The 105,332-nt window shown below is 54.6% G+C and overlaps 2 protein-coding genes across 6 annotated transcripts; both read right to left on the bottom strand.

Moving 5' to 3' along the window:
- Positions 1-7,336: 7,336 nt before the first annotated feature.
- LOC102454327 (galanin receptor 2a-like) lies at positions 7,337-15,361 on the bottom strand. The gene is made up of 2 exons (XM_075909856.1): positions 9,106-15,361; positions 7,337-8,391 (listed from the first exon to the last, which is right to left on the bottom strand). Exon 2 carries the CDS (start codon positions 8,348-8,350, stop codon positions 7,337-7,339), a length of 1,014 nt encoding a protein of 337 aa, XP_075765971.1. The 5' UTR covers positions 8,351-8,391; positions 9,106-15,361.
- Positions 15,362-16,328: 967 nt separating this feature from the next.
- On the bottom strand, positions 16,329-81,104 carry PSMA5 (proteasome 20S subunit alpha 5). Of its 5 annotated transcripts, none has more exons than XM_075910389.1 (27): positions 80,933-81,104; positions 77,836-77,902; positions 74,258-74,384; positions 72,725-72,792; positions 71,817-71,924; positions 71,658-71,716; positions 70,393-70,495; positions 68,047-68,133; positions 34,712-34,771; positions 33,335-33,408; positions 32,233-32,335; positions 31,787-31,957; positions 31,372-31,445; positions 29,234-29,283; positions 28,097-28,227; positions 27,246-27,390; positions 25,167-25,322; positions 24,172-24,275; positions 23,579-23,681; positions 23,166-23,334; positions 22,684-22,874; positions 20,302-20,491; positions 19,788-19,904; positions 19,281-19,388; positions 18,558-18,668; positions 17,568-17,694; positions 16,329-17,002 (listed from the first exon to the last, which is right to left on the bottom strand). In XM_075910389.1, the coding sequence occupies exons 1-27, from the start codon at positions 80,959-80,961 to the stop codon at positions 16,988-16,990; spliced, it is 2,847 nt and encodes a 948-aa protein (XP_075766504.1). In that variant the 5' UTR covers positions 80,962-81,104; the 3' UTR covers positions 16,329-16,987. The 5 variants fall into 5 exon arrangements, with proteins under 5 accessions (XP_075766504.1, XP_075766505.1, XP_075766506.1 ...); XM_075910390.1 differs by having other exon boundaries at positions 18,558-18,664; positions 19,280-19,388; positions 80,933-81,103; XM_075910391.1 differs by lacking the exons at positions 68,047-68,133; positions 70,393-70,495; positions 71,658-71,716; ... (3 more) ...; positions 77,836-77,902; positions 80,933-81,104 and adding an exon at positions 47,262-47,466.
- Between the last annotated feature and the right edge of the window lie 24,228 nt (positions 81,105-105,332).

Here is a 105,332-nt window from a genome sequence, read left to right as displayed (position 1 = left end):
CACCCTCATTGCCACGGCGGAGATGAGAAACACCACCCTGCCTGCCATGGCAGAAACAAGAAATGCCACCCTCATTGCCACGGAGGAGATGAGAAACGCCACCCTGCCTGCCACGGCGGCGAAGAGAAATGCCACCCTGCCTGCCACGGCGGAGATGAGAAACGCCACCCTGCCTGCCACGGCGGAGATGAGAAACGCCACCCTGCCTGCCACGGTGGAGATGAGAAATGTTTTTTCCTTAAGTTCTGCTTCCTCCCTTGGTCTCCTACTCGTCCCCTGTTGGCTTGATGCCAGCTGAGTCTCTGAACGCCTCCATTGTGAGTGCCCGTCACACGGCCTGTCGCGCCCGCATACTGGCGCCAGCCCAGAGACCCAAGCAGTAACAGCAAACAGTCCAATGTAGAGTGGAAACCACACTGCCACTGGGGCACCACCACCTGTGTTCAGTGTCACCACTTCATTTGACCTGGTGCTAATTAGCTCTAACAAGCACCCTTTGATTTTAAGCAATTAACTTCTCATTTCAATTAGATCTGTTAACAGGGTATAAATAGGGTCCATTTGCCCTGCACAGGAGTGGCTGACCTCAGGCATGTACACGGGGGGGGGGGTGATGGGTGCCAAAGCACCCCCCGTGCTCCCCCAAGTAAGCATGCTCTGGCCAGCCAGGGAAGGCAGGGGCTGATTTCTCCACTTACTTGGGGGACCTGGGGGGCTGCATTTATACCCTCGTGGTCCACATTTACAAAAAAAGCCCCCCTCTTCCCCAGGAAGTCCTGCGTACAGCCCTGGACCTCGCCCTAGCAGTGGTAAAACCTGTCTTGTGCGAGCCATCGCATTGCCCACCCAGGCAGGGGGCACAAAGCCTGGTGTTCGCCCCGTCAGCGTTTTGTCAGTGCTGAGCACTTTGGAAAAATCTCCCCCTGAGACCCTGTCAAGGCTGTTCCCCCCTCTGGCACGACGAATGCAGAAGTGGGGGCCCGCAAGAGCACCCCGAACCTTGTCTCTACAGGCTCTGGTACAAAACTTCCCCCCACAAAACCTTAACACCCAGATTTTGGGGGACCCGTTGCCACCACCAAGTACTTTGAACCCCAAAATAAAACAAACAGGGGTAGACACTTGAAACCAACCCCAGGGGTCCCCCAAGCGCTTTCTCCCCAAAAGAGCTTGCAAAAGGAAAGAGAAAAAGAAGCCGCAGTCGGTGGTAGCTGACCCCGCAGTCCGAGGCGTGCAGACCTTCCGGGATACAAGAATCACCCAATACTGGTTAATTAGAAAAAAGAAACAAGCTTTTATTACCAAAACAAAACTCCAGTTGCAAGCCCAGTAGATTGGCTAGCTGGAAAGAGCCACCGTGTGCTATAGATCCTCAGGGGGCTCCCTGGGGCTGAAGACTTAGTTACAAAAGAGGAAAACGCAATTAACAAGCTCAGACATTATTTCCAACCCCCTAACAAGGGAAAGAATAAACCCTGGCGGACTAGCTACACTTCTGCCTACTTACACATGGTGAGGCGGTTGTTCTTGGCGAGGGAAGCGTCTCCCAGCTCCCGCAATAGCTGGGAGAAACCGCTCTGATTAAAACCAAGGAGGGCGAGAGAAAACCCCTCTTTCCAGTCTGAAGTGCCGACCTGCATTGTCATTGGCTGGCTGCCCGGCGCCTTGGCCAGGGGCATGGTCAGCTCTCCTGGCTGTGCCAGGCCCCGAAGTCACACACGGACCCAGGGACCCTCAGGATCATCTAGTCTGACCTGCTCACTGCAGGACTCAGAGCCGTGGGCTAGTGCCCAACTCTGCCCTTTCCACGCTCACCAGAGCCCAGTCCCCCCCACGGCTGCTGGTCCCTGCCCTCTCCCCCAGTATGGCCACTGCCCCCCCCCAGGCTAGCACCTCTAGCCCCTCCCACCCCCAGAGTGCCAGGTGGCAAAGAGCATGGCCCCAGCCTTCACCCCTGCCCCCCGAGCACTAGAGAGCCGGACCGCGGGGCCCCAGCCTCCCCAGACCTGACCCTGGTCCAGCATGTCCCGCAGCCCCAGGCCGCCCCAGCTGTCAGGGAGCAGGGCGGAGGCCAGGCCAGCCAGGAGAGCAGGAGAGAGCTGACCGGTGCATGGGGCTGGCAAGGGGCAGTGGGAGCCTGCGGTGAGTGCAGGAGACGGAGCTCACAGTGGACCCCAGCCCGGTAACGCAAGCCCCAGGTGGGCCCCTGCGACAGACCCGGCTCTGGTTCTATGCAGACAGGTGGTGATGAGGGGGGCGCGGTGGATGGTGCTGCCCTTTCTGGGAAACTTTGGCCTTCCTCAGCCCAGAGAGCTGACAGACAGAGGTACCAACTTTCTGAGCTCCACCCCCACTCCACCAGCCTCGCCCCCACCCTACTCCTGCTCCCTCCACCTCGCCCTTGTTCTGCTTCTCCCTGCCCCTGCACCGCCCCCAGCTGGTGGGAGGAGCTGGCTGCTGGTGCACCCCACTTTTCTCCCAGAGCACCCCAGAGCTGTCACCCATGCACAGAGCTGCTGAGGGTGCTGCTCCTGGCGGCTGTGGGAGAACTCAGAGGGCAGCACAGAGCCCCAGGGAGGCACCAGGATGTCCAGCTGCAAGCACACCTCCAATTGCAAGGTAGAATGCATGCACACGCCCGCCGCCTGAGCCCTCGATCGAGGATCTCCGCTTCTGGGACACCATTGGTCAGCAAATCCCATTACAGATGTCACATAAAACTCCGCCGTCTGCGGCTGCACAGGAGTCACGCTGACAACCGCTGTATTCCAGCTAGCGCTGCTCAGAACAGCCGTGAGGAGGCGTTCGGAAGTAACCTGCTTTATTCTTCCTGCATGGACCAGCAGAAACGGACAGACAGGAGGAGATAGGGGCCTGCGTTTGTAAGCCACTGGGCGGAGTTGAACCTGGGATCTCTGGGGTAGCGCAGGAGCCGTGACAGCGTGAGCTATAGAGCCAGATGGCTCACAGCTCGGGCGATACCGCTCCCTTGCTCTTATCTCGCGCTGTGCGAGGTCCACGTGCCGCTCCGTGGGACGGTGGCCCGCGCTAGGTGTGTGGGTTCCACTTTCACATTCCTTGGCACTTTTCCTTACTGGCCAGGAACAGGTTCCATCACTCTCAAAGGTCCCGGAGGCAAACCCGATCTCTCGTCACACTAGTCCTGCAAAGGGGAAGAACAGATCCCCAGCCCAGGAGCATGCGCCGAGGTTCCATGTGCACTGTGGCTGAGAACAGGAGGGGGAGCATGTTAACAACATACCAGCCTTTCAAGTGGACCTCACCCGACAGGCGCCTGGGGCTCAGCATCACTGTGTGCGGCACTGAGAGCCTCAGCCCAGATGTGCACTGTGCTAGGCGCTCTGCCCTGAGACCCGCGCCAGCCAACCCGCCACGCCAGAAACACTTGGGTGCCCAGGAGTTCAAAGCCCGGTTTTGCAGATGGGAACTGAGGCCTAGAGAGGAGACGACCTACCCAAGGACACCGGAAAGCTGGAGCAGAGCCAGGGGTCCTGAGTCACCATTAAACACTAAAGAAACCCAACCAAGTGCAAAGGCTGTTGTGCTCCTCCAGCTCCAGCTCCAGCAGTAGGAACATCGACGGGGCCAGGCCATCTAGCCCAGTAGCTTGTCTTGCGACAGTGGCCAATGCTAGGTGCTTCAGAGGGAATGAAGAGAGCAGAGGGATCCATCCCGCCAGATTGGGGGGCATTAGGAGGAGCATTGCCAGCAGATCCAGAGATGTGATTCTTCCCCTTTATTCGGCTCTGGGGAGGCCACATCTGGAGTATTGTGTCCAGTTCTGGGCCCATCAGTACAGAAAGGACGTGGCCACATTGGAGAGGGTCCAGTGGAGGGTGACCAAAACGACTGGGGGCTGGAGTGCCGGGGGGAGATTGAATTGGGGATAGACACGGGCAGGGCAGCATAAAGCACAGGCGTGTTACAGCTAAAGGAGCAAAGCACTTGCAGCCCGAGGCCCTGCGGCCAGCTGGGGCACCGCCATGCTCAGCACTGCGGGGCAAGGGACACATTGGAGCACGCACCCAGCAGGACCAAGCCCGAGGAGCGCCAGGCTGCAGCACTCAGTGCCCTTGCTCTGAGACGTGTGGGACGAGCAGAGGGGAGCGGGGTCGCAGAGACCGAGTTGCAGTGAGCTCAGCTCCCTGCCTGCAGCTCAGCACGAGCGCCCCTGGCAGGCGCAGGCCCCCGCAGCAGAGCCGGTTAGTCCCGTCCCGTGCATGGGCCTGGCTGGGAAGCCATTTTGCTGCCGATGGAGGTGAGCGGCCTTGGGCCAGCATGCCGCGCCGACAGGAACGGAGAGTTCTGTGGGGCAGAGAGTCGCCCTCTGCTCCCACTGGGGCCTCGTTACCACAGAGCACGGGAGCTGAGCTCATTAACACCTGCGTGGGCTCATTATCCCAGCGCGCAGCCACCCGGGGCCAGCAGCACCGCCCGGGTCCCTCCAGAGGCCTGCGCTGCTGAAATCCTGCCAGGAGAACAAGTGTCCGATTCAGCATGGAGGTGAATCAACACCCCTGGGGACACCTCTGAGCCAAGGGATAGTCCCAGGGTAAGACGGGATTCATCTAGAAACAGACTAATAGCCGCCTGCACCCCAGCAAAGGTAGCACTAGTCGGGCTCAGTGGGTGGGGCAGCGTGGCTCAGTGGGTGGGGCAGCGTGGCTCAGTGGGTGGAGCAGCGTGGCTCAGTGGGTGGAGCATGGAAACCTGGCTTCTCTCCCTGGCTCTGCCGCGGGCCTGGGGGTGTCACTCACGTCCCCTCTCAGGCTGCCAGCTACTCGCCACATTGCTGCATGCATACGTGGAGCATCCCTGCACCCAAGCCTGGGCCACGTGTGTCTGCTGAAAGCTGGTGCTCTGTGGAGTCTGTGTCTGTCGCACGTGCCCGTGTGACGCTCTCGTGAGGGGCGGCTACTCACTGAATAGTGACGCTGCGTGGACGCTGGGCCTTACGTGTCGCCAATACACAGCTGAGGAACCCTGCTGCGAACCTGCAGTCAGGCAAGTACCCCCGGCCTTGCCTGAAAGGGGCGTGGAGAGCGACTTGCTCGTGCTTGGCTCTGTTCGGGGGGCAGCGAGAATGGGATTCCCTCTGCGTGGGCAAGAGTATAAAAGGGTCCGTGGGCCTTTATCTTCACTCTGCTCGTCACTTCAGAAGCATCTTGGCTGTGAACAAAGGGCCCGGAAGGGCTGTTGACCCGTCCTAACACCGGGCGTATTCCGGAGACGGTTACGATCTTCCCATCCTGCACCAGGAAGTTTACGCGCAACGTATTTCGTCAACCGTTCTACTCGCAACCTTTTCCTTCTTTTTAGTAATAAACCTTTACGGGCGCAGCTGCTCTTTAGAGTAAGAGCTGAGTATAAATTGAGCTGGGACTGTGGCCAGTCCTTTGGGAGCGATGGAACCTGTTCGGAGGGGGGAGGTTGGTTTATAGCCTCTCCCCTGCGTAAGGAGCGGTGCTGGTGGTGGCACAGGGAACACTGGGGTGTCTGGGAATTGCCAGGGTGGCAGCTGAAGTGTTCTCCGTGACTGGTTTGGTGCCTTATAGCGGAGGAGCCCCAGTCTTGGGCTGAGAGTAACTCTGATTCTAAGTAATACGCCTTGATTTGACCCTCTTCCCACAGCCCTGTTATAGTACAACTCTACCCTCCAAAGCACCTTCGCAGAGATGCAATGTATGTCAGCAAAGGGGCTCTTTCGTCGGTGTGTTAATAAATGCAAAGTAACGCACATCGGAAAACATAATCCCACCTGTATGTATAATATGATGGGGACTAAATTAGCTGTTTCCATTCAAGGGAGAGATCATGGAGTCACCAGTTCTCTGAAAACAGCCACTCAACGTGCCGCGGCAGTGAAAAAAGCAAACAGAACGTTAGGAATCATTAAGAAAAGGGATAGAGAATAAGAGAGAAAATATCTTATTGCCTCTGTATGAAACCTTGGGATGCCCACCTCTTGGATACTGTGTACAGATGTGATCATCCCATTTCAACAAAGATCTCTTGGCATTGGAAAAGTTTCAGAAAAGGGCAACAAAAATTATTAGGAGTTTGGAACAGGTCCCATATGAGGAAAGTTCAGTAAGACTGGGAGTTTTCAGCTTAAAAAAGAGATGAGTAGGGAGGGGATAGGATAGAGGTCAATAAAATCATGACTGGTTTTGAAAAAGTGAATAAGGAAAAGTTGTTCACTAGGGGTCACTGAGTGAAATGAATAGGTAGCAGGTTTAAAATAAACAAAAGGAAGTACTTCTTCATGCAGTGCACAGTTAACCCATGGAACTCCTTGCCAGATGATGCTGGGAAAGCCAAGACTTCAAAGAAGAGCTAGATAAATTCATAGAGGAGGATAGGTCCATCAATAGCTATTAGCCAGCCAGAAGCTGGGAATGGGCCACAGGGAAGGGATCGCTTTATGATTCCCTGTCCTGTTCATTCCTTCTGGGGCACTTGGCATTGGGCACTGTCAGAAGACAGTACACTGGGCTAGATGGACCAGTTAGGTCTGACCTAGCATGGTGGTTCTTATGTTCTAATGGCCATAAGCCATTGGTGAGCTAACACACTAAAAAGCAAGCTCAGACAGGGAGGAGTGTAAAAATCTTGCTGGAGCATGCAGGGGTATATTGTCCAACCCCCTAATCATTTTGGTCGCCCTCCGCTGGACCCTTTCCAATGCGTCCATGTCCTTTCTATAGAAGGGGCCCCAGAACTGGACACAATACTCCAGATGTGGCCTCACCAGAGCCGAATAAAGGGGAATAATGACATCTCTGGATCTGCTGGCAATGCTCCTCTTAATGCAACCTAATATGCCATTAGCCTTCTTGGCTACAAGGGCGCCCTGTTGACTCATATCCAGCTTCTCATCCACTGTAACCCCCAGGTCCTTTTCTGCAGAACTGCTACTTAGCCAGTCGGCCCCCAGCCTGTACCAATACTTGGGATTCTTCCGTCCCAAGGGCAGGACTCTACACTTGTCCTTGTTGAACCTCATCAGATTTCTTGTGGCCCAATCCTCCAATTTGTCTAGGTCACTCTGGACCCTGTCCCTGCCCTCCAGCGTATCTACCTCTCCCCCTAGCTTAGTGTCATCCGCAAACTTGCTGAGGGTGCAATCCATCCCCTCATGCAGGTCATTGATAAAGATATTGAACAAAACCAGCCCCAGAAGAGGCCCAGCTCCCCCCCCCGACATGCAGCCCAGGCACACGAGGAGGAGACAGGTGTGGCCCATGGTCACACGCAGCGATGGGGAGCGTCAGACCTGCTTCACGCCCCCTCGCCCCAGCCCTGCCCGCCCCCCTCAGTGCCTGCTGTGCTCCCCTCTCCCGCCCGCAGCTTCCCTGAGCCTGCCCATGGAGCACCTGTGTGCCCGGCAGCCCGGCCGCCTCAGCAGCTTCCTTAGCCCGGCTTGGCAGTGGCTGGAGAAGCTGAAGCTGATGAGGGGGTTGATGCAGCGGTTGGCATAGGCCAGCAGGGTGCTCAGGTTGGATGCCAGGTACATGGGGCCTGTGCGGAGCAACTCATCATCCTTCGTGAGGAAGACCACCAGCCAGTAGGGGACCCACATAGCCACGAAGGTCACCACGGTGACCAGAGCCATGACTGTGGCGCGCCTGTTGCTCTGGAGGCTGGAGGCCGTGTGGCTGGCCAGTGCCCTCCTGACCCACAGGGCGCAGACAATCCTGGCGTAGCAGAGGATCATGAGGAGCATGGGGGGGAGGAACGCCGCTCCCCCCAGGAGCCGGTAGTACAGAGCCAGCTGCTGCCTGGGCATTTGGTTCACGCAGTACGTCTCCCCCTCCACCTGCACCGTTGCGTAGTGAATCCACAGGGGGACAGAGACGAGGGAGCCGAGCGCCCATGTGGACACGCAGACCCCGGCGCTGTGCCGCGGGGAGGCAGCCAGGGTGCACGTGGGGCGGAGCACCGCCACGTAGCGCAGCAGGGAGACCGCCAGCAGGCTGTAGAAGTCGGCGAAGACGATGGTGAGGGACAGGCTGTTGTAGGTGACACACACCACGTAGCCCCAGGGCCAGCCCTGGAACAGCACGTTGCCCAACGTCACCGGGACGTTGTAGAGGAAGAGGAGCAGGTCCAGGAGGGCAATGTTGACCAGCAGGGGCCCGGTCAGGCGGGAGACGTGGCTGGCCCCAGGTCTCAGGAGGTCTGGGATCAGGACCAGGAGCAGCAGGAGGGTCCCAGGGATGCCCAGCAGGAAGATGAGACAGTAGAGGGAGGCGAAGAGCCGCCGGGACTGGAGCAGGGAGAGGTCGCCCAGCCCGGAGCTGGGGCCGGCACTGGAGTTGGCCGTCATCGCAGGCGGACGCTCAGCTGCAGCCAGCCCCGCGCTCAGTTCTGGAAGCCAAAGGGCCCAGTCAGGGTGGCAGCCTGCCCCCCGCCCATCCAGCGTCACAGCAGCTTAGAGCAGCCTGCCCCCCGCCTACCCACCCAGCGCCGCAGCAGCTTAGTGGGCTCGCGGGGCCGCCTGCACCAGAGCGGCGGTTGGTGCCCTGGCTGCTGGGCGCTGGTCACACCCTGAGCAGTGTGAGTGGTGTCAGCCTGGCCTCAGAGAAAGCAGCAGGGTGGGGGCAGCCCTAGGAGACCTGCCCAAAGCCTGGCCCCCGCAGAGGGAACTAGGGGTTTGGGGCACGCGGGCCGGGGGAAACTCGGGGCAGCCGAGAAATTCTCAGACAAAACTTCCAGCTTCCTGGGACCAAAATACCAGAAATCCGGGGGGGAGGGAACAAATCTTGGCCAGACCAGGCCTGGTTATTTCTTGCTTCCTCTCCATTGACCTCCACCCCGGCATGACGGTTTCTGAAGGGCAGACAGGCTCCCTGAGCTCCTGCCCCTCCTGCCAGCAGGCTGGCGGCTCGGCTCACCGAGAGGGCAGCAGAGTGGGGAGCAGGAGGGAGGGGGGTTCAGCCGGTGAGCACGCCCTGCCAGACTCGCCCCATGGGCCGATCCTGCTCCCCCAAAGACAGGAACCGAACTTCCACGGGGCAGGGGCAGGGGCAGGGGCAGGGGCAGGCCAGCTGTCCGAGTTCCCGCCAAGCCCTGTCTACGAACCTGTTCCTCCGCGCTGCTCCTGGCCTGTCTGCTGGGGGCCCTCGGGTGCCCAAGCCTGGTGCCTGCTGCCGGAATCACCCGATTGAGCTGCAGTTGGGCAGCTGCTGGTCTTGACCCTGCCACTTTCCCCAGCCAACCCCTGCTGCTAATGAGCGGATTTATAAACTCCAGCCAGAAAACCCTCCGGAGGCGGCGCCGCCCTGCGCTGCCCAGAGCTGCCCGTCAGTCCCTCTGGCCGCGCACAGGCAGCCTGCTCTGGTGCAGAGGCAGCGCCCGCAAGCCCGGCTGAGCAAGGTGCCCCCTTCTGCCCCAGCTCCGCTACCCGAGAAGCCGGTGGGAATCCACCCCCTGGATCCGGCCGCCTCTGACCTCCTGAGGAGCGTGGCCCTCGCCTGGAGCCCAGCCCAGCCTGACACACGGCCGTGCTGCTTACAGGAGGAGGCCGGGGCACCATGCGGGGGGGTAGGGGCACTATCTGGGGGCATGTTGTGAAGCCGGGCAACAATTTTTCAGTGACCAGCAATTTTGCCCAAAACACGTTTGTGCCAATTCAGGGCAAATCAGGGGAGCGGCCTGTCTCTGGCCATGGGACGCAGCCGACCCGCTGCCCCGGGCTGTCACAGGCAAAGCAGCTGAGCCTGCCGAGCAAGTCACACCCCACGCTCACCCCCAAGACCTTCCGCTGGCTCCTCCTTGCTCTGCGACTGTCCCTGCTCGGCGGGGAGCCAGAGAACCGAAGCCTTGAGTGCAGGGGCAGATTTATCCACTTTAAACGGGCTCCAGGAGACACTGAATCCACATTCTAACAGGAGGGAGCTGAGAGACTCATCTGAGCTCCATTGATGTCCCACCAGCTCTGCCTGCTTGGCCAGGTGGGAACTGGGCCCAGCCATTTCCACCCTACAGCAGCTCAGGACAGAGCTCAGCCTATTAAAAAAGAGCAGAGCTCTGTAACGGCTTCGCTTTAACATCAGAGCGGCCAGACGGGGTCAGCCCAAAGACCCATCCAGCCCCGGGTCCCGCCTGCCCACGGTGGGCAATGCCAGGGGCCCAGAGGGAGCGAACAGAACTGGGAATCCTCACACGATTCCTCCCGTCAACCATTCCCAGCCTCTGGCAAACATGCCACTCAAGAGGGGCAGGAGCTGGGGACAGGCGTGTAACTAAGTGATGCTGGTCCCCGGTACCGCACTAGAGCCCTGGGAAGTGGGTGCCGGTTTATCCTGTCGTCACACTGGCTGATGCGGGTTGGTTATGGGAGTTTGGGACGTTGTGTCGAACACCATGCTGTCCACAGCGCTGGTCCCTGCAGATCTTTTATAAAGACAAATTGGGCTTCAGCAGAAACATTCTGCCTGCCCCGCAGCGTCGTTTCGGACTAACGGTGAGCTGGAGGGTGTCTTACTCCGACCCCTGTGTGATGGCGCGTCGGGTTTTTCCCCGTCTCCTGCACCCCCGTAGTGGAATGAACAGACTCCCCCAGCCAGTAGAACAGAGGGAGTTTATTGCTTCTCCAGGATACAGCACAGCACAGATGTCATCTGGTTCCAGGGCAGGCCTAGGATGCCTCAGCCCCCCTTGAGATGGGGGAGACTGGGCCCCTAAATTCCAGCCCCTTTCCCTAGGCTGTCTCCTCCATGCTCCCAGACAGAGACTAAAACTCTCTTCCAGCCCTGCCCCCAGGCAGGCGACATTCCACCTTCCTTTGTCTCTCTCCCTGGGGGGTAGCTGGTCGGACAGGTTGAGAGACCCTTGCCTAGTGACTCAGCCCCTGTCCTGCTGGGCCGTGCTACAGACAGCCGCCAGTGGGGGTCACCCACAGCCCCAGCATAGCAACCAGCAAGGCACCCCCACTACGTCAAACCCTGTAACCCGCGTTGCACAAGGAGCAAGGGCAGGCAAAGGAAGGGAGTTCACAATTGATGTAGCTGAAGTCACATCACTTAGTTTGACTTTTGCCCTGCTGGGCCGAGGTGCCCTGGCAGCCGGGCACACGGAGACAAGGGGGAATCAAATTTGTTCCACGTTTGCACAGTGAGTCAGGGCAGAATCCCACCGTCTGGGCTCCCATTTTCCCTGGCCTGGCCACTGGCCATAGGCTTCTCCCAGAGCTGGGACTGGGAGCCAGGCTGCCGGCTCTGGAGTCCCACCTGCTGTCACATTAACAGTGGGGTGTTAAATGGTGGCACTTTTTCTTGTTTGGCGTTTGGTTTTTATGTGTAAAGAGCCACTTGACTGCAGGAAGGGAAAGGTTGTTCCTGCTTTTGTAATGCCCTAAAATCAAACAAGTTAAAAACCTGCCACTTCCTTCCCCGGGTGCCGCGGGGCCGGTCAGACAAGGGAGAAGTGGCAAGTTTCTGCAATCTGGCGTGTACCACCCCTGCATTAACCGCCTTCAATGCCAGCGCTGGCCGCCGGGGCAGAAAGCGCTTTCTAGAGGCCCCCGTGCCCCGTGGCAGAGCAGGGACAGGGCCTGGTCCTTCTAACGGAAACACCCCGCGTGGGCAGGTAGAGCTAGAGGCCTTCTCCCTCCCTCGGGCTGCAGCCGTGGGCACTTGGCTGGAAATGCCAAGCTGCAGGATTTGCCTTTCCCTGCCAAAGCCCAGGTGTGAGCGGGAAAGGGGGCAGTTGGGGGAACACTCGGGAACAGGGAGGGTCCCCTACACCACACGGTCACTTCTGTGAACCCTCCACCTTCCATCCCACTCATTTCCCCCCCCCCCCCCCCACACACCTGCTAAACTGCAGCCTGATTTACTGGCAGCCGGTCTAGGTCATTACGCGGGTGTTTGCGTCCTCCAAGGCCCTGCAGACATCATTAACGCCCCAAATAGCCCATCATTAGCACAGATCCTCGAGTCCCGCAGTGCTTATTAAGAGCTCTCACCTCCATGGCAGGGCCAGGTGAGCAGCCTCCTCTGGGGAAGGCGTGACTCGTAGGGATCAGCGGTGCGGCCCAGGGGACGCGGTGCCACCAGCCAAGGCTGCTCACACGTATTTACGGGCATGCGGAGCCGCGGAGCAGCCGTGGAGCGGGAAAGGAATCGACGGGGTGGATTTTGCAGCCCACTGTGTCCACAAGCAGGTGGGATGCAGGCACAACTTGCTGTGGAGAACGGAGCAAACTCCAGCCTAGGGCCCGCACCGAGCAGCCCGTCGTGTTACCCTAAAACAGGGGCTGAGGCAGCAGAGTGCCTGGCTGGGACAGGGGTGCACAGAGCAGAACGCCCGAGCCCAGCACTAGGTCTGGGTCACACCAGCGGGAGAGATGCACCCTGCTTTGAGTCCCTCATTCACCGGCTGTCACTGACCGTGGCCTGGCCCAGGCCCCCCCCACCCGCTCCTGCTCTTCCCTGCAGATGTGATGGTCGCTGATCTAGGGACTTGGTCAACAGCGCAGCTCTTCTCGGAGGCCCCCAAGCCCCACGCAGCATGCTGGCTCTCGCAGCTCATCGCCCCAGTGCCCAGGAGTGCAGCTTGTTCCTCACTCTGCTTCAGTGCCCAGCCCCTGGGTCCTGCGCTTTCCAAAGCCTGGGGAGACGCTGGGGACGAACTGCCCTTGAGCATGTGTGGGGGGTGAGGGGGGCGGCTCCTGAGTTAGACCTTGGAAGGGAAGCAGGAGGATGGATCCATTATGGCCTCTACACTCACCCGACAGCCACCTGCTTCAGCTGGACCCCGGGGACTGCACCGATCCCCGCAGGCGTCCCACGCTCATGGTGGGCGGTGGGAGCACAGCACGGGGCTTTCCTAACCGGATGAGTCAGGTTCAGAGGAGGAGCCGAGTTAGTCCGTAACTGGAACAACTTAAAAAACAAAGGCTGTGTCTAGACTGGCAAGTTTTTCTGCAACAGCAGCCGCTTTTGCGGAAAAACTTGCCAGCTGTCTACACTGGCCGCTTGATTTTGCGCAAAAGCACTGACGTTCTACTGTCCGAAATCAGTGCTGCTTGTGCAAATGCTTTGATGTTCCTGTTCGGGCAGAAGCCCTTTTCCGGAAATGTTTTTGCGCAAGAGGGCCAGTGTAGGCAGCTAAAAACTGTTTTGCTCAAAAAAGCCCTGATGGTGAAAATGGCGATCGGGGATTTTTGCAGAAAAGCGTCCATGCCAATCTAGATGCTCTTTTCCGCAAATGCTTTTAATGGAAAAACTGGAGTATTAAAAGGCCAGATCCAAGAATAAATAAGGGAAGGGTGGGAAAGGAGAGAAAAAAAGACAGTGAATAGATCCATGCTCACCAAGCAGTACACTGGGATCTGCCAGTAGATCTTGGAGCCTCTGGCAGGGGATCCTGACTGGTTTGGCCAGGAAGCTCTCAAGTGCTGGCCTCCCCGCACTGCACAGAGAGAAGGGGATGGAGGGAGCTCTCTCACACCCCGCTCTCATCTCCCGACCCAACACGCACCTGGGGGCTGTTCCTACCTGTACTGCTTGCAAAGTGGCTTCTTTCCGGCTCGTGACAGGTCTGTGCATTTCACAACTTTCACTTCTCTCTCCTGCTTCCATGGAATTCTGGGAGCAGCGAGTTCTCAAATGCCCAACCTGTTGCGGCTGGAGTCATTATCCCTGTGGGAATTGCTGCTCCTGGCATGTCCCTGCAGAGGCAGAGCAGGGCGTCTGGTCTCCACATGCTGTGCTAGGCTGCAGACACCGCTCCTGCAGCTCCCAGGGATCAGTAACAGAGCTGTGGGCAGTAGAAGCTGTGGGCTGGTGCCAGTAGATATGGGGCAGTGCATGGGGCCACTGCATGCCAGCTGCTTTCGGGAGAGGTGCAGGGATGGGACAGGCGTAAGCCGCCTTAACCCCACTGCTCCATCCCTGGGGAGATTGTCTGGCAGCTCCCAGCTCCCTGACTGAACCCACAACCCTGCCCTCCCCTGACAAATCCCCACGGCCACTCCAGCACACACCCCACCTCCCCGCCTTGGGGGTGCCCCTTATCCTGCCTTCCTAATGGGGGAGACAGCTGTATCCCTGGGGCAACAGGGGTTGGCTGCCCGAGTGGGGGGAGTGGGGCAAGGTAGGATTTGAGTCCACCATGCTGTGCTGCATCTGCAGATGCTGTACGCCCTCGGGCACTCCAGACCCCCCCACCCCCCGTTACCTTCAGAGGGCCCCTTCTCATGTTGGCTGTCTGGCTGCTCCCAGCGGGGACAGGAGCAGGAGGGCAGGACTTGGGCTGCTGACTCGCCAGGCCAAGGCCCTACCCCCTAAGACACCCCATCACCCTATCTTCCTGAGTGGATGGAGGGGGCTGGGATCCAGCCCACCCCCCTGTGCTCCAGAGGCTGATGCCCCATCCCCCAGTTCACTGGAGAGCCCATCCCACCTTCAGCAGGTCCCTTATCCTGCTTTCCAAATGCAGCAGCCATGTTGGCTGCCCCACTGCTCCCCAGGGGAGCGGGACTTGAACCCACGACCACGCATTCCCCAGAACGCCCTAACCCCTAATCCTCTCCAGAGCCACGCCCACCCCCCTGCACCTTCAGCAGGTCCCTTACCCTGCCTCCTTAATGCAGGAGCCAGCTCCCTGGAGCAGCCTGTGCTGGCTGGCTGACCGCCCCCAAGATGGGAGGAGTGTGGGGAGGGACTCAAGCCCCCAACTCTGCATGCCCCAGGCAAATCCCCAGGCCACTCCAAACCCACCCACCTCCCTACCTTCAGGGTGGCCCCTCCCGCACGACAAACCCCTTGGCCCAAGCACAGAGCCCGCACCCCAACCCCTACCCCAGCCTGGTGAGAGAGTGAGATACGGGGAGGGGGATGGAGCGAGCCGGACGAGGCTACAGAGAAGCTGGGTGGGGGTGGCTGGGTTTGGGGTGGATCCTGCCCAGCAGACGTTGAGCGAGCTGGTGCGAGACAGGCTGGAGCCCACGGGACTCGTGTTACTGTAGTGACAGCAGACCGGCTCCACCGCCGTGCGTTCAGCAGGCAAGCAGCCCCTGCAAGACTCCATGGCGCCTTCCCACAGGCCCGTGGCTGACCAGGCTGCACAGCGGCTCCCCTGTCCCCAGTCTGTCACAGGCGGGCCCAGGAGGAAGCAGCTGGGGGTTGGTCCAGGGCCACAGGGCGGCCGAGTAGCAGCCCCCGCGCAGGCGACACAGAGTCCACGTGGTTTTTATTTCTAACCCCAATATCGCAAATATACAGAAAGCCCCAGTACAAAGTCAGCCCCAGCCCCGACCAGCTGCACATAGCTCAACCCGCCCCCCCCCCCCCCCCCTCGGACAGTTATACCCCAGCCTGGCTTATTTACAGGACTGGCTCCGTGGCTCCAGGTGCCTCCCCCCAGACACACAGCGCACGGGCGGGCAGAGGCTATGACTTTAGCAGGGGCTGGGCCGTGGGCACCCAGCCCCGTGGGCATGCGGAGAAACCAGCTGCTGCAGGAGCTACGTGCTGGGGGCCGAGGCACCGCACCCGCAAGACTGCCTCCCTCCCCCCACCGAGCAGCCTGCCTCTGCACGGGGCAAACGCTGCCCTCCAGCAGGCACAGAAAAGACCCAGGCCTGCAAGGGAAACAGGCTACTAGAGCCAGCTGGCCTGCATGGGGTTATGGGCCCGGCCGGCTGGGCTGCACACGGCCGTGCAGAGCCCCACCTTTCCCAGCCGGGGCGTACAAGCGAGCCGACACTGCAGCCCGGAGCGCTGGCGTGTCCCGCGGTGCGGCCGGCCCCTCGCGCATGGCGCTGGGTGTGCAACGCCGCAGGGCAGAGCCTGAGCCCGCGCCAGAGCAGTGGGGGGAGGAGGGGCGCTAAGACAGCCACAGGGACAGGCCCAGAGTCCGGGGACTCGCCGCGCCCGCCTGTGTGGGGTTGAGCCGTGGCCTGGCGGCTTGGCCTGCACTGCCACTGCACCGGGCAAAGGGCAGCGAGTGGCACCCGGCCCAGCGGGAGGAGACCGCTCTGTGCGTTTTCTGTCCACGCCCCGCGCACCAAGGCCAGCCCCACACCCGCTTAGCCTGCCCAAGGAAGGGGACGGGGCCACACTGCAGCGGGCGTGTGGAAACAGCAGAAACCATCTGCCCCCCACCGAGGGAGGGGGCCAGGCCCTGAGGGCCCTGTTCATAGGAGCCGGAGGGCTGCCACGGCCACAGCAACAGCACCACTAGGAGCTGCCAGGCCGCTTGAGGGGAGAGGAGAGCGGCTGCCCCCGCGCAGGGAGCCGGGGCCCTTGGCCAGAGGGCTGCCAGATCCACCGGGGACAACAGGCCCAGCCCCGGGGCACAAACCAAACAGATTTATTGCAGCCCCAGCGTCAGTCGCACCAATTCCTAGAACTACACCCAGCCCGGCGCTTGCCCCTTCAGCCCTTTGGCTCCAGCTGCGGCCGCGAGCCGGACTCCGCTCTGCCGCCGCGCGGGCCTCATCCAGCCCCTCCTCACGCCAGACCGAGGAGCAGCCCCGGGCCGGCAGGGGCCCCGCAGGGAACTGGCCACGCGCCGTGGCAGCCTGTGGGGAGCTGCAGCTCACGTGGGCCAGAGGCTGGGGATGTGGCAGGGCCACGCAGAGGCAGGGAGGAGAGCGAGGGGCCGGCTCTGCGCAGGGAGAGCTGGGCCTGGGTGACGGCGGCGCAGGGGAGGCGGCTTCCCCTTCCTATTTCGCCTTCCTTGAAAGAGCCACGAAATCTCCTCACAAGAGAGTTCAATTCCCCCCTCCCCCGCTCTGGGCGCCCGGGGGCTGCAGTGGCTCGCAGTGCAGAGTCCCTCGCACGGGAGGCAGCAGGAGTGCACGGTCCCTCGCACGGGAGGCAGCAGGAGTGCACGGTCCCTCGCACGGGGGACAGGCAGCCAGCTGGGAGGCGCGTGGGCTGGAGGAGGCGCTTGCAGTTCTGCAGAGCCGGGGCGGCGCCCAAACCCCCTGGTCCCCGCACCAGCGAGCCGCCTACTCCAGCAGGTCCTGAGGAGAGAACAGCAGCGCTCACCCTCGGGCAGGCAGCGCCCCAGCCCCCACCCGGCGCCCTGCCCCGGAACGGGTGAGAGCAGGACACCTGCCTGTGCCACCCCCGTGCCCGGCCAGCCCCGGGGAGCGCAGTAGCTTGGGTGGGCGGGCGAAGCCACCGGCCAGCACAAGCCTGCGCCTTGGCCGAGCGCCCCCGGCTCTGACAGGCCGGCTGTGGGGGGGTGGAGGGGCAGCATGATGCCGCTGTGCTGGTCTCCTGGGCAGAGCGTCCCCCGGGGAGGGGCTGGGCACTGGCTTGTGGCTCTCGGGTGACGCTGGCAGCCAGCCCTCCCCGCCAAGGCCGAGCGGGGCCCAGGATCCTGCGGGCCCCAGCACATTCAGCCCCACTGGCAGAGGCAGGCGGGGCCCTAGTGCAGCCCCAGGCTCCCTCTGCCGCTGGCGAGGTCTGCACTGCACCACCGCTGCTGCTCAGGGGAGCAGCTACAGGCCCCTCCGCTGCATGGACGTTTCCAGCCCCTCCCGCAGCACCAGCCCGGCACCCCAACCACAGGGCACCACCCACCTCGTCGGAGTCGTCGTGGTAGCCGCCTTTCTGAGCCGGGCCGGCTGCACACGGAGGAGCATCGACCCCTTCCACCCCGCTGGCCTCGGCGTGCTGCCGCAGGACGGAATAGCGATGCACCAGGAACCTGGGGAGCCAACACGGGGTCAGGGCCGCGCCGTGCGGCCGGCTGCACCTCCAACGAGTCCTGGCAGCTCGGGGAGCACAGCAGCCAGCACGGGAATGCAGCTGCCTCGGGGCAAAGCCAGCCGCTGCTTAACAGCGCAACACCCACTGCCTGGCCGCCGGCAGGGAGGGGCAGAGGGGCGCCCGCCTGGAAGCCCGGGGAAAGGCAGCCAGTAGCTCCGGGGCTGGCCAGGACCGCGCCACCCCCCCTTCTGAAAACTACCCCGGGTTTCGCAGCCCAAAGTGGCCGAGGCCACCGTCTGTTGGCCCGGAAAGCACGGCCCCAGCGCCCAGCGGGAGCACCGCGTCAGAGCGGCTCCCCAAGCAGGGCCAGGAGCAACGGTCTCAGGGTGCGGGGGGGGGGGGGGGACGGGACGCTAGGTTGGATATGAGGAAAACCTGTGTCCCTAGGAGGGTGGGGGAAGCCTTGGGATGGGCTCCCAGGGGAGCAGCAGACCTGGCAGGATTCATGGCTGCGCAGGGGGTGGGACGACGAGGCTGCCTACGACAGCAGGGGCCCGTTGGCGACTGTCAGCAGGGCTGGAGGTGGGACGCCAGCTGGGCGGGGCTGGGCGGGGCTCACAGGTCCCCAGATCTGGGGCTGGGAAGGGTTTCTGGGGGTTTCACCTTCCCCTGCAGCGGGGGACAGGGGGCACGGGCAGGGCTGAACTAGCGTCAGTGCCGCTTGACCCGGAGGGCGTCGAACTCGGGGCCGTTAGGGAGCGGGTGGGGCAGGGTGCGCGGCCAGCAGCGTGCACAGCAGCTTGGCCTGTGAGCTGGCCGATGCCGCAGCCAGAGCGAGGGCCTGGGGGCCCCGCGCCTCACCTGCCCCCGCAGACGTATTTCTTAACGATCAGCACTGCAGCTACGGCGCTCAGCAGCATCGTGCACACCACGGCCAGGATGATGGGAGTGGAGCTGGAGGCGGCCACCTGCCGGACACGTCAACGCGGAGCGTAAACCGACCGCTCCAGCCCCCGGCGTTCGCAGGCCCCCGTGCCGGCTCCCCTTGCCGGCTCCCCGCCCGGCCCCCCGCCTGGCCCCCCGCCCGACTCCCCGTGCCGGCCCCCCGTGCCAGCTCCCCGCCCGTCCCCCCGCCCCGGCTCCCCAGCACTGCCCCGGGGCAAGAGCTTTGGAGGGGGACAAGTCCAAGACGTGATACTAGTGGAGCAGGGGCGGGGCTGGGAGGGAAGCCAGGTGCAGACGGGATCTTGGGGTGACCTGGGGTAGGGGGGCAGACTCGGGGGAGGGTGCCAGAGGCTCCCAGCCAGCAGCACAACAGGCTCCAGGCCTTCCATGACCCAGCATGCTCAGAGCAGCCGGCTGTGGGGCCGTGTGTGTCCGTGAACAGCTGAAGCCGGAGGGAAGGGGGGAGGGGTACGCTGCGTGATGCCTGTTCTTCAAGGATTGCACTGGGGTGGGGGGGCAGTGCACAAACCCGCCCCCCTCTCCGGGCTCCAACAGGGCCCCACAGGCAGCTTTTCCCAGGGCCGTGGGGGGTGGGGCAGGCAGGGAGCCCACAGGCCGGATCCAGGGCCCTGACCTACCTGCTGGCTGGGGCTCAGCAAGTTGCTGGTGCATTTCTTCTTCAGGTCGGTCACCTCGCGGCTCGGATTCTCCCCACCCTGACACTTGTCCCCTGGGATCCGACGATACCTGGGGCGTCGGGGAGAAAGCGTCTATAGGACCCGCCAGCAGGGAGCTGCCCAGGCCTGCCCATCCCTGGAGACACCCTGCCGGGCGGAGCAGAGTGCAGAGCAGCACCGCCAGGACCCGCTGGCAGGTCTCCGGCCTGCCCCAGTGCCACAGGAACAGCCTGCCCCAAACCCAGCACCGGGCAGGGCACATCCAGTCCCCAGCAGCACGTCCCCCAAAGCCCAGCACTGCCTGGCGGGAATGGTGGCAGAGCCTGGCACAGGACCCAGGTCCCCGATTCCCACCCTATGGGGCCATGAGAGCGAGCTCTCCCCCGGCCCCAGGAGTCCCGTCCAGACTGGTGCCGCCCTCTCGAGGGCCAGCGTTCACTGAGCAAATCCTGCCAAAACGCCGCTTTACCCTCGAGTCGTCAGCAGCTCCTGCCGGCCGTTCAGACAGAACTCCAGGTCGTGGGCCTGCAGCTCCGGCTGCTCCTCGCACCACGACTGGTTTTCACGGCGGAAATAGCCAAAATCGCTGCAGCGCAACAACACAGAGCGGAGACGGTGAGCGACACGCCGGGGCTGGGCGAACGGCACCGCGCCGGCTCGCGCCATCGCACCCTGGGGGCACCTCGACTCCTCCAGCCGAGCAGCTCCACGCCCGAGGGCCAGCGAACGGCACGCCCACGTGTGCTGCAGACAGTCAGTGCTGGGGACGTGTCCCTCCCCCGCTAGCGGCACCACCCACGGTGCAATGCCAGGAGCAGCGTGGCCTTTGCCATGCCGGGCGATGCTCTGAGACAGCAGGACAAGCCCTGTGCTCGGACCGGGCCAGACGCCCACGGAGGCAGCTCCCCTGCCACCAGCCGAGCGCGCCAGCTGGGGCCAAGAGCCCGTGGGCGTTACGTGTGGCCTGGCCGTGCTTGCCGTACCAGAGGTAGTCCTCCAGCGTGCACGGGCAGACGGACGGCTGCTTGACCACCAGGTAGTCCCGGCCATTCTGACAGACAGAGGACTTGCGGAGACGCAGGTACTGTTCCTTGAAGCCCAGCACGCAGCCGTCGGTGTGGTTGCCAGGCTGGCTGGAGTGAGCCAGCCAGACGGTATAGTCGTCCTTCTCGCCTACGGGGGCAGGCCCAAGACAAGGTGAGGAGGAGGAGGGACGGAGCCGAGGCAACGCCACAGCCGCCAACCCCAGAGCGACGGTTCCAGCATTTCCACCCAGGGCTGGTCCCTGCTCGGCCTCGTCGTCACAAGTTTCACCACAGACAAGGCCCCAAAACTCAAAACTCTGACCCACCTCAGAGGCGGGCGCCAATCCTACCGCACCGGAGCCACTGCACACGCACGGCCCTGACAGGAGCAGCCATGGGGGCGGCCGCACCAGGAGCTCTGTGGCTTAGGGGTGTAAGCGGCTCGTTGAGTAGCTGACAAGCTGAGGCCTATCGGGTAGTCGAGTCGCTACTCGGCTAGTCGCTTCCCCCGCCTTGTATCAGAGGCAGCGGGGGGGGGAGCAGGAGCTGCTTTTCTCCCCTGCCCCATCTGCGCAGGGGGGAGGGAGGGGAGGCAGAGGCACAGAGGGGCCTGTCACGAGCTGGGACTGGCTTGTGCCAGGCCCCAGACACGGTGGCTCCGTCTTTTAAAACGTGGTAGGAGCCTGGCAGCTCTTGCTGCATGTACAAAGCAGAGGTGCAGCGGCCCTGGAGTGGGCGAGAGTGAGGACCGTTCGTCCCACCCAGGAGCTAGCCCCTTACTGATTGACCGTCCCCGCTGGGCTAGTGACACCCAGGCAGGGTACACCCAGGGAACGAAAGGGGGCCTGTCACTGAGGACGTGGACCTGGGCACGGCACGAGGGGGTAGGGACATCGGGAAAGCCCAGACAAGGAGGAGGGGCTCTAGCAACAGCAGCTCAGGGAGGCTGTAGTCCGGCAGCCCAGCGGAGAAGGTGAGCTGGCAGTGGAAGGGCTCCCCGCCTACTACACTTCAGTCTTCCCGGCAAAAGTACCACGTGGCGGACCACTAATAAAGTCACCCTGGACAGGGCAGGGGCGCAGGTCGGGATAAAGAACGTCTCAGACCCTCTGACCGAGCTGCATGGATGCCAGTCAGCAGGGCCGGATGCTCTGCCCCCCAGGGGGCTGAAGGAATTAACTGAAGGGATCGAAGAGCTGCTGGCAAGTCGCTGCAAACGCCCGGTGACAGCAGAGGGCACAGGAGACGGGCTGATGTGCTGCCCATCTTGAAAAAGGGGCCAAGGAGGAGTTGGCGCTTGATCCCTGGGAGGCTGCCGGAGCAATGGATAAACCCTCCGTTTGCGAATGCCTGGGGGCGAGGGTGGTCAGGAACAAACCCTGCCCAGCCGGCTGGATTCCCTGCTGTGAGGTAACGGGGGCAGTGGCCGGGGGACACGGAGGTAGAGCGGATCTGCACTTCAGCCAGGCTTCCACAGCTCCGTGTGGCCTGGCAGCAAGCTGGGCAGAACCGCCCGCAAGTGGACAACAGTCGGTTAAGCCACCGCAAGCAGAGCAGCTATTGACGGAACGGTGTGGGACTCCGGGGGGCTCCCCGGGGATCAGTTCTGGGGCCGGTGGGACCATCTCAGCATGTGGGAACAGATCCCATTTGCAGGGGAGAGAACACACAGCTGAGGAGCAGCCAGCACTTTGGAGGCTAACGGTAAAACTCAGCGAGATCCCGGGGAATGGGAGGACTGGGCTACAGACGACCAAGCGAAACGTCACGGAAACGGGAGCTGCTCCATTTAGAGGAGCAAGCCCCGATCCGACGCACCAATACAAAACGGCCGCAGCACGGCTGAGGAGCTGGGAGCCGCGGTGGGTCTCGGCCTCAGCAGGAGTCAGCAACGTGATGCTATCGCAAAGAAGCAAAAGCAACTTCCGGTTGCATGAGCCGAGGGGCGGCAGCACCCCTCTCTGCGCTGGGCACCGAACGGGGCAAGGACCCAGAGGGGTGCCAGAGGGCCCGGGGAGGGAATGCAAACTGCCTGAGCGAAGGCTGCAGGAATGGGCGCTGCGTTGGGAGGAGGAGACTGAAGAGGGACTGACAGGAATCCTGGGGTCGGGCGATTCCATTTGCTGCGATTCCACCCCACGGCAGGCTCAGGTGTGAAAGGCAGCGGCGGGGGACGTGTGCAGCTACCGCAGAGTCACAGTCACTCTGCGGAAAGGGTTCCACTGAAACTCCCACCTCCTGCGCTAACCCGTCTGTCCCCACCTGTCCCCACCGGGCCCTGCAGCAGCCCACCCGCCCCCCTCGAGGAGGGACAGGGAGGAGGCAGCATGCAAAGCTCACAGTTCCTGCTGAGCAGAGGAGTGAAGTCAATGGTGTAGGAGACCCACGTGCGGGACAAGAAAGAGTCTCTGTAGCCCCAAAGGCTGACGTTCATAGAGCGGGCTCCGGGCTCCGAGGCCAGGCCAGTGAAGTAGATGGGCTCCTTGGAGAAAGTGTACTTGTGCCAACACTGGCCTTCGTCCGTCGAAAACCTAGAGAGCAAAGGCTTGGTGAGGAGCTGGATCCCGGGACCCAGGGGGACCCGTCTGCCAGCCCCTGCTCCGTTCACAGGCGAAGAGGGGAGCAGACAGCACTGGCCGCACAGCTAGCCCGGGGCGGAGCCCGGTGTCTGCCCACAGGGGAGGTCTCCCCCCCGCTCCCAGTGACGAGCCTCCGAGCAGCTGCAGGAGAGACTGCGGGGGAATCCCACGGCCAACAGCAGCCTCAGCACCGATGCGCAGGGACAGGGCTCAGCTGGCGGCTCCGGGGGAGCTCAGGCATACTTAAGGACATTGATGGGCTCAGGGCTGTGCTCAATGGCGACCAGGATGCCCCCGGAGTCCAGGATGGCATAGTGATGGGGCCCCTTCAGCATCCGGGCCCAGGTGTAGCCCCCATCATCCGAGATGTAAACGTCGGGGGTCGCGGTGAAGATGGCATCCCCCACGCTGCCTGCAACAGAGCCCCACACCGCATGGGTCAGAGCAAGTCCAGACAGTGCCCCTTCCGCCGGACAGACAGACAGACGTTGCCCTCTGGCCTTCCCCTGCCGGCTCAGCCTGGCTCTGCAGGAACCAGCCACTCGCCCCAATGGATTAACCCTGTCACCTCCCCCCAATGCCTGGATCCTGAGAGCCCCTCCTGCCCGCCCCCATAGCCCCACTTGCCCTCGCGGGCTGCGGCTGGTGGTTCGCACCGTGAGCGATGACGAGGCCGACCGCATTGGGCTCGGACAGGGGCAGCATGGGGACGTTCTGATGCAGGGAGATGCCGTACAGCGCGTAGATGTAAAGGCTACACTGTAAACAGAACAGCAGAGAATCCAAGTTAGGAGACAATGCGGCGGGGGGCGGGGGGGCGGGGGGGCTTCCTGGCACATTCCCACCAGCATCTCTGCAAAGCCAGCTCAGGTTTGGGGCTTCTCAGCTGATGCGGCGCCCGAGACCCGGGCCTGACCCTCCTGCACATGCTCTGTGATCAGACACCGGTGCTCCCAGCCTCTGTGGAGCACCGCGCCCATCCCTCGCCTAGCAAGGCAGCGTGGCCTCTCCTTGTGCAAGGCCCAGCCCGCAGGGAAGGCAGCGACACCCCCACGCAAAGCACCTCGCCCACCCTGCCGGGTGCCAACACACTGAGCGGTCACCACTCGTGCTGTGGGGCCACGCATGGCCAAGGGAGCAGGCCCCTGGACTCCCACGGGAAGACGGCAGTCGTGAAGAGCAAACACTCGCGGTGGGGCCCCGGCCCCTAGCCTGGCTGCCCTGCTCTCGGAGAGGCCGACACACACACCTCCGCCGCGTCCTTCGTGGCGTTGCACGGCGCATCCACGGGCGTCCTCAGGGGCTGCCACTTGCCGCCTCTGTCGAACGTGATCACTGACTGGATGGCGCGGTCTGGCGGGAGGGAGAAACGTGGGGTGAAACCCTCGGGTTTTTGTACCCCCTCAGCCCGCCCTCTGCACACAGCAATACGGGGGGACGGGGGCCCCAGTCTGGCCAGCCCCCGCCTCCCTGAGCCAGACAGCCCGGCTGTAGCAGGGCCTGGAGTGAAAGCTGTTCTGTGCTCCAGCCAGCCCCAACTTTGCTCCTGTGAGCCGCCCCACCAGCATCAATGGGGCCCACCCACAGGGGGCTACAGACACGAGCAAGGACTGCATGCTAGCCAGGCAGCGTAAGGGCTGGACTCAGTCAGGGGCCGACGAAGGACAGCGGAGACACAGGCAGGGCGGCCACCCGTCCCGGCTGTAAAGAGACAGGCCCTGATTAGCCTTCTTGCCTGTGTCATCTTTTTTAAAAGCCAGGCAAACTGTCCCGTATTTTTGTGGTCAGCACAGCCAGCAGCCTCCTGTTTGTGGCTGCAGGTGATGGCCAGCAGGTGGCGCTCTCCTGTTTGTGGCTGCAGGTGATGGCCAGCAGGTGGCGCTCTCCTGTTTGTGGCTGCAGGTGATGGCCAGCAGGTGGCACTCTCCTGTTTGTGGCTGCAGGTGATGGCCAGCAGGTGGCGCTCTGAGGCAGGGCACAGAGGCAGAAAGCCCATAGGAGGAGAGGTAGCCTGTGCGCCCCTGCCCACGTGCACCCCCAAAGCAGGTTTCTCAAGGGGGGAGCAGGGAATCTGCCCTTTCCAAGGACCGAAACCCCGATCCCGGAACCTGCTGCAGGACTGAAATCTCGATCTCTGGCAGCCCCCCCACACTCGATTCCCAGCCCCAAGCCCCGGTACAGGGAGGGGCATCCAGAAGAGAGGCTCTGCCTTGGCTGCCGCCCGTGCCCAGGGCGAGCGCTTGCCTTTGGAGAGCACGCTGGTGATGAAGACCCCCCGCAGCGAGGTCACGTTGGTGAAGTCCGTTTCACTCCCAACGCCAGTGTAGAGATGCCGCTCGAGGGACTTGGAGTAGATGAGGCCTCGATCGTCCGACGTGTAGACTGTGCCGCAGCCCGTATCTGCAGGACAGACGGACTAGAGAGCTCTGGACAGACTGCCCCGCGGAGCAGTCAGACAGAGCCTCCAGAGCGACTGGGAAAGTTACCAGGTCAGGGACGTGTCCTGTCACACCCAGCTTCAAGCCTCCACACGCCAGAGCCACAGCAGCCCTGACACGGCGCCACAGCAGCCAGTTCACCCTGGTTTGCCTGCCCGGGCGGCAGGGCAGAGAGAAGCAGCAAGTCCCAGAGGAGAAGCAAAAATGGCTCCAACTCCAGAGCTCACGTGGCACGATGGTGCCGGCTGCCGAATTCTTTGCTTCCCCTTACAGCTGGGTGTGGAGACAGCGCTGGCGTCCCCGGCTTTGCCAGGGTGAGGCCCAGCAGTGAGTGTGTCAAACCGGCCCCGTGGGCTCGACCACAGACCCGAGGGTGTGGCCCCATGAGCACATCACTTGTCTCTGGCTTCGGTTCCTCATTTGCACAAGGGAGAGAAGCCAGGCGGGGAGGACAGCCCGACACCGGAGTGAAGGTCTCCCATCCAACGTCCAGTACAGATCCCAAACTCCTACCTTTCCAAGCCAAACCCAGTGCAACTGAAACGTCCCAGGCATGCCTGGGGGCTGGGGACAGCTTTCCTGGCATGGCCGAAGCCAGACAGCGGCACAGAAGGGCGGGTTACACTTGGTGTGATTCTGGGTGGTCACTAACTCTCGAACCATGCAGCCGAGAAACTAGACTCTGCTGCTCCGGAAGCCTAGTGCTTTGGCTGGGGAGGGATTTGGGGGAGAACATAAGTGTTTCCACGTATCTGAGAGGCAACTTCAGGGGACACAGCGCTATGGCCTGGGGGAGCAGCTAGGCATTCAGGGGGCACTGAGGGGTCCCCTCCGCAGCCGGACGTGGCTCTCTCCAGGACTGGGGACAGGAGCACTGGGAGCTGGATTGGGCGGCTAGTCCAGACACCAGAAAGGAAGGCCACGAAGGCCCAGGCCCGACAAGGGGCAAGCCCCCAACAACCCCGGACATTGGAGAGAAAGTTCCCCAGCAGAATATTTCAGTGAAGACTGGAGAGATCAGCTACTCCTGGGAAAGCCTCCGAGAGGCTTCCGAGCACTCCGCAAGCACAGGCGTGCCTGGCAAGGCAGGCCCTCGTCTCACTCCGCACGAGGCAAGCCTACGTTCCCGCCACGCACTCCGACAGCCAACGGCACCTAGCTGGACTGCCCTGGTCCTGCTCCTAGACCGCACCGGGGAATTTCAACCCAAGGGCATCGGTCTTTCCACCATCCCAAGCTGCTCTTCTCCTTCCAGACCATGAGCAAGTGCAGAAGCAAGGACGGAGACTGATGGAGACTCTTCAGCACAGGAGGCTGGATTTAGGACCACAAGAGTCAAAGGCCCTAAGTGCTGCAGTGAACCATTTGGCAGAGACAGGGGCTAATGCTTCTAGGGCCGTGGTGTCCAGCACACTAGCCACGAGCCACATGTGGCTATTTGCCCGGTTGAGTGTGGCTATGGCAGAACCGATTGGACACCACGGCTCCTGGGGAACTAACGTACCGCGTGGACCTGAGCTTAGGCAGCCGAAACGCTGTGGGAACCACATCAACATCCAAAGCCATTGCTTGCCCTCCCAGCTCCCGGGCCCTGCAAGCAGGCTGTCAGCGGACGTGGTGCTCCCACAGCCACAGGCGAAAGCTACTGTCTCCCTCCACGGAAGGTGCCGCGGCAGCACGAGGCAGGAAGTCTGTGCAGAGCGAGGGAGGCTGCTGCACTCCGAGGACGTGGGCCGGGGAGCCGCGCTTTGCACATCTGGGCTACAGCGTTCCCCGGAGCAGAGAGACGTCCAGTCCGCTCCAGCCAGCCGAAGCTCTGGAACTGAACTGGGGATCTATTCAGGCTGCTGATCGACACCCACCCGCCTCTTTCTCTGACACTCACCTCCAGGGTCATCCACGTGCATGAACACCATGTCCTCGTTAGCTGCCAGGATGGAGAAGAACTGCTCCTGGCCCACAGAGGGAAGCTGGGCCATGTTCCAGGTGTCTCCTTGGTCAGATGAAACATGGATCCTCCTTGTATTGCCCTGCAAGGCAGGCACACGCTTAGGCTGCACCCCCAACGGCCATCGTGCTCGAGAGCGCGCCAGTGCCTGCTCTCGGACATAAGAACATAGGAACGGCCGGACTGGGTCAGACCAAAGGTCCTTCTAGCACAGTATCCTGTCTGCCGACAGTGGCCAGCACCAGGTGCCCCAGAGAGGGTGGACCGAAGACAATGATCAAGCGATTTGTCTCCTGCCATCCCTCTCCAGCCTCTGACAATCAGAGGCCAAGGACACCATTTTATCCCCTGGCTAATAGCCTTTTATGGACCTAACCTCCATGAAATTATCTAGCTTCTCTTTAAACTCTATTATAGTCCTAGCCTTCACAGCCTCCTCTGGCAAGGAGTTCCACAGGTTGGCTACACGCTGTGTGAAGAAGAACTTTCTTTTATTAGTTTTAAACCTGCTCCCCATTAGTTTCATTTGGTGTCCTCTAGTTCTTCTATTTAGGACAGCTTGGGAAGAGTGATAGGGAACAGAACTGTCCTGATATTAGTAGGACACAAGGATGGGATGAACACGAGTCACGTGCTCATTTACACCCTTGCCTGTTCCCAGCCCCCTACGGCACCATCATGTTCACACAGATCCCGTGCCCACAACCCCAGACTTGGGCGTTCATCCCAGCCCGGGCCATGGCCTCCCACGTGGACACAGAGCCAGGTGGAAAGGACCGATCTCCTACCTTCTCCGTCACTACGGACGCAAAGAGGAAGCGACCTCCCAGGCCGAACGAGTAGATTCTGTTTCCTATGGTCTTGAAACTTTTGCCAAAGTCCTTGGTTTTCTTTAGCTCCAGAAACCCAAGGTCCATTTCTGAAGAGAAAGAAAGGAGTCTGCATGTGGCTGTGACGCGTGGGGGGGGGGAGGGGAGGAGGGGAGGACACCGAGGCCGGTCTACACTAGGAAGTGAAGTTGGGGTAACTACGTTGCTCAGGGCTGTCAAAAACCCATCCCGCTGAACAAAGCGGTTACACTGGGGCGGGCGAAATGCGGCCTGTGCACTGGATCCAGCCCGTGGGCACAGCAGGCGCCTCAGCCAGGCCCCCGCCTGCCCCACCCTCGCAGGTGACCACGTGTGCATCTCAAATTTGCGGGCTTGAGGGGAAGGGAGACGTCACACTGCCCCCACGCCCAGCACCATCTCGCAGCTCCCATTGGCCAGAAGCCAACCAAGGGGAGCTGCCTGTTTGCAAGCAAAGTACCCCTCCGCCTCTAGGCTAGCCGCACGTGGCCCCCACGTGAGCGGCATGCAGAGGCATGAAGGCAGGGGACCTGGCTGAGCTACTGGCTGGCAGCCACCCAAGTGAGCACCTCCCTGCCAGCCCCTCCCTCTGGCACCCCAATCTGCTACATCTGCCCACATCCCTGCTCCGGGTCACAACCCCCTGCCAGGCCCTGCACTCCTGCCTGTCCCCCTCCTCCAAGTCAGCATCCTCTCCCAGCCCCAAAGCCTGCACCCTTTCCTTCACCCCGAGGCCCTTTACGTACGTTGTTTAACCAGGAAATCAGGCATCTGAGGCACTTTGTGCGAGGGCCTGAGGGGACACTGCTGACAGGTTGGGGACTCACGTGTTCAAATGGCCGCCAGTCAGCGACGGTACGGCCTGCAGAGCCCTTGGGCCCAGGACAGTCACCGGCCTGTCCCCCGCCCCCCGGGCAAACGAGCCAGCTGCTAACCGCTGATTTATTCCGGTGTTTGCAGAGCACGGCGCTGACAGGAAAAGCCTGCCAAGTCGCTGGCCTCACCCCCTGCCCCCGCCCCCGCGGCTCTGGTTCTCCAGCTCTGCACAAGCCCTCGCTGGAGCCAGGGCGTACTCACTGCAGGAGTCGTTCAGGTACGTGGTGAAGAAGATGGTGGTGTCGGGGCCCCTGCAGACAGACAGGAGGGAAGAGCGCTGAGAAAGCCGACACAAGAACAGCTGCGCCAGGCTGTCTGGGTGGGCAGACGGATTCTAGCGCCGCTCCACAAGCCAACAGGACACAGCAGCGCAGGCTACGCACGCGCACCCACAACACCTGGCCGGGTCCAGCCCCCTGCAGGAGCACGAGTTGCATGCCAGCGAGGCGGGCGGCAGCGTAGACACAGCCCTGGTCTCACACAACACAGGGAAGTTCTACCCCAGGGCGACCCTGGGTCTCTGCACACATGCAGCAGTGAGACAGGCTACGGCTGGGCCTTTGGGGGACATACCAGCAGTCAGAGCTGCGACCAGCTGCTGCCCAGACCGCGCACACTGGCCCCGCCCAGGTAGTCGCTGAAGGATTCGTTCGACTGGACACAAGTAAGTTTGTGATGAAGCTTCTAGCCCCAGACGCAGGGCAGAGACCTACCAAAGCCCCTGGCTTGGAACTGAAAGCGCTCGGCTGCTCTGCCCCCTCGGTATCTAGGGCCAGCATGCAGAGCGGTATTGCTGGCTCCAAGGGGTTAAAAAGCAAATGGATTCAACTCCAAAAAAGCCAGGTTCCCTTACCTTTCCCACCTCAGGAAGTGGGCTGTGCCCACAAAGCTCACGGTGCCATCTGGATTTTCTGTTAGGGTATGTCTAGACTGCATCCCTCTGGGTATATCTACACTGCCACCCTAGTTCGAACTAGGGTGGTTAATGTAGGCATCCGAAGTTGCAAATGAAGCCTGGGATTTAAATATCCCAGGCTTCATTTGCATCTTGCCGGGCGCCGCCATTTTTAAATCCCCAGTAGTTCTGACTCCATGCCTGCGGCTACATGCGGCACGGAGTAGGTAGTTCGGATTAGGCTCTCTAATCCGAACTACCAGTACACCTTGTTCCACAAGGAGTAACGGTAGTTCGGAATAGAGAGCCTAATCCGAACTACCTACTCCGTGCCGCGTGTAGCCGCAGGCATGGAGTCCGCACTAGCGGGGATTTAAAAATGGCAGCGCCTGGCAAGATGCAAATGAAACCCGGGATATTTAAATCCCAGGCTTCATTTGCAACTTCGGATGCCTACATTAACCACCCTAGTTCGAACTAGGCTGGTAGTGTAGACATACCTGTCGCCAGAGGGATGTAAATTAGACATACCAAAATTGCTAAGGAAGCGGGAATTTAAATATCCTGCACTTCGTTTGAATAAAAATGGCCGCCGCTTTTTGCCGCCGCGGCACTTTGACGGCAAGAAGCGGCAGTCTAGACGGGGACCGGTCGACAAGGAAAGCCTTTTCCGACCGATCCTGTAAACCTTGTTGCACGGGGCATACGGGATCGGTCGGAAAAGGCTTTCCTTGTCGACCGGTCCCCGTCTAGACTGCCGCTTCTTGCCGGCAAAGTGCCGCGGCGGCAAAAAGCGGCGGCCATTTTTATTCTAATGTAGCGTCGCATATTTAAATCCCCGCTTCGTTAGCAGTGTCAATATGTCTAACGTACATCCCTCTGGCGACAGAGGGGTGCAGTCTAGACATACCCTGAGCGTCTCCGGTGCTGCAGGACTATTCGTTGTTTTTTAAGTTGTTTCAGTTACAGACGCACACGGCTCCCCCCTGAGATTTTCCCAAGTGTCCCCTCCCCCAGCACAGCCACAAAGGAGAACCGGGGGGTATTCACAGGCGGAATCGGATGTCGGCGAGCCCAGCCCAGCCCACCAAAGGAGGAGCCGGCATTTATCAGCCTGCCAAGGGCCCAGCTGCAGTGTGTGACTGAACACAGGCCCTCAGACAGCCCGGCCGGAGGACACGGTGGCTGGCCAGGCTGGGGATGCTCTTGAGCAAAGTTAGGTGGAGCCAGTCAGGCAAATGTTACCCTCCGAGCCCAGCCACAGGCCCAGGCCGGGTGCAGCGTTCTAGAGAAGAGCAGAGCCTTGCACAGCGAACTTCGGCCCATACGAGGGCCCTGGACGCGGCCTTGCAGAAGGGACGTCTCCCAACCCCATCTCCCTACTGCCTTCCTCCGGCAGGAGGGTGGAGAGCAGCCGACACCCGCTGACCGTTGGGCTACTCACCATTTGGCCAGACAAACAGCTTTGTGGACTTCGTCCCACTTCTCCCCAAAGTTCCTGGACACCCAGAGGCTGTTCTGAAAAGTTCAGCAGTCAGACAGGGTTGCTGGTTACTAGCGGGGTTACCGTAGCGCATCCGACAGAGGCTGGCCTGAAAAGAGGCAGAGCCAGCTCTGGGAAACAGAGCACATCAGGGCTGCTGAACACTCCCTGGGAAGCCCCCGCTGCCTGGCCCAGACTCGGGAATAGGGCTCGGGGGATGCGTGTCTGAAGGGCTGTTCTGCCATTCTCCTCCTTGGGGGATGCTGTTACCCACCCCCACCAGGGACGGCTGCAGGACTCAGAGCCAGGCTCGTGCAGAGCACGCCGGCAGCCCTGTTGGGACAGAGGCGAGGGAGCAGAAGGGGCCCTGTCTTACTTCGGTGCTGAGGGCCAGCAGGTGGTCGGAGTTCTGCGGGTGGTACATGACCTGAGTCTGGGGCTGAAAGGGGAGATCTGTCGGAACAAAGTTCTTAGCATAATCGGACGATCTGAAGATCTTTCCACCACGTCTCCCTCCAGGCACAGGCACGTCCCCCGTCAGAATCACCTAGACAAGGAGGCGAAGACCAGATCAGAGAGGGGCACGTGCCTTTGCTGCGACAGCATCCGCCTCGCCATCCCCCACTGCGGCTGTTCTGGTCAGCCCCACATGGCTCACTCAACCCCCATTTCCATGCCATGGGATCACAATGTGCACTTCCTGGCAAGGGGGCTCCAAGTGCTTCTCAGCCCCAGAGACTTCCCACGTTCTACATGTGGGGAAACCGAGGCACGGAGCCGTGATGTGATTTGCCCTTGTCCCCAGCAGCCGCCATCTCCTACCTTCCCAGAGTTCTCCGGTCCGATGGCCATCCCAAACTCCGTCCGGATGAAGGTGTGGTTAATGAGCTTCGTGATGTCCGTGAACGTTTTGCCATAGTCCTCGCTGAGAGAGGAAAGTAGCTGATGACTCTCCTAGCGCAGCGGCTCAAGCGGGGAGCGGGTTTCGGGGGCTCTCCAAGCAGGACCCGCGTTAGAGTCGCTGGGGCCCGGAGCAGAAAGTCAAAGCCCCAAGCGGCTGCAGCCCAGGGCCCACCAGGCTGAAGCCTCAGCAGTGCAGCTTCACCGTGCCCCCCAGGGGTGGGGCCTGGGGATGTTACATTTGATTAATGGGCTAATTGAATAGTGGATGCAATTTGCACCGACTAGTCGATCAGGGCGCCTCTGCCCCAGGGCTGTAGCTACACGGCAAGGCGAGAGCGCTGGCCCCAGGCTCCCCGCGGCATCTCAAAGTGGCAGCGCTACGGGGAGCACGGGGGCGGTGGGGGAGTCCCCAGCTCCACGTGGTGCTGCCGCTTTGAAGCGCCCACTCCTCTTCCACCCCCTTCCTGCCTCTTTCTGCATTGCTCAGCTCCAGCCTCCGCCCCGAAAGGGGCTGCGTGGGCCGGGACAGACGGCGGCTGGGCGCTCAGTCTCTGGCGAGCCCTTGCAGCCGTGCGGAGGCGGCCTGGGAGGCTGCGGGCGGTGGCAACGGGGCAGGACTGCAGAGGGAAGGCAGTTGGGCGCCACATGGCGGGCTCAGCGCACTGGGGCGTGGAAAGGCCGGCTGGGCACGCCCGTGCTCCCTGCCCCCCCGCTCACCCCAGGGCTGGGCAGAGCTGGTCTGCGACTCTCACACTGCCAGGCACAGGCGAGATGCCCCCTTGCCCACAGCTACGAGTCCCACCCAAGGCATCACCCAGGCCAGGCCACCGCTCGGGTGACACAGCGGAGTGATCTGTTGCCAGGCAGGGGCCCTGCCTCCCCCACCACGCCCAGGGAGGCTGCTCGGTCCCCTCCCAGCGCCTGGCCAGGGAACACGCCAGGCTAGGGGAGCACGGCAGCAGGGCCGGAGCGGGACACGCAGCCTCCCTCATCCAGCCAGGTCAGCAAACCGGGGCCTCACCTCCTGTACAGGTTGGACTTGGTGAAGCTCACTAACACCAGCGGGATCTTGAAGGTGGTCAGGACGAGAATGACCTGGAGAGAGAGAACAGGCGTCAGGCCTCAGGCCAGCCCCGGGGCGGCTCACTAGCAACCTGTGCGCAGCCCACAGCCCCCCCATCGCGCCCGCTGCCCCCGGGAAGGGGGCTGGCAGCCCCTTAACTCGCCCCATCGGCGAGTGCTTTGACCTGCCTCTGCCCAGGCTTCCCCCAGAGAACACTCTGAACAGCAAGGCAGGGACGCGCTGGCCCAAGGCTGGGGAAGAGGGTCCAGCAAGGGAGTTCTCCCAAATCACAGGTCACGTGGGTGCTGTCAGGCAGCCACCTGGCCCCCAGCCCAATCTGGGGCAGGAAATTGGCTCGAGCCCCTCTCTCAGGAAACAGCCAATCCCAAAGCATTTCTGGCAGCAAACGCCAGGAGCGGCTGTGGGCGGTACACCCACCTGCACGCACCACGATGGGGGTGGGGCTGGCCAGGACTCGGGGCTAGCTTGGGAAGGGCCACGGGATCAGAGGCCCACAGACCAGACAAGACCTCCTGCCCTCCCCCTCCCCCACAGGCGCACAGCCCGGAGAGGCACAGGGAACAGCCAGCCGCTTGGAGCAGTCTGGAGCTGCTGGCAGGCAGGGAGCACGCCGAGGGGCCGGCTGGGCTGCTGGTGGGGAGCCGCCTAGGTAAGCGCACTCCAGCCACAGCCTGCCTCTGGCACCCCACCCCCTCCTGCCCCCCAACTCCCTGCCCCACATCACCACCCAAACCCTTTGCACCCCCTGCCTCAGGTCACAACCCTCTCCCAGAGCCTGCACCCCCTCCTCCAACCCTCCCCCAGGCCAGAATCCTCTCCTGCACCATAACCCCTCTGGACCCTGCACCCCATTCCCCTGCCCCAGGTCTCATCTCCCCCTCAGACCCCACACCCTCCCCTACCCCACGCTCCCTTCTGCACCCAACCTCCGCCCCAGGCCCCACAGCCCCTCCGCAGAAAAGCGCAGCCCTTGACCACTTAGCAAAATCCTCGGAGCCCCTCATCAAAAATTATTACCCCCTGCTCTAGCTGGACCTACCCAAGCCAGGCCAGGTTAAGCACCTTTCGGCCAGCATACTGCCCCTGCTGCAGGGTGGGGAGGGCTGTGCTGCTCGCGCTGCTGGCTGGTCCAGCTGGAGCGTTGGCCCAGTCCCCGCTGAGGACCGTCCCAGGCGGGATACAAGCGTGGGCGCAGCGAGTGCCCAGTGCTCAGGAATGCTTGTGCCCTGGGTTTACAGTGAGCAAAGTCCTGCTCCCCAGCTGCCCCTCCAGCCTGCCCAAGCCCACGGCTGGTTACTTTCACGCCCTACTTACTCCATTGCTGTCTCCAAGCCAGGAGAGCGAGACGGAGCCGCCGAAGTCGGCAAAGACATACTGCAAGGGAAACGATCAGAGTCAGAATCCAACTTCGGTGCCCCCCACCTCACCCCAAACAACCGACCCTGCCGCCTCCACGCCCTCGGGGGAATAACCCAGATCTGCCCTCCTCTTCGCTAGCCGGGGGGCCTATTGCTGAGCCAGGAAAGCCAAGACGCCGGGGCCGTCTCTCCGCTTCATGCGCCCTCGGGTGGCTTCCTTCACTGACCACACGCATCTCCTTATGCAGGAAGCTCCTGAGAGGCCCAGTGGGTTTCTGCCACGCCCCTCCATACACCTCAGAGCCAGGGGCAGATATAGGGCAGGGCGAGCGGGGTGGCCGCCCTGGGCCCCGCGCACGCCCCGTGGCAAAGGGGGGCCCTGCGAAATTGTGCTGCCCTGGGCCCTGCAAAATGGTTATCTGCCCCTGCTCAGAGCATCTCTCTCCAGCCAGCCCCCGGGAGGTTTCCAGGGCAGGTCTCTTGCTCCAGGCTACCTCTCCCCTTCAGCAGCTCTCCCACGAGCGGCTTGCTGGCCAGGCAGAGCAAAGCACAACTCCAGCTTTGAGAGTCACGGCTGCTAAATTCACCCCCCCAGCCACCCCAGCACTCTCCAAAGGGATGTCAGTGACTAGCCACGCCTACCTGATAAGCCTAGGCCTACTCACTTCCCCCCACTGCCTCTGTATGGGGGAAAAGGGGGGCAGAACAGGAACCAGGGCTGGGGGGGGGAGCCGGCTTAAAAGCTGGTTTCCCCCAGCACCGTCTCTGTGGCTCCCACAGCAGCCCTGCCCCCGCCCAGCTCCGACTACATTTCAACTGCAGAGTCCCAGCGGGGGGGCCCTCATCGACTAATCGGGTACTCGATACAGTTACCCGCTTCGTCACACCCTTACTGCCGGGCCCTCTGCACAGCCGGACTCCTCCCACACCGGACAGCTGGCCGCCCACCCGAGCAGCCCCACGCTGGTGTGTTGCTTTGGCCTTGCAGAGCAGTAAAACTGGGCTGTGCCGGTGCCTGGAGGATGCAGCGCAGCCCTATCGCCCTGCCAAGGCGTCCGCCTCCGGATCCCATTTCCTGCAGCTCCTGCTGGCTGCCAGGCAGGATCACGGCAGGAGCAGCACAGACAGCTCCCGCTGAGCCCAGGACATCAGAGAGGGGACGCCGGCAGAGCAGTGGTGCGGGGATCTGGCTCGCTACCCCGCCGGAGTGCCAAGGCGGAACCTGGCAATGCAAATACTGCCCTGAGCAGAACAATCAACACTGTCGGTGCCCTGCCCTGCAGTCTCAAAGGTTGCCTCAACGACATCACCCTGCGAGACTCGCCAGGCACCGCGCAGCCCGCACCTGTGCCGTAAAAACCCCACTCAGCCTCGAGCCACCTAGGACAGACTGCAGCCTCCCCCCAGGCATTCTGCAGGCCAGACAGCCGCCAGGGACATACACCTGGGACCTTACCACAGAGCCTCAGGGAGGCTCCAAGAGAAGCACGTCCACTGTCAGCCTCACTGGAGGGTGCAGCACAGGCACAGAGGCCAGGGAGCACGTGGGGAAGGGTGCAGAATGCAGCCGACAGCCATGGGCACCTTGGGAACTCACTGGTGCAGGGAAGGGGCAGTGCCACATGGTTACGGAGCTGTGCGGGGAGATCTCAAGGAAGGCAAAGGGGGATGGGGACGCTGTGGAGGGCGCGCCTGCACAAACAGTGATGGACCAGAGGGAGCCCCGAGACTTAGGGCTCTCCACCCACCACTGGGGAGCCTTGTCACGTTACTGGATTTTGAGGGGCGCAGCCATACCACTGCTGCACCCATGGGGGGCGTTTGCCCCAAAAGTTGGTACAAAGGGGGCCATGTGAGGTGTCAAACAAAAGCTGACTTTCTACTGATTCTGTGTATGCTCTTCATATATCTGTATAATGTCTGTGTGTGGAGTTAGGGATCTGTACTCTGTATGGAGACTGGAAGTTTCTCTGTATGTGATTGAACAATGGACCTCTGGAGGCCAAAGACACACCTGGCCACTGGCCATGTGACTCCCTCCAGCTTGGAAGAAGCCAGGAGGGGGTATAAATATGCCATGTGGCCAACTCCATTTTGTTCTCAGCTCAGCCCAGCCCTTCATCCCAGAGGCAGCAGTGCAGGAATTGAAGAGCCGGAAAGAACTGTGGACCCATCCTGACCTAGGATGTTCACCAAAGACTTTTAAACCAGCAGTTGTAACATCTCTGCTGGAGCCTGCATCGAGAACTGGGAGATTCAATGCATGTAATGTACTATCCTTTAACAACCTCACTCTCCTGCTTTTCTTTCTTGTGGTAATAAACCTTTAGTTGTTAGATGCTACAGGGTTGGCTCAGTGTGATTTGTGGGTAAGGTCCAAAGGGTAAATTGATCAGGGATCTGTGGCTGGTTTCTTGGAACCGGACAGAACTTGTTCGGGGTAGGTGGGATTGGGTGCTAGGACCCCCCACCTGTGTATAGGCCCGGGGCCATCTGGGGCACGGATATTGCTGGGGTGCCGGAGGGGTTTTGCTCGTGAGGCTTCAGGCAGGCGGCTGGAGCGCTCTGTGGGACTGGTTTGGGGCCTGTTTGGGAAGGTCTCCAGTCAGGGGGCTGTAAGGAGCCCCAGATTTGAGCAATTTGCCCTGAGCGGACGCCCTCAGCAGTGCCCAGACCCGGCCTGGTCCATCACAAGCCTGCGCTGCACTCCGCTCCACTCCCCCACCGTGCCTCCGCGGGGCTGGCGCAGTGTCGACTCGTGCAGGGCCCCATAGGCACCGGCGTGCGAGGGGAGCGACTTTCTGCTTCTCAGTCAGGGGTCACCCCAGCGAGGGGCGGGCTTTTTCTTTGGCTTCTCACTTGTGCGCAGCCCCCGACTGATTTTTCGTGGGTCAGCAGCCCCCAACCCAAAAAAGGTTCCCTGGCCCTGCCCTGGGTGAACAAGGGAGTAGACAGAAAAGCGCGGAGTGGGGTGGATGGAGCCCTGGCCGAGTCGTAGCCTGGGCCATTCTGAAAGGACCCAAGACGGAGCATGGAGCTGGGGGTACAATCCCGGCTTTGGGGCGTGCAGGCGATGGCTGATCCTCAGGAGTCTGGAGGCAGAGAAGTGGGTCTTTGGGAGGCATGGGAGGGATTTTCAACAGTCAAAGAGGGAGGCCTGGAGACACAGGTGGGAGCTGCGGCAGCCGACCCTGGCCAGGAGGCAGTGGGGCTCTCTAGGCACAGAAAAGAAAGAGGAACCGCCGGATGCCTCTCTTGCCCAAGAGAGAAGCAGACAGGCAGGAAGTGGAGCCAGAGTCAGCGTGGGAAACTGGACAGGCTCCCAGCACACGGGGCTCGGGGCCGGCACGTGCTCAGCGGCACGTCAGCATACGGCAGGTGGGACTGGTACGGTGACTCCGCAGGCAGAGCGGAAGCTGTGAGCTGGGGCAACGCAGGGCAGCCCCCCTGCCCCGAGCCTGAGTAAGAGGCTGCAGGAGACACACCTGGCTCCACTTTACCGTCCAGGCCACCCAGCTCCAAGCAAATCCGTCTCCCAGCTCCCCAAAGACGCTGCTCTTCCAGTTCTGCTGAGAACGGAACCACACCCGTGGCACCTGGCCCACGCACCCAGCCCTCCCAGCTGGCTTTCTAGAGTCACCCCCACTTCCGCCGGGCAGGCCGTCCTCTGGGAACCAAGCTGTGCTTTGCTCCGCCAGCCGCGCTGCAGGGCCAGATCAGCCAGGGACAGTACACTCCAGCAGCAGACCCGGTCTCCTGGGTTACCCTGCACTAAGTCCTGGCAGTGCAAGGGGTTCTGGGGAGCCCCCCTCCCGCCTCCGAGGGGACGGCACAGGGCCCTCAAGGTGACAACGGAGCGTGCTGGGGAAAAATGCAGGAGGAGCTTTCAGCACAGCTCCCGGGAACATCGCCATGCTGGGAAGCTAGTGGGCGGATTCAGGGCTCGGTCCATTAGACGCAGGACAAAACTTGCTTCCACCCACAGCTCGTCAGCCCACGTGCTAGCAACTCTCACTGCATTTCAGCTGCCCAGAACCCCTCAGGGAGAAACGTTACACGTGATCACAGAGTGTTTAACGGCTACGCCTCAACATCACAGGCAAGGGACACAGAGACCTTTTCCCAGGGCGCCGAAACGCGGCCACCTCTGGGGTGGAACGTGGCCGCTGTTCTTATGAACTGGATTACAGCAGCATCGGGAGAACCCAACAACAGGTGGCGTTTGCCAAGCACCACACAAACAGAGCCTGCATGGCAGCACAAGAGAAATGGCTGAGGCCAAGGACAATGCAACCCAGGCAGAGGAGCTCGGAGCTAAGTTCCCACCGACGTGCCTTACCCAGACACGCAGGCCGTGCTGTAGCTAGGGATGGAAGCGACTAGTCAACTACCCGGTAAGCACAAGCCTTTCGGAGAGTCGAGTAGTCACTCGACTCGTCACTCCCCCCCATCAGAGAGAGGCAGCAAGGGGGGAGCAGCAGGCAGGTGTCCCGACTGCTGCGCCTCTCTTTGAAATGTACAATGTGGCTCTTTTCAAAGGGAGAGGTGCAGCGGGATAGCAAGCACACCCCCCCATCGACTAATCGAGTAGTTGATGGAAATTCCATCGACTACTCGATTAGCCAATTAATCGAAATTTAACATCCCAAGTTGCATCCATCTGATCAGCTGTTCTATTATCAACACTGCTGGGAGAGGACGCTCCCAGCGACAGGGCCGGAGCTGCGCTGCTCGGGGCACAGCCGCACGCCACTGCGCTGGTGTCGCCTAACGGATGCCTTCTCAGAAGAGAGCCCGTTCCTGCCGAGATGCTTGAAGAGCAGCCTCTGAGCGGGAAAAGCGCCGCTGGGGTTTGTATTTCAAGTCTCACTAACGATGCCCTGACCTGTTCCGCTCACAAGAGCGTAGCCAAAACTAAAGGCCCAGCTGCAGCGTGCAACACACAATGTCCAACACAGAGCCTCGTGAAACAGGGGCCTTTCCCAAAGCCGGGAGAGTGCCCAGCGCCCCCCTTGCCAGGGGAAGGTTAGCGACTTGCGGACAGCTCCCCAGCTGAAAGGGGCTGAGGCCGGAGAACCCCCCACCCCCAGTGAAAGCTGGGCTGCACCAGGAACGCGAGCGCCCCGTCCTGGCACAACACGGCTTCCTGCCATCCTCCCACGCCTGTGTGCGGGCTGGAGAATGGGGTTTGGGAACCAGGTCTCTGGGTCCTATTCCCAGCTCTCCCCAGTCTCTGCAAGGGTCTCAAAAGGAGAGGGAGACCCCAAAGTTTCACCGCCATTGGGCTCCGTCAATGACCAGCACTACAGAAATGCCAAGTATACACCCCGAGACGCCAGTCACCCGGCGTACCCCCCTCCCCCCGAGACGCCAGTCACCCGGCGTACCCCCCCCCCCGAGACGCCAGTCACCCGGCGTACCCCCCCCCCCGAGACGCCAGTCACCCGGCGTACCCCCCTCCCCCCGAGACGCCAGTCACCCGGCTTACACACTTTCCCTCCCATTCTCCTCCCCCACCCCCCGACATTTAAGTAGTTTCTTCCCTGGGACAACAGCAGACACAGCAAGGGCCCCAGCATCTCCCACAGGCTTGGCACGGAGCAGCCACATGTGCTCGTCCCATCTCGGCAGGGGCACTGGATATGCAGCTGAAGCCATCTTCTTCAGTGGCCTCCAGTCCCTCCCCCACATCACAGCAGAGGGAGGGGCACTCCCGTGGGGCCCACGGCCTACAGGTTCCTAGATTCCCAGGTGGCCAGGGCCTTGGGATCCAGCAGACAGATCCCCCAGGGAGCACTAAACACAGGCGAGAAGAAAGGCTGAAGGAGCCAGGGAGGGACAAGCTGCTCCGTGCCTGACAGCGCTTGCTCCCTCCAGTGAGGGATCGGCAGCGCAGACTTTAAGTCCTCGCATGCGGCAGGAGACAAGCCCAGCTGGGCATCTGCGGCCTTTGCAGACAGTGTGAATTAGCACCAGACAGGACAGAAGGCAACGTATCTCGCAGTGCAGAGGGCTGGGCTGGGCTCAGCACGTACAGACGCCACGAAATGCAGGAGCAGCTGCTGAACGGGCGGGACCTTGCATTCTCCCCAGGGAAGGGCAAAGGAAGGTCACCCGCGTGGTGCACCGAACCGTGCAAAGCATGGGTCACCTATGTCACCGCAGCCTTTGGCACGTCAGGCTCCCCCCATCGGCACAGCAGGAAGTAGATCTGGCAAAGAGAACGGGGCTTCGAGTCTCCAGCGACTGAGCTAAGATTTGCTTTTGGGAAGGGGAGAGCCCTGGTTCTGTCCCGCCTGACGCGGATCAGGCAGCTGTCAGCACACCGGGACCGACACGCCTTGATCAGCATCTGTTCCCAGCTCATGGGGTCGGGCAGCACCTCCGCTCAGTGCTCTGCAAGGTTTAAGGGTTTTTTGAAAGCTGCACAGACACATTCTGACATATCCCACGGCACGCCCACGGTGCCAACAGGAGCCGGGAGCTGTGCAGTGTATCCACAGAGAGAGGCGGCTTTCCACCACGTCACCTGGGAGACACGCTGTTCCCTGCACAAACACAATCCGCCCAGCGCCTGAACGGGTTGCCCGAGTCCTGCCAACAGCCAAGCAAATGCACCAGTCTGACTCGAGACGATTGTGCCCATCTGACCACAGCCCACATCTACCTCATGCTTGTAGCTGGATGAGGAACATCCCTGATGAAAATCCAGCTACTGTAGGTGCCATTGTTCTGGTATGATCTCAAAGGTACTACTCCACTGCCCCTATCTGGGTACTTCCAATCTTCCTCTGGGACTATTACCCGCATTGCACAGATGAGGAATTGAGCACACAGTGAGGCTAAGTGACTTGCCCCAGGTCACACAGTGAGTTTGTGGCAGAGCTGGGAACTGGATCCCGGTCTCCCAAGTCCAAGGCCAGAGCCCTAACCACCAGACCATCCTCCTCTCTGCAACTCTGACAAGGCCTTCAGGTCGGGAGCACTGCCTCCCTGCGGGCTTGCACGGCCTGTCTGAGATACACCTGGGAGCAGGACACCAAGCATGTGGTCGTAAGCCTCTCGCTGTCCAGGTGCCAGGGAGAAGGCCAGTCCCTGCTGCCGGGGTGATTCCAGCGGGCGCGGCTGTTGTGGCTCTGTAGCATGTGACCTGCCAAACCACAGCTGACCCTGGGAACCAGAGTGGCAGCTCGGCCTTTCACCACAACACTGTCTCCCCAGGCTCAGAGGCCGGGGGCAGAAACCTCCACGTAGCTCCGCACGGGCCCAGCTGGGACAAGTACCGCAGGCAGAGAGCTCTCCCGTTCTCCCACCGTGCTCAGCCGGCCTGCCCTGCTGGCCAACACGGTCTCTGCTCCGCAACCTCAGGCACCACTGGGGAACGCTGCTCTGAATACAGAACAAGTGAAACGTCCTCAGGCGCGAGCCGAGCTGCCAGCGCGTCCCTTCTCTGCCCCGACCGGGGACCTCCCCCTGTTCAGAGAGCAGGGATCCTTCTATCTGATTAAACAGAAAAGTCGTGCGCCAGGCCGCCAGCCAGCAATCCCTAATGCTACCTAGGAGATAAGCGACCACTTTGCACAAATCCCTCGCAGGTCTCCCCCTCCGCTGGAGCGTGCCGCATCTGTCAGCACTTGCTATTTTCAAATTGCTTGTCAAGGGGCAGCGATGTTTCCCCAGCCCTTCCGGTCAGACTAGCCTCCTGTTTGACAGGAGAGAAACCGGGGCCCGGTGACTGAGCAGCTCTACCCGGTGTTACTCCAGGGACAGAGACAGCACCAAGGTACCGGCCACCTCGCTTGTCCCCACAGCCACGTGGGTTCGGACAGACCGATTCCCAGGCAGCGGCATGCAGCACAGCCCCCTCCCATGGAGTCCAGGCCTTCAGGGACGCTCGCGGATAATTTCCTTTGCTGCCCCAAAGGCCGCTGCGTTCGGCCAGGGCAGCGACGTGAGGCAGAAGCACTGTGAGGAGCCTTGCTTCCCAGCACGTGCAGCTGGCTTCTCAAGGCTGTGCTGAGTCCGAGCTGCCCTCCGTCCCCCACGCAGCTCTCTACACCACTCAGGGTGACGAAGCCCAAGACACCTCTCCCCCAAACAAGCCTGCTTCTATGGCACGTCCAACCCGGAGGAAACGCCTGCAAAGGGAGGAGTCGCTCTTACCCACAAGCCAGCTGGCAGGTGCTATTCGTTAACTTTGCAGCCAAGGCAGGAGAGCACACTGGCTGAGGTAGGAAGCTTGCAAGCTCTTCAGGAGAAAGCAGTAGCCTCCCCAGGAATTGAAATTGGGGGGGGGGGAGGGTGTTTGAATTTACAAGGGGAGGTGTCAGGGCCAATGAGAGGTGACGCCGTGAGGGTGAAGGTGGGCTGTATGGCACCATAGTTCACAAAACTGGGGGGGTGTTGAGGAAATTCGGGGTGGTATACACCTCCATAGGGGGGGGGTGTAGGGAAATCCCTGGGAGAGAGCCACGTCTGAGCACAAATTTTAGCCTCTGATCACAGAAGGAAACCCCAGCAACCAACAAAACGTAAGCCACTGGCTCCTCCCGCCGCACTGCTTCTTGGAGGCTTTGGGACGGACACCCCCAGCAAGCGGGAATCCCAGGAGAAGTGCAGCTGCGCACAGCGCTATGTATGCAGGCAGCGATCTGCAGAGGGTTGGGGAAGTGACCTTAGCTGGCCTGCGCAGGGAGTGGGTGGAAGGAGAGTCTCCTAACATCTCACTTGGCCAACTCCAGAGCAGCACTTCAGTTGTACAAAAAGCTCCAGCCAGTCCTCCCCGGACTGAAGGCTGCCAGGCCCTGTCCCTGCCGCAGGGAACAGGAACGGATTATATCTCCACCCACCCCCTGGAGCGGGGACTGGGCCGCTGGAGCACAGAGCAGAGTTGTGGGCAAGCTGCACGGACAGGGGCCGAGAGCTGTGGGAAGAGGACACCAGGCTCCATGGGTCAGCGCTATGGCACGCTCGCTGGTCGCCAACAGGCACGATCCAGGCAGCGCAGCTGGCAAGAACAATACGCGGCCAGCGCGAGCGAACAAGCGCACAGTCTTCTCTGTGCCGAGACACCCTGTTATTGCCCACCACGGGTTTCAGACACAACCTGATTTTCCTAGGCACTAAGTGTGGGGAGGTTAGATAGTGTGGAATTGAACAGTCGTGTAGCCACCACTCGTATGGGTTACATGACTGTTCGATAGACCCCAGGGCCGGGGCTGGCAGCCAGTGCACTCTGACCCCCTCCCGGGGAGCCAGTTTAAGAAACAGCTCCCCGTGCAGACCAGCTGCCGGTACCGCCTCTGATGCGGAGGCAGCAGCGTGGGGCAGCAGCAGCCCCTGTCCGAGGGGGGTCTGAGCTCCCTGCAGACAAAGTCTGCTGCCGGGGTAGAGGAGGCTGCCGCAAAGCACCCTCTGTCTCTGGCGGCCCAGGCTGGCTATGGAGAGAGGCTGGTCTGCAAAACTGACCAGGGTCATCACTTTGGGCTTAGAATCTAGGTCTGCCCCCACCACCTGCCAACGGGGAAGGCTAAAACCATTGGGGATGCTCCTGGGGGAGAATGGCTCAAAGAAGAGGCTGGGCAAAGAATGGGAAGAGTAGTGACGATCTCTCCAGCTTGCAGCAGCCCAGAGGTTCTGTGGGAAGGGTGGAGCAACGTTCCACCCTTGCCAGTAGCCAGGAAGCTCACCTGTTTGAGGCAGGCATGGGGTGGGGGCAGGATGACAGGACAATGGTAAAATTCTCAGGAGCCTTCCCAGTTGCAACTAGGAGCCCCCACCAAAGACCAGGATTCCAGTGCTGGACAGACAACGCTCCCTCCTGCATGCCGTTACAATCTGTGTGTCAGGCAGAATGCTACAGGCACGTAGGACGAGGGTACTTTGGAAGAACGAGGTAACAATCAAATAGTATTTTACACAAAAGAAGTTACTGTGTTCCGGTGAAGGGCTGGCACACCGCATCTGCTGTGGGAACAGCATCTCAGCTCAAATCAAAGTTTAAAATGCAAAATGGCAGAAAGAGAAGCCACTCCACCAAATGTTAACTCGGGTTCTACCAGCCAACAGATCCTGCTGCAGGGGAAGTGGGGATAAGCCAGCCAGCCAGTTCTGCCTCTCAGGGGGATCCCCAAAAGTGCAATACATCTCAGGTAAAGAATTATGCCACAAAGAAAAATACCAAGAATGAAAAGCATCTGCTAAAGCCATGAAGGGAAGAGGGGGAGACCTACGGAACCAAAGCCAGGATTTTCCACAGCAGATTATTAATGCACCATGCAGCATGGCCTTGCCCTGCTACAGTTAAGGGCCTGTAAGAGCTTGGATTATATGCCCCGATGTTCAGTGTCCGTGGAGGGAAAGGACCCTGCAGCGTACCTCCAGGGGTAATCTGGGGAGACCTTGCACTCCCCCAAGTCAGCCAACCGTGGCTAAGAGAGGCCTGGAAAAAACAAGGTTTTTTAAACAAACGTCTCCCATTCAAGCCCTGCTGCAGCATCCCAAGGGTGCACCAAAGGGGGACAAGACTCCCTGCCTCAGACGCTTCCCAGAGAGCAAAGATGCAATCTGACAGGAGCAGCACAGCACTGGTGCTGCTCACTCCACAGTGACGCGGCCCGTTTTCAATCTCGCGGAGACATGCTGTTCGGTGAAAGCTCACCAAGGTCTTTTAAACGAGGCATTAAAGAGCTCCCTGTAGGTCCTTATGGGCCTGCAATAGCTCACACGCCAGCAATTAAGGTTCTGCCCTTCTCTAACCCACACAAATAAGCTGTGTCAGGCACGAAAGAAACCTCTCGAACTCCAGGCAAAATGGCCCTATTCAGCAGATGGGGAAACAGAGGCAAGTGACCTACCAAAGGTCACAATGACATTCCCCATATTACATGCTCACATGGCAGGAACCTGCTCTATGCAAACTTTTCTGCAAGCGACAGCTCCTGGGTGCAGCAGGCAAAGACCAACCGCCACCACCAATCCCTACCGTCTGCAGAGATTTCTTCCAAGCGCTGGCAACTAGTGCTAGGCGGAGGCCAGCTTTGGCACTCCCAGGGCTCAAATCCCTCCTTGCAAGAAGATGAATTGCTGTCCCTTGGGGCTCTGCTATGAAATAAAGACCAAGGTAGCTGGAGTCCCCCAAGACCAGGAAGACATGGCCCACGGCAGCACCCTCATACTGAGCACAGCAAGACCATGAGGGACTTAGCCTGGCAATTTCAGAAGCAGGCAATTATACTCAAAAGCTCTCAGGTGAGACAGGCCAAGGCCTTAGAGTAGGGGACTCGGCCCCCACCCTGTGAGGCTGGGGAGTTTCCCCCACATTACCTAGGGTATGAACAGGAAAAAGACTGATCCTCCCCTATTTGTCAGTCTACCTCCCTTGCACACCCTGTGTCAGTCTGTTTATCCCTTGTGTGTGGGTGTATCTGTGCCCTAGAGACTATCAGACCAGACCCCATGGGCCGTGTCAGTCAGCCTGCCTCCCAAGGCTGTGCAAGGGGGAGAGTGGTAAGTTTGTTAGCTCCTCCCCCCCAGTTGTAGGGAGTTGGTCTGTCAGTCAGCTCCCCAGCAGTGGGGCAGGATGTCTGTTGGTCTGTCCAAGCCCAAGGGTGGGGAGTCAGTCTGTCGATCCATCCCCCGTGGAAGGGCAGGGAGGTCTGTCAGTCTGCTCACCATCCCCGGGCTGGGGGGCAGAGTCAGTCTGTATCGCTCCATCCCCCGGGATAGGGCTAGGGGTGGTGTTTGCCCCCCAGTGGTGAGGGGTCTATCGGTCCATCCCCAGAGCGTGGGGGAGGTGTTTGTCAGTTGGAGTGGGGTTGGGGGCGGGACCCCCGGAGCAGGAGAAGAAGCATCTGTCAGTTGGTTGGGGGGTGTCGGTCTGTATGTCGGTCCGTCGGGGGGGGGGGGGGCGGGGCGGTGTCAGTCTGTCGGGCCGGGGGGTGTCGGTCTGTATGTTGGTCCGTCGGGGGGGGGGGGGGGGGGTCGGTCTGTATGTCGGTCGGGCGGGCGAGGGGTGTCGGTCCGTCGGTCGGGCAGGGGGTGTCGGTTTGTCTGTCGGGGGTGTCGGTCTGTAGGGGGGGTGTCAGGGGGGGTGTCTGTCGGGGGCTGTCGGTCTGTCTGTCGGTCGGGGGAGGGGGGTGTCGGTCTGTCGGTCGGGGGGTGTTGGTCTGTAGCGGGGGTGTCGGTCTGTCGGTCGGGGGGGTGTCGGTCTGTAGGGGGGGTGTCAGGGGGGGTGTCTGTCGGGGGCTGTCGGTCTGTCTGTCGGTCGGGGGAGGGGGGTGTCGGTCTGTCGGTCGGGGGGTGTCGGTCTGTAGCGGGGGTGTCGGGGGGGTGTCTGTCGGTCGGGGGGTGTCGGTCGGGGGGGTATCGGGGGGGATGTCTGTCTGTCTGTCGGTCGGGGGGTGTCGGGCGGGGGGGTATCGGGGGGGATGTCTGTCTGTCTGTCGGTCGGGGGGTGTCGGGCGGGGGTGTCTGTCTGTCTGTCGGTCGCTCCGGCCGCCACTCACCGGGTAGGTGCTGTTGCCCAGGACGGACTCGAACCCGCTCTGCAGCCCGCAGCCCGGCTCCGCCGCTCGCCGCCGCCGCAGCCCCGCGTCCCCCCGGCCGGGTGCCAGCAGCAGCAGCAGGGCCCCGCACAGCGCGGCCGCCCGCAGCCCCATCGCCACTCGCCAGCTGGCCCGGCCAGCGCCCGCACCGGCTTCCCCGCGCCCCGCCCACAGTCACCCCATAGGGCCGCGCCCGCCACCTGCCGAGTCCCGTTGGTCTTGGGGGACGTCATTCTCCTTATGCAAAACAAGCCCCGCCCTCTTTCCCCGCACGCGACCTTCAATTCTGATTGGCTGCAAGAGCTGCCCGTCTCTACCGTAGCAGCCAGGCCCGAACCCCGCCCAGCCTCTTTCCCTTCTGATTAGGTCTCCTCGCTTGTCAATCAGGCGTCCAAAACACCCCAAGCCCCTCCTCTTCCAGAACGCCTTGCTCATTGGCTGACCTCGCCTAAAGTGATTGGCTGGATGGACGCACGGTGACGCGTATCAATCCTAATCTACCCAGCGACCGTTCTCTGATTGGCTAGTGGCTGCGTAGCGCAGGTTTCTTTTTTTAATTGGTTGACTCTAAGATACACTATTTTGCAACTTTGTATCTTTAAGTTCCGCCTCCAGATGATTTAAAGGCGCCGCGCCCTTAGGGAGCGCGTGTCCTGCGGGGCTGCGAAGGCTGGCGGGGCGGTGTAGGCAGCGCTCCGGCCCCGCACCCCGGGGCTTTCCGCCCTCGCCCCGTGCAGGGGTCGGGCTGGGTCTCTGCCTTCCGCACGGCCCGGGCTCGCCCCGCGACTTTCTCCCTGCTGGCCGGGGAAACTGAGTCACCTGACATCGCAGAGGCATGGGGCGGGCCCTCTGCCGGGACCGCGGGGCTGGGAGGAGAAGAAATCGCCGGGGAATGAGACCAAAGCAGGGGGGTTGGGGGGTAAGAACAAGGAGCCTGGCAAACAGCCTGAGGGAGGCAGGAAGCCAGAAAGTGGGGTGAAGCGCAGTAAAAGCAAACGGGCAGGGCAGACCTAGCCGGGGCGCGAGTGAGAGGGGTCGGAGCCGCAAGACTGTGCGATCAAGGCGTTTGCAGTCGATGGAGACGAGCAGAGGAGCCAGTGAAGGGCTGCAACGTGCCGCTCCGAGGAACGGGACAAGATACTGCGGCTAGTACAGCAAAGCTGTGCAGCTCCTCTGTGACCCGCCCGTTTACCGGCCTCGGGCTCGGAAGCTGCTTTAGGACACACTCGGGAAGGGTTTCCTTCTGGGCTATTTGCCCCCCCCCACATCCACAGGCACAGTGCTGTCGCAGGGTAGCTGGAGTGTGTCCACACACGTGCTTTGAGCAGCCCCATGTGAAGACCAAACCTCAGGTTCCCCCGTAGATGCTGCTGTTTGCAGAGTGCCACTGCACAGAAAAACGCTGAGGCTTCGTCTAGACTGGCTTGATTTTCCGCAAATGCTTTTAACGGAAAAGTTTTCCGTTAAAAGCATTTTCGGAAAAGAGCGTCTAGATTGGCACGGATGCTTTTCCGCAAAAGCACTTTTTGCAGAAAAGCATCCGTGGCCAATCTAGACGCGCTTTTGCGCAAAAAAGCCCCGATCGCCATTTTCATGATTGGGGTTTTTTTGCAGAAAACAAATCTGAGCTGTCTACACTGGCCCTTTTGTGCAAAAGCTTCGCGCAAAAGGACTTTTTCCTGAACGGGAGCAGCATAGTATTTCCACAAGAAGCACTGATTTCTTACATGAGATCGTCAGTGTTCTTGCGGAAATTCAAGCAGCCAGTGTAGACAGCTGGCAAGTTTTTCCGCAAAAGCAGCTGCGTTTGTGGAAAAACTTTCCAGTCTAGACACAGCCTGAGTGTTTTGAGGGTAAAAAGCAGCTTTGTGTCAAGCTCCAACTCCACGGCAGGGCTCGGGGAAAGTAAAACTCCTCAGAGTCAGACCCCACCCTTGGAATAAGCTAAAAGCTCCTCTCTTCAGCCTGAGGTAGGGGTGATTAAGGAAAGGTGCAAAGGAGAAAGTTCCTAACCCAACTGTGTAACACTCCCCATCTTAAAAGCTTTATGTGACTAAGCCTCATAATTATGCGGGAGGAGATAAGTTATCGCATTTTGGCAGATGTGTAGAAGACAGGTTAAGCGACTTTGTTTTGCCCAAAGCACTAGATTAAGCCAGCAGGCAATCAGATTAGAAATCAGGGTTCTGGCTCTTCTGTGTGTTCTCATTCCATACTCCTGAGCAAATTCGAGAAGGGGGGGGCTGCAGGCAAGAAAGTGTTTATTTTTATATCAGTGCCTTCTCTTTCACAGATGCTGGTTTTCCATGCGGTCATTTAGATTTCATGTTTGAAAAGTATGAGGGCAACTATCTGAGGTTTCTACAAGTGCCTGAGTCATATTGCACATGACTAGGGGAGGAGGGTAAAAAGAACTCACATGAAACTCCTTTGAGCTGGAGGTTGCAAGAGAGCAAAATCTATTATTCCAAAATCCCCTACTTTTATTGGACATGCATCAACTTCAAGTGTTTGTGTTTCTCCCTAGAGCCAAGGGATTGGAGATAGGAACACAAAGCCTTGATTTAGTTAGAATACCATCGCGGGGTCATGTGATAGTTGGTACCAGTAACGTAATGAGGGTAGATATAAAGGACACTTCTTTATTCCGAGTCCCACCCCGAGACCATTTGTTTGTCATATTTTGTTTCATAGAAAAGCTAAAGCAAAGGAACAGCACCATCTCCTGGAACTGCAGGAGTCGTTCTAGCACCTACCCGGACTAACTGCACAACAGTTAAGAACCAGAGAGGAAGGGTGCTATCAGGGCACCGCCCTGTTGTCCATCATATTAACCCAAGCCATGGAAACACTAGCATCAGGGCCGGCTTTAGGAAGTGCGGGGCCCAATTCAAACTGTTTTGGAGGGACATCCCCTCCCCCGCAGGATTTTTTGTTGAGCAAAAAATGCCATCCTTTATTATGCAAAATTTTACACAAAATTAAATCAGTTGCCTTAAGTGTAGGTCAAATATTTTCAATTGCAAACTATCCAATTTTTTCAATAAAGTTTAAAGTTTGATTTTTAAAAAGTTACCAGAGAGCGCTGCAGTTTTCTGTTACATTGATTTACTTTTTAAATAGCAAAAATGGAGCCTTTGTTAAGAAAGTGTCAGTTCTGTGGTCAAATTCCAGTCCTTAGTGATTTCAGCACCAATGATTTCACTAGGTAATATGGTACCTCACCACCACTGCCTCCTTTGCACTGCCCTTCAACACACTGCCTGCATGTTGAGTCCAAGGTCAGTCTACACATGATTTTATCAATGATTTTTGCTGAAGCGATCACTGAGACAAGACAAGGACTCTCAATTGATTTTAGTCAACTCTGCCTTTAAACACTAGGGCTGCATCTAGACTGGCATGATTTTGCCGAAATACTTTTAACAGAAAAGTTTTTCCATTAAAAGTATTTCCGCAAAAGTGTGTCTAGATTGGTACAGATGCTTTTTGCGCAAAAGCATCCGTGGCCAGTCTAGACGTGATTTTGCGCAAGAAAGCCCCAATCGCCATTTTAGCCATCGGGGCTTTTTTGCGCAAAACAGTTCTTCCCTGTCTACAGTGGCCCTCTTGCACAAGAGGGCTTTTCCCCGAGCGGGAGCGTGAAAGTTTTTGCGCAAGAAGCACTGATTTTGTACATTACAAAGTCAGTGCTCTTGCGCAAATTCAAGCGGCCAGTGTAGACAGCTGGCAAGTTTTTGCACAAAATCTTGCCAGTCTAGACGCATTCTGGATGTAAAGTGTCAGATATAATTGAGGACTCCCAAATAGACTCTACACCACCAGAAATAAAACCTGTTTCCATCTTCTGTGACTTTCAGTTAGATGTGACTCACTATCCTCTGCTTAGTGTTCAAGTTATGGTAGACCCTAAGCCAGCTCATATTAAGTTCAGGTCTTTTAATCCTACAATATGGATAACATTCTTCCAGCTCCAAGTCTTAAGTGAATTTCAACCCAAAAGAGCCAAAATTGATCACCTTGAGACAGCAAGTGTGTCTACTGATCTCTGTGGCAAAGTAGGTTGTCTATATAAACAAGGTCTGCTCGTGAAGCCTTTTCCTACAGTTGATTCACAGATGGCAGTAGATAGCTCATTCAGACCACTGGCTGATAATAGTTAGTCACCCTGACCAGTCATTAACCATAGTCATGGACTCACCCTACTCTCCATTGTCTCTATGATTCTCTGATGACCTGTGACAAAAAAGGAGGGTGGAAAGGGAAACTGAAGGGAGAGACCTCTCTAAATTCATCAAAGAGCAATATTGCCAACCCAAACATCACAAGGAACGCCTACACAAAGTTATGAGAATGGTCTACAAATCATAAGATTTTTAAAAATCAAACCTGTTGGATTTTTATTGGCCTTTTGTTTCTTGAGTATTTAGGGTTCATGTTTTAAAGCTTTCCTCCTTAGCTGGAAGGCCCAGAAGTATAGAGAACTTTTTTTTAAATGAAAGCTGAGATTCCTACATAATCAATTGACTCCAGGCCTTTAGAAAAACACCAAGGGTGCGTCTAGACTGGCAAGATTTTGCGCAAAAGCAGTCACTTTTGCGCAAAAACTTGCCAGCTGTCTACACTGGCCGCTTGAATTTGCGCAAGAACACTGACGTTCTAATGTAAGAATTCAGTGCTTCTTGCGCAAATATTTTGACGCTCCCGCTCAGGGATAAGCCCTCTTGCGCAAGAATACTTGCGCAAGAGGGCCAGTGTAGACAGGCACCTTAATTTTTTGCGCAAGAACGCCCGATGGCTAAAATGGCCATCGGAGCTTTCCTGCGCAAAAGCGCATCTATACTGGGCACGGATGCTTTTATGCAAAAGCATCCGTGCCAATCTAGATGCTCTTTTGCGGAAATACTTTTAACGGAAAGCACAGCTCTCCCCAAGCCAGAGAGAGAATTTTAACACCCTTCTATAACATCCTGGCTGGCCATCCAACTCAGCCTCCCAAATCAAAACAAACACTCACAGCCTGACAATGTTAGAACTCATCTTGACAATGGCCAGAGACCAGACCGAAGGACAGCCCAAACTGCCAGACACTGAAGAGCTATAACAGACCTTGCTGTCCCCTGTGAAGCCAGACTCTGAGTCCCACCTGGAGGACGAGGGAGCAGGCTACACCTACTGCTGGATTGGCAAGGCCAAGGATGAGCCGAGAGAGTGAGGGAGAGTTCACCAGACAGCCTGATGTTGCTGACAATGACTCACCAGTTAGGGGGCATTTAATGAAGATTTCAACCAGGCTTTCAGGGTATGTCTACACCACAAAGTTAATTCGAACTAACAGCCGTTACTTTGAATTAACTTTCATAGGGGCTACACATACAAACCGCTAGTTCGAATTTAAATCCAACTAGCGGAGCGCTTAATTCGAACTAGGTAAACCTCATTCCACGAGGACTAAGCCTAGTTCGAATTAAGGGCTGTGTAGCCACTTAATTCAAACTAGTTGGAGGCTAACCCCCCCCAGCTTGCCCTGGTGGCCACTCTGGGCCAAACCAGGGAAACTTGTCTGCCCCCCTCCTGGCCCCGGAGCCCTTAAAGGGGCACGGTCTGGCTACAGTGCCTTTGCCAGTTGCAAGTCTGCCAGCACCCAGCCAGCAGACCCTGCACCTGGCACGGCATGAGCCAGCCACCCGCTGCCACCCAGCCCTCCGCCTCTTCTCAGGACCAGGCTAGTGGCTCCCAGGAGCCTGCCTGGGGCCGCAAGAGGTGGGCGCCCGCCTGGTCTAGTGCGGAGATCGTGGACCTCATCGAGGTTTGGGGGGAGGCCTCCAACGTCCATGATCTCCGCACTAGGCACAGGAATGCTGCTGTCTAGGGCAGGATAGCTGCCAGCCTGGCCACCAAAGGCCACATGTGAACCCAGGAGCAGGTTTGCATGAAAATCAAGTTGTTCCAGTGAGACCCCCGACCCTGAGCCCTGAGCTTAGAACATAAGAACGGCCGTACTGGGTCAGACCAAAGGTCCATCTAGCCCAGTAGCCTGTCTGCCGACAGCGGCCAACACCAGGTACCCCGGAGGGGATGGACCAAAGACAATGACCAAGCAATTTGTCTCCTGCCATCCATCTCCAGCCTTCCACAAACAGAGACCAGGGACACCGTTCCTACCCCCTGGCTAATAGCACTCCAGGGACCCAATCTCCATTAATTTATCTAACTTCTCTTTAAACTCTGTTCTAGTTCTAGCCTTCACAGCCTCCTGTGGTAAGGAGTTCCACAGGTTGACTATGTGCTGTGTGAAGAAGAATTTTTAAAACTATAAGTGAACCTGCTGCCCATTAATTTCATTTGGTGTCCTCTAGCCCTTATATTATGGGAACTAATAAATAACTTTTCTTTATTCACCCTCTCCACACCACTCATGCTTTTATAGACCTCTATCATATCCCCCCTCAGTCTCCTCTTTTCTAAGCTGAAAAGTCCCAGTCTTTTTAGCCTCTTTTCATATGGAACCTGTTCCAAACCCCTAATCATTTTAGTTGCCCTTTTCTGAACCCTTTCCAAGGCCAAAATATCTTTTTTGAGGTAAGGAGACCACAGTTGTACCCAGTACTGAAGATATGGCGTATCATAGTTTGATACTTCCCCTCCTCCTTCTTCCCCTGGCTTCCCCCTTCCAGCTCCCTCCGCCCAGGTTTCCCCCTCCCCTCTCCCACCCTCTCTCTTCCCCGCTCCCACCTCCTTTTCCCAGTCTCCCCAGAGGTTCATCCCCCCCCCCAGTTTTGTTAAATGAAGAGAGTTTCTATTTTTGAACACACGTGTCCTTTATTTTTTACATCAGGAAGGGGGGCTAGGGAGGAGTAAGTGGAAGGAGGGGAGGGAGGAATGGGGCACGAGCCCCCGATGGGGAGGACTGGGGTAGCTCTGTGGGCTCTTCGGGGTGGAAGCTCTCCTGCAAGGCCTCCTGGATCCTGTCAGCCCCCCAATTGACCCCCCCGGATGGCAGCCTGCAGCAAGTGCAGCCGGGCTGATGGCTGAGTGCTGTGATGTGCCGAGTGTGGGCACTCAGGGACTCCAAGACAGGACTGCTTTGCAGTCCCTCATCGAGGTAGACAAGCAAGCGGGGAACCCTGAGAACTGTCTGCCTGGGGTGGGGGTCGGGTCCCTTTAAGCACAGCCCTCAGCTAGCCTGAGGCAGCAGCTCCACACTCTAAGTCCTAACCTGATGCCCTGCTGGCACTGCTTCCGGCCAGCCTTAACCCCGGTTCAGGGTCCACTCAATGTGGACATGCTAGTTCGAATTAGGAAAACACTAATTAGAATTAGTTTTTAGGTCTAGAGGCACTAATTCAAATTAAGTTAGTTCGAATTACTGCTGTAGTGTAGACGTACCCTCAGAGAGGTGGGCACTCCAAGACAAACTCATTATCTATCTTTGGAGACTTTAAAGTTCACATGGGAGCCAATTTTGACCCAGGGCACAGGGCCATCACAGCAGTAGAAAGTCAAACTCCAACAGGCAGCTACTTCTCTCCAAGTTCAACCTGACCATTACCAACAGTCTTCCACCAGGTCAGGACAACATGGATGCACCCTGGAACACAATAGGCACATTACACAGTTGTAAGGTTTAAGGACACGAAAGACGAGCACATCATCCACTCTTTGAAAAGAGCCAAATGTTGGCCAAACCATCAGCTTGTGAGAAACCTGTCGCTACACTTCTCAGAGAGCCCCAGAAGACATCACAAACCACACAAGAAGATCAATGAGCTGTCACAAAAGACACCAGCAAAGAAGCAAAGTGGAAGCAGACACCAGGGATTGTGTTAGCCGAGGTCCCAGGGAACTCCAGAGACACTGAAGCAACCAGGCAGAAGCTCAGAGATGTCATATATGACATGGGGTCCAAGATTTTTGATTTTGTAAGGCAGAAACACCAAGACTACTTCAGTGAGCGTGCCCATGGAATAGGCCTGCTAGTGGAGATCGGGCACCCCAGGCAAAAGTCCTACATTTAGGATAAAGAAATCAGCAATGAAGACCAGGTAACAACAAACCTGATTAAGGCAGATCAAAAACCACCGTTGGGAGCAAAAGGCTCTAGAACTGCATGAAGCTATGTGACCCCAAATCCAGTGTTACAGCCCCATCCTCACAGCAGATGGTAACTAGTAGCTCACAGACAATGGCAATATTTTCTCCCTGGGCAGAGCACATTGAGGGTGCGTCTAGACTGGCATGATTTGCTTCTGCGCAAAATCTTGCCGCCTGTCTACACTGGCCACGAGTATTTGCGCAAGAACACTGACTGTGTAATGTACAAAATCGGTGGTTCTTGCGCAATACTCTGACACTCCCGCTCAGGGATAAGCCCTCTTTCACAAGTATTCTTGCACAAGAGGGCCAGTGTAGACAGCCATGTTAATTTCTTGTGCAAGAAAGCCCGATGGTTAAAATGGCCATCGGAGCTCTCTTGCACAAGAGAGCATCTACACTGGCATGGATGCTTTTGCACAAAAGCAAATCTTTTGCGCAAAGGCACATGCCAGTCTAGACGCTCTCTTGCACAAATACTTTTAACGGAAAAGCTTTTCCGTTAAAAGTATTTGTGCAAAATCATGCCAGTCTAGATGCAGCCTGAGAGCCTCCTCGCCTATGCCAGATAGTGCCACTGACTTATCCCGGGGAATTCTGAAGGAGCTGCTCGTGTGCTCATCTGTAAGTGGAGTTAAATGCAGGTGTCCGCAGGCAAGTCCCCACGCCCTGACAGTGCCCACTGGAAGTGCACACGTGTGGAGAAGCCCACGTGATCAGGAAACCCACCAGCCTTGTCAAGGTTAGACAGGCACGGTGCCACACAAGCATAAGGATGCTTTCGTAGTCCATCTTGATAAGAGCATCTCCAGCTGTGACAACTATGGCAGCATCTCACTGCTGTCTGAGCCTGGCTTGGCTTGTCCTCAAGAGGCTTCTCTCTCACTTATCAGACTCAGTCATAGGGTGGCTTTGGTGCTGGACGTGATCTTTGCAGCCTGACAAACACAAGAGAAGCTGGTGAACAGAACAAGGACCTTTACCTCCCGTTGGTTGTCCTGTCCACGGCTGTCACCACAGTGAGCCTCAAGGGCCCATGGAAACTCCTTGCATGGGGCTATCCAGAGAAGGTGATGGCTGCTGAGCGTGAGGACTCATCAGAAGCCTTCCCTCACAAAATGGCCCCCAACGGGGATGCACAATGGCTCCCATTCTCTCTGCCATTGTCTTTTCAGCCACACCCTTGTTTTCTCTCCAGGGCTCTGATGGAGAATACACGTCCACTTCAGACCGAAGAGGGTGGGGGAGGTTAAGATTCAGGGTCTGCAGCTGGGTAACTGAACGGTTATTAGGATGGGAGTTGTGAATGGTTAACTGGTTAACTTCACCCTTACTTGGTGATGCTTAGTGGTTACAGCTAACTGGTGGGTTGGACAAGCCCGGCCAGAGCAGCCCCCGTCTGCAAAGGGCCCCACCTGGCCAGAGCAGCCCCCGTCTGCAGCAAGGGAGGGCTGATCCCTGCCCGCCCCTCCCATTTAAGTGGTTAACCAGTTAAACATAACGTTTAACCAGTTAGATGGGATTTTACATCCTTAATTAGGACAGCTCCAGCTTGCTGACAGCTGTGCTCTCATCACACACCCGGGCATTCAGCGTATGGTGAACTGCTTTGCCTCTCCCTCAAAATGCTTTGGCTTTACAGTCAGCCTGAAAAAGGCGGTGGCCATGTACCTGCCAGCACCAGGCCGTCAGCATCACGAGCACAATGCTCCCATTGTCACGATTAACAATCCGCCGCCCCCTGGGTAGCGCACTTTCTAGCCAGGCTGTGTTGGATGGTGAAATTGTTGAGTGGCTGCCAAAGGCCTGTCTCAGAACTAAACCAATCTCCCATGCTCACCCCATCCTTCAGGGCTGGGACAAGTGGCCATTGTACCCATGCCACATCAAACAACCGTCTAAGAACCATCGGAACATGAAGCAGCCACCCAGGAGCCCCAACACATTAGACTTTGGGAGGTATCAGGTGTCTGACATTGAGAACATGTACACCCGGGCTCAGCTTTGCTGGCTGGGCACCTGGTCTGCAGGAAGGCTGCCGATACCAAAAGCAGCGCTCTATAGCCCACAGAGCACAGGAACCCACTCTAAGGGCAAACCTCTCCGTAGATTTCAGAGGGAGCCGCGTGAGTCTGTTTCAGCAAAAGCAACAAGGAGTCCAGTGGCACTTGAAAGACTAACACGTTTATTAGGAGCCTCAGCCTGCTTGTTTTTCACTTTGATATTTTCATAGCTTCTGCTCGTTTCCTGCCCTCTCCCTCTTTCTTTCCTCTTTCCCCCATCTCCCTTTTCCCCTATTTATTTTGGGTGTGCAAATGCTAAACTCAACACTCCGGTCATCTGAAGCAGCGGCTGTGCCCACCAAAGCTCACGATCCCGTCGACATGTTTTGTTAGTCTATAAAGTGCTGCCAGACCAGTTGTTGGTTTTTTAATTCAATTTATTAGGGCACGAGGCGATTTACTGGGCCTTGCCTGGGTCCTTCAGGGCAGGGAGCTAGAGTTGTGGGGGCTGCTGGAGTCAGGGCAGAGCCTTGGGGATGTAAGGGGCGGGGCAGGAGAGAGGGGACTTGGGGGGCAAGAGTGAGAGTTGAGGCTCAGAGCAGGGGGTCCCACCCGGCAGGACTTTTTCTCCCCCACCCTGGCAGTGGGGCCTCTTCTCCCTCAGCCCTCTGACCACCTGGGACTTTTCTCCTCCCACCCTGGCCCTACTGGCCACCAGGGACCTATTCTCTCTCCCCCGTCCAGCGCTGCAGCCAAGGGATTGACAGGGGGCTACTTACCAGGTCTGGTGGCAGGCAAGATGGCGGAGCCCCAGCCCTGCTGGCCTCTCTCGGTGTGGAAGAATTGGAGGCCCTGGCCCAGTCCAAGAACTAGGATCTGATTGGGATAACAGAGACTTGCTGGGATGACTCACATGACTGGAGCGCTGTCACGGAAGGGTATAGACTGTTCGGGAAGAACAGGCAGGGGAGACAAGGAGCAGGAGTTGCACTACATGTGAGAGAGTCCAGTATCTGATAACCATTTGCAGATCAGCTGTGTGGCGGCTGCCCCTTTAAAACACCACCTTTGCATGACTCAAAGTGGAGCCCAGGGGCAGCTGGGGACTCCCCAGCTAGCGACATGCAGCGTGGACCCCGGGGTCAGCGGGGGACTGAGAGCCCCCTGCTGATCCCAGGCTCCATGGCTTTGAAATGCACAAGAGCCCCTGCTGGGGATTCTTGTACATGTCAAAGCAGGCATTCACCTGCGGCAAGAGTCAGCAGGACTTCCCACTGACCTTGGGCTGCCTGTGGAGTTCCGCATTCCTCCTTTGAAATGTACAAGAGCCCCCATCAATTAGTCAACTAGTCAATTAACCACATTTTAACATCCTTAGCAGGGTCGTAAGTGGGGCTGGGGGCCTGCCTACCCCAGCCACACCTCCCCCTTGGATGATGTCATTCTGTCGCCCAGCAGGCAAAAACATTTTATATCTAGAGAGATTACTGTTCTGGAATAGCTTCCATACAAAGAGAGATTCAACAGACTGAGGTTAGACAAGAGGGATATGCTGGGGTCTGTACAGTCATGACTGGTGTGGAGAACTTGCCCTGTTTTGTTCGTTCCCTCTGAAGTATCTGGCATTGGGCACGTGGCCAGATGACCCTTTAGTCTAACCAAGTATGGCTGGTTTTTTTAAAAGGTCCCCGGGTAGCAGGCTGGTGCAGTCCCATCTCCCACTTGTGGTACAAGAAAGAGAGGATGCTGGGATTCCTAAGAGGACTGTTTGATTTGAATCTTTCCTGTTCCCAGCTGCTGGAGTGATGAGTTTCCCCTCAGTGTAGCCTTCTGGAAGGTGGGAGAGGGCCCCGCTATTCTAATCTTACTCTGTTCCGTAAGAGCTTCCTCCTAACACTCACAGTCCCCACCCCCCACCTTTCCTGCTGCTCACACCATTCCCAAGCAGCAGTAGAAGAAAACTGACCCAAATCTGAGAGGTCCAAGTCTGTCTCAGGCCTGAGTTCAAAATGCGACCTCAGTTGCTTATTTCCCAAAAAACAAAACCTTCTAAATTCTTCATTATGAACATTTTAATTTTTCAAAATAGTTTCAAATTGAAACTTCAGGTAGATCCACCCTCAGCCATATGCAGGGGTTTAATGAGCCACCCACGCGAGAAAAATGTCATCACAGGCAGGAACCACCATGTAGCTAATTTTCTAAATTCTGAAATAGCACTGGCAAAACAAGATTCACAGGAACACACTTTTCTCTTTGGTGATTAAGCACAGTTCCCTTGCAATCAATCCAACACACACGGATATTCCCAGGATCCAGATTCTGGAGGAGAAAGTTACAGCTGCTCTGGTTAGTTTCTCTAACTAATGCTCGACTGGAGACCAAAGTGAGACAGGTATGAGATGAGCAACAGGGACAATGGTCTACTCTAAATGACAGCTAGTGAACAGGAGCAGGTAACGGGAGTTTAAAGGGAGAGGGAAAGCTAAATACACTTTCTAAGCTTAAAACCAAAACCACCTGACTAAAAAAAAACATCCCATCAACACAGTAAGTTCCAGGAGGAAAAAGAGAATGCAGGCAGGAGCCCAAAAAAGAGTCAGGGCTCTCCCATTATTGCACCTCATGTAACATGTATGATTGTCTGCCCCATAGGCAGGTGGCATATGTACATTTGGCACAAAAAACTCCTTCCCCTCACTGACCATATATGGGCTTTGGATGAATGAAATGGAGGAGATAAGGGTGGTACATAGATGAGACTTTCCGGGACACAGTAGGACAATCCCACCTCCCATTAGACACCTCTGTGCTGCTGAGGAGGGTGAAAGTCTCAAGAAAGGAGAACATCCAACTGGAGTGGAGGGAGACAATCCCGTAACTGGGTTAGGACCCTCCTTCCAAATGATCTCATGGTGTCTATTCACTGAGGATACCTCTCCAGGGGAGGGAATTCCAGTTATTAGGAAGAGACAGGTGTTAGTAACGGGCGATTGGATCAGTAGAATGGGCGATACAGACCGCTGGGCTTGTGATGACTAGGAGAGCCACATAGTGACTTGCCTACCTGGTGCAAAGGTTGCAGCTCTCAGACATCTAGACAGACTTGGGTAGTGATGGGCTGGAGCCGGTGGTCATGTTACATGTAGATACCAATGACATGGGGAAGGATAGGAGAGCAGCTCTGAAGGCCAACTTTAGGCTGTTAGGCAAAAGTTTGAAGCCCAGGACCTCAATTCCAGATGCAGGGCCAGGTGGACATGCAGAACTGCAGGGTCTCAATGCATGGATGAGAAGATGGTGTAGGGAGGGGGACTTAGATTTATTAGGCACTGGAGAAAGGGGTGCCTATATAGCAAAGGTGAGGATTCAGGCTGAATCTAGCCCTGGCTTGCCTTGATCTGGCCTGCAAGGCTTGGGGCTAGTGTCTCCTGCAGTGGTGGGAGCCGGCTGGTGCTGGTGCTCCAGCCACCTGGGAGGGGCGCCGTGGCTGAAGTGCCAGCACTGGCCAGTGTGGACCTGATCAGCGCCAGCCAGGACCACATTGAGTCTGCAGCCTTGCCCTGGCAGGGGGAGGAAGTGCTCCCTGCAGCACACAGAGCCAAGCAGAGACACCTGTGTCCCCTCAGGAACTGCGCCAGGTAGGCATCCCCATCCCTTAACCCCTCCTATCCAAATCCTGCACTCCCAGCCTGTTCCTGCTTCCCATCTCCCCCCAGACCCTGCACCCTTTGTCCCAGCCTGCTCCTGCACCCTACCTCCCACCCAGGCTCCACTTCCCAGTAACCCCTTCCTGCACACTGAACCCCTCTTTTGGCCCCACCCCACCCCCACAATGTAGAGGGGCCCCACAAAATCCAGAAAAGGTTTCCCACCCTGTTATACAGGAAGGATGAGCTCCACCTAAACCAAAATGGAACCAGATTACTGGCACCTAAAATTTAAAAGGTGATAGTTGTAGAGCAGTGGATATAGCATACTTAGATTTCTAGAAAGCCTGTGACAAGATCCCTCAGCAAAGGCTAAGTAAAGTAAGCGGTCATAGAATAAGAGGAATGTCCTTCTGGACTTGCATCTGGTTCAAAATAGGAAACAAAGGGTAGGAATAAGTGGTCCGTTTTCAGAATGGAAAGAGGTAATTTAGGGTTGCCCCCAGGGTTCTGTACTGGAACCAGTTCTATTCACCACAGTCAAACGATCTGGAGAAATGGGTGCTCAGTGAAGTGTCAAATTTTGCAGATGATACAAAATTGTTCAAATAGGAAAGTCCATATTTATCATATATAAATGCAAAGTAATGCATATTGGAAAACATAATCCAATTATATATATCAAATGGAGTCTAAATTAGCTGTTACCAGTCGAGAGATCTTGATGTCTTTATGGCTAGATCTCTGAAAACAGTCACTCAATGTACAGCGGCAGTCAAAAAAAGTCAACAAAGTTGGGAATCATAAAAAAAGGGGTACATAAAACAGGAAATATATTGCCTCTATATGAATCCATGGTATGCCCACATCTTGAATACTGTATGCAGATGTGGTCTCATCTTGAAAAAGATGGGCAACAAAAATGATTAGGCATATGGAACAGCTGCCTTATGAGGAGAGATTAATTAGATTGGGATTTTCAGTTTGGAAGAGACACGACTAAGGGGGGGGGCAGAATATGATAGAGGCCTATAAAATCATGACTGGTGTGAGGAAAGCAAAAGTTATTTATTCCTTCCCATAACACAAGAACAAGAGGTCACCAAATGAAATTAATGGGCAGCATGTTTAACAAAGTATTTCTTCATACAACACAGTTAACCTGTGGAACTCCTTGTCAGATGTTGTGACGGCCAGGTTTTCAACAGGGTTCAAAAAAGAACTAGATAAATTCATGAAGGAGAGGTCCATCAATGGCTATTAGCCTCTGTCAAAAGATGGGAATGGGTGACAGGGGATGGATCACTTGATTCCCTGTTGTGTTCATTCTCTCTGGGTACCGGGCATTGGCCACTGTCAGAAGACAGGATATTGGGCTAGATGGACCTTTTAGTCTGACCCAGTCTGGCTGCTCTGATGTTCCTATGACAATAACCAGAGATAAGGCTGATGGTTAATAGGCAATACTATGTCCATAAATCTCAAAGTGATTTCACATTTGGAAAATGAAGTCACTGGCTAAAAATTAACTATGAAAATAAAGTCACAGCACTTTGGTACATTAAAATTAGTTCCAATTAAGGGAATAAGTATCCTCCGGTCCTACTTTTAAGGCTCCTGTTAAGATGTCAAATCCAGTGATTGATTTTGAAACCTTCAACCGAAACCATAGCTACAGGCCAGACTTGCACATAGGAAGGAGACTAGATGAGATCAACCTGGAGGAGCAGGGGGACTCTTTGGCACACTGGATACACAAAGGGGAAGTGCGAGAGGCAACATTTGGATCAGATGTTGGACTACAGCTAGTATGTTATTACAGCATTCTCCACAAGAGGGAGCTTTGCCATTGACGTTGCCAGAAAGGATCTCCCGCACAGTGGCTGCTGGAGGTCATGCCATGTCTGGGAATACCAGACAACACCGGCCAGAGAAGCGGTGCGCATAGCTGGGCAGGGTGAGCAGCTTTATTGGAAACGCCGGCTTGCAGAACAGACAGCAAGCCTTGAATCTGATTATTACCTTGCAGCAGTTTAACAGGGGAGGTCGTTCTATACCTGCTCCCCATCTCCCCCACCCCAGAACTCCAGTGCAAGAGACTTGAGATGAGTAACAAAAGGATTTATTCTCATTTCCTCTTATTGTAGATTGTTTATGTACAGGAACTGTAAAAAAACATTAGAGCCTTCTACAAAGAGCAAGCACATAAGCTGCTGGAAATAAAATCATGGGCACGCGAAGGAACTGAAAGAAACCAGTTCTCGTCGACCAGGGAATGAGGCATTTGAGGGAGTCTCTCTGAAGCTCCTTGTTTTTCAGATATCCTTGATGACTTCCTCAAGCTCCTCTTTTGTGTACATGTGAAACTTCATCCCAGGCTCCACCGTTGCAAGCTGGAAGGGAAGGAAGAAGAGGTTCAGTGTAGTAGTTTGCCGGCATACAGGAGGAAGTGACAGCACAGGGCAAGGAGCAGAGAAACAGCCACAGATGGAGCAGCTGTTCCTTCTCAGCTGCCGGATTTGCCAGCCCAGCAAGACTGTCCAGTCTGTAACTTTGATCCCCTAAAATAGCTGCTTGCTGCAGAAATAGCTTCTAATTGACTCAATCGTCTCATAGTAGCAGCAGCTCAGGGAAACATCTTCTGGGAACACTCAGATTCAGCTGCCTCTCCCCCTGCGGGGATAGACCCATCAGCAGATACTTCCTAGGGGTTGGGGGGGAGAGGGGAGGGGCACCGTGTTGCAGTTCAGCCCCGCCCCATTTCATCCTTTTGGCTATCATCTTCAGGGGGCAAGATTGGGGAGTCGGTTGCTCTCTTTTCTAGGAACCAGGTTACAAGCCCTGTCCTGCTACACAGACACTCTTCAAATGAGACTTCAGCTCCTCAAATTCCGGGACACTTTGGGGAACTGGTAACCAAAGAGGCAGAAGTCTTCACTCTGGGGAATGGGGAGAGAGCAAGCACGTACTGCCATACATCCATGGAACAGGAAGGACTGGGCACAGAAGTGCAGAACAAACAGAGCCCAGACCCCACAGCTGGAACTCGCTGGCGCTGCTTTGGGGTCTCTCAGACCCGCAGGGGAGCAAGGAATGTCAGAGGCACATGTTGAAGAGTATAAAAATACGTCATGAATTTTAAGGCCAATGTTTTCAGAACAATGAGTGACCGCCATGGAACACTTGACCAAAGCCTGGCTTTCAGAGCCTGGGTTCTTGGCACTTTGACAGGTTGCTCTGTTTAAGGCTTCTCGGGGCAGTTTGGGCCTAAGTCACTGGACCCACTTTGACTGGGTGTCTCTTTAATAGGTGTGTAAAGGCCACCTATATTCATGCCCCCAATCAATATTCAAAGACAGGAGTAAGCTACTCGTTTTCCAGCCCTCTTCTGTCCAAACTGTAGTACAGTGTTTTTCAATCTATTTACTATTGTGGGCCACGTTATGGGGGTTACATCCTGTCAAGGCCTAAATCTCCACTCTGGCACAATGAATGCAGATGTGGGGGCCCACAAAAGTACCCCAAAACCTTCTCTCCAGGCTTTGGTATAAAGCTTCCCCCCCAAAATCTTAAAAACCTAGATTCTGGGGAAAAAATTCATTCCAAGTAATAAGGAAACCAGGGAAGAGATCACTTGGGAAATCTCAGCCCTAAAGTAAAACCAGGACACAAAAAAAATTAACCAATAACAGGTTAATAAAAAAAAAAAAAAAAAAAAAAAAAAAAAAGAGAAAGAACTTTTATCATCACCACAATATTCCTGTTACAAGCATAATGACTAGATGGAAAAGTCACCAATTAATAAACTCATGGGGAATTCCACCATGGACAAAAACTTCGTTACAAAGGAGAGAAAAACCCATTTTAAAATGGGCACAGACATCAGATTCCCATTCCCAAACCATAAAACCTAACGGATTTATCTAAACTTTATCCTACTTACAGATAGTGAAGAGTATTTTCTTGGAGAGACATGTCTGTCCCCCTCAGTAGCTGGAGAGAAACTGAGACAAAGAAGGGAAAACCCCCAAATCCCTTTGTCCCAGTTTGAAATTCCTACCTACATTTCTATTGGCTGCCCGCTACCTGGTTAGGTAAGGGACATAGTTAACCTCTAAGTCCCCAGGCTGCTGGCCGTCCCTCATGATCGTGACACATCCACACAATATCCTCAGGGCCATACTGGCCCGATAGGTGTCACATGGGCCCCACATTGAGAACCATTGCTCTAGACTCTAAAATGTGCCTGGAAGGAAGGAAGTTAAGTAAAGCCAAAGGGTCACAGTGCAAGAATGACTTGAGACATTTCAGGGGTTTCACTGACTCCTAAGCCCTGCAGCCATTCCTGTACTCCTGTTGATTTCCTACACCCCACTGGTACGTGGAAACCCCACACAAATACTTAATTCTCTTCAGCTTAGTTACTGTACTAGAAAGGTTAGAAGTTAAGTCAAACATTCTTGACTAGAAGGGGGATTTCAGCCAACAGTGCCCCTTTAATCCTCAGCACACTATTCTCACACTTCAACCTGATAGCGACTCCTCAGTGCACAGAGCTATGCTGAGGACAGTTAAGCCCTGTTAAATAAGGACCTGACGCAAGTATACTGTACATATTACTCGGCACTGATTTCACACACTGTACTCCAAGTCAGTCAATCAGAGGAAAGCATCACTGACCGAGAGACTGCTTTGAAAGATGGTCAGAATGCACGAATATGCTTATCAATGTGTGGCCTCCTGCTGGACACCCCAATGTAGCCTCAGGACAGCCGTGCAAGTGACCCTCTACCTCAGTTTCCCTCGAGTCCTTAAATAAACTCAGTACAGCCGGTGGAACACAAGCAGCTTTTTTGCAGTTTTAATTTACCACCAGAAGTCCCACTACCTATCATAAGTCAAGATACCCCCAGCACAGTCCAAATAGCACATTGGTCCCCACAGACCAACACCAACACACCCCAGCTCAGCTCATCTAGTTGGATTTCTCTCCAGCCTTGTTCCAGCTCCTGCCTAGAGAAATCAGCAGGTTCACCCATCCGTCCTTCAGCTTCCTCTGACCCTCCAGTCTGAGGCATCACCTTCTGCTGCTCTTCACCTTCAGCACTCACTGGCCTGGGGAAGCATGGAGGTGCCCCAACTCCGACTGCCTTTCACTTTCCTTAGCCTGATCCGGCTTCAGGGGTATCCCTCCCTGGCACTCAGCCAGCTCTGCTCTTTCTCCGAGCTCTCTTCATGCCTAAGCCTCTGGATTCTCTCCCATTCTAAACTGTTCAGGACCCTCAACTCTTGTTCATCACCCTGGCAGCCTCACCCTCATTACCCCAAACTAAAGCACACCTGGACTGGAACAGGACAGCTGAGCCCAACTCCATGTAAGGGCAGCACTACCCAGTTAAAATGCCCACAAAGCAGTCCCTGCTAGCTTGGAATGTTGCTGGGATGGCACAAGATTGTGCTCTGAATGCACAAAATATGCTCTTTACCACCTCAGTTTGTCATCTCAGAAGGGCTCACTAGCAGCATTTAAATAGACACAAGCAGCACAGCTAGCATCTGGTGCCTATTCCTAGTAGCTTTTGTTGCTTGAACAGCTACTTGTATCTAATGCAGTCATTGAACTGCTTTCTATTGCAGGTACTGCTCAGGAGCAGTGCGTAGGGATGCTTCCTGGACTTCAGAGCATTGATAGAGGAGTCAAAGTATTTCTGTGCTTAATAGTCTGTGCAGTACAAAAAAATAAAATCACATCATTCTCTGATCATCATCTTGCTTCACTGCCTCACCTCATGGCCACTACAATTGCAGCAAATGGGCCTTCAGAGTGCCAGAGAGAAGGCAGCTGCAGCTCATCTGAGAGCAGTCAGATTCCAAGCATCTTAAGATGGGTAGTCAAAAACAGAGGCACCCAAAATTAGAGTGTGTGCACCTACCATTTACAACTAACCACTGTAGAGACAGCTGCTGTTAAAAATAAATAAATAAATAAATCACATCCGGAACTGAACACACAGAAGAGCAAGTTAGTAGTCAGAATGACATGATTTTAAGGTTCAGTTGGTTTGTAAAATGCCAGAAATAGCAACAAATTGTTAGACACTAGCTCTGCTAAAAGAAATCTGTTCACCTACCCTTACCACAATGGACAGTAAGAGGGAAAATATTTTATTCCCCCCACCCCAAAAAAGCATTAGCATGCATGAACCAAATTACATTTGGCAAAGTTGCTGCTCATCACTGGAAAGTGGAGCTTAACAGACTCTACGTATTCATTTCCAGAGATTTGAAGTCTGGGAAACAATCTCTTTGATATTATCATATAACAGGGATTTCTGACACTGATCCAAGACTGAAAGTAACAAGTCCTGAAGCTGTACAATTTTTATTCCTCGGAGCATGAAACGTGCCAAGAAAGGATGGCAGTGGGAAACCCTAAAAAAAGTTACCCAACTAACATGACACATCCATTGTGGAGTCAGTGCTCTCAGCATGGCCCCCTCCAACATACAGAGAAGAATACAAAGTCAAACTTTGCCACATTCAGGGAGTGTTGCAGAATTCAGATCTTCACCCAGACAAGCATTTGCAAGCAGAAGAGCTCAGCACCACATTCCCAAGAGCCCAACTCAAGAGAAAGACTAAGGATTTCAGACTTCATTCTCACTTTGGACATACCACAGAGTTATGTGATAACACACAGCTCTTATGGCAATGAGCACAGACAAGAATTACCTTCTCAGGAAGAGGCTGAAAGCTAAGAGTTGGAGACGGGTCCTTGTTTTTAAAGGCCACACGTTACAGTCACTGCTATGATAACAAATATCTAAAAGCAACCCTGACTTAATACCAGGTGAAACACTATAATGGACATAATTGCTGTGTAACCACAGAGATTTGGACCAGGGAAGCAAAAACTAGAAAACAGACTTCCCTGGCAGCCCAAACTCTGAAAAAATCTTACAATATTTATGAAAGGAAGAGCAGTACAGAAGCAAGTACCTCAATGTTAGTTGCATTCAGTTTCTCCTCCATAACTTGCTTTAAGATGATGAGGGATGACTTGATTGCTTCTTTCAGTGTCATTGACTGTTAAATAAAACAAGCCACAAAAAGTTAGCTGCTCAGTTTCATTGTTTAGCTTCTCATGCACATTGCTCTAACCAGTCCTCTCAAAAAGAAAAGCACACCCTATTGAGAAGTCCTCCTCTCCGGCCTTCTCCAAATATCATGCCAAGCTATCATTGGCCACAAATCAAAATGTCACCAAATTGCGTATAGTAACATGGCAGCAGTGAGGGATGCCATTCGGGCAACATAGTAATTAAGTTGCTGGGTGTACTGTTTTCCTTTTTGTCTGTGTAGAATACTGCAACCTTCCTCTTCCTGTCTATTACAGTGCTATTGTTTTACAAAACAAGTCAAACCTCCCTCACAAAAAACCCCACAACAAATGAGACCATGTCAAGTCTAAATTCAGATGACATGGTTTATTCTTTACAAATCCATGCTGGCTGTTCCCTATCACCTTGCCACCTTCCAAGTGTTTACAGATAATTTCCTTAATTACTTGCTCCATTATCTTCCCTGGCACAGAAGTTAAACTAACTGGTCTGTAATTTCCACAGTTGTTCTTATTTCTCTTTTTATAAATGGGCACTAGATTTGCCCTTTTCCAGTCCTCTGGAATCTCTCCTGTCTCCCATGATTTTCCAAAGATGATAGCTATCAGCTCAGATACCTCCGCTATCAGCTCCTTGATGCATTTCATCAGGCCCTGGTTAGTTAGATTGGACACCAGCAAGAGTTGGTGGCCACACTGAGACCACCAAAATATCTGTTGAAAGCACCCTGCTCTATTATGCTCATTGCAACGGACTCAGCTCAGTGAGCAGGCAGGACCTTTTGCTCCTCCCTAGCCCAAAGACACCCCTTTGGCAGCTCCTCTTTTATAGACTGACACAAACAAGTTACATCTCTCTGGCACGATTAGTTATCACCCTTTAATTTGTACTTGTTGTTTCACCTGAAACACCTCTAGCATGGTATCTTCCTAATGTGATCTGTAGGATCATCATCTTTGCAAAGTGCGTTTATCCCATAACTTGCGTATCGGGGAGTTCTGGTACCAACCTCCCAGAACGTGTTCTTAGGAGTGCTTGTAATTCTGCAGTGCTAGGTCTGTTCATGTTCTGGACAGTGAATCTGCCAGCAGGCAGCTGTTTTGTAACAGGGCCTGACTTCTGCTAACTTTGCTTTATAGCAGCAGGTCTGACATTAGAAGTAACTACTGTATAGGCTGTCTTTCCACTACTGATCCATCTGCCTTCTGAATGCCAACATCAATAAGCCACCTAAGGTCTTAGTTCCATTGGCTCCTCCACAAACTATTTATGTTTGTTAGGCTGTTTAAGCTTTTAAAGAGGAACAAATCCCATCAGAACATTCAGCCAGTCCATCTGCATGATCAATTATATTCTTCATTATGGTATTTGGCCTTGTATAATGGAGCACCCAGACAGATTCACTGGTGGGAGAAAGAAGTCCTTCCTTAAGTCACCTCCTGCATTTGATATATTCGTCATCTCTCAGTGTTGTCCCATGAAGTAACTAGCTCTGATTTACAAGCAGGGACAGAGACTAGGGATGTAGAATCATGCTGAATTAGTTAAACTTAACATTTAACTGGTTAATTGATTAAATAGTGACTGGCTAGAAGGCAGCTCCAGCCCAGCTGTCTCCTGGGAAGGGGGGGCGTGTTTGTTACCAGCCAACGGGTGATGCTTATGAGGTAACAGTTAAGAGTGATGCATACCAGGTAATTAGTTAACCAGTTACCTGTTAACAACCCTAGATGAGACAAGGCCAATTATCTTTATCACTTACACTTTTTAGTTTCATTCTTTATACTACAAGGCTGTGACGACCGTCATAGCTGCATAAAATGGTGACTTCTTGGTGCTATGGGACCTACCTATGTATTTCTAATGTGCCAGATGCAAAGACAGTTGTCTATAAAGGACCATACTCTGTAAATAGTTTCAGGGATTGTTACCTAATGGAAATTCCACCATAATTACCACTATGGTAGAAAAAGTTTCCCAACCAAGAAAAAAAATCCTAAGGAAAACTAAGGCAGCACAGTCTAATCACAGGACTGAGCATCAAGAATTCCTGAGGACCAATCTTGCTTTAACACATTTTCCTCTGTGACCATGAAAAAGTCCTTTGGCCCTGGTGCCTAGTTTTCTTTCCCATGAAGCAAGGGGTCATACCTATTTTCCAGGGCATTGCAAACATCAGCTAGCTAGCTATTCAGAAGGTATAATTATTGACTCATTCCATTACCTTGTGATAAACCTCTTGCAAGGAGCTCTGCGCACCTTCCGAGGCAGACCCAATTGCTTTGGCATCGCACTGCACAAATGTCCCAGAAGGGTCCATGTGAAACCTGCCAGGAATCCAGATAAACACGTCTTAAGCCACTGCATTGTGAATCTCCTATGGTAACCCCTTGTAATCATGGAATGTTCCCCGCAGAGCCCAATTTACAGCTAGAAGCTAAGGACTCATCAGCTAACATTCAGAGTGGCAGCTTGTCTGATGTCCTGAGACAGCGGCTCAGAGTACATGCCATGTGGCTAATGCCATCATTAACCTGCATGGCAGATTTGAGGGGCTGCTGAGACAAGACACACCTGCAGCACATAACTCCTGCTGGCATTTGGAGGGTGAAACAAAATTCAGACCAAGAATCCAAATAGGCTGAAGGGTCACGAAATGCCCCAAAGCAAATGCAAAATCCAACAGACAACCAGGGCAGCCCAAGTAGAATCAGAGTTGCACACTTTGTCACCGTCACTTGCAACACTAGTGGCAGCATTTCACATCAACAGCATTTTATTGTTCTGTCAAGGACTTAGGCCATGGCTACTCACAGACAGACCTTCAGCTTGAGATTCTTCTGAGCTGTTCCTCCTACTGTGTTCATGGAGCTCTCACCCCCAATACCAATCCAGGAAGGTCTGGTTTTGGAACCACACTGAGTTTCTGGTTACAAGTGTTCCCACTGCCCCACTAAGGAACGGTATTACGGGCTCCAGATATCATGTTACCAGTAGTTCCGCGAGTCCTCTGGGGAAGGGTAAGAAAGATCTCCCCTTCTCACTTTATTCTCAGCTTTTTGTAAAATTAGACTTAAAATTAGGATTTACTGCAAACTTACTGCAAGCATCGCATTCTGTTCAACACTCAACAGGCAATCACTGCACTTGGTGCATCCCAGGCACATACTGAGATAAGCCCAAGATGTTGATTTTTATGCAATTCTCTATTTCTTGTCTAATAAAAATATCTTGTGATGCTCTAGATAGTTTTATTATCCTGCAGGGCAGATTTGAGGGGCTGCTGAGACAAGACACACGTCCATGTTGCTCAGAAGTCACATCCCAAGATAAAAGGTGTGTGATGGTTAAATGGTCCTCCCAGAAGAAGGGTAACTTCAGTGTTGGGTTTGGGATGGGAAGACCCAGAAATGCCCAGAAGCACCTGCTGAGACAAGACACACCCGCCTCTCCCCAAGAAGAGCATGAACTAGTGAGAGCTGAACTTACAGTTGAGGTCCTTTTTCATCGACTCCTCCAAAAAGCAGTGCTACACCAAAGGGACGAGACTGTAACAAAACCACAGGAGAGTTGACACAGGAACTGTTGAGGCAGAGCAAATCCAATGATTTTACACTCAGAAAGTGTCCCATGCCAGCACCTACTCACCATAGCACCAGGATCAGCATCCTCCTCTCCAAATTGCAGGGCTAGGTTGGATACGGCCTGTGTCACACTCTCTACAGTCATGATTTCATTGTACGTAAACCAGTGATTCTAGGAGAAGACAACACAAGGGCATGACCTACTCACCCCTTTCCAAAAGCCAGTTCTTGCGCATGATCCTCAACAGGACATGCACAAGTCAATGTTCTGAAGGAATAAAAGGATCAAAAATAATGGGCCTGCCAGGTAGCTTAGGGACAGTGCTCTGCAGTGCTAGGTGGCAGCCTCTAGTTCTATTCTCTGACCTGGCACTGACTTGGAGCAGCCCAAGGGAGTACATTCAGTCACAAGGTGGAGCTAAGGCTAGGAACGCTTCATGCTGCTCAGAAGCAACATCCCAAGATAAAAGATGTGTGACTGTTACATGGTCCTCCCAGAAGGAGGGTAACTTCAGGGTTGGGTTTTGGAGGGAAAATCCAGAAATACCACCAATTCACAAGAGCATCTTTCAGAATTAGTGAATTGGTCCCTTTGTTATTTTGCCGCTCCTTTACAGAAGCCCAACACTAATAGAGTGGTGCAATATCAATCAGGGCACTCTGCTGAAAGGAGAGAAGGGTTTCATATTACTCCAAAAGAAGGGAGGGACAGTACTGATGTGCCTTTATCCAGCTGTGAGTTCCCTTAGAAAAGCAGCGAAATAGACCAGTGTGAGCGAGTGTCAGTTCTGCCAAACATGTGAAATTTCAGCTGCTGGGCTTGGCTCCAAGTTTTTCCTCCCAATCAGCATTGTCTACTCAGATCGGCAAAGGACCATCCAACAGGCCATAAAAATAACCTATTCTCAGAATCAGGTCATTGGTTTGTGGAGGGGGAATGACAACACTAAGAGGCACCGAAAGAAGTTTTACCTGCGTCTCCACTCTTGCTTTATCAATTAAAGTCTTTGCATCAGCTATTAATCCGCTCATGGCACAGCCTGAAACGAAGGGGAGAAAGTGTGACATATTTATTGCCTTTGTCCTAGGGACATAAGTACCCCTTCACCTACAGGGCCAAATGTAGCTGCTGTAACAGCACTGAGTAGCACTATACAATAGTTTAAGTCAGATAGCAAAGAACACTGGATGCAAATGGAATTGCAGGTGAGGTTTTGCTAGTCAGCCAGCTGGCTAAAGCGATGCCTTATCAAGGCTGATGCCTACCTTTCTAGGACACAAAGCTGCCATGCACTCAGTACTGCCATGAACTGAGAAAGGAACTGTGTTTGGGACCTTGGAAAAAAATCCAAGACACTAGACACTACTAGAAAGATAATACAGTCATTCTCCCATGAGGAAAGGGCTTCTCTATTAACTGGCAGTGGCACAGTAAGAGGTCAGAGACAGCAATCAGGCTCCACAGAGCCACTCACCAGCTTCCCGAACATGGGTGGCATAATGTAGTGAGAATTAATTAGTGGCAGGATAGCACAAGGCATCCAGAATTCAGACTGGAGACCTACTATACACAAAGGTTTGGGGTGGGAGGACGTGTGGCACTATTAGTATCAGAAGAGTCCCCCTTTCTACCTAACAGTATTTGATATGCACACAGGATGCCAAAGTTGCACATTTGTAGCTGGCTGAAATAATTGGCTATAAATAAATAGATCTGTTCAACTTGCAATACCACATAGCTGTTGGTAGCTAATGTGGCAGGATACTAAGAAAGCAGAGGAGAAAGGCTAGATTCCTAGGGAACACCGGTCTCTTCAGAGGCAGCAGAGTCCACACCAATTCTCATCACTTACAAGAGGAGTGCTTTGGAGAACTTTAAGCTGACATATTTGGCAATTAAGCCTTTCTTGGGCCCCCTGCAGCTGCAGTAAGCTGTCTTGAACATGGAGAAACAAGCTAACATTAGTGATCCAATCAGTAAGCTCCCAGCATTTGCTGGCCTGGGATCAAACCTTTACATTGCAATAATTCCCTGCCTTCCCAGATCTAAATTTGGGGGATGAGCTTTCATTAGGAGGTCAAATAGGAGGAGCATATTTCAGCTGCTGCTTCCTGCTCCTGCAACTATGTCCTCCTGGCCTAGAGCCTGGAAAACCAGTAGCCACACCCAGTATTTGCTGGGTGGGAATGAACATGAAACAAAAAATGAGGAGTAACATTAGTTCGGACTAAGGGCTTTAGTCCGAACTAACGTGTCCCGGCGCGCACTTCCTGGTTCGAATCAGCTGTGATTCGAACTAGCGCGCCGGCGAGATCATGTTAATGGAGCGCGGGATATTTAAATCCCCGCTTCATTAACTAGTTCGATTGTCTCCATTTGCATCCCTAGTTCGAACTAGGGATGCAGTGTAGACATACCCTTTGAGAGGCTTTCATTATATGCCAAGCGCTGGAAGGATGCCACAGACCTTACCACAAAATGGAACAAACCTGCATTACTCTTACCTATATGAGAATCTATTTCTACGATTTTCTCAATACTGGCAGGTTCCATAAGTGAGGAGGTGATTCTCTTCTCCACTGCCAGGCAAACGCCTTCAGATGTCTGAATCCCAATGGCTGTGGAGCCAAGCTAAGAACACACACAAGGTTACCACCATCACATGATCTGCAACAGCACTAGAGAATCTCCACAAAATAAGGATGTTCATCTTGACCTACATCATACTCCTATCCCCCCAGAAAAACACCATTGATGTACTACAATATCAGTAACAGAAACAGGTTCTACATACACTAATGCAGGGTTCTCAACCTATGGACCGGGACCCGAGAGTGGCTTGCAACCCCATTTTAATAGCATCAACAAGGCTGACAAACTGTGGGGCCCAGCTGAAGCCTGAGGGCTTCAACCAGCAGGGTTCAAGCTTCAGCATCAGCCCTAAGACGGCAATCAGGTTATAGGCCCCTCTGCCTGGGGCAGGGTTCAAGCATTGATCTCCACAGCCAGAGCAACAGAGCTCCAGTGGGCAAAGGTGTTAGTCCCCCGCTTTGGGTTATGTAGTAATTTCAGTCATCAAAATGAGGACATCAGGCAATGAAGTTTGAGAACCACTGCACTAATGTACCTTCATAACAAAGACAGGATAATGCACAGCAAGAGCTAAACTAAGAGGTCCTAATTTGATCTGGGAACCGAAGGAAATAAGGCTGCTCAGGATGTGCAATTTGAAAGTTCATTGAAACCCAGAAACCATCAATTACTAATTAATGTCTTCCCTGAGCTATATCGTAATCTCAGATTTTTTTTTAAAAAGTCTCACGGATTAAAAAGTGCCTTGTGAATATTCTTTTGCAGAACAAAAATTTAAATCAGGTACACTGGTTTCCATAGAGGCTTTAAAACAGGATGTATCTAATATTTGCAGATTAATTTTATTGGTTTAGTCGCTTCTATTCTTTCCTTTAACGCCTTTGCTTTGAAATCCCTTCCCATCTGCAGAATCTACATAGGAGTCTTCAAGTGCACAAGTGAAACAGTGGTACTTTGAACTAACACCAAATATCACTTTTCATGCCTTAACTACTACATCCTCAGCTCCCTTCTGAGATAGTCAAGAGGCAGGGAAAAGGGCACAGTGAAGTGACTGATAACGGCCACGCCTGGCAACAGAGCTAGGATTAGAAGTACTTGGCTATCAATTGCTTGCTCATAACTAAGGGCTTACCTATATATTTGTATATTAGTAAACTTTGTTGGCAAGATTGTACTTGTATAACTTTCAGTAAATTTCCCCTTAGAGAGAAACCCTAAATCATGTCACTGTCAAATGCTCACAAGAGTTCCCTAATTCTGGAAGCTGCATCATATCCATCTATCTGTATGTTTCTCAATAACAAAGGATCCAGGTGGTTATTAAGTATGTATCTTGTCTGAACCACATTCAAATCTTTGGCAAAGAAATGTTGCCTGGTGTTATTCCAGATTTATAACTCCCAACAAGCAAAACTGACACTCTACCGTAATTATGAAACATTACTATTGGTTGATATACTACAAAGATTGTATTACCAATTGCCCCAATATCTTTTCCTGTAAACTGAAGGATCCTGCCATTGTCTCAATACATGGAATAACGTACCCAACATCTTAAAAGTCAATATTTGAGCTGCACAAATGTAATTAATTTTTAGACGTATTGATGGTATTGACAAAGACAAGCAAGTTTATCCTATGGATTAAAGCAGAAATTATATTTATTTGCTGAGCAATATGAATGTATCAACCCACTGACTGCTAGGTTGCATTTAAGAGTTCTTGCTTCCAAAAACCTGATGAAACTGAATAGCTACATCATCCCTGCTCCTTGTGACCAAAAATGTTTTAGTAAGCAATAGTAACAGAGAAGATATTCAGTTACATAAATCCTTAATGTAAATCATTAAATAGAGGATCTCTAAGAACCTATAAAAAATGTTTTTCCTCAATTACACTTATGCAAACTCTCTGCAACAAATTTGGGGAGAGATTGTTGGCTTTGTTATGTATTGTAAAAATACATACATCTGGTGCATGTGCAATGAGATAACTGCACTATTTGCAATAGAAAGAACACAATCATTCCCAAATATTATGAACAGGCACTCCCAAACATCAGGCTTCTTTGGCAATTAGCCAAGAAAGTAAAGGTCACCTAGTTAACCTTAAATAGAGTAGACTCTGGTAGAGCCATATTCTGGTAATCTCTGAAAGGTGCAGTATGTGGAAACTACACGTCCCAGAATGCAGTGCTCCATTAGCCCAAGAAGTTTTGAGGCGTATAGCAAAAATTTTTAATTTAAGCTATAGGGCAGAACCTAAGGATCTAGAATGTAATTACAGCCTCTCCCCGACTTACGAACCGGTTACGGACCAAGCAATTGGTCGTAACTTGGACCCCACAGAGTTATACTGACCGCACTGTTCGTAAGCGCGGATCACGTTCGTAACTCGGGGACCGACATTTAAGACAGCTTTGGTTGTAAATGCGAACGGTTGTAAATCAACTGTTTGCAACTCGGGGACCAGCTGTACTCAAATTAGAGTTTGGTTTATATATTGGTGCTAACACCAAGTCTCAAAAATGCCATGGGATCTTTAACAGTCTTGGGTGGTCAGACCTCCCAGTTCTAAAGCTTTTGCTGATTGTGTAGTTTGGGGAAGAGTTTGGAGAAGAGTTCTTTCCCCTTCCCCGACTCCAGGCTGTGGTGTTCCTAAGTGTTAACTGACATTCATTCATTCACTGAATCGATTATACACTGGATTTGCTTATTAGCAACATCTTGGTTCCCAGTAAAAATTGTTAATGTCCAGAAGGTGCCAATAAGGCAGCAGCTGGTTTGTGAGGCTGCAGGCAGGGAGCAAACACTGGGACATGCAGAACTCGAGCCCCCAGTGCCAGGACAGGATGCAGCTTTGTGGGCCTCAGCATCTGCACTCTAGGAAGCCCCAGCATCTGGGCTGAAATCTCCCTCCCTACCAGTGCCTCCCAACCCAGTGTCAAGACTCAGACAGAGGCTCCTCTCTGAGCTTCTTTGCCCACTATGGATGAGGGCAGCAGATCTTGGTCACAGATATGTGTTTGTGGCTGCAGCCAGGAAAGGAAGCAGTGGGACATGTCGAGCCCAGGCACTGATGCCAGGGCAACACACTATGCTGCCTCAAGCACTTTCTTTCCTGGTGGTTGTCACGCAAACCTGCCTGGGGTCTTTCCTCCAGAAAAAGTTAATAAGCAGTATGCCTGCTGCCAGTATCTGAAGCCCATTAACGGCAGTGGAAGGGGACTGACTCAACTGCAAAATAGCATGAAGATTGCTATTAACCGGCATCACTGAATAGCTCCACCATGTGTGTTTAAAAAGGGAACAATAAATAACAATAGGGTACTAGTTCAATCCTCAACAACTGAAGAGTTCATTTCAGTAGTTGAGACAACTGGACTTTTCTTAAGAGTCCTCCCATCCTTAGTGACTCAACCCAAAAAAATTAGAAGCACTTTGGCTACAGACTGCAATGTATCAACAATGGCTGAGGTTTGCAATACCTTGATAGCCTCGATGGCATATTCCACCTGGAACAACCGCCCCTCTGGAGAAAAGGTATTCACACCCCTGCAATGAAGAAAACAAAATCAAAGCTAGAGAAAAGGCTAAAAACTTAAAGGGCAAATATAATAGAAAATAGTTCCTGGTTCAGCTCCATAGCAGGACCATAGTACCAAGTCAAGGAATCAGGTAATGCAGAGGGAGTGTATTTCAGTCAGTTGCTGGATATGTTTATAGATGTATACTCCTCATCCAGCAGCATGCCACCTGTATATTCAGAAAGTTAACACTAACATGGTAGATGCTGACTAGAGGGATATAATTCCATGAGTTTTAAAAAGAGGAAGGAGCGAAAAACAGCAGAGATTGGACAAAACAGCAGAAAATGCTCTAGGACTCCAGTGGGACCAATTACATATCTGGGGAGAAATGCTTCAAAAGATCTTCTATATGCTAGAGATGTTAAAATACATGTATTTGTGGAAACATGTAAACAGCTGAACATTTTAGTGGTTACATATTTCCTACCGCGAGGGGAGAGGGGGGGAGCTGGCCTCCGCCCCGCTGCCTCTGAATCCGCAGGAGCCAGTACATGCAGGGAGCCGGCTTGAAAGTCAAAGGGGGTCCTGCCTGAACCCCCCAAACACAAAGTTGCTTCTGATACAGAGGCAGCAGGGAGGGAAGGGAGGAAGCAGCTCCACACAAGCTAGTGCTCACGGGGAGCCAGTTTTTAAGCCTGCTTCCAACAAGCACTCAATCCCATCCTCCCCACACTGCTTCTGTGGGAGGCACGGGGAGGTTTCTTAACATGTGACTCCTGTCTCGCCCTGGACAACAGTATCATTTTAAATTTAACTGTAGGAAACTTGGTACAGCATAGTGCCCCAGCTGACTGATACCCAGGGCACAGCCTGCCACTAACATGTACCAGGAACTCATCCTATGCCACTGTCCACAAAAACTCCGGCAATCCACCCCTGAATTGCCACAACAAAACTCTGGATTATACCCTAACATGGAAAAGAATCTACCCTGAGCAGCAAATCTGCAATGGGCTCCATATGGAGTCTGATACACCTGTGTCCTAGGGAGCTCTGTGGGCAGATCACTGCGCATGCTCAAAGCCCCAGTGACTTCAGTGGGGATCTGCAGGCACAGAAGTCTGCCCACACAAGTCTCCTCACAGGATCAGGACCTTATGCTTCTGAATTATATAAACATAAGTAAACCATATAAAAGGTAAAATTATTAGCAGCAACTCAGTCATTTATCAGAGTTAGTTTCTCAACAATAACCCTCAAATCAACATAAAAAATGGTCTAATCAATTTCTATATTCTTGTGTTGGTTTTGGACTTGCTTACTCTACTGTACCATATTAACAGATATTGCTACACTTTTGGGATGCAACTGCAAGTTTGTATTTGGATTTGTATGAGGAACAATTAGCCATGTTTTTATTAAAAAGTTATTAGCTGAACAATTCCAAATACATTTAGTGTGTGAGGGTGCATATGCAAATTCACATTTGTCACATGCCCACAAATAGCTTAGCTCATGATTACATAGTGACCCAAACTTTCAGGGAGAGTAGTTTTTATTTACTTGCTTTGATGGCAGTTTTAAACTATGCAAGACATAGCATTGCGATCAACTAAAAATGAAACCGAAAGCTTGAAAACCTCCTCACTCTGATAGGTCTGAAGTTGCAAGTCACATAGTAGCATGGCTTTGTAATGTGAGTAGGCCCCATCTACCGGGGTCAGGGAAACTGAACACTTTGCTAATAACCATTGTATTTAAAGCAGATTGAGCCATGGTTAGACAGGGCTCAAATATTTAAGAACAGCAATTTAAACTACAATACAAAGGCACAGCAGGTTGAATTAGGGACAAAGGTTCCAACTACTCTATAACTACCTTCTTGTAAGGAAGAATACGGCCGCCTGTACTTGTAGTGTGCACAGAGTCAAAATGGCTTTGCTAACTTGGACTCTACCCGATAACAGTTGCTTCACATCTGACTTTTAGCCATACCACAGCACTTTTGTTTATTATTGAAAGACTTTGAGGAGAGTTTGGTGTCATGAGCAAAAAAGGAGGATACTGCAGCAAGATGACTCAATGGTGCTCCTTTGATCATGGCATTCATTTTCCTATTTCAGACACATTACATTTGGGGGGGGGGGCAGCCCCCAGAACATCCACAATGAGGATGTGGTTGTAAATCAAAAGTGAACATAAGAACAGCCGTGCTGGGTCAGACCAAAGGTCCATCTAGCCCAGTATCCTGTCTGCCGACAGTGGCCAACACCAAGTGCCCCAGAGAGGGTGGACCGAAGACAATGATCAAGCGATTTGTCTCCAGCCATCCCTCCCCAGCCTCTGACAAACAGAGGCCAAGGACACCATTTTATCCCCTGAAGCCCAGAGCAACTTAATCTTTCTAAAATGATGCCCTGGAGACTATTTCCTCATTAAGGAGCCCCCAGTTCAAGGCCAGGAAATTGGCAAAGGGAATCTTTCACCCCCCACTGATACCACCTAAGGCCCAAGCCCTGCCCAGGGACAGGAGGCTCAGGCTCTGGGGGGCAGGGGTGTTCGTGGCAGTAGCCCCGCCTCAAACACAGCACTGGGGGGGCAGGGATGCTCGGGGGGGCAGCCCCACCCCAGACATAGGGGTGCAGGTGCTGGGGGGGCAGGGGCAGTTGGGGCAGAGGAATTAAGCCCCACCTCAGACACCGGGGTTCGGGTGCTGGGGGCGGGGCAGGGGCATTCGAGGGGGGATCAGGCTCCTCCCCAGGAACACGGGCGCTGGGGGGGCGGGGCTGCACCACAGGGGCACAGGCGCTGGGGGGGCCAGGGGCGCTGGGGGGGCGGGGCTGCCCCCCTGGGAGGGGGCGCGGGCGCTGGGGGGGCGGGGCTGCACCCCGGGGGGGGCGCTGGGGGGGCGGGGCTGCACCCCGGGGGGGGCGCTGGGGGGGCGGGGCTGCACCCCGGGCAGAAGGCCGCGCGCAGGCCGAGGCTGAGGGGCCCGGCCCAGGCCCATGACGAGGCAGATCCCGGCCCGGCGCGGCGCGGGCCCAGCCCCGCTCACCTGTCGTACTCGGAGCGCGTGAGGAACATGGCGCCGGGCGCGGGGCTGGAGGCCGGTGCGAGCGGGGCCGGGGAGCGAGTCCGGAGCCGAGTCCCACGCCAGGCCCGACACCCTGCAGCGAGCCGCCCTGTCAGCACCGGCTCCGCACTGCGCCTGCGCGGCCCCGACGCCGCCTCTACGCAATTGGTGGCGCGCCCTCAGACGTCACCGCGCCCTCGCCAATCGCCGTCCGAGGCGGGATTCCGTCTCTGCGCTGTGCGATTGGTCACGAGCTACCTCGCCACGCTTCGATTGGCTGGTGGTTGCCGGGGCTAAGCAATAGGGGGGGTCCCGCCTCTTCCCAGCCCTGGGGAGGGGGAGGAACCGAGATGGTAATGAGGGGGCGGGGCAACTGGGCCCAGCTAGGAGAAGGAGGAGAGGCAGGACCAGGGGGGATGCACCCAGCTGGGGGAGGGGGCGGGGACTAGGCCCCTCTGGGTGGGGGAGGGCTGGAGGAAGGGCAGGGCTGGACCCAGCAGGCAGGGGCAGGGGCTGATGAGCCCGGCAGGTCATGGGCCACGTGTCTCTGTTGCTCCTGCCCCCACATGGGCACCAGGTCCAGAGAAAGCGAAGCTGCCAGTCCAGCGCAGTCGTAAACTTTCCCCGCACTACTAGCTACATCCAATTCACTGGGCACCACTAGGGATTCGTGCCAAGTCTCACAGCGGCTGGGAGTTTTGCGAAAGCCCCACCTGCGGAGAGCAGATTGCATGACAATCTCCGCTTTCATTTTAAAAAGAGTCTTCTTCCCACCCTCTTTGTTTCAGCTAAAATCTTGAAATCACCCTGTGACTGCAGCCTAGCAGCTCTAAACGCAGAAGGCAACCAACAAACACAATTTTGTTGTGTCTGTTTTTGAGTCAAGATGTTTGAGAGCTTGAAATTGTGGTGCACTTGCAATATTACCAGTCACCAGCATCTATGAAAACACTGCTGTAGCTACCCCACTGTACAGATGGTGGAACCAGTATGTCCGCAGCTGGTGAAGTGTTAGGCTATAAAGCTGCAGTTTCAGTTAGAACACAAGATCAGTTTTGTGTGTACAGATCAGCCTGCACAGTGTCACAACAGAAGAGGGTGAGTACAGCAGTAGGCAATGGGGGTACGTCTAGACTACATGGCTCCGTTGACGGAGCCACATAGAGTTGTTTATTTGGCAAAGGGAAATGAAGCCACGATTTAAATAATTGCAGCTTCATTTAAATTTAAATGACTGCCACACTCTGCCGATCAACTGTTTGTCCGCAGATCAGGGCAGTCTGGACGCTCCCCTGTCAACCTTAAAGCCCTTTGTCGACCTCCCTGGTAAACCTCATCCCACGAGGCATAAGGGGGAGGTCGACAAACGGCTTTCAGGTTGGTGCGGGAGCGTCCAGACTGCCCCGACCTGCTGACAAACAGCTGATCATCAGCTGGTCGGCAGAGCGCGGCAGCCATTTAAATTTAAATGAAGCCACGATTATTTAAATCACGGCTTCATTTCCCTTTGCCAAATACACAAATCTACATGGCTCCGTCGATGGAGCCATGTAGTCTAGACGTACCCTCACTGCCTACTGCTGTACTCACCCTCTTCTGTTGTGACACTGTGCAGGCTGATATGTACACACAAAACTGATCTCGTGTTCTAACTCAAACTGGATTCCAGGCTATGCAGCTTTATAGCCTAACACTTCACCAGCAGCGGACATACTGGTTCCACCATCTTCACTCCTCCCACTGTGCACTTATCCCCTGCATCTGCAAAGCTTGAATTGCTTTAAACCCTGTGTGGATCTTGGGCTGCTTCAAACCAGTCAAGAGAGAGATGTTCACTACAATTTAGCCCAAAGAGTCATCATTAAAATAGGAGGACAGGTGGCCATTACCGACATCTGTGATGCTATACAGAATAAATAATGATTCACAAAGTCAGAATTACCAGCACTGATTTCTCTGTGAATCTCAGGCTCTCTGAAATACTCAGTACACATAGGTTTAATGGTTTAGAACAGGGGTGGGGAATCTTTTTTGGGTTGGGGCCGCTGACCCACAGAAAAAAAAAATCAATCAGGGCTATACACAAGTGAAAAGAAAAAAATCCTCACTGAGACACTCCCCACATTCTCCTTGCACATAAGAATATAGGGGGCCCAGCCTAGTATGTTTTGTGTGCTCCAGTCCTGTGGTGGGCTGTGGGGTGGCTGGAGTGCCAACACGGGCTCCCCAGTGCTGGGAGGGATCCTGAGCCTCGCATGCTGGATCCAGGCAAACCGGGGGTCTAAACCCCTGGTCTAGAGACTGATTGAATACTGAAACCCACTTCTGAATAATCTTCTCCTGGGTAAACTTAAAAAACAACAAATAGTCTGGTAGCACTTTAAAAACTAACAAAACATGTCGATGGTGTCATGAGCTTTCACTGGTCATCTGAAGAAGTGGGCTGTGCCCACGAAAGCTCACGATACCATCGACATGTATTGTTAGTTTTTAAAGTGCTACCAGACCATTGGTTGTTTTTTTTATTAAGTTTATCCTGTACAGACTAACTCAGCTACCCCCTGAAGCTTCTGCTGAATGTACATACAAATCCCTGGACTTTACATCTACAAGATGTTATCTTATGGTACAGCCCTATCAAATTTACAATCTATTTTGGTAGGAATAAATGGTAAGTTTTCCAAGAGGAGAGAGGTAACTAGTGGGGTCCCCCAAGGGTCTGTCCTGGGACCAATCCTATTCAACTTATTTATAAATGATCTAGAGAAAGGGGTAAATAGTGGGGTGGCAAAATTTGCAGATGATACCAAATTGCTCAAGATAGTTAAGACCAAAGCAGACCAAACTAAGTGACTGGGCAACAAAATGGCAACTGAAATTTAATGTTGATAAACAGGGCTCGCCGAACTGCGGCGAGCTCCGCTCGCCAGCCGCACTGTCCGGCGATCTGCGTATGCACAGATCGCCCGAACCTGGCTCTTCCGGGCGAGTAGATTGCATTATTTGTCAAGGCCTGTTGATAAATGTAAAGCAACCTGTGTGTGGGGGTCATGGCTACCTTCCTGGGGGGGTCGCAGTGCTTGGATCTGGCCGGCTGCTTTTCCTGGTGTCCTATGTACATGCAGTGGGGGTAGGAGGAGAGCAGCCCGACAATTAAAGGAACTGCTTCCTTTTTTTTTTTGCTCAACCAAATTCAGCAGTTCCCCTAGGGGTAGCGAATGAAAAAAGGTTGTGCCCTACTGATGTAACATAATGCACTTTGGAAAACATAATCCCAAATATATATACAATAGGATGGGGACTAATTTGGTTACAACTACTCAAAAGAGAGTTCTTGGAGTCAATGTGGATAGTTGGCTGAAAATATCCACTCAGTGAGCAGCGGCAGTGAAAAAAGCAAACAGAATGTTAGGAATCATTAAAAAAGGGATAGAGAATAAGACAGAGAATATATTATTGCCTCTATATAAAACCACTGTACGCCCACATCTTGAATACTGAGTACAGATGTGGTCACCTCATCTCAAAAAATATATATTGACATTGGAAAAGGTTCAGAAAAGGGCAACAAAAATGATGAGGGGTTTGGAATGGTCCCATATGAAGAGAGATTAAAAAGACTTGGACTTTTCAGCTTGGAAAAGAGGAGACTAAGGGGGGGGGGGGGATAGGATAGAGGTCTATAAAATCATGACTGGTATGGGAAAAGTGAATAAGGAAAAGTTATTTACTTATTCCCACAATATAAGAACTAGGGGTCACCAAATTAAATGAATAGGCAGCAGGTTTAAAACAAACAAAAGGAAGTTTTTCTTCACTCCGTACACAGTTAACCTGTGGAACTCCTTGCCAGAGGATGCGGTGAAGGCTAGGACTTGAACAGAGTTCAAAAAAGAGCTAGATAGATTCATGGAGGTTCGGTCCGTCAATGGCTATTAGCAAGGGTAGGTAGGACTGGTGTCCCTAGCTTCTGTTTCTCTGGAAGTGGAAGACAGGGGAGGGATCACGTGAGGATTACCTGTTGTGATCCCTCCCTCTGAGGTACCTGGCATTGGCCACTGTCGGCAGACAGGACACTGGGCTAGATGGACCTTTGGTCTGACCCACTATGGCCATTCTTATATTACTTCTGCACTGCTGCATTCAGAGTAGGGATGTGAAGTATGACCCTTATCTGGTGATGCTTTCTCGTTACGGTTACCTGACATGGGCAGGGGAGTGCGCCAGCCTGGCCAGAGCAGTCCTTGCCTATGATGGGCTCAGGCAGGCTATTTCCTCCCAGCCACCCCTGTTTAAGCAGTTAACTGGATAAATATAACATTTATCTGGTTAACTGATTAAACAGGATTTTACATCCCTAATTCAGAGCCTGGTGGCCAGAGGGAAGCTGCTAGCCAGGCACCCAGCTCTGAAGGCCACACCACTGCTAACAGTAGCACAGAAATGAGGGTCCTGCCTCAACTCTAAGGCTGTGTCTAGACTGGCCAGTTTTTCCGGAAAATCAGCCGCTTTTCTGGAAAAACTTGCCAGCTGTCTACACTGGCTGCTTGAATTTCCGCAAAAGCACTGACAATCTCATGTAAGATTGTCAGTGTTTTTGCGGAAATACTATGCTGCTCCCGTTCGGGCAAAAGTCCTTTTGCGCAAAACTTTTGCGCAAAAGGGCCAGTGTAGACAGCACAGATTTGTTTTCCACAAAAAAGCCCCGATCGCGAAAATGGCGATCGGGGCTTTTTTGCGGAAAAGCATGTCTAGATTGGCACGGATGCTTTACTGCAAAAAGTGCTTTTGAGGAAATGCATCCATGCCAATCTAGACGCGCTTTTCCGAAAATGCTTTTAATGGAAAACTTTTCTGTTAAAAGCATTTCCGGAAAATCATGCCAGTCTAGACGTAGCCTAAGTGTTCCCCTGTTCCTAATCCACTGTACCTTTATAAATAAAACAGCACACGCATAGAGTGGTGCACAGTGCTGGTGCAGACACATGAAACTCCTTAGCAGAAAGGGCGAGCAAATGTTTTTTCCATCATCACAGTCACAGCTAATTATCATTTTTAAATGTATCCAGTTATAATATTCTAATTCTATGCAAAACACCGAGGGGCAGATTCAATGAAGCTGGCATAGGAAGAGCACATGATAACTTTCCTCTCACCCCAGCCCTGGCAGGAATTTAGCCACTGGGTTAATTCTACCCATTACTGCAGCTTTGAATCCAACCGGGGCTCCAAAAGATATTTGCTTGCAGAGGCTAGTTCTGTGCATTCCTGACATGACATGACATAACATGCTATGGGGAGGTTATCACTTTTGGAGGGGATAGAGCCAGCCTTATTGATAACTGCTTAAGGCCTCTGGTTGGAATTCCTGAGAGCTGGGCCTAGAGCTGCGGGATCCTACCATGCTGGGTCATACCAAAGTCTGTGTACTGTACTTTTGGGGCCAGATTCGACTCGGATTTGTGCTGGATTTGGGAACACAAATGCAGGCATAGGTTCTCCTGGATCAGTGGCAGATCCACCAGGGAGGAGATTACCATGGCAGAAAATGGCCCCAACCTCCCTTCCACCATTACAACTCAAAGCGTGGGCAGTGGTAGTGGGGAAGGAGATGTGCAAGGAAAGCACAGAAATAGCCTCTGCAAGCAAAGATCCTTTGGATCCCCTGGCTGGAATCAAAACTGCAGTGTTGGGTAGGATTAACCCAGTGGCTAAATTCCTGCCAGGGCTGGGGTAAAAGGAGTGGATCAGTACAGAAAGTTGCCGTTTGCCCCTTTCTATGCCTGCTTCATTGAATTTGCCCCTTGGTGTTTTGCTTGTAATTAGAATCATAGAATCACAGAATCATAGAATAATAGGACTGGAAGGGACCTCAAGAGGTCATCGAGTCCAGTCCCCCGCCCTCAAGGCAGGACCAAGCTCCATCTACACCATCCCTGACAGATGTCTATCTAACCTGTTCTTAAATATCTCCAGAGAGGGAGATTCCACCACCTCCCTTGGCAATTTATTCCAATATTTGACCACCCTGACAGTTAGGAATTGTTTCCTAATGTCCAATCTAAACCTCCCCTGCTGCACTTTAAGCCCATTACTCCTTGTCCTGTCCTCAGAAACCAAGAGGAACAAATTTTCTCCTTCCTCCTTGTGACACCCTTTTAGATATTTGAAAACCGCTATCATGTCCCCCCTTAATCTTCTTTTTTCCAAACTAAACAAGCCCAGTTCATGAAGCCTGGCTTCATAGGTCATGTTCTCTAAACCTTTAATCATTCTTGTTGCTATAATTGACATTTAAATATATTCAATCATTATAATTGAATATATTTAAATATTATAATTAGCTGTGACTGTGATGATGGAAAAACCGTTTGTTCACCGTTTCTACTTGTGCTGTTTTATTTATAAAGCTACAGTGGATTAGGAACAAGAGAACACTTGGACTTGAGGCAGGATGATTCCTTGGAACGGAAATCCACCTGCTGATGTTTATCTGAAGCTTCTTTGCCTTCCTAAAGTACTGTAGTTATTTTGTTATGTCTCAACATCTCAACAAAGGAGAAATGGAAATCCAACCAGCCGGGTTTTATCTCAGCAGAGATTTAGCACTTCCAAATCCAGGGGAATATCTCCTGCATGCCAGGACCATCTGCCTGCATCTGCAAATGCCAGGCAATGCAACGATCACACAGACATGTTAGAGATGGAAGAGCCTTCCTAAGATGATTGTGCCTCAATCCCCGACCCTTAGCCAATGCAAGGCTACTTTTCCCCTACAGTATATTCTACAATATACAGATGTGTTGTATTCTGCAAACATAATTGGGTGAATTTGAAGCAGCCAGCCACTCTAGATACAGAGCTTGAGTGAGATAATAAATAGTATAGAGGGCAGGGTATAGAGACAGAGGTTGAAAATGGAGACAGACTTTATAGCTTGCCGTAAATCGGTGGCTATCCAGCTCTCCACATCTGTCATACTGGGCACTGCAACCACGTGACTATTTCAGCCGTGTTAGAACTCAAACCTTTCTGCTCCAAAAGCAAAAGCCCTCTAACATGGCAGATAAGGGATGAACAATTCCAGTTTTCAGAGCTGAGCAACGCTGATCGTGTCCAGCAGAAGGCAATGATTAGACAGTTCCCATTAGGTTTCAGTGTAATTGACTAAGCAAGACATCAGTAGAGAAAACTGGCCAATGTGAGTTAAAGTCAAGGCTAACATTGTGCCTACACTTACATTAGGCTGCTGTTTTGCCAGAAGAAGAGAAAAATGACAATCTTGCTGGCCTCCTTGTTGGGCGAGATTCTGAAAGCAAATCGAAATGCTGCTGTTTAAAAGGGAATCTTTCATGCTCAGGCTGAGGTCACTTCACAGCAGTGCAGCCATCGGGGGCCAGCTTCCAGCAAAGCCAGTCTCCTGAAAACTGGCCTGACAGAAGTTGTCTGATTGACTGAGCCACCTGACAGGCTGCAGGAGTCAAGCAGCCTGATACTCAAGCTCAGCAGCAGTGACACTCTAGTGACCGCTCCCTGTGCTCCTTCCTCCAGCTGTTCTTGGGCCTGTCGCTTTCTGCAGTCCTGCTGCTGCCCTGGCACCCCACTCCAGCCTAGCTTCTGGCTCCTGGGTCTGACCCTCAGCTGTTGCTCCCAACTGTGGCTCCAGCTAACCTTTCAGCTTTGGCTCCGCTCTCTGACTTTTACCTATGCCTTCACGCTATGGCTTTGGCTTACTGGATCCTTGCTCTGGCCTTTGACTTCACTGCAGCACCCCATCCTAGCTGTTACTCCAACCATGAGATTAACTCGCCTACAGCGCAGTCACTGAGAGTTTGAGCAGTCCAGAAAATTGAAAAAGGGCAGGCAAGGAGCCCGACTACCCGTTAGATGGATTCTGTAAGTGCAGCCACCCCCCTGCAAGATACCATGAGAAACCTGCAGCTCCCATTGGCCCAGGTACGGTCCTGCAGGAACAAACTGTGGTCCTGCAGGCTGAGGCCGTCCCCACTGTGTTTGCTGCCTCCAATTCTAGGAAACCCTGGATTTCAGTGCTGGCTATGTTTGGTGGGGAGAGTGACAAATTGAATAGAAGACCCTGGTGTACTGATCCCCTGGTGCACTAACACCCACCTTCCTGCTCTCTGGAGCTCCCCACCCCTCTGTCCTGCTGGGCTAGATCCTTTGGTCTCCCCCAGCCAAAGCACAGAGTTGGGGTTACCGCCCCGCTGTAGAGCAGCACAGCCACTGAACCAGTTCTGCTCTGGGAGGGCTCAGGAAACCAACACCCAAAGGGAACCAAAACTCCAAAGAAATCCATCTTACTCTGTGTAAAAGTTTTACGCAGTGAAAGCTCATAAAGTCTGCCTACTTTATCAATGAAAGAGAGAGATGCACAATGGTTGCTTCCTCCTCCTGGGACAGTTATTTACAATGAGCTTGATAATAAACAAAAGTGGTTTTATTAAGTATAAAAGTAGGATTTAAATGATTGCAAATTAAAACAATGAGATCAAAGTAAGTAACCAAATTAAAATGAACAAAATGCTTAGTTAGTTCTAATCCACTAAGAAACTTGTGACATACAAAATCTTACCCTAAACCAGGGCTACTCAGCTTTGGAAGCCACAGTGATACTCACAGCACAACTTAAGTGTGGTTGCATATACATGCAAACATATATGCAAAGAGATGCAAATAGCTTCTTTCACACCGGCGGCATGAATACAAAGATTAAGGCAAGACTATACAACACACAGGCTCCATTTAAATCAGTTCTGCTGATATTAACATAATGCCGTATTTACCTGATTTCTACTCATATGCCAGCACTTTTAATGAGCAATGACAGTCCAGGAATTTAACTACTAAACCGCATCTCAACAGAAGACCATTCTACTGACTGCTTTTTTGTTTTGGATCCCACCAGTGGGCTGTGCACTGACCCACGTAAATCCAAACCACTCTGCAGGCCGCAAACAAATGGGCCGTGGGCCACATGTTAAGTAGCCCTGCCCTAAGCAGTTGTTTTTATCTCAGATAAACAGCTTCAAGTTACTCAGACTTGGGTCAGTTGCTTCTTCAAAGTTCTTTGTATCATCTTAGGGGGGGCCAGGCAGTTTCAAAGGTCAGCTGAAAACAAAGACTCCCCTGTGCTTAAATAGACTTTCCCCAGGGCAGAAACCGTGTCAACCGATCCGCGTCTTAGGAGAAGGTACTGCAAGAAGTGAGACATGATGGCGCTGCCATTTAAGGAACATGGCGGTGCTTTGCTTTCATAGCCCACAGCTTATGCTTGTTACAAAACATCTTTTTCGCAAAGAAATTTGGGGAGACAAAGGTCTTATTTCTCAGCTGCTGACTGGGCCACTGAAAGTCCAGTCAGCGGCACAGCTGGGCTAACACATGGGTGTTTGGTTTTGTGCATTAGAAGGCTGGCAACCTCCCAACCACTCCTAGGCCATGTCTACACTACAGAGTTTTTCCAGGATACCTCCTCTGCTGCGTCCAGGGAACACGTCCGCTTTTTCAGATCAGTTTCTGAAAAAGCGGGCGCGTTCTTTCAGAAGCCCTATATTCCTCATTACATGGCTCTTCCAAAAGAGGAGGTTTTTCCCACATTTGCCCCAGGTAGACAGTCCAAATGTCGGAAAAGCCTCTTCCAAAAAAAGAACCAGAATAAGGTAACAAATTGTGGTTCACAATTTGCATACTTTTTCCAAAAAATAACTGCAGAGTAGACATAGCCGTAGAGTAGAGGACAGCTGCCAGCCAGGACCCAGCACCCTAGAGGGGGAATGGGACATTTTAAGTGAGGTTGGCAGGCCAATCCCCTCTTCTTCCAGTCAGTGCAATACAGAGTAGACAAGGCCAGAGAATCAACGGTCTCCTCTAAATCAGTGTAACTCCCTTAGAAGAAATGAGTTATTGGCACTGGGACTTGACCATGTAGCCCCTAGGAATGTAGCTAGTTCTATGCATTGCGTAACACATTCAGGGTATGTCTACACAGCAAATTATTTCGAAATAACTTTCCTGGCATCTATACAGCCAAACCGCTATTTCGAAATTAATTCGAAATAGCCAGGGCTGGCTCTAGGCACCAGCAATCCAAGCACGTGCTTGGGGTGGCACATGACCAGAGGCGGCATTCTGGCCAGCGTCACTGCCCAGCGCAGGCCTGCCTGTAGCCGCCCAGGCCAATGGGCGGGGCGGCGGAGCCAGCGGCCTGCAGCGGGAGCACGTGCTTTGCTGCCCCACGTGGCCACCTGGGAGGAAGGGTCAGAGCCTCAGTGCTGGGCACGGAGGGACCCCACTTCCCCCTGCACCTTCAGGAGCAGCCCCGGCCCCAAACTGCCCAGACCCCCCGCCCACTGCCTGCTCCAGCTCTCTCCGCTCCAACGCAGCGCCCCGCCGGCTCCCCACTGCCTGCAGCCCACCCGGCCCGGAGCCCGCTCGGCACCTCTCCCGCCCTGCCGCGTGGCGCACGCCCGGCTGCTGCGGTGTCAAGCCCAAGAGCAGCGGCGCTTTGGGAATCGGCGAGTGACCCGTCCCCGCCCCGGGTGCAGGGTGGATTAGGTGGGGGAGAGAAGGGCCGGGGGCTTGGTCCAGTCACTGAGGGGTCAGGTTTGCCTGGGAGGGGGGCCGAGGGGGAAACTGGGTTCAGTGAGTGGGGGGGGGGTGAGATGTGTGCGGAGGGGAGACAGGACGTAGGCTGGGTTTGGCTGGAGGGCGTAGTGGGAGTCAAAGAGCCGCAAGGCGAAAGGGGCACTTTCCTCCTCAGTGCCTGTCCTGCAGCAGCGGGCCAAGGGTGGGGGGTGGCCAAAACATTTTTTGCTTGGGGTGGCAAAAAACCTAGAGCCGGCCCTGGAAATAGCGGAGCGCTTATTTCGAATTTGGTAAACCTCATTCCACGAGGAGTAACGCCAAATTCGAAATAGCTATTTTGAAATAAGTGCTGTGTAGACACTTATATCGAAGTAGGGGGCCTCCAGCCTTCCCAGGGTGCCCTGGTGGCCACTCCAGCCTCACCCAAGGACACTCCTCTCCCTCCCTCCTCCCTGGAGCCCTTAAAGGGGCAGACTCTGGCCACAGTGCCTGTGCCAGCTCCAAGCCTGCCAGCCCAGAGCCAGCAGTCACTGACCCTGACCCAGTGGCCCCAAAACATGGGCCAGCAAGCCACTCGCTTTAGAGGTCCTGCTCTGCCAGGGTACGTCCACACAGCAGCATTAATTCAGAATAATTGACGTTATTCGAAATAACAAAGAGCGTGTCTACACCGCAAGCCGTTATTTTGAAATAACGTTGAGCTGGAGGACTTCTAACTCCGACTCCTGTAACCCTCATTTCATGAGGAATAAGGGCAGTCGTAGGAAGTGTTCTTCCTTTGACCTCCTGCAGTGTAGACAGCACCACAAGCCGGGTTAAGCCATTTCAGCATCAGCTATGCAACTGACATAGCTCAAGTTGCGTAGCTTAATTTGTCTTTTGCTCCCCTGTGTTGATGTGCCCCCAGAGACTTCCTATCTGACCACAGGCAAGCCACTTACTCACTCCAGGCCTCTGTTTCTGGCTGTAAAATGGTTCAGCAACACCTCTGAAGAGATGCTGCACAGATAGATACATTCACCTAGACTAGCGAGTGGAGTGCTTGCATATCACAGGAATGGGGGCCAAACAAGTTTGACCTTCGATAGATCAAGCAACAAAAGTGACATCACCCCTAGGCAGAGGGCCAATGCCCAGCCTATGTATTATTATTTAAATCCTACTCATGCCCTCCAAAGGAGACTTTTATCCTTCCGATGGCTCTTTGCACAGCGTGGCTTTCACCCCACAGGAAGCAGTGACATTTGAGAAACTGAGTTGACTCCAGAGACCAGAACACTAACTGGAGTTTTAAATTCAAGGCCTCACTGCCTGTGGCTGAATTTCTGAGACAGTAACCAGATCGGATATAGATAAAGGGTTCTCTGATGATGATTGCCTTTGCTGTCCCTCCCCACTGGCAATCCCAGGCTGTGCACCAGGGCTGGCTTGGTGTCTTGAGACGGCATCTATTAATGACTCAATGTGAAATGCATCCAGAAAGGCACCAGCACTAAGACACCAGGTCCTGATCTACTTCTTATTCCTCAGAGAAGAGGCGTTGTTAGCTAATTACTGTTCCGCCGTGTGGCTGCTGTACTGACATGGAATGAACACGGCGGAGTGCAGGGATGCAGTTATTAAACACTGAACGGGAGCGGCTGCTAAAGGCAAGCCCTAGAAACAATCTTGTGCCTGTGCCCACAGCAAACCTGACTGCCTCAGCATCTCATTTCGCCCAACTGAGACAAGGGAAAATGGCTAGAGCCAAAGTCAGCCTTGGCACGTGGGCAGGCACCATTTGGATTAACTTTATTTGGCGTTGCATATACTCCACACTTCTGACAATCCAGGCAAAGATATCTCAGGTGGGCACCCAAAATCAGTGATCCCACAGGAAAATGACCAAGCCGCTATGGCCAAGCTATACAGTAAGGTTACGTCTACACTGTAGCGCTATTTCGGGATACTGAAGGGGTCCCAAAATAGCTATTCCATGTCTTTTGAGTGCACCCATTATTTCAAAATATAACGGGCTCGCTCTTCTGATGCCCCTGTAAACCTCCTTCCATGAGGAGTAAGGGACGTATCGGAACAGCGCTTTATTTCGAAATAAGTGCAGGGTAGACAGCGCCAAATTTTGAAATAAACTATTTCTAAATTAACTTGAACTAAGCTACTCAATTTGCGTAGTTCAAATGCATAGCTTATTTCGAGCTCTGGGAGCATGGTAGACTCACCCTAAATGGCCCAATGATTAGAGCCCGTTACACTTTGGTTCGGTGATGTGATGAGAGCCTCAATGGTTAAAGCCGACTACCCAGTGAAAACTGGGATGATGGTGAAACAAATGATTTTTATTAAGTGATCAAAACCAACAATTAACACGTTGGTGTTTAAGCTAGCAATTGCTCAATACTTTTACAGCGTAGAAAAGCTTGGGCACAATTATACCCAACTGATTACAATTCTTTGATTGCAATTCACTTATATCAAATCACTATCCCTAATTCGCCTAAGGCAACGCAGCATACAAATAAAAAATACAAAAAACAAAGCCAAAATAATGATAATAAAAGAACCACCCACAGCCAATCCCTCCAATGTCACTTTAGGACAGCTGGTGGAGTTAGTCATTGATTTTTTACTGTTACAAGTTGACAACTCCTGGGTTTTCTTCTAACACTTATACCTGGGCTAACACTTAACCCTATCACATAGCACAAAATCACACTATCTATACAATACAATTAATATGATTTACTTATACTTCACAGGATTATAGGATATAATTAATGCAGCTTAACTATTAACTAAACCACCAATGAATAAATTTAAGCAATACTTACAAACCCTGCAACGATAACAACACAAAGACACACTAGAACTCGGAGCATGCTCAGGACTCGTGCACCCCTATATTTGACTCGAAGGGTGGGGAAGCAGCCTCAGGGTGATCAATCCTTTAGCCGGGCAAAAAGACACCTGCCCTCAATACACGGAACCTCCATCGAACAAAGGGGTAGAGGGTCTTTTATACAAAAATTCGGTGTCTAATGCCATGCTAGGGTCTGCATTTGGCAGGGACTGATAGGCTAGTGATGAGGTAGTATGACAATACTGCCCTATAGGAATTTTCGTCATGTATACACGATCCCCTCATGGACAGGACCAGATGGGGCATGGTTAGTGAGAGACACTTGTGTTTTATTACCCTGTTTTCTTTTTCTCTTGCCTCTAAGACCAGTCAAGCTACGGTCAAATGAGGCTTATCTGTAAGTGTAGCTAGGCGCTATCTAGTCATGCTCACCTCCCTGTTTTCTGGTGCCTGTGAGTCCCAGGATGCCTGTAAGGTCAAATTCCATTCACAAAACCTGCATTGTGCACTTACAAGTTATGCTTTCCCAAAGTGTGACAGAGGCCTATATTTTCTGTGAGCTGCTTTGTGTGGCTGGATGAGATATACGCGAAGGCCGTGGTCAGAAGAAGCCTGCTTTCCAACAGAGCCCAGAATTGCTGGTGCCTCATTCCTTATGTGCTTTTAACATGCTTCCCTAGGCTTTACCTAAGGAGTCTGACACAGTAAAAAGCGCTTTAATGGAAAAGCTGAGAGGAGAGTTGATCACAGTATGTCGGTTCCCACCTGTGGAGAAGTAGAGGACTCTTCAGTCTCACCAACAGTGACAGGATCAGAGCAGTGGCTGGAAGCTGAAGCTAGACTCATTCAGATGGAAACAACTGCCCTACAGCAGGAGTGGTTTCTCCATCATCTGAGCCTTTGGAACAACATCGTACATCCTAACAAATCTATTCCAGCCCAGCCAGAACTTACTGGGCTAGAATGCAGGAGCCACCGGCTGAAAGTCGCTAGTCTGTGTTGTGCAGTATGGCAGGCTAGGCGATCATAAATGTCTCTTCTGTCCTTCCAATGTACGACTCTCTGATGTGATTGCTTCCTGTTGTAGAGGTGAAAACTGGATCCTTCGAGCCTTTGGTCTCGGAACTTTTGGGTCTGGAATACAGGTATGAATAAGTTAATCAAACAGAGCCTTATCTTTTTGTTTACTATTTACTGTCGACTTATCATTGCAATGGGCTTTCGTCCTACCACTCCAGGGCTTTGAGTGGGAAGGCAATAGCCAATCAGAGTCACAAGGATTGTCATAGTTCGAGCACAGCTGTTGCTTTCTGGCTCAGAGAAGGAAGCTGGATGCTTCATGGAGACACAGCAAGTCCCACTCCAGAGAATGTGTTGAAAAATACCCATAGAGGTGTTCTCCTGGGCGCTGATCAGCTGAGGAGCGCTACCAGGAGTTCCATGCTGCATGACTGCTGAAAAATAAGTGTCACCCTTATAGAAATCACAACCTGTCTGCCGATCACACACCACGGAACTATGTCAGTGAGAAACAAGTGTGTCACTGTGAGCCGCTTACTGCGCCGCAACCCTGCACTCTGGCTGGCTGAGAGAATTCCAGTTCGTTATGGTGCCTCATGCACAGGAAGCATCCTTTAAATGATGGGAGGAAAGGTTTAAAACGCAGGTGTATCCTTGCTCTGCCTCCGCTCTGTTGTCTGACACTGCTGACTCGCTTCAGACTTCTGTGCCTCGGTTTGCCCATCGGTAAGACTTGCCTTCTGAGGGAATTGTGACGCGTTTAAGCTGTAGATCTTTAGGCAGAAGGTGCTAGCCAGGGATGGAACATCTTGTTCTCTAATTTGCTGTTTGGTTATTTGGTGCTGACACTTCACACAGCAGGAAATTGACCTTAGCACAAGATTTTCACTCCAGGAAAACCCATTTAGGCAACTCTGCTTAATGCAAGCCAGGAGCTATAAAGCCAGAAGGGACCATTATCATCAGTGGGGCAATGCTGGCCCTCCGCACAGGGGTAAATGTTACTGACCCACACTAGGAACCACTGGGGATAAGGGACGAACCAGCTCTCGGATATGAGGAAGCTCCGTAACACGGCTTCCTGTAACTGAGGGATGCATGTAACCTTCTCTCACCATTCCTGCACTTGATCTTGTGTGCTCAAAAACAGTGTCTCTGCTGTGCACACACACTGGCGTGACTACATTGTGGTTTATTCACTCTGCCCCCTGTACACACCAGCACAAGGTGGAATTATATGTTGCATCTGGACATCGCTTTTGTTTTCACACTTGTTTGCGAGAGGGTCTCTCTCATCATGCCTGATCCAAAGCCCAGCGTAAGTCAATAGACAGCTCTCATTGACTTGGATGGACTTTGAGTCAGGCCCTGAGACATCTGATCCTTAGACCACTGCCTCCACTGGTAATAAATGCTGAGTAAATCTGCTTCCCTCTACATTAAACTAGGCAAAGGTTACTAAGCAGCGGAGACATGCTGATTCTAACCGTATCACTGAAACCGTCTCATATTTATTTATTTCCCTCCAGACCCAGATTCAGCCGGACCACAAACTAAGGGCATAGCCACAGATGGGCCTGAGTAGGCCCCAGGCCACCCAGGGTATGTCTATACTACCCTCCTAATTCGAAATAGGAGGGTAATGTAGGCATACCGCAATTGCAAATGAAGCCCGGGATTTGAATTTCCCGGGCTTCATTTGCATAAGCGGGGAGCCGCCATTTTTAAATCCCCGCTCATTCGAACCCCGTGCAGCGCGGCTACACGGGGCACGAACTAGGTAGTTCGAACTAGTCTTCCTAGTCCAAACTACCGTTACTCCTCGTGGAATGAGGAAGCCTAGTTCGAACTACCTAGTTCGTGCCCCGTGTAGCCGCGCGGCACGGGGTTCGAACGAGCGGGGATTTAAAAATGGCGGAGCCCCGCTTATGCAAATGAAGCCCGGGAAATTCAAATCCCGGGCTTCATTTGCAAGTGCGGTATGCCTACATTACCCTCCTATTTCGAATTAGGAGGGTAGTGTAGACATACCCCCACTTAGTATCCCAAATTGGGGCCAGATCTGGAGCCCCCCCCAATCCACAGGCTGGGACTCCTGTCCTTTGCTTGGTGTCTGTCAGCCCAGCTGTGCCACCTTCTGCTGGTGCTGCACGCTGTTGCCCCATCTCCAACCCCAGCACTAGCTCCACGTGGGGTGTGCCTTGTGGAAGCAGGTCTGGGCAGGGCTAGCAGGAGGGGGGAAAGCCAGGGGTAGGAGGGGCAGGACCAAGCACAGTCTAGACCATCCCTGATAGATGTCTATCCAACCTGCTCTTAAATATCTCCAGTGATGGTGTCAGGGTTGTTCCCTACTCTGGTACTCCGAGTGCAGAAGACACCTTAAATCCCTTGCCTCTATAGGCTCTGCTAACAAAAACTCCCCAGAGTCACAGATTCACTGACTTTGGGAGGTAGCTGCCACCATCAAGTGATTTAATCTCTAAAAAAACCCAGGAAGAAACACTAGAAATTCTTCCCTAGGGGAACCCCAAGCTCTTTTGCCACAGGAGAGCTTGAAAAAGAAACAATCAAACAAAAAACCCCACAGAAAACAAACTGTGTCCCTAATAGCTGACCTCTCAGACTAGACAGGCACACCCAGGCTGTGTCTAGACTACATGCCTCTGCCGACAGAGGCATGTAGATTAGACAGATCAGCAAAGGTAAATGAAGCCGCGATTTAAATGATCGCGGCTTCATTTACATTTACATGGCTGCCGCGCTGAGCCGACAAACAGCTGATCAGCTGTTTGTCGGCTCAGTGCGGCAGCCATGTAAATGTAAATGAAGCCGCGATCATTTAAATCGCAGCTTCATTTACCTTTGCTGAACAAACAAATCTACATGCCTCTGCCGACAGAGGCATGTAGTGTAGACGTACCCCCAGAGACCTCCTGTTACCTTCCCGGACACATGAATCAAATCGTCGCCTTAAAAAAGGTGATTGCATTGACAAAAGACAAAAGACATACTTGATAAAGCAGACTTGGTTGCTAGGTGTTACAGAGCAACTGAGAAAGAACAGATTAAAACAGAGAAAAATGGTATCTCTGGGCTGTAGCTTAAATATGGTGAGTGGGGGAGGGAGGGCATGGATTCATACAGAGAAGTTTAACCAAACAACCAAAACAAAGAAAAATACCCTGATCATGACTAAATATACATTTCCCCTTATTTACTCACGATCCTTTCAAGATCCAGTCCACTTCCATGCCCCAAATTCCTTGGAGGCTTGGTAGTCATGCCTGGGCTTAAATCATGCTCTTTCTCCCAACTCTTGGCTTAAAACTTACACAAAAAGAAACAGCAGCAGGGATATATTTACTACTTCAATTTCAGCTCTCTAGCCCATTGGTTCTTCTGGCTCCCTGCCAGCAACACCCTTAGCTACCTGAGTTTAACTCTTTACGATACGTCTACGCTGCCTCTTTTTTGCGGAAGAGGCAATGCAAATGAAGGGCTCATTAGCAAAGCTCCCAGAATAAGCATCCTGGAACTTGTTTCCTTTTTTTGCAACAGTGTCACTTTTTTATTCATATTTAGCTTGTCCACACTGACCCCTAGATCCCTTTTTGCAGTACTCCTCCCTAGCCTGTCACTGCCCATTTTGTATGGGTGCCCCAGTGCCTGCTGAGCAGTACAAGGAGTGGGGGGAGGTTGATTCCCCATCCCTTCTGCCCCATTGTATCCCTCCTAATCCCCTGATCCTTCCTGCGCCCTCCCCCGGGCTCTCCATCCTTCCCACTCCCTCCCTCCATCATTGCCCACCCACCTGAAACCTGGGACCCACCCACTTTTCCTGGCTTGTCCTAAACCATATTTGATGTTAAGGGCTTGCTTGTGTATTCCTCATGAACTCAACATTCCCATATGCTTCAAGGGGAGATCAGAGCATGCCAGAATCGGAGGGTCTGGCCCTGAATAATTGTTTTTATTTGGCCACCCACTTGTTCTTAGCCATCTTTTGTCATTCTTTAAACAGGGCATCACAGCACTTCCCTGATATGTATTTAGTTTTCCCAAACTCTAGTGGTAGTAGTAGGAGTAGTCATTGTTGTTAATTATTATTATATGTTATCGTTGTCCCATTTTACAAGTGGGGAAAATCTGAGGAGCAGAGAAGGGTTGTGACTTGCATGAAGTCATAGATCAAGATTCAGGATGAGAATCAAAAAATCTGAACTCCCAACCTTCTGGCTGTAACCACTAGGCCATATCCTTCCAGGGTGGAAGCTGGATTCCTATTGCCCGAGCTCTGCCCTACCCCAGACACATCCCCGCTTGGAAGAATGTAAAGCTCTAAGATGACTATAGAGAGCAAGCAGCCTGATTTGACAAAGAGGCCATTCCTTACTCCTGGCAGCACCATCACGGCTTTCAGTTCTGTTTCCCCCCTGCTGCGCCATCCACGTAGCGAGGGAACTTCCTAAAAACCTCTCTTCCGAGCACCAGTTTCTGCTTGTATCAATTGCTGAGCCCATCCTCCCTGAACGCGTGCCAGCTCAAAACCAGAGGACACTTTAACCAGCTGAGGAGCCCATCTCAGCCTGCTTAGCTATTCTAAAGCAGCTAGTGAAACAGCATATTGCAAAATACCACGCAGGAGAGACACATGTTAGGGCTCTGAAATGCTAAGCACATCCCAGGTGCTCGGCTATCAAGGTGATGAGTGCAGCATAAAACCTCCATAGACAGATTAGCCAAGACATCAGTAGTGCATAAAACCAAATGTACCTTAACTGCCCAGCTGGTGCACAGATGCAACCTTTTGCCATTCCACTTGGCTCCAGTGTGGAAGCCACCTGCATTCAAAGCCAGCCTTATGCCTCCCACACAGATGCTGGGGGTCCGATGCTGTGATAATTCTCGGTTGCATGCCAAAATATGAAGCCCTAGTTATAAGCAATGGGTTTAAAAGCAAGAGGAAAGACACAGAGCTGGTGAAATATCAGCACACTTGGGGGGTGATTGTACACTCATGCATTGTACAGTATGTACAGTCTATTGTACAGTCTATAACATCCCATTATAGACTCAGAGACTTTTCTACTTAGTGCCCGGCTTGGATAGTTCGCCTTCTCTGGAGAAGGGCTTGGGATTCAGGAATATGAGAGAATAACATTCACTCCCCAAAGAGAATCTGAGACCACACCGCTCCCTCTTTGTGACCCCCATCCCCCTTCTGAATGTCACCCCCGGCTCTCCTCTCTCTGATCACCTTCTTTCCCCTTTGCGTGGGAACTCCATGGGTGTCAGTCGCCCTTTGGAGAGCTCCCGTCTTCATTTAAAAACAGCTGCTCCACTGGGAAGCTGATACCAGCTGCGTGTTTTTATCTTCCCCTCCTCCCGCAAGCAACTGTAATTTCTGAATGCCACTCCCCAGCTGTTCCCTTGTGTCCCCTTGGCTCCACCCTCTCACCACAGTCCTGCTTTGGGGAGCAGCAAACCGAAACAAATCCCAAAGCTCTAGATTTACCCAGGTTTGCTCTGCTCCTTAACTCAATTAAGTGTTGGGTTTTGGAAAATAAACTGAAAATGTCCATGCTCATTGAAATCACTGCTCGGGGGCGGGGCTGGGGGTGCAGGCTGCCCCAAGGAGACCCAACAAACCCGGGCCTCTCGCACTGCAGCATCCTGGGGCCAGGTGAGAAGCCCCTCTCCGTGGCCACTGCAGCTCCAGCAGGCACAGCCGGGGGAGGAGTGCAGGCCCCCCGGCTGGGGCAGGACCAGGTGTGTCTGCCCCCTGCGCTCCCCAGCCAGAGCGAGGAATGGAGCAAACTGGGCACGTTCCCCTCGCTCCCTGACCAAGGGGAAAGCCAGTATGAATCAGAGGGGGCTCCATACCCCTCCCCATCCTCCCTAAAAGGCGCCTGGGGGTGGGAGGCTTGGAGCGGAGGCAGTCACAGAGGGCGTTCCTCTGGCCAGCCCCTTTCGCTGCCTGGTGACCCTGCCGTTCTTCTGTATGTTTTCATGAGAAACGGTCCCAGCTCGGGCACATCCCATTCCCTGACCCAAACAAATCCCAAACTTGCTTTAAGTGATGGCCCCATGGCTGTGCCCCTTGCTCGCTACGCCTGCTAACCCCCCTCTCTCTGGGGGGAGGTGTCTGGCTCAGGGGAGGAGGCAGGAGAGGGCTGGGGGGAGGTGTCTGGCTGGGGAGAGGATGCAAGAGCAAGGGAGGGGGCAGGAGCAGGCTGGGGGCAGGTGTGTAGCCAGGGAGAGGGGGCAGAAGCAGGCTGGGGGCAGGTGTGTAGCCAGGGAGAGGGGGCAGGAGCAGGCTGGGGGCAGGTATGTAGCCAGGGAGAGGGGGCAGAAGCAGGCTGGGGGCAGGTGTGTAGCCAGGCGAGAGGGGGAGGAGCAGGCTGGGGGCAGGTGTGTAGCCAGGCGAGAGGGGGAGGAGCAGGCTGGGGGCAGGTGTGTAGCCAGGCGAGAGGGGGAGGAGCAGGCTGGGGGCAGGTGTGTAGCCAGGGAGAGGGGGCAGGAGCAGGCTGGGGGCAGGTGTGTAGCCAGGGGAGAGGGGGCAGGAGCAGGCTGGGGGCAGGTATGTAGCCAGGGAGAGGGGGCAGAAGCAGGCTGGGGGCAGGTGTGTAGCCAGGCAAGAGGGGGAGGAGCAGGCTGGGGGCAGGTGTGAAGCCAGGGAGAGGGGGAGGAGCAGGCTGGGGGCAGGTGTGTAGCCAGGCGAGAGGGGGCAGGAGCAGGCTGGGGGCAGGTGTGTAGCCAGGGAGAGGGGGAGGAGCAGGCTGGGGGCAGGTGTGTAGCCAGGCGAGAGGGGGAGGAGCAGGCTGGGGGCAGGTGTGTAGCCAGGGAGAGGGGGCAGGAGCAGGCTGGGGGCAGGTGTGTAGCCAGTGAGAGGGGGCAGGAGCAGGCTGGGGGGTGGGGTCTCTGCAGAAGGGGTGAAGGGTTTGGGGCGGGCTCAGATGGCAGAGGGGACACAGGGCGGCCCAGGGGATGGGGTTGGGCTCGGATGGCAGAGGGGACACGGAGCAGCCTGGGGGGCTTGGATGGTGGGGTGACCCAGCCCCAGCAACTCCTCCCCAGCGGTACAGCCCCCCCAGGGCATGAAGCAGGAGCTGGAGCGGCCCATGCCCAGAGGGATGGCACCGAAGCTGGCCACAGCAAGCGGCTGAGGATGGAGGTGGGAGGTGGGTTGAGGACACAGATGGCGTCACTCTGTTGTCCTGCAGGAAACCTTGTTTTATATGTAGTGATAAGAGGAAGCTGCATTCCAAATGCTGTGGTCCTAGCACCTCTCATTTAGGACAAGTTCTTGGGCAAGCAGACAGACGTACAGACGCACTCACAGACAGACGAACTCTTGCACATATAAAGCAGACTGGATTTACCCAGTCTTGCTTGGGTCCTTCAGGGCTGGGGATGTGGGGAGTGCAGGAGTCAGGGCAGGGGCTTTGGGTAGTGGAGGGTCGGTCAGGGCGGGGTGGGAGTGCGGGAGGAATGCAGGGGTCAGGGCGGGGTGGGAGTGCGGGAGGGATGCAGGGGTCAGGGCAGGGGTGGGAGTGCAGGAGGGATGCAGGGGTCAGGACGGGATGGGAGTGCGGGAGGGATGCAGGGGTCAGGGCGGGGTGGGAGTGCGGGAGGGATGCAGGGGTCAGGGCAGGGGTGGGAGTGCGGGAGGGATGCAGGAGTCAGGGCAGGGGTGGGAGTGCGGGAGGGATGCAGGAGTCAGGGCGGGGTGGGAGTGCGGGAGGGATGCAGGAGTCAGGGCAGGGGTGGGAGTGCGGGAGGGATGCAGGAGTCATGACGGGGTGGGAGTGCGGGAGGGATGCAGGAGTCATGACGGGGTGGGAGTGCGGGAGGGATGCAGGAGTCATGGCGGGGTGGGAGTGCGGGAGGGATGCAGGAGTCAGGGCAGGGGTGGGAGTGCGGGAGGGATGCAGGAGTCAGGGCAGGGGTGGGAGTGCGGGAGGGATGCAGGAGTCAGGGCGGGGGGTGGGAGTGCGGGAGGGATGCAGGAGTCATGGTGGGGTGGGAGTGCGGGAGGGATGCAGGAGTCAGGGCGGGGGTGGGAGTGCGGGAGGGATGCAGGAGTCATGGCGGGGTGGGAGTGCGGGAGGGATGCAGGAGTCAGGGCGGGGTGGGAGTGCGGGAGGGATGCAGGAGTCAGGGCAGGGGTGGGAGTGCGGGAGGGATGCAGGAGTCATGACGGGGTGGGAGTGCGGGAGGGATGCAGGAGACATGACGGGGTGGGAGTGCGGGAGGGATGCAGGAGTCAGGGCAGGGGTGGGAGTGCGGGAGGGATGCAGGAGTCATGGCGGGGTGGGAGTGCGGGAGGGATGCAGGAGTCAGGGCGGGGTGGGAGTGCGGGAGGGATGCAGGAGTCATGGCGGGGTGGGAGTGCGGGAGGGATGCAGGAGTCAGGGCGGGGTGGGAGTGCGGGAGGGATGCAGGAGTCAGGGAGGGGGTGGGAGTGCGGGAGGGATGCAGGAGTCAGGGCAGGGGTGGGAGTGCGGGAGGGATGCAGGGGTCAGGGCAGGGGTGGGAGTGCGGGAGGGATGCAGGGGTCAGGGCAGGGGTGGGAGTGCGGGAGGGATGCAGGAGTCAGGGCGGGGTGGGAGTGCGGGAGGGATGCAGGGGTCAGGGCAGGGGTGGGAGTGCGGGAGGGATGCAGGGGTCAGGGCGGGGTGGGAGTGCGGGAGGGATGCAGGAGTCATGGCAGGGGTGGGAGTGCGGGAGGGATGCAGGAGTCAGGGCGGGGTGGGAGTGCGGGAGGGATGCAGGAGTCATGGTGGGGTGGGAGTGCGGGAGGGATGCAGGAGTCAGGGCGGGGTGGGAGTGCGGGAGGGATGCAGGAGTCATGGTGGGGTGGGAGTGCGGGAGGGATGCAGGAGTCAGGGCGGGGTGCGAGTGCGGGAGGGATGCAGGAGTCATGGCGGGGTGGGAGTGCGGGAGGGATGCAGGAGTCAGGGTGGGGGTGGGAGTGCGGGAGGGATGCAGGAGTCATGGCGGGGTGGGAGTGTGGGAGGGATGCAGGAGTCATGGCGGGGTGGGAGTGCGGGAGGGATGCAGGAGTCAGGGCGGGGTGGGAGTGCGGGAGGGATGCAGGAGTCATGGCGGGGTGGGAGTGCGGGAGGGATGCAGGAGTCAGGGCAGGGGTGGGAGTGCGGGAGGGATGCAGGGGTCAGGGCAGGGGTGGGAGTGCGGGAGGGATGCAGGGGTCAGGGCAGGGGTGGGAGTGCGGGAGGGATGCAGGAGTCATGGCAGGGGTGAGAGTGCGAGAGGGATGCAGGAGTCATGGCGGGGTGGGAGTGCGGGAGGGATGCAGGAGTCATGGCGGGGTGGGAGTGCGGGAGGGATGCAGGAGTCATGGCGGGGTGGGAGTGCGGGAGGGATGCAGGAGTCAGGGTGGGGGTGGGAGTGCGGGAGGGATGCAGGAGTCAGGGCGGGGTGGGAGTGCGGGAGGGATGCAGGAGTCAGGGCAGGGGTGGGAGTGCGGGAGGGATGCAGGAGTCAGGGCAGGGGTGGGAGTGCGGGAGGGATGCAGGGGTCAGGGCAGGGGTGGGAGTGCGGGAGGGATGCAGGGGTCAGGGCAGGGGTGGGAGTGCGGGAGGGATGCAGGAGTCAGGGCGGGGTGGGAGTGCGGGAGGGATGCAGGAGTAATGGCGGGGTGGGAGTGCGGGAGGGATGCAGGAGTCATGACAGGGTGGGAGTGCGGGAGGGATGCAGGAGTCATGGCGGGGTGGGAGTGCGGGAGGGATGCAGGAGTCAGGGCAGGGGTGGGAGTGCGGGAGGGATGCAGGAGTCAGGGCGGGGTGGGAGTGCGGGAGGGATGCAGGAGTCATGGCGGGGTGGGAGTGCGGGAGGGATGCAGGAGTCAGGACTGGGGGTGAGGGACCCAGAACAGAG

This window comes from Pelodiscus sinensis, chromosome 27 (assembly GCF_049634645.1).
Source record: "Pelodiscus sinensis isolate JC-2024 chromosome 27, ASM4963464v1, whole genome shotgun sequence".
In the NCBI taxonomy this organism is placed as follows: Eukaryota; Metazoa; Chordata; order Testudines; family Trionychidae; genus Pelodiscus; species Pelodiscus sinensis.
Note: the sequence above shows the minus strand (reverse complement) of the source record. Positions and strands in the feature narration are given on the sequence as shown.

Excerpts from the sequence above, each read along its gene's own strand:
- LOC102454327 (XM_075909856.1), bottom strand. The coding sequence starts at position 8,350 with ATGACGGCCAACTCCAGTGCCGGCCCCAGCTCCGGGCTGGGCGACCTC.
- PSMA5 (XM_075910389.1), bottom strand. The coding sequence starts at position 80,961 with ATGTTCCTCACGCGCTCCGAGTACGACAG. Across the intron at positions 71,925-72,724 it reads AAGCAAGAGTGGAGACGCAG|AATCACTGGTTTACGTACAA; the intron begins GTAAAACTTCTT and ends GTCTTCTCCTAG. Across the intron at positions 23,335-23,578 it reads CGGCCTCGTCATCGCTCACG|GCAGCGTGGGGGATGCCATC; the intron begins GTGCGAACCACC and ends GCTCTGTTGCAG.